The sequence below is a fragment of the Lytechinus pictus genome, chromosome 3, assembly GCF_037042905.1.
Source record: "Lytechinus pictus isolate F3 Inbred chromosome 3, Lp3.0, whole genome shotgun sequence".
Taxonomy (NCBI): Eukaryota; Metazoa; Echinodermata; class Echinoidea; order Temnopleuroida; family Toxopneustidae; genus Lytechinus; species Lytechinus pictus.
This window is the reverse complement of record NC_087247.1, coordinates 78,896,364-79,002,296: the sequence shown is the minus strand read 5'-3', so window position 1 is coordinate 79,002,296 and position 105,933 is coordinate 78,896,364. Positions and strand designations below refer to the sequence as shown.

General features: G+C 36.9%; 1 protein-coding gene across 2 annotated transcripts; it reads left to right on the top strand.

The window, feature by feature from the left end:
* Window positions 1–37,792: 37,792 nt before the first annotated feature.
* Window positions 37,793–95,591, top strand: LOC129256656 (protein NEDD1-like). Of its 2 annotated transcripts, none has more exons than XM_064097773.1 (13): window positions 37,793–37,887; window positions 62,725–62,835; window positions 63,468–63,584; window positions 64,134–64,274; window positions 67,457–67,686; window positions 75,890–76,091; window positions 79,497–79,716; window positions 80,719–80,826; window positions 81,726–81,922; window positions 82,600–82,771; window positions 83,043–83,250; window positions 85,249–85,315; window positions 91,168–95,591. In XM_064097773.1, the coding sequence occupies exons 3-13, from the start codon at window positions 63,510–63,512 to the stop codon at window positions 91,270–91,272; spliced, it is 1,725 nt and encodes a 574-aa protein (XP_063953843.1). In that variant the 5' UTR covers window positions 37,793–37,887; window positions 62,725–62,835; window positions 63,468–63,509; the 3' UTR covers window positions 91,273–95,591. The 2 variants fall into 2 exon arrangements, with proteins under 2 accessions (XP_063953843.1, XP_054750791.2); XM_054894816.2 differs by lacking the exon at window positions 37,793–37,887 and adding an exon at window positions 55,336–55,531 and having other exon boundaries at window positions 62,741–62,835.
* Window positions 95,592–105,933: the final 10,342 nt, after the last annotated feature.

Below are 105,933 nucleotides of genomic sequence, written 5' to 3'. Positions count from 1 at the left end.
AAAGGGGCATTAGTGAGTAGAGAAGACCAATCAGGTTAGTGAAGGGGATGAAAGAAAAGGAGTAGGCAGACACAAAGGGAAGTTAGTGTAAGTAAGGCCAGTAAAAGACCTCAAGCCAAGAGGGATTAAGATAATGTGGCAGGCAACATCAAACAGGATCTGGAACAAAACAGTGATAGAGGGATGAATAACAAGATAATTAGTGAGAGGTGGGTCAAACAGGTTACAAAGAAAGGCATAATAAACTGGTGCATAAGAGTGGGGGAAGAAAAGGGAAAAGAATGGGGAACAACTGGTAATGTGCAAAAGACATATAAGTATATATGATAAAGCATTAAACAAACTAAGAGAAGAATGTAAGGTAAATATGTATCTATAAGTGATATGTATATAAATATATCCAAAAAAGAAATGTATATGAAAAAATATAAATACACACATGGGGTAACTGATATTGTGATCCGCTAGGTGTGACGAAAAAAAAAAAAAAAAAAAAAAAGACTATATAGTAGGAAAGAAAAAAAAGGAGGAAAAAAAAAGGGGGGGGGGGATTGAAAAAGAGGAAGCAAATTGCCTAAAAAGGTAAAAGCAAATATAGAAGAGAAGGGGTGTGTATTATGAAGAAACCATAGTATACATGTAAATAAGCAAATGTGGTAAATCTAAAAGAGGTGAGTGGAGAAAAAAAAAAAATATAATAATTATTATATCGCCTGAATAAGGAAGGAAAAATTGGAGCTGAGCTTGTAATGAGATATGGGAGGAAAGTAGAGGAAGAAACTATAATGTAACTATTCAAAAGAGCTGAGGGGAAAAATTATATGTATATATAAATTGAAAGTGGATAGGAAAGAATAATCAGTCGTTCCCCTCTTGGATGTTCAGGCCATGAGGTTGGGTGGTGCGAAGTCGTCTCATCCAGAGCTTCTCCCTGCTAGTACGGACTGAGTCAGGACGGGTACCTAAAGATTCGATGCCCTGTAGCATCATGTCAGTGATGGAGTGGTTGGGGAGGTTAAAATGGCGGCCAACTGGAGTGTCCAGCTTTGCTGTGTTGACGGTGGATCTGTGCCCGTAGAATTAGTTTCTTGAGTGTGGTCTTGGTTTCCCCTATGTATTGTACCCTACAAACTCTGCAAGTGATGAGATATACAACATTAGTGGTAGTGCATGTGATGTTGCCCTTGATTTGGTGAGACAGGCTGGTAGAGTTGCTGGTGAAAGTGTCGCCCTCGTGAAGGTGTATTTCACATATGATGCACCTGTTGCTGGTGCATTTGAAGGTGCCATGCTGTATGGGAGAAGAATGGTTAGTGAGGGAGAGCACTTCAGCACGAACAATGAGGTCCCTGAGATTCGGTGGGCGTCGGTATGCTAGAAGGGGAGTATCGGGAACGGCCTGTTGGAGACGATCAGAAGTGTGTAAAATGTGGTGGTTATCACACAGGATTTTGCGGAGATTGGGTAGATTGGGATGGAAGGTGCACAAGCGGTATATTCTGTCGGTAGTCTCCTTGTCACTTTTTGGTTTGAGAACTTCAGATCTGGGGAGAGAACGAACTTTGTTAATTGCCAGTTGGACTGCCCTGGCCCCGTGGCCCCTGGCACAGAGATGTTTCTGCAAATTCCTGGCATGGAAGGAAAAATCAGGGTCCTCGGAGCAGATACGGCGAAGTCTAGCTAGAGGGCTTGACTGTAAGCGATGCCGGTTTTGCAGTGACGGGGGTGGCAGCTGGATGAGTGGAGGTACTGGTGGGTATCTGTGGGTTTAGAGTATAGGGTAGTGGTGGTACCGTTAGACTTTTTCTGGACTGTGACATCAAGGAAGTGGGTTTCCTGTTGGGAGAAATCAGAAGTGAATTTGATGGTCCTGTGGAAGGAATTGATGTGGTCAATGAATGTATGGAGGCTATCTTCATCCCTGGTCCAGATGAAGAAAATGTCGTCTATGTAACGCCACCAAATTCATGGGCGACAGGGGGCTGAATCTAACATCTGCTGTTCCAGCTTGGTCATGAAGAGACAGGCGAATGAAGGAGCCATCCGGGTGCCCATTGCTGTACCGAATATCTGTAGGTAGTGCTTGCCCATGAATGTGAAGTTGTTTTTTGTTAGTACATGAGACATCAGAGATTTGATATCGGATATGGGGGGACTGGAATGGCCACTGGCGGCCAAGGCTTCACATGATGCTTGGATACCTTCGTCGTGGGGAATGCTGGTGTACAGTGAAGAAACATCGAAAGTGCCGATGATCGCAGTCTCGGGTATCTGGTCCTTGATGTCATTTAGTTTCCTGAGAAAGTCTGGAGTGTCGTGGATGTAAGAGGGTGCACGTGAGACAAGGGGCTTAATGTGGTAATCAACAAAAAGGGAGATGTTCTCTGTTGAGGAACCATTTCCTGAGAGGATGGGTCGACCGGGGTTAATTGCCAGGTTTGTGGATCTTCGGGAGGAGATAGAAGCGGGCAGGTTTAGCATTAGTAGGGGAGAGAAATGTGTGGGCCTTCTCGGAGAGATGCTTGTGTTCTTTCATGTCATAAAATATACTAGTTAGTAGTATAGTAGTATCGGTGGTAGTAGGAGTAGTAGAACTAGTATATTTTAATTCATCGTTTAGAATCATTATGAAACAATTATAAGTGGAAACAATTTTATTGACTGGACTTGACATGCTGTAGATTCTCCTTCGTTTTGTACTATTGTTATTATTCTTGTCTTATCTAATTTTTGCTATTGCCCGAATTCTAGGTTTTTCACCTCCTTGTATATACAATTAACTGTTAAACGCCACTGCAAAAACATTTTCGGATTTAATTCATGATTGCCCTATGTACATGAAGTGGCTGTGCGGTGGTGGTGTGTATAGACTCTTCACTAGTCGCTTTGTAGCTATTTTTGCGAAGATTGCCTTCGCCAGGGTGTAAAACGGAAACGCGCGCCCCGCGCGAGACAAAGCATTGGAGGGCCGGGCACAGCATTGCATGTTCACAAATAACACAGTGCCCCTCCAATCATTTTGTCCCCTTCGGGTCACGGTCCGCCACTGTCCACAACAGTTACTGATCATGTATTACGGTGTTGAAGTGCATACTTAATATTTATTTGCAGCAGAACAAACGTCTTTATTGTGGATTTATTGATTATTAAAAAGGACTTTGATTTAGAAGAGATGATCAGATGCTGGCAAGATCTTGGATTCGAGATCTTGCCATCTGATCATCTCTCCCATAAAATGTAGACATGACGAGATCCAAGATTTTGCCATCTGATCATTTCTTCTATAAGATATAGATATAGCAAGATACAAGATCTTGCCATCTGATCATCTCCTAATTCTATGTAGACATGACGAGATCCAAGATATTGTCATTTTGATCATCTCTCCCATAGCACAGGTCGGATGTAGACATTTCGAAATCTTGCCATCTAATCATCTGTTCTAAAAGATGTAGAAATGACGAGATCAAAGTTCTTGCCATCTGATCATCTCTTCTCAAAGATGTAGACATGACGATATAGATCTTGTCATCTGATCATCTCTCACACAGGATGTAGACATGACGAGATCCAAGAATCATGATCATCTCTCCATCATGTCCATGCACAGGATGTAGACATGACGAGATTCGAGATCTCGTCGTCTTATCCTTTTCCTAGCTAAGAGATTTAGACATAACTAGGTGATTATTATGAACATCTGCATGGGTGGCACTTTTAAGCTTCCATACATACCCAAATAATATTTTATCATGTTTATAAGACCTTGTGCTTACCAAATGGGTAGATTGTTTAGTGCGGATAAAAGGTGCCATTTGAAAAAAACTTGTAAAATTCATTAGAATAGTAGGCCTAATGTTGTAATTCTCTAAATCATTTATTGATAAAAGGCCCTTTGATAATATTAGTTACCAGAGTGAATGTGACGACTACAAGTGGTAGCAGAGCGTTGTACAATGTAATTGTGCTAAACACAACAATATATTAGTTTATAGTGGGTTTTGTTGTTCTTGTTGTCGTTGTATTAGCCTTTTGCAAAATGTACTTTTACAGTGCAGACATTTGTATTCATCATTAGGGGCCTATTTTTGTATGTTCATTTTTATACACATATTCATTATTGTAAATATGGTCATATTATGCGCACACTTATTCATTATTATAAATATGTAATTTTTTTATACGCAAATCCGTTATTGTCAGGACAAGCAGTCCTAAAAAGGTACATTTTTCCTGTTTCCAGGTCAGTATACTAAAAGATTTCAGCTTATGAAATGATTTTGTAAAAAAATAACTATTAAGTGTCCTCGGTCAACCCCCCCCCCCCACACACACACAATGATTTATATGTGTCTGCAAGGAATATTCGACATTGAAATGTGACGTGGGGTTGGGGGAAAGAATAACTAAATTATAAATCATTCAATTACTAGCTTGAAGCTCTTGCGATTTTAAGTCTTCATGAATCCTGATCAACATTTGAATTCAACATTATTTTTTTTATTTCCAAAGGTATAGGTATCAATGCATTTCTAAAAGTTATAGGCTTAATCAATGGAGAGGAGGGAGAGAGAGAGGGCCGGGGGGAACTTGGCTGACATGTTCAGTAAGGAACAGAGATTTAGATGGGGGGGGGGGGGGTGCGCGAACATTATGCGAGAAAGAGTGTGCTAAGAGAGAGGAAGGGAGAGAGATTGCAGAGAGAAATCGAAACTTCAGAAAGCGGGGAGATTGGGATGGAGACTGTACAAGAGTGTGCTCGTCCATTCGTTCATGTACAAATTGATGAAGCTATAGAACTATCGGTGAAGTCCATGCGCCTGCACACTTCAGTTTTTTAGCTCAACTTATGAATAATTCATGTACCATAGCGTTTCCATGTACGGAAAAAATATTCGCGCCCGGCCCAGGAGGGCCCTGCCTGCATAGCATCGTACGTACACATCCAGATCCAGACCGGTAGTGCCAACGAACGTAGAGGGCAGCAACACACAAGCGTGTTGCTCTAAGGAAGGTCAACTCGATACGCGCATGCAGCTGAGCTGCGCGCATATTTTATTGTTCATGCCAACCAACGAACGTAGAGGGCAGCAACACACAAGCGTGTTGCTCTAAGGAAGGTCAACTCGATACGCGCATGCAGCTGAGCTGCGCGCATATTTTATTGTTCATGCCAACGAAATCAAATGCCGATCCAATACAACAACAAATTAGTAGCGATCAAGAAACGAATATGAAAGAATATGACTACAACAATATCAAAGATAACTTAAAAAATATGTCGAGGAATATACATAAATATGAAAACATACTTTGATATTTAAAACTTTACAAATATAAGTATCAGGAAACTAAAATCATTGCCAAATCGGTGATTGTTGTTATCAGCGATTTCACCAGACGGCTGTATTAGGTGATTTGCGCCGAGACGATTTTGTGACCACTCGCAAAGCATTTCGGGATTGAATATAACCACCTTATTTTCTCTGAGCTCTTCGCTGAACCCATCATCACAGTGCAGCTGCAGCGCAGCGCGCAGCCAATGCAATGCATCCGATGCATGGGTTGTTTTTTCGCCGTCCATGCCATGGTCTCGGACTCAGAGTTGAAATTTAGACCCGGATTTCGGGGATACAGCGCCTTTATTTCAGATTTATAGACTTAAAAGTCAAATGACATTTAAAATTTGAAATCTAACCTTGAACAATCATCGTTGATAAACATCAGCCCTGAAGCCATTACACTTCAAATCAGGCCAGGCAAATTAGACGTCATTGGGATAAGTTGCTAGATCTATGACGAGTCGCCTGAAGCCCCAGCGCATCATCAACGTCACTAGCTAGCTGCGCGACCGGCCCAGACTCGGCGCACCCAGGCCAGAAAAATGACCTCGATTATTACGGTGGTTGTCTATGCATTTATTAGTGGTGCAGCGAAATTCAGCAGAAGAAAATAAGAGATATGAGGTATCCTCGTTACAGACTTAATATTCCAAAATTAGGAAAAATGTCAAAATCATGATTATTTAAGCTAAATATTTTCTTTAAAAATAAAAGTAATATTTTTAATATTTATATTCAGAATATCGGATCTAATAATTGTTCATTAAAAAATATTTGAAATTAACAAATGAAAAAAAATCAACTCGACAAATTTCCCAAAACCCCACCTTATTTTTTAAAGTGGTCACAAAATTCGAGCGGAGTTGACCTTCCTTAGAGCAACACGCTTGTGTGTTGCTGCCCTCTACGTTCGTTGATGCCAACGAAATCAAAAGCCGATCAAATACAACAACAAATTAATAGCGATCAAGAAACGAATATGAAAGAATATGACTACAACGATATCAAAGATAACACTAAAATATATGTTGAGGAATATACAACCATATAAAACATACTTTGATATTTAAAACTTTATGAATATAAGTTTCAGGGAACTAAAATCATTCCCAAATCGGTGATTGTTGTTATCAGCGATTTCACCAGACGGCTGTATTAGGTGATTTGCGCCGAGACGATTTTGTGACCACTCGCAAAGCATTTCGGGATTGAATATAATTTTCTTTGAGCTCTTCGCTGAACCCATCATCACTCTATGCTTAAGCTACATTATGCTCCGTCGTCTGCTTAGATCTCAACCCCTAGTCTAGCACTGGTACTTGCTAGGCGTCGATCAGCATTTATCTGCAGCCCATAGACCGTGACTAATTTATTTATCAGAACCGGCAGCAATGCCAATGGGTATTAAACAAACTTATTCACGTACATCTATCAGTAGTATGTTATTTCTTTTCACCATTTTCCCAAAAACTTATAAATTTAGAAATACATTCCAATCAGTAATAAGTGAAGTCTACATCTAACTTAGATCTTGATCATGTTGATCGATAGACCCCGGGGGGGGGGGGGGCACTCAGTATATGATGCATAGTGGGTATGTGCCGCGGAGGGGACCCCTATTTTTACACTCAAATTTCCGTTCCAATTAAGGCATAGCATTTTTGTCTTATTGAGAAAAAGAACAAAGAAAGCCGCTCCAAGGCATAGCATTTTCTTCTTATCGAGAAAAAAGAAGAAAGGAATCCGCTCCAAGGCTTCGCATACTTTCCATTACGCCGTTCCGGTCGCCGCAATTTGGTGAAAAGCGGCCGCAGAGCGCTGTCCGACTATCGCCTCTGCGCTAGCGCACCCGGCGCCAGTGCCGCCGGGCTAGCTGCAAGTACGTTCCATAGGTATTCATACGCACTCACATGCAGGCGACCCGTTTCAAGGACCCCCGTTTTCACAAACATTTGTCGTTCCGAAGCCCGTTCCGAGGACCCTCCTTTTTACAATAAGCCCGCTCCAAGGCCCCCGTTTTTTGTATCGCCAGCGGCACATACCCACTACTTTTTTGGTCGAGTGCCCCCCCCCCCCCCCCCCCCGGGCGATAGACCCAAAGCTTCAGTCTCTGTATTTTGGTTGTTCTGCTGAACTGCGCTGGCTCACTCTCACCGATGGAGATTATAGTAATATGTCAGAAATTGTTGAATAAATCCCCAGAAACGACGGTTATTCCTGTCTAGTTGATCGATAGACCCAAGTCTAAAGATCTAACTTTATTAGTCTAACTACAAATCTCGATCTGTTAAGATATGTTAAGATGTTGTTCCACACTGGATATATAACTTTAAGTAGATCTAGAAAAGATCTAGCACGACTTGTTGGTATGAGATAGTCTATGCAAAAATAATAAAATAATAAAATAATAATAATAAACTCAAAACAGACGGATTTCACCCTGTCTATAGATAGGACGCCTAAACCTAGACCATTTGAGGGTTGGTCCATGCAAGCTAACTTTGGTTCAATTAAGGCCAGCCTGCATGGGCTAGCCGCTAGGACTACAGTGGCGTAACAGGCGGGGGGGGGCAGGGGGGGGCAAGCTGCCCCCCTGGCGGATTTCACCGGGAAAATAAAAGAAAAACGGGAAAAAGAAAAAAATAGGAGGGAGAAAGAAAGGGAAAGGGGAAGAAAAGGGGAAAAGGAAAGGAGGAAAAGGGAAAGGGAAAAGCGAAAAGAAAACGAAGAAAACTTTTTTAAATGGAAAAGGAAGGAAAGCGGGAAAATGTAAGAAAGAAGAACATTTGAGAAAGAACAAATCATTTTGAAATAGGCCTATGTATTTAGCATGATGGGGAATAAATCAAAAGATGACAAATTGACAAACAATAGCGGGAAACGAAGGTAGAAAGGAATTAGTCAAACACAGGGGCCGCGTAACGGTTATCAAAGTGGGGGGGGGGGCTGACCATGCAGAAAATCACAATCGTATGGTAATTTTTAGGTGTTTGTACATGGTTTTGGAAAAAAGTGGGGGGCTGAAGCCCCCCCCCCCCCCCCGCGCGCTTCCGCGGCCCCTGGAACACAACCGGGCTGCCGATGATTGAAATTAAAGAGCGGGAAGAAAGATACAACATTCTGCTATAAGCTTGCTAAATTTTATGCAAATAAGCTACCTTTGCCCCATGCAGACCCCACGCAGTAGGGCCCGGGCTCTTCATTTATAACCTTCAAATGGCTCTATAACGCTCCCCCGTTCAATCACGTTCAATCACTGGCATATAGGCGCGGGGGAGGGGCGGGATCTTGGTTCCACACCCTAGAGGAAATAAAAGAAATTATAGGAGACAACGCGCGTATAATGAAATGAATGGAAACAATGAAATGTGTTATTTGCTGAATATAATGGGAAAATCTATCATATAATTAGAGTTTAATTTCTATAGGCAATTTTTTTCCACCTCGCTTTGCACGCTGGCGACTATTTACAAATTTTTCCCACATTGCTATGTTTTGCCCCCTCAAAATATTTGTTTCATTACGCAACTGGGTCGAATAAATGTGTTGTGTAAAAGCTATATTCTGTATATGCCCGCGATTTGATTAAAATAGCGGCAATCTGCGAGGTTTAAATGGCTTTGATATCAAAAAGTTCCGGGGGCTCCGCCCCGGACCCCAACCGTACAGCACTGCGTATGGAAGGGATGGGCCTTGGCCCCAAAAGTTTTACAAACAAGAAAAAAAAAGGAGGAAAGAAAAGCAAAGGAAAAGTGTAGGATATGATTTTATTTACTGAATATAATGTAAAAAAATAGCTCAAAGTTAGATTCTCATGAAAAGGTGATTTTTTTCTCGCTCGCTTCGCTCGCTCGGAACTTATAAAGCAGCTTTTTAGCACATGTGCTATACTCCGCCATCGGTTTTTTTTTTTTTTTTTTTACTCTTCACGCCACTGCCGCAAAGAATCCTGTTCACAGTGGCGTACAGACCACAAAATAAAGGAATCTATAGAGAGAAGAGTGAAATATATTATTCTCTGGATATCATGTCAAAATCTATCACAAAATTTGATTTTTGTATTAAAAAGGTCAAAATTTTTGTTCGCTCGCTTCGCTCGCTCGCAACTTTTTAAAAGATAAATTCTGCCCGATACGCAATATCTGGCCTTCTTAAAATAGTCGCCTCATTACACCATTACGCCTGTTCATACCATGGTATGACCGGGAAATGTTTGGCTCTTGCCCCCCCTGGCCACCGACCCCTGTTACGCCGCTGTAGGACTAGTCCGTTAAATGCCTACAGGGTAAATTCCTTGAGTCTATAACTGTTAGATCTAGAAGATTATATGGTTGACAAGTTACCGTTAGGCCTTAGCGTTAGACATGAAATCCTTAAAAATTCACTTAGAAAATGCATAAAATCACGACGAGCTCAGTCACTTTGCTCTTTCGTTTTCGAAATTACGGCTCAAACAAATATTACGCGTTCTGCCGGTGTACCGGCGGATCCTGCGCCTGGCAGATACCGTTCTAGGCACCAAATCCGCCGGCGGATATGGTTCTCCTCCGGCGGATTCAGTATGATGGGGTGTCCAAACTTCGCGCACTTTTCAAAAATATTCATCAGGCTGATTTTTTTTCACAAAATATTCATAATTCATACAAAAAGAATTCAAGAAATAGTTACCACATTGACGGCAAGATCGTAAAGTATAAAATCATGGACGAAAATGTGAAGTAGGTCAAGGGCTTTCGCCGGTATCGCGATCTCAAAATTCTATTCCGATCGGCGAATGCGCGCTGTGCTGGAAAACCGTTCAGAAAAAGTGTGACCTAACTTCGCGGACCAAAGTTTTTGTGGAGATTTAAACAGAAACTCAAGCTGAAAAAGTAAAAAATTTATATCAGATTGATGGCAAAATGCTATAGAATCGGTTAGTACCATATTTAACTCACATTTTTGATGATTTATGCTTGCAAAATGGTGATATCGTGATGCTTGTTGAGAATATCAGATTTCTTCAAAACGGGCGCTAACGGCGACAAATTTGCCGATCTTTTGCCAATATTTTCATGAATACTGAACTCATCCTAAAGAAACTTACACCAAAGGGTAATTTTAGGTCGCTTTTCACGTTGGTGATGTCAGATTTTAAGGATATTGGCTAGTTTTTTAGATAATGACCGTCCGCGAAGTATGGACACGCGCGAAAAAAGGCCACTCCCTTCGGAAGATTCGGAAGATATCGTTCTTGCGCTATCGCGATATCCTTCATTCATCACGTTCACACGTCATGCATGCACGCGCACCGCGCGTGAATAACGTTGCGAAATGAAGTTCGAAGAAGAGGTGGGTTAGCCTTAGTCTAATTGAGAGCCAGCTACCTTTCGGATTCTAGTTACATTAATTATAGGCCTTGAAGAGGAAAGCCTCAACATTTTGCCTTTATTCTGATGATTAGGGACAGACTCAGACTGACGTTAATCAGAGATAAGTTTGCATTAGGTTGGAACTAAGTTCTAGTGGAGACGCCAGCTTATCACAACGTTGGCCCCGTAAGGTGGTCTTCATCAGGGACGTCACGTGGTATGAGACCGCGCGATATAATTACGTTATCATGAAGTTAGAAGAAGAGGTAGCTCTCATTGAGAGCTACCTTTTGGACTCTAATTACATAATTTCCAAGGCATTGAAGAGGAAGGCAGCCTACCCTTTTCTTTGTTTTCCAAAAATTAGCTTTTGACTAATTGCATTTTACCTTCGTTTCGCGCTATTGTTTGCCATTTTGTCATCTTTTAATTTATTTCCCACCGTGCTATTACATTACATATGCCTGTTTTGGAATGATTTGTTCTTTCTCAAATGTTCTTCTTTCGTTCATTTTCCCGATTTCCTTCCTTTTCCATTAAAAAGGGTTTTTTTCTTCGTTTTCTTTTCACTTTTTCCTTTCCTTTTCCCCTCATTCCCCTTTCCCTTTCTTTCTCCCTCCTTTTTTTTTCCTTTCCCGTTTTTCTTTTATTCCTGGTTAAATCCGCCAGGGGGCAACTCCCCCCCCCCGCCTGTTTCGTCATGAATATCCATTAGGTGGACTGATGATGTCACATCTCCACTCCACCGATACGCAATATCTGGCCTTCTTAAAATAGTCGCCTCATTACACCATTACGCCTGTTCATACCATGGTATGACCGGGAAATGTTTGGCTCTTGCCCCCCCTGGCCACCGACCGGCCCTGTTACGCCGCTGTAGGACTAGTCCGTTAAATGCCTACAGGGTAAATTCCTTGAGTCTATAACTGTTAGATCTAGAAGATTATATGGTTGACAAGTTACCGTTAGGCCTTAGCGTTAGACATGAAATCCTTAAAAATTCACTTAGAAAATGCATAAAATCACGACGAGCTCAGTCACTTTGCTCTTTCGTTTTCGAAATTACGGCTCAAACAAATATTACGCGTTCTGCCGGTGTACCGGCGGATCCTGCGCCTGGCAGATACCGTTCTAGGCACCAAATCCGCCGGCGGATATGGTTCTCCTCCGGCGGATATGGTTCTCCTCCGGCGGATTCAGTATGATGGGGTGTCCAAACTTCGCGCACTTTTCAAAAATATTCATCAGGCTGATTTTTTTTCACAAAATATTCATAATTCATACAAAAAGAATTCAAGAAATAGTTACCACATTGACGGCAAGATCGTAAAGTATAAAATCATGGACGAAAATGTGAAGTAGGTCAAGGGCTTTCGCCGGTATCGCGATCTCAAAATTCTATTCCGATCGGCGAATGCGCGCTGTGCTGGAAAACCGTTCAGAAAAAGTGTGACCTAACTTCGCGGACCAAAGTTTTTGTGGAGATTTAAACAGAAACTCAAGCTGAAAAAGTAAAAAATTTATATCAGATTGATGGCAAAATGCTATAGAATCGGTTAGTACCATATTTAACTCACATTTTTGATGATTTATGCTTGCAAAATGGTGATATCGTGATGCTTGTTGAGAATATCAGATTTCTTCAAAACGGGCGCTAACGGCGACAAATTTGCCGATCTTTTGCCAATATTTTCATGAATACTGAACTCATCCTAAAGAAACTTACACCAAAGGGTAATTTTAGGTCGCTTTTCACGTTGGTGATGTCAGATTTTAAGGATATTGGCTAGTTTTTTAGATAATGACCGTCCGCGAAGTATGGACACGCGCGAAAAAAGGCCACTCCCTTCGGAAGATTCGGAAGATATCGTTCTTGCGCTATCGCGATATCCTTCATTCATCACGTTCACACGTCATGCATGCACGCGCACCGCGCGTGAATAACGTTGCGAAATGAAGTTCGAAGAAGAGGTGGGTTAGCCTTAGTCTAATTGAGAGCCAGCTACCTTTCGGATTCTAGTTACATTAATTAGGCCTTGAAGAGGAAAGCCTCAACATTTTGCCTTTATTCTGATGATTAGGGACAGACTCAGACTGACGTTAATCAGAGATTAAGTTTGCATTAGGTTGGAACTAAGTTCTAGTGGAGACGCCAGCTTATCACAACGTTGGCCCCGTAAGGTGGTCTTCATCAGGGACGTCACGTGGTATGAGACCGCGCGATATAATTACGTTATCATGAAGTTAGAAGAAGAGGTAGCTCTCATTGAGAGCTACCTTTTGGACTCTAATTACATAATTTCCAAGGCATTGAAGAGGAAGGCAGCCTACCCTTTTCTTTGTTTTCCAAAAATTAGCTTTTGACTAATTGCATTTTACCTTCGTTTCGCGCTATTGTTTGCCATTTTGTCATCTTTTAATTTATTTCCCACCGTGCTATTACATTACATATGCCTGTTTTGGAATGATTTGTTCTTTCTCAAATGTTCTTCTTTCGTTCATTTTCCCGATTTCCTTCCTTTTCCATTAAAAAGGGTTTTTTTCTTCGTTTTCTTTTCACTTTTTCCTTTCCTTTTCCCCTCATTCCCCTTTCCCTTTCTTTCTCCCTCCTTTTTTTTTCCTTTCCCGTTTTTCTTTTATTCCTGGTTAAATCCGCCAGGGGGCAACTCCCCCCCCCCCCGCCTGTTTCGTCATGAATATCCATTAGGTGGACTGATGATGTCACATCTCCACTTGTTCTTTTGTAATTTATTATATGAAATTAGGTTTATTCAAATTTTTTCCTCCAAGAACTAGAAAATTTGGATTGACAACTGATTTAGTGCATTAGATATTTATTGCTGCAACTTATTTCATTATAAGGGAGACATATTATTCACACAAGTATGAAATAAATGAAAAAAATATGGTTTTGTGTGATAACATAAGAAAACGGAAAATGGGGATGTGACATCATCAGCCCAACTAATGAATATTCATTATGACTGTTTTCACAAAATATTGCTTAACTTTAAACTTCAATAACTTTATTATTTGTTATCCGATTTTGATGAAATTTTCTGCATTTTGCTCAGTGAATTCTACTCTATGTATTAAGATATAAATATTTTCAGCCCGGACCATCCCTTTAATTCAGATTCCTTAAGAAAAATATTGAAAAAAAAGGAATTAAAAAAAAAAAAAAAAAAATACATGACAAATTAAAAATAGGCCTACAATAAACTACATAAGATATTAATCATGTTTTGAAATTCTTTCTTTAAATGTTTGTTTGAAAAATGTTTTCACAAAAAATTAGCACTCTACAAGCAATAATATGAGTTAACAGCAATATATATTCATAAACTAATTTGCCTAATTTATTTTGAAATTATGAAGTTTTAACTCGTTGAAAATCTGTAGTTTTATAAAAACCATAGGCCTATATGGGGGTACAAATTTTCGCCAGTCTGGCAAACTTACACTAATCATGGTGTGAAAAAGCACAGTTAAAGATATCGATGCATACTGCGGACTGAAAATTTCATCAAAATCTGATAATAATAAATAGCAAAGTTTTGGCGCATGTGCCAGGTCTATGTATACATGATATATCGAGTCATTGTTTCTCCTATTCCCTCACCCCCATCGAGCCCTTCGTCAAAAGCTGTATGGATCCGCCCCTGAATAAAAATTCACTAAAAGTCTAAAGGCGGACGAAAATCCCCTCCCCCCATTGGTAACGACATTGCCAGAGCCGCGCATGCGCGCGCTGCCGAGGTTGGACGTCTGTCCAAATAAATATTACACGTATCGTCAATAGAACCAAATCCGCCGAGGAACCAAATCTGCAAACATCAAGCCGCGTCAAACCCGGCGGATATGGTTCCGATTAAAAACGATATCGGCCATTAAGAACGATATCTGCCGGCGGATACGGTATCCGCCGGTGGAACCGAATCCGCCGCTACACCGGCCAAGCACAGGCCAGGCCCAGGAAAATTAATTATGGCAAACAAATTATGTAAAAGTCTTTAAACATTGATTGCAAAGAATCAATGGTCAAATTAAGATATGGATGCTGTCTATCGATCAAATCAACTTTCTGCCCAAAATCAGAAATTAAGATGGTCTAATCTAGCCCCCATCCCTAGACTAGTCCAGGGCCAGGCCTACCCTAATTTTAATACTTACTGGGTTAGGTCTAACGCAAAACGATGATGGCACTCTGCCAAACGATGTAACATTGCAATCAGTTTCCATCAATTAGCTGATTTTTCTTAGAAATTATTGAAGAAAACCAGGGAAAATGTGGATAGGTGGCCGTTTATTTAAGCTTTAATTTGGCTTTGGAAGTTTGGTTGCTCAATCGACCTTCGACGTGACGCAGCCTGGCTGTGCAGCTGCAGCGCAGCCAATGCAATGCATCCGATGCATGGGTTTATTTTTCGCCGTCCATAGTCTCGGACTCGAAGTTGAAATTTAGACCCGGATTTCGGGGAAACAGCGCCTTTATTTCAGATTTATAGATTTAAAAGTCGAATGAAATTAAAGATTTGAAATCTAACCTTGAGGAATCATCGTTGATAAACATCAGCCCTGAAGCCATTGCACTTCAAATCAGACTAGGCAAATTAGACGTCATTGTCTATGTTGCTAGAAGATATGACGAGTCGCCTGAAGCCCCAGCGCATCATCAACGTCACTAGCTAGCTGCGCGACCGCCCCAGACTCGGCGCACCCAGGCCGGAAAAATGACCTCGATTATTACGGTGGTTGTCTATGCATTTATTAGTGGTGCAGCGAAATTCAGCAGAAGAAAATAACAGATTAGGGGTATCCTCGTCATAGACTTAATATTTCAAAATGAGGAAAAATGTCAAAATCATGATTATTTAAGCTAAATATTTTCTTTAAAAATAACAATAATATTTTTAATATTTATACCCAGAATAACCGATCTAATAATTGTTCATTAAAAATATTTGAAATTATCAAATGAAAAAAAAATCAACTCGACAATTAAATTTCCCAAAACCCCACCTTATTTTTTAGAGTGGTCACAAAATTCGAGCGGAGTTGACCTTCCTTAGAGCAACACGCTTGTTGACGCCGCTTGTCAAGGCCCTATATAAACAAGGTTGCGACATATAGGGCCGGCCTTGCCGCTTGTCAGAGTTAATTTTATCAATAGACAGAGTGGCGACACGTGCACTGAAAACAGGATACGCGCGGTCAAAGGTCAGCCATGGGGGGCTGATTAGTTCCCTCTGCGCGCACATGCAATGATTTGGCAATCATCGCTATTATCATAATTGATTTTCGACAAACTAACCTAGGTCCGGAAGAAATGATAATGAATCTAATGTAATTTCTTCTCTTTGGTTTAGAGCTTCATGATAGATCCCCCATTTCGGTTTGTCTGACATTATCATTAATATTATTCAAGATGAATTCCACTTTTTTATTGAAAATTTATGTGATGAATTATAGAGACTTGATTTACTCGATGAATGAAAAATTGAAATAAAGAGGAAAATAGGCAAATAAGGAATATGGGAACACGAAAAATTAACAAGGTGATGCTGAAGACATAATGGACTGGAAAACTCGGGGGAAGGGGGCAGCAGGGTGACCAGATTTCACAAAATGAAATACGGGACAATCGACAAAAAAATCAACAAAGAAGGCTACACAGTGTTATACATTTGTGAAAAAATATAAAGAATGGGAAGGAAGGGTGAACGAAAGAATGAAGGAGAGAGAGAAAATACGAAAGAAGGAAAAGATATTGAGAATAAAGAAATAAAAAAATGAAGGGACAAAAAAAGTTAGAATAAAAGGATAAAAAAGAATAAAAGAGAGAAAAAGGTTTCCGTCATTCTTTGAAATGAATGTAGAAAGAAAGAAAAAGAAAGGGAGGGAAGATGAACAAATCTGTGAAAGACGAAAAAAAGGAGAGAAAGAAAAAAAAGAAAGTAAGAAAAATGAGCGGAAAGAAAGAATGAAGGAAAGATAAATGTTTCCTTCATTCTTTGAAAGAAACAATAAAAGAAGAAAAACAGGAAGGGATCGGGAAGCTATAGGGAAGGAAGGGAGAAGGATGGAAGGGAAAGAAAGAATAAGGGAAAGGAATTAGAAGGGAAAAAATAAACAATGAAAGAATTAGGGAGAAAAGAGAGGGAGGAAAGAATGAAGGGATGAAAGAATAAAAAAAGAGAAAATAATGGAAGGAGAAAAAGAACGAAAATAAAAAAGGAGAGAAATGGAGAAGGAAGCAAAGAACAGTTTAAAGAAAGAAAGAAGGACATAATAAAAAGGAAATTTGATAAAGAATGCAAATAAGAGAAAGAAGGAACGAAAGAAAAATGAACACACAGCGAGAGAAAGGATCATGAAAGAAAGATAAGAAATAAAGATAGATGGAACAAAAAAGAAAACGAAACGAAAGAAAAATGAACACACAGCGAGAGAAAGGATCATGAAAGAAAGATAAGAAATAAAGATAGATGGAACAAAAAAGTGTCAGCAGCGCGAAGGATAGAATAATGAAGAAAGAAGGATATAAAAGAAAGAAAAGGGGAAAAATTCAAACTTCCAGCAAACAAAAACAACCATCTGACAAAAATAATAATTATACATGGTGTGTTTTAATATAATTTTAAAAACTAAAGAAAAAAAACTTGCAAAAGTTTAGTAATCGATTATCTGTTGGTTATTTGATGAACATTCGTCACTTTTAAATGTATTAACTACATTTTGTACAATATACTGAAATACGGGGAAAATAGACGTCCCGGGAGGGGTGGGCCGGACAAAGGAGCAAAATATGGGACCATCCCGGGAAATACGGGACGTCTGGTCACCCGGCCTGGGGGCAGTTTTCTTCTTCTGAATCACTGCATTGAAATTTTGTAATCACACCATCTGTATCGTACGTGGAAAATAAACAATTAAGGAGCAAAAAAAAGTACAGTGATCACAAAATATAAAGGAAAAGCATATATTTTGACTTTTCAAATGATATATTTTATTAAAAGTTAGAGCATATTAATATAGTCCCCTGACAAAATGGGCTATTGATCTGTGGTGATTTAGGGGGACGGGCCCAGGTGACAACTCCTAGCTTACACTATTTTCACTGCACTGACTGTCAATCAATAATGGAAATAGGAACATTGTACTCAGATCGAATTTCATGATCTCGAATAATTTCAACAATCCGAATATTTTTATGCAAAAATTTAACCAACCTTACCCTTTTTTATGTCACATTAAAATTAACCATTTATCTTGATGTTTTGTGTAACGAAAAGGGGAATGTTAATGGTAAATTATTTTTTTTGTTTTATTGTTGTTTTCATTACTATTAATATGACGATCAATATTGTCACTATTAATTATTATCATTGAAATCAATATTTTTTGTTATGATCATTGTCATCGTTATAATTACCATCATCAGGGCGGCGAATATCCTGCTTTCTTTCTCTCTCTTCTTTTTTTTAACTAAAAAAAGTTGAGGCAGTTGTTGCCCCCCCCCTAATCATCACTATCAAAAGTATTATTTGTAATATTGAGAATGATCCAATGTGTGGATTCTTATCAATAAATTTTGAAACTTGAAACTATCTTCTTTTTAACAGGGGACAAAGGGCCCAAGCGTTATGTCAACTTTTTATCAATCGAAAAATAAGGGGTATAATTACTAAATTTCTCTTCTTTGTTTGAACTATTTTAATAAAAAGTAGGGGCGATCAACCAGTGGCGCCTATCATCATTATCATAATATCTTGTAAATATCTGAAGAAATGTAATCTATAGTTGTTCATATCCTAACTTTCATCAGCGGCTGCCATGTTTTTATTCTAAGTGAAATCATCTTGGCTCATTCTGAAATGATTATCTATATAATAAACTCTTACACTCTAACACTCTAAAGAAAAATTTGGTGAAAAGTAAGCCATGTTGGAGGGTTATTATGTGTCCATCTAACATCTGGCATTTATTTGGGGCATTTTTATTTATCCAGTGTGATGGTTTTTTTGCCCATTCTAAAGTAATTGCTGATTATTTTTTAACCTCACTGGACAATATGCTTCCCGCATTGGGTAAACATGGTAAAATACTTTCCAAAATAGGTTGGACACATAATTACCATCATGGTGGTAAAATTTTACTCATTATTTTTTACAGTGTATTTTCGGCACTTTTTTTTTTTCCTATAGTAATCGTGATTTCACTTGATTATGAATTTGCTGATTGGCAATAGTTGTCACATAACAAAAATGTTCTTTCCATTTCCTCTGATTGATTTAATCTGACAATTTTGGCAAATGGTGGAAACTGTCAATAATCTTTTAGTTGTGAATATACCCCTCCCTTTATCTATCACTCTCTTTGCCCCTCTCATCTCTGGTTCTCTCTCTTTCTCTCTCTTCTGTTCTCCGATTTCCCTCTTCCTTTCTATTGTGTGGTGTAACACTGTGTAAAAGAAAAAAAAAAGAAAAACAGAGTCTCAACTAATTAAACGCTTGGAATGCATATTTAAAATGGAAAGCTTATAGCTTTAACAGGATCAAGGACGAATATTGAAAATGAGAGACAAAATAACTAGACTGCATAACCTGATAGGATTTATCTGAAAGAGAAAACAATAAGATATCATAAGTGATTTCCATGTAAGAAATACATTTCTCTATGCACAAGAAGGTGGATCCAAACAATACTTTGTTTGTAATATTGTGTTATGCCACTCCGTCCTTCACATCCATTAAGGTCAACTGGCTATAATCATAAATAACTTTGATTTGCGCGTGCACATCCTAAGCCTATAACCTATTTAGAATGACAATAAAAATGAAAATAAATTTAAATTGGAAAATTACATCTTGGTGAAAAGAATAAGGGTGAACAATTTATTTTTTCAATTTTCCCATTTATATTATCACATGCAGTGAATTAGACATTCAGGCTGTTGAATCGATTTTAAATAAACTAGATTTTTTATCAATGAATTAAAAATTTGAATAACAGACACTATATATGGAAATGCATTTTGATATAACCTAAAAAAGATGGGTATATGGAAATAAAAATGTACATCCTGCAACATAAGGTGATGACAAGGAAATTTTATTGAAAATGTAATACAGTAGTCCCAATGACATGATGCATTTGTGGAAAAAAAGGAAAATACCATAACGACAAATTTATGAAAATAAAAAAACAATTATACATAAAATTGACATCAATATAAAGTTGTTCATTCTATCAAAATTGCACAATTATTACAAATGGGGAATGAACATATATTTTACTTAAGTTCGATATTGCATTAGGTTCTGATTGTGTTAACATTAATTCCTTGATAAATTGTTTTAAAACATTATCAGCTAAGATATTTCATTTCATTTCATTTATTGGTTTCTGCAACACTTTTTCATAAACACATTAACAAAGAAAATACAATAATAATATACGAATACCTGACAAGCACAACATTGAACAAATTGCATTTTATATTAATACATATTGATATTTTTCATTTCATTTATTTATTTATTCATTTTTCCAAAAACAATTATAATACAATAATTACAATAAATAAAACATCAGAAAATACAAATGACATAAATCTTCAAATAAACCAAATATCATTTTTTAGAAGGTTGCAGGGGTTGCCACTTTAAGCTAAGCTTGACTGCGTGGCAACCCCAGAAAACAATGATAATTATTGATTACAGTCTATGACTTATCAGAAACCACCTTTAAATGAATAAACTCTGTTCCCGGGACTCTGTTCAGCTAGTTGTTTCCAAAATTGATGCTTAAAACTTGTAGTCACTGAGGTCATTACCTTAATTGCATGACCTTTGAAAGCACATGCCATTATGATAACAAAATTAGTGAGCAAGTACAATAACCAGCAGATAATCCATAATGTGACTATTAGACCTGTGCCATTTTCCTCATCAGTCCAAGCAAGTGTTGTTGTCACAGTTATAAGGTCAAAGCATATACATACGTTAACACATATTGAATTAATCACACAAAGCTAACGTACTCTATGAGTGAATAAAGGTACAGTAGTGAGCACTGTCAGTATAGGCCCTGAACTTGTACTAACATAGTAATAGCTAGATGAACTCATGACAATCACCACACACCAAACACAGATGGGTTACATGCAGCATGGACCTACTAGGTCCATGCATGCAGCAAATCTGTTATTTGTAGATGTAGATCCATTATTGTTTGTGAGGACACAGGTCAAAGCACTTTGAATCATTATTTCTTCTGTTTGCATTAATAAAGTAATCTTAATTGAATCACTGGCTGTCTTGATAGGTAAGCTCTGGTCTTGGACTTGGATTTTTTTATCTACTAGGACTAGACTAGGTCTACATCTACTATAGATCTTCACTAGACCCTAGACTAGTCCAGAGTAAATTTAATCGAGCACTGCAGTTCCTTTGTTAGATTAAAAATTTTAATGTAACAACTCAACTGCACTGCATGCAGTGCTGCCTTCAGTCTTAAAGGTAAATTGTGACATTGGTTTATTTCAAAACTTTCTTTTAGATTTCACTCTTCGCTTTTCAAAATACTCATAAACAAGTTCTGAGTCCATAAAATATATTGCATTGGCCAAAAGAACTGTTTTTATTCTCAAAAAAATATATAAAGAAGATAAATTTTGCCAAGTGAGCTTTCTTTTGATGCAGATTTTGAAATGGACATAAAAAATGAAGAGCGCCACCTTGAGACCAAATGACATCAATACCTGCTCATGAATATTCATATCCATCGCCTCTGCGCTTGTCTCACGTGCCGATCTGTATACCGGCTATACAGTACAGTATCGGATTGAACGGCGGAGTCTATTTGCGACTTTTTCATTCATTTCCTGTAGGAGCGTGTGCATTCGCGCAGTCCCTCGACGGCAAATTAAATAACTTGGAAACAACCAAGGAACTTTTTGAAATGACCATCATAATAATTGTGATGTTATGCACGTTGTTTTTCAAATCGCGGAGAATAGGTCCTACGTACATCTTGATATCTGGGCAGGGTACCAGGTACCGAGAGACGGCTTGTTACAACCGATAATGTCGCAGCGACGCATAATGTCGCAATATGCGTTGATTGTGACATTACGCGTTGGATGATTTTGGCATAATGTCACAGTCAACGCATAATGTCGTAGCTTAAATTACTAACGCATAACGTCGCAAGTCTTAACGCATAGTGTCGCATCGGTATTTTATTCAGGATTCGATATAAGATATGTTTTCACTCAGTAATTTGTTCAAGCTCTGTCATTTGAACATTTTAGTAAGTGTGTTTCGTGGGACAGGCGCGAAAACAGGGGGGGGGGGGGCATTATTGAATTCATTATGATGAAAAGTGGTCACTTTTTAAAGAATTAATATTTTATCGTTGTTCATGACATTTTAGAAAGAAATTATATTTCGTATTGTAACTCGGAATGTACCGTATGACAATAATTTTATAAGCGATAGGTCCTATACCAATTTCCTCCGGGGGAGAGGGGAGCACGTGATAAATTAAAAACGCGTTGGTAAGTAGCGTGAGGGGCAGAATTAATGCCCATCCCCGGAAAAAGTGAAAACCTTTCTTTCTTACTGAAGAGTTTCACAAAATTTAATAAAATGTGCACGAAATCATTAAATATCACTTAAGATTCGTCTTTCACACTCCTCCTCACAGAATAAAATATGCGTATGTATTTCTTAAAAAAAAACCGGGCATTACAATGTTTTACATGCATTGAAAACCTATTTTCGTTTCTCTTTTAAATAACAAGAGCCCCCGAGCAGTGGCGGCACCATGATCTTAAAACTGGTGGGTGGCAAAGGAAAAGAGGGGGGGGGGACAAAATTTATTTAGCATGTTTCACAAAATGGAGTGTGAAGCGCGAGCTTAGTGACTAGGGCGCTGGATCCAACTAGTGGGTCCCTGCTGGAGTCCAGGGGCAGAGCACGCATACATACGTGTTTCTAATACAGTATATATATATACAGCGGGATTTCGCCAAAAGGGGGTGAGGCGCAGAATGTTTTCATTCATGTTTTCCCGATCGTCCGCCGCAAGCCATTTCTTGCTGTTGGTTTATAGATCGAGAGAGTAGTCCCAACTAAAGACTGAAGTCTTAAGTACACTTAATTAGCTTTATTCTTACAAACAAGATAGGCTATCTCACATTGCCTAAATAGATAATGAGAGCGCGAAGCGCGAGCTCAACTTTTTGGATATTTGATGCATTTAGACCAAAGCAATGAACATTCTGAGCAGTTTTTGGCAGTATAAGATATGCGAGCGAGAATCGCGCGCTAAATTTGTTAAATATTGATCGCACATTCCGAGTAACTAACAATGCAAAATATAATTTCTTTATTAAAATGTCAAAAACAACATTGAAATGTAATTAAAGTTAGATTTAATTTTCAGTTAGATGACTTTACTCTCTTGTAAAATAAGTTAAATTGCATGTATAGCGATATGCACAGATGATTGGTGGTATGCGTATACTTGCGTTTCACTATTATAGTCCACACATTAAAATTTTTCAAAGTCCACCCCCTTCTCCTGACAACGTTCAGATGACAGAGCTTGCACAAATAATCAGTGAAAAAATATTTATGTCTTATATTTAACTCGAGTGCTGAAGCGAATACCGCTGCGACATTATGCGTTAAGACTTGCGACGTTATGCGTTAGTAGAAAAGCTACGACATTATGCGTTGACTGCGACATTATGCGTTGGACGCTTTTGGCATAATGTCGCAATCTGCGATATTATGCGTCGGTGTGACATTATGCGTTGCTGCGACATTATCGGTTGTAACACGGCTTTCCTTCCCTTTCCTTGCTTTTCATCTTTGCTTCGTTTCTCTAGCTGTATTTTTTTTTCTTTACTTGTCCAGGGTATGAAGGGAGGGAGAATTATGGTTGCTTGTGAAAGGGCTATTCTTATTTTTTCCCCGTTTTTTTATTTCTATTTTATAATTATATTTACATACGCATTTTTGTTTCGATTCCGATTCACTGAATTGTTATCAATTTCTTCAAGTTCTGTATTTTGATTTGTTCATTATTATAATGTGTTGTAACATTTTTTTTAAAGGGAAAGGAAATCAATTTTGTATTGAACTAGCTTGGCCGCCATTTTTCATTATTTTGCTTTGTGCGTTATATAGGGCGAAAGATGCTCTTTCTCTTCCAGTGATTATTTGTCAATATACTGCCTCAATGTATTTAGCACTAAAAAATGACAAATACCGCGTGGCCTATGCCTTTTTTTTAAACAATATATTCTGGGGCGGATCCAGCTTTCACTAATAACGGGGCCGGGGTGAACAATATTTTCATCCACATTTTTCCCGATCGATCGGCAGCTCAAAGCTAGTTTTTGTTGGAATCTATAGTCGTAACAGTACTAAGCCCTATAAAAAATGCGAGCGTGAGGTATTATTTTCGGACTGTGTATTGTGTCCAGAAAATTGATCTGAGCAATATGATCATTAAACAAGATGCACACTGACGGATAAGGTGCCCAAAAATTTGAATAAGTAAAGGCCTATTTAGTTCCCTTGTTCGTTTTACTATAAGCCCTTCAACAATGTTTCCGTGTTTTGTATTACATTGATCAGTTAATATTTCTTTATGTCTCATACTATTTTGATATGAATTATACCTTGTTATTGTACTTGTTACTATGATTTTATATACTAATAACTCTGAACTTGTGAACCTGTTTAACCATGACTGAATGAATAAATCAATAAATGAATTGGTATAGATGAATAGATGTTCCATCGAACAGGCAATGCGAACACAAAGCGCGGGCTAAATTGTTTTTATACATGTGTAGTGACATGATTGGCTCCCACCCCTACCCAAGTCTGAATTCCCCTCACCTTTTTTTATTCATTCTTCCTCTTATATTTTGTCCCCCCCCCTCTGCTTTCGTTCATATTACTTTGCGCCGCCAATATCGGGGGGGGGGGGGCGTAACGTCGGCCTCCTGGATCCGCCTATGATACCGGTGCGTAGGTCTGTATGTTATAACAATGTATCATCGACCCCCCTCCAAGTTTCTCTTTGTATTTTTATTTTCAACTTGTTATGGTAGTATATACTGAACAAGAACAAGTATGACGTCTCCTATAGGTGCCTCTCCCTCCACCCACTCCTCCTCGGTCCGCTGCATGGGCTCGGATAATAAAATTACGTACTTATCATGGTGATATATATATATATAATAAAATTGCAAATTTTATTGCAAAAACTGCATTACTCTTGAATTTGTGTTTCGCATTTCTGATGTCTTATTAATATATATATATATATATATATATATATATATATATATATATATATATATATATATATATATATATATATATATATATATTCGAGGACATACAGCTAGGCGGAACTATTTGGGGGAAGGGGTCTTCCATCTCTGTGTGATTCCGAAGTTCCGATGATGGTTCAGAGAATGTACTTCATGCAAAATCACGTTTTGGCATGACCTCTCAGCGCTGGGCATATCGACGGACAAAAAAATGCAAACATGTGATGGATCGAAATGGTTAAAAATATATATTTTAAAGAAAACCATCGTTATAAAATGCAGTCATACCAACATTTTTTTGTTAATACCAGTTTGAACTTAGATAAAAATTATAACCCGAGGCTATATTAGCAGCAGGGGCGGCGGAACCGGGGGGCGGCAGATGGAGTTTGGATTCTTGTTTGCCTAGAAAACGTAAAGTATTTCAAGAGTTTTTATATTATCATTACATCTTTGTCCTTATTTCTCTATATCCGTAGCTCTACCATGCGCGTATTCGGGGTCGCCAAAATAGGGAGAAAAGGGAAGGAAAGAAAAGGGGAGGAAAAGGGAGGGGAGAGAAGAGAAAGGGGGCAAGAAAGAGAGGAGGGAAAAAAGAAGCGCCGCATTGGTGTTCGACCTAGGGGGGGGGGGGGGCTGAATCGATAATCGACCTAGGGGCGCCGAATTTAAGTCCAACATAGATAGGGGAGCCGAATTGTGGTTCGAAATAAGGGGCGTCGAGTTGATATCCGACCTAGGGGGCGCCGAATTGATGTTCGACCTAGGGGGCGCCAAATCGATGTTCGATCTAGGGGCTGCCAAATTGATGTTCAACCTAGGAAGGGGGGGGGGGAGGAAATTGATGTTTTACCTCGGGGAGCCGTATATATGTTCGACATAGGAGGGTGCCGAATCGAAGTTCGACATAGGGGCACCAAGGGGGCGCCGAATCGATATTTTTTTCGTAGGGTTGACGAATTGCTGTTTGACATGGGGGGGGGGGGGGTGGATGCGCCGAATTGATGTTCAACCTGGAGCATGTATATAGCGGGTGCCGAATTTATGTTTTGCTTAGGGGCGCCGAATTGATGTTCGACCTAGGGTGTGCCAAATTGATCTTCATCCTAGGGGGGGGGGGATTAATGTTTTACCTCGGGGCGCCGTATAGATGTTCGACATAGGGGCACCGAAATTATGTTTAACCTTGGGGATGGGGCGCCGAATAATTATTTTTCCTATATACGGTTGTCGAGTTGCTGTTTGACATATAGGGGCGCCGAATTGATGTTCAACCTAGGTGGTGCCGAATGGATATTCACCACACGCCAATTTGATATTTGTCTCGGTGCATCAAATTCAGGTTCAATTTACCTAGGGAGGGGAGGGGGTGCCAAACTCATGTTTGCTCCCATCAATTACCAATCCTGTTCATGATTACCAAAAGTGCCTAGAAAGTCCTAATTTTAGATCAGAATATAAAAACAAATTCATCCTACTCTTCGCATTAATTGTTTAGTAAGGTGGCGATCCTGTTCATGGTAAGATAAGTGCTTAGAATGTCTGACTTTGTATCAAAATATATAGATTTTTATTCAGCTCGCGCTTCGCGCTCGCATAAACTGTTTTGTTACTGATCATCCTTTTCATGATAACCGAAAATGCTTACTCAAATGTCCAAATTTTAGGTAAGAATATGAAAAAAAATTCATCTCGCTCTTTGCGGACGCATCAATGTTTAGTTAGATGACAATCCTGTTCATGATTACCAAAAGTGCTTAGAATGTCCAAATTTTAGGTCAAAATATCAATCACTTTTTAAGCTCGCGCTTCGCACTCGCACAAATTTACGAGGTCAGAATATCAAAAAATTTGAACTCGCGCTTAGCGCTCGCATTAATTATTTAGCTATATACCCATCCTGTTCATGGTTATAAAAAGTGCTTATGATGTCCAGTGTTGGATTGGGAATTCAAAAATTGTCAGTTCGCACTTCGTGATCGCATAAAATGTTGATAGATACCCATCCTGTTCTTGATTGCCAAAAGTGCTCATAGATTTCCCCCCCAAAAATTTTTTAGGTCAGAATATAAAAAAAATTCAGCTCACGTTTCGCGCTCGTATCAATAATAATTGTTTAAATAATTCATATACATATCATGTTCACGGTTGCAAAAAGCGTAGAATGTTTGATCGGAAAACAGATGAAAATATCCCCCTCCCCTATTGGCGAAAGCTGGATCTAGTCCCGGTTAAGAAATTACAGCTCCCGCACATAATTTTAGTATGGTCTACCACTCTGATGGAAAGTTGAACTAAATTGAAACCCCAAAACGCTTAAAAATTCTAGAAGTGGATACAACTTTGATCTTTTTTACATGGACACGTTACAAAAAATGGTATTCGATTGCCTTTTTCACGTGGTTGTGGAATAAGACAATTCAAAATGCATTTAGGCACTTTGATTGCCTGAGTGGTCGGGTCGGGGTGCAATTTTCCGAAAAGTTCACAGGGGCGCAAAAATAGTGACCCCCTCGTGGTGCAAAATCCTGGATATGCGCATGTCCGTCGGGCATCGTTTCCACTTTTGTACCTCTTTATCTATACCGGTGTGATACTATATAAGTCCATGGATCAGATCAGTTTACTTCCATTTCGTCTGATGCCAAATCGTCAAATTGCCAACTCGCCTACTATCATTAAAGTCTACCATAATTATGTTCATCCACTATCGTCTAGTAACCAGTTGGTCCAATAGCCATTTAGTCCATATACCATTTGGTCTAATTGGACAACGTGCTATTGTGCAAAATGAATGAAAATGAATTGGATACTGGACCAAATAGTTGTTCGACGAAATATTGATGGACGGAATGGATATGGACTAAATTAAATCAGACCATGTGGTGAGTGCAAGTTGGCACTTGGCAGTCGACGACTTGGCAATTTACCAATGGACCTACTAGGCCACTAAATTGAACTTGTCCGAGTGTGCCATAACACCTAAACTGCATGCTTTCTCATATCCGATACCCCCCCCCCCCCCATCCCCCGCCGCCCCAAGAAAGGGAAGGGGGGCATGGAGGAGAGAGAAGAAAGAAAGAAAGAAGTAGATTGTTGAAAGGGAATCAAAAGAATATGAATCAGAGGGAATGTAAACGCAATATAATACTCTGTTTGAATCGCTTCTCTTTCATGGAATTTATATTTTGAATAGATCGTTTCATTTCAGTCTTTCTCATTATTTTACTTTCAACCCTGTATTTCATCAGCTTTACTATCAAAAGCCTGCGTAGCGAATTACAAAACGTCCCATCCTTGTTTCACCACCCATGATATTACGTAATTATCATTTTATTATTATCATGTAATGAAATTCATACTGTGTTTACACGCTGCATCTGCTGTCAGTTTGACTACCTTGTAAATATTTATTTACAAGGTAAAGCTTATTTCCAAGGTAATATTTATTTACAAGGTAAAGCCTATTTCCCCACTGGAAAATAGCTTTAGAGCTTTCGTGGGTCATCCTGTGTAAGCCTGTTGTTTTTAATGCTACTGTATATATATTATGGTGACTTGCGAAATAAAATCAATCAATCAATATTTTTTGACGATATCCAGTTGAAATCAGTGGCGTTCAAAATAATGGGGAAGGATTAGGGCTATATGGATTCCCAAATTTGTCACGGCCAATACAAAAAGAAAGCGAGAAGGGGAACTAATATCTGAATATTATGTCAAAATCTATCACCGATAAAAAATGATTTGTGCCCGACACATATATCTGGCCCCTTAATTCATATTTTTTACGCCAATGGTTGTATTCATGAATAGTTCAAGCATGGTTCCTAACATCTTTCTGTATTTTTCACGTGATTATGAAATACGATAATTCAAACTGCATTTACGGCACCTATGATTCAATTGGCTGGGCGGGTCGGGGTGCCATTTTACGAAAAGTTCAGAGGGGCGCCAAAATAGTCAGGCTCAATCCTGGATACGCACATGTCCGTTGGGCATCGTTTCCAACATTGTACCTCCTGATCTATACCGGCGTGATAATAGGCGCTAAGTCCATGGATCGGATCGGTTTACTTTTATTTCGTCCGATGCCAAATCGTCCAATTGCCAACTCGTCTAATATCATTTGGTCTACCATCAGTTCGTTCACTATCCACATGGCCTATGTACATACATGCCATTCCGTCTAATAACCAGTTGATCCAGTTGAATATATATCGTTTCAGCCTTTCTCATTATTTTACTGCATAGCGAATTACAAAACGTCCTATCCTCGTTTCTGCTAACTGCACAAGACATTATTTATAATTTTATTATTATCATGCAATGAAATTTATACTGTTTTACACGCTGCGTCGGCTGCCCACTTGACTACATTGTATTCAGTTGAAATCGGTGGCGTTCAAAATAAGGCTTAGGGCTATATGGATTCCCAAATTTGTCACGCCCCCCCCCAAAAAAAAAGGAAAGAGAGAAGGAAAACTATTATCTGAATACCGGGTCTGAATATCATGTCAAAATCTATCGTAGATTACAAAAAAAAAATCAAGATTTGTGCCCTATATGCCCTTCATATTTATTTATGTTCATTATTTACGCCACTGGTTGAAATTAAATACAACTGAAAACATTTTCCCTTTTTATCATTGCATTATACATCATGAATAGTGAAAGCATGGAGCTATATGGTGAAAGCATGTTCATAACATCTTTCTGTATTTTTCGCTGTTTATACAATTCCTAAACTCAGGTTTTGTGTATTCCTTATGTTCGCATTCTCAATGTTATTTTTCTCTTTAGTTCAATATTATTCTCTCCAATTAACTTTATTATGGTATGCCTTTTCAGGAAAGTATTACTTGTTTGCTTGCCCCATGACCGCTTTACCTTTTGCAGATCGGCGTGTCTCTCAGTGAGTACTCTGAAATATCTCCTTGACCCCCCCCCCTGGAGTTGTAAAACACCCATAAAGGCAAAATATTATATTTTTTATCGTCAACATATTTGCATCACATCACCATAAAGTAAATACATCAGAATAAGCGTATACCCATTGAACCTCGCCAGAAGGGGCTTGCAAAAAATTTCATTTTTTTCGAAAGTCATCACCACCACTATGCACGATTGGCCTTTCATACCAACTGATAGCCAAAATAGTTGAACCATATTCCAACACTTTCTATATACGATCAATACGATCGACTTGACTGATTTGATACTTTCTGATACGACTAATTATTCCGCGACTGTATGCCCCTTGGAAGCGGGGGTGCTGGGGATGCGGCGTGTATTATTTTCTACAGGCATGCAGCACCCCCTGGAATTATGGTAGGTGTCAAATTGGAGAAATGTATGGAATATGACCAACATTTCGTGTCAGAACCTTTCTTATGTTTTTATTTTGCTCTGTTAAATTTTCTTCAGCACGTAACCCCAGCAAAAATAAATCCTGAGTGTGAACTGAGCACATTTCTTTTCTCAACCATCAAAATGATTATCATATTATTTTCCCAATCAGTTGTAAAATGTCGAAACGCCGGAATCTCCTTGGTCCCAACCCCACGGGCAATCCCAATATGAAAAAAATACACTTCCTCTGCTATAAAACAACAGTTATCATTCCCTTTTTCCTTTATATATAACAGGGAAATGTGAGTTCCACTTCCCGGTTAATTCCACTTTCATTGCTAAATAAGTCAATCAAGATGCGAGTGATGTTTTTGTCCTGATCGTGTCGCCACGCTCCACAGTCATTCAGATTTTTTCAACAGTTGAACTGCTCGTGCACACACTGTATGCGTAGGCCTATCTGCCTCTCATTTGTTGCAATAAAAGTTCATCTTTCCATCTGTATTTTTTTGTTTATTGTTTATTTAATAAGGGTTAGCTAATTCAACAAAAGCTCCCATGGGGCGCCCCTATCTATTACTTTGTCATTGGTATCCATGTCTATCCATTCTTGGGCCATCGGATGATCCATTCATATATGCCTATTCCTCCATCTTTTCATTCTTTCAGTCATCCATCCATCCACCGATGAATTGATTATAGGCTACCTCACCCTCCCCCACTGGAGAAATGCTCTGCGACCAAATCTCTGGAAATCCTATTGATACACGTTGAAAGCCGACGTAAATTACTAGTACATGCGCAATCCCCTCGGACGTTGCTTCTCCAAGTTTGCTTAGTCTTCTTTTACGTACTTCGTTGCCCTGTTTCCCACTGCGTGACTTGTAAAGTTCTGTTGTAAAACATGCTGGTCGCCCCCTTGATCGGCTCTGCACTGAAATTCACCCCTCTGCATACGTATATAGAGTGGTTCTACCGTAGATCATAGCGCCGTGCAATATTGAATATACTCAACTTCTCCTTATTCCATATCTAGGTATCTTGGGTGGCTGCAAGAATAAGAGTTTTCCGAGAAATCTTGCCCATTACGTCTGCCCCCCGGTTTTTTTTTATTTTTTAATTTTATTTTTTTTCTCATGACGCCTGTAAAGATTGACCAAATAACACTTTATTCGAAATTTGCAACTGCATTGGTCGCATACACACACTCCAAAGGTCTACATGATGTAGACTACGCTACGTACATACTTTGCATCAACGGGTTTCTCCGCTCACCTTTTGACCTCGCAAGTTCAGTCTAAACAAACGAATAATAATCAAGTTGTGTTGCATTGCACCTACTTTCATGTCAATAATGTGTGTCCTCATTGTCCTATCAACTTGATTTATCTTCCTTTTATGTTTTATTATTCTGTTTCCCGCCCTGAAAATTGTTTTTCTCTTCGCCCTTCCCTTTCTTCATACTCGGCCCTAGACAGAATGGGGGTGGTCGTCTATTTAGAGTTTTAAACCACTTTTGTTTTAGCTTTTTATCAAACTTTTCCTCTGTAATTGGTGTGTGGAGCCAAATAATCTGAAACTGACTGAAACGCTATAGAATATATGATATCATGATTTTAGGAAAGATCAACGATTTAAAAATATACAAAAAATTAGGGTATGTTCCCAGGTAACAATACAGCGTTGGACCAACGTTGGATCAACGTTGGGAAATTTTTTCCCAACGTTGCCTCAACGTTGGCAGGCCAACGTTGCATCATCGATAGAAGTGTACGCGCATACATCGTCAGACCAACAACATTTCCAACGTCAGTTCAACGTTGTCCAGCAACAATGTTTCAACGTTGTCTGGCAACGTTGATCCAATGTTGGCTAAATATTCAAATACAACATTGCTACAACGTTGGTAAGCAACGTTGCATCATCGATAGAAGTGCACGTCCATACATCGTCAGACCAACAACATTTCCAACGTCAGTTCAACGTTGTCCACCATCAATGCTCCAACGTTGGTATAATGTCGGCTGAGTCATCAATAACAGCATTGCTGCAACGTTGATGGGCAACGTTGAAGCAGCGATGGACGTGCACTTGCATACATCGTCAGTCCAACTATGTTTACAACGTTGGTTCAACGCTGTCCAGCAACAATGCTCCAACATTGTCTGGCAACATTGCTCCAACATTGTTACAACGTTGTCACAACGTTGCTCCAACATTGCTCCAACGTTATTCCAACGTATGGCAGTAATTAACAAAACATTAATTGGTTTCAAGGTGAAGTCCACCATTACAACTCTTCACTCTAATCTTTTTCATCATGTCTTATCCTATCCTAAAATCCTACATCCTAATCCTATATCCTATTCCTATCATCCTACACCTATCCACTGTATCCTGTCATTGACTCCTATATATAGAGCAACTTTGCTATACTTGGCAGAATACAGTTAATATCATTTTCCACACTTAACCTTGAATATTTCATTTAGAATAATATGTTTTGATTATAAATGATATGGTAATGGAGCCACATACTTTTCTGAAACTTTTCATGGTGGAAATATTGAATAAACATAAATACTCTAATTATTATAGCAATATTACCTAAAATTTTGGTCATTTACTGATGTAATGAATATTCATGAGTGCATAATCATTGTCCAGATGAGGCAGGTTTGGCAGCGTTGGTCCAACGTTGGGTGACGTTGATCCAACGTTGGTATAATGTTGGTCCAATGTTGATGGAAAGTTGATTCAACTTTAGTCCAATGTTAGCGTAAACGTTGATTCAATGTTTGTCTAATATCGGTTAAATGTTGTTGTAACGTTGATTCTTTGTTGGTCTAATTTTAAACAAATCCAACGATGCACCATCTCCATCAAACAGTTTTCAACACTGTGCCATCATCATCTGTAACCTGTTCATGATTCTATCAAAAAACATTACAACTATTATTACAGCTATTTATTTCTTTTCATTCTTTCTGTTACAAGTCTCTTCACATAATTAAGAGGAATCAAGAGAATTACGTGTGATATTTATTTATCACAAAAACTCACATGTGTAATTGCAGTCTCTCAGTATTTACAAAATCTAAAAGGGAGGTCGCGTAACTTGGCCTCACTCAGAGTAACGTAACTACTGCCTACTGTAACTAAAGAGTGCCTCTTTTTTATTAAGATAGAAGTCAACTGATATCTCAATATGCATGGCCATGGCCCAGTCTCGCTCGTGCCATAACTATTACATGATATTTCAGCGTCAAGTGTAGCATGCCTCACATAGCAACTACAGGTTTGACTGCAGTTGGAAAACACTCGGTCCAGGCTAGGCCAGGCAGGACCGACCAGGTCAATTCAAGGCAGCGTATAATAAATAAGGCAGGAATGCCAGGTAGCAAGTCATTGGGTGATTTCAAGTACGGTGTACGGTGTTGAGAGCGTGAAAGGGCTGCTGAACTGAGCTCCAACACCAAGCGTAATATTATTTTTCATTGAAATGTATTAAAACTCTAATGATTTGCTCTCATCTTAAATGTAAAAGATAATTTTACGGAGATGGTTCGTCGTGTTCGCCCCCTGTTCGTGAGCTACAGTTCATCAACACCAACGCTGAACTTTAAATCACGATTCTCCCAATCCCTGGGGGCCGGTGTTGCTGAATGGGGAAATTGCTTGTAGATCATCAACACCATGCAGCCACAGTGCAGTGTTGGGTTCAGCAGATGACAATCAACACCAGCCTTCAACACAAACTGCCGGAAATACACCATATTTTCCAAGGTCAATCTCAACACCAGCCTGATTCAAGTACGGTGTTGTCACAACTCCAACACCAGATTTCAACACTGTCATGACTGTACTTGAAATTATTGAAATCACCCAATGACTGTTGCCTTGCCCTTGGTATCGCATACTCGTTCCCACTCACACGTATTGCGAGGTTAGTATTATATTAGTCACTCACACAAGCTAATTACGAGGTTAGTTAGTATGTTATACTGTGCAGTGACTGGTGTTAAGTACTACTTTACTACTACTTACACGAATATAGTAATGTCGGACTGTACGCGCACAGAAGCTGACTCCGGGATCTTTCGGAGGGGATCAATGGTTGCAGTTACCGATTATCTGCAAGTGCAAAGAAAATTCCACTGTAGATTGTAGGTCCTAAATATGCAGCTTATAAGTACTGTTCCAGATCACTAGATATTCTGGAATTCAATTGTCTATATCCACTATCCAGTCCAAATTCTACCAGATTCTTCAAGTTCAAAATTGAAGGAAGCAGACTACACAGACATGACAGAAGGAGTCCGACGTCGAGACTAATTCTGCGCATCAGAATAGTATGGTATTTTTAAATAGGCACATTTGATGCTTGTATTTCCTTCTTCAATTTCTTCTAGTTATGTGACGGTAGGCCTATGAATTATCTCGTACTTACTGTGAAAGGCCGAGCCAGCTGCAAAGGACGAGGGCGTTTCTGGAAATTCTGGTCTTGAACTACATTTTTTTCCCTTGTTTTTCTCCTTTATTTTCTATATTAATCGACACATTTGCATCCCCCGGTGCATGCAGCCTCTCTATTCTACCCCATCATTATTTTTGTTTTCCCCTTAGACTTAGTTTTAGCATGGACCTATAGGTCCATGGTTTTAGTTCCTCTTTCCCTTCCCATTATTTTCCTTCTCTCTCGATTTCTTTTCCCCTTATTGCTGGGGGATACCAAGGGTGACATGGATAGACAAGCAAACTTACTTGATCGACCCCCCCCCTTGGCCCCATTAATAATTATGCGAGTAGTCGTCTGTATATCATTATCAATTCTCCAATGAACCAGTTTCTAACGTTCTCAACACTGTATATATTATGCCGGGATATTATGTTGACTGTCAAACAAATATCCAACAAACTATAGTTTCCAACATTGTGTCAATGTTAACTGTCAACAACTCTCCAATAAACTATTCCAATTACGCTGTCCACGTTGTGCCATTGTCCGTAATTGTTCAACAACTCTCCGTCAAACTAGTTTCCACTCCTTTGTCAACGTTGTGCCATTGTCGACTGTCCAACAAATCTCCAAGAAAATAGTTTCCAACGTTGTTCCTTTGTCGGTTGTTCAGCAACTCTCCATCGAACTAGTTTCCGACGTAGTCAACGCTGTGCCTTTGTTGGCTGTTCAACACCTATCCAATCAAACACGCGTTTCCAACGTTGTGACGTTGTTGGCTGTCCAGCAAATCTCCAACACACTAGTTTCCAATGTTGTGCCATTGTCTTTTGTTCAACAACTTTCCAACGTTGCCAACGTTGTGTCATCGTCGACTATCCTACTGATCTCCAATCTACCAGTTTCCAACGTTGTGCCAGTGTCAGTTGTTCAACAACCTCCCATCTAACTAGTTTCCAGCTTTATCAACGTTGTGTCATTGTATACTATCTAACTAATCTCCAATCTACCAGTTTCCAACGTTGTGCCATCGTCGACTATCCAACAAATCTCCATCGAACTAGTTTCTAGCTTTGACAACGTTGTGCCATAGTTGATTGTTCAACAACTTTCCAGCGAACTAGTTTCCAACGTTGCCAACGTTGTGCCTTTGCTGGCTGTCAACAACTATCCAATCAAACGTGTCTCCAACGTTGTGACATTGTCGACTGTCCAACAACTCTCCAACTTACTAGTCTCCAACGTTGTGCCATTGTCGACCGTCCAACAAATCTCCAACAAACTAGTTTCCAACTTTGTCAACGTTGTGCCATTGTCGGTTGTTCAACAACTTTCCAGCGAACTAGTTTCCAACGTTGCCAACGTTGTGCCTTTGCTGGCTGTTCAACAACTATCCAATCAAACGTGTTTCCAACGTTGTGACATTGTCGACTGTCCAACAACTCTCCAACTAACAAGTTTCCAACGTTGCCAACGTCGTGTCATTGTTGATTGTCCATCATCTTTCCATCAAACTAGTTTCCAACGTCGATTCAACGTTAATCCATCAAGTTTTTCCAACGTCCAACGACTTTCAAGTTTCCAACGTGGAGCCAACGTTGGCTTGTTACCTGGGTTGTGTTCACATTCTCTTTTTGATCGTTCTCCCTATTCTCCTTCACCGATCCACTTCTTTCTTTCTTCTCTCTCCTCCCTCCCTCTGCCCTTTGGGGAGGGCCATGGAGTCAGTATAGTAAGCTATCGCCTCGCTCTGAGACCGATTTCCCGTACCTAGTACGCCAAGCTATGTGGAGGGAACTGAAAGGGTGCATAAAGAGCTACGATCCGACATTAAAAAAAATCAAACTCGGCCCTTGCCTTCTCCGGGATTCCTCGTATCTCTTTTAGTCTTTCAGATTCATGACATACAATCCCTACAGTAAGCCGTATTGCGTAGTCATTCACGTCCGCTCATCACAGTGTCTGAAGTTTCATGTAGGGCATGTTCGTATGTCTTTGGTATATATACAGTGTGTATGTGCTGCAGGACGATTTTTATTGATTGGACAAACCAAAGGGGCAAACCCTATCGGACCGTACCCCCGCCCGCACACACAACGAATACACACACGCCCTCCACTGATTCACTTACCCCCAGTGATTCAACTAACACAGTGATTCACTTTACCCATTGATTAACTTTCCCCGGCTATTCAGGGGTGTGTGTATGCATGTTATGGGGATGTAGTGTGTTGTGTTCGGCAGTCCAGGAGGTGGACTTCAGTATCAGCAGCCAGTGGCCGCCTAACCATCGGCGCATTGTGCATGCAGCGTCCGGTGCATGACTTCCACCCTGCTCTCGCTACGCGTTTAGCATTCGTCGATAATGCGCATGCGCCATGACGTATTTATGAATATCCACGATGTTATAATGAATATGCATGAATCAAACGGCGTTCTAATATCAATTTATTTTCTAACTCGAGAGGGCGGAAACAAATTGAATAGGTTAACCGATCCCTATAATATATATTTGACCCCTCAATATCACCAAAACAGAAGAGTTATACCAATTTCTGTTCAGTGCTAAAGTAGACCATTGATATAGATATTTAATGAAAAAAATATATTCACAATTGATTCACTGCCCTTGTCTGAGATGAACCAATCATACACTATACCTTTAATATTAACTCTAGTTAGGGTCTAAATTAGATCTAGGCATACGGGTTTTCTAAAATCAGGAGTTTTAACAGTTTGGCCTTAATAACAAAATAGTCTAAATATATATAGGGATACTTTCCTCTCTAATGGGATGTTTCCATCTATATATTAGTAAAATTCAGATTAAGACTAGACTAGTAGATCTAACTTTAGCGTTGACTTGAGTTGGTGTCTAATGATAACTCTGGTATCGGAGATCCGCTGCCCTCTACGTTCGTTGGGTAGTACTAGCGGTGGAAATGGAGCGGAGAACGATATTTGTAAAATGTAAATCTGTTCCCTTTTTTGAAGAATAGCACGAATCAGACACAGTTACCTGTAAGTAATCAAACTAATGGATTCATTTGTGTGTTGACCCCAATTTATTGCTGGTCAGTAATATTTGATTTGCAACTTGTAATTGTAGTTCTCAAACGGAATCGTTCATTTTCAATTCTTTAAATAAAGTTAATCATGTTTTGTTAAAGGCTATCCGCCGTACCGGTACGTTATACCGTAAGGGCACTAGTATTCAACCCGTTTGGAGAGTTTCCTCAAATATATGATGGGGGGACCTAAAGCTACGCACTTTGTTTTCAAACAATAAAAACTATCCCAATTTTAATATTTCAACAAATATCTTTCACTAATCTGTGGCAAACATTCTAAAGATCATTAACCAAGAAGAAAATATCGCAAAACTCACTAACGAAAATCCCGCCATGTTTTCCGAACACCTCTTGATTTCGCCACCCGATGTAGAAGGGGTCCTAAAGCTACGCACTCGATTTATCATGCAAAAAAATAGTATTTCCTGTGCCTCAATTTCTAAAATATATTCATATTATTATAGGAAAAAATGAAATTTAAGCGAATATAACTCCAAAATTCCAAACAGTTGTTGGTTTCTCTGCATTTAGAGATTTACTGCAGCCTCTGTAGAAAAAATTGAATAGGAATCGTTCGTCACTCTGCAGTCACAGTTCCACACACAGAGTGCGCATTTGCCATAAAAACTGTATGCGCGATGAGTGGTGCGTAGCTTTAGGACCCGCGCAGCTTTAGGACCCCCTGCCATATAGAAATAGGCCTATAGAATTTACCTGAATTTCAGACCCGTCTTATTTCCAAGAGCAGATGCTGGTTATTCTTTTTCCGTTATTTTTTTCTTCAACCAGTTGACTGTGTGCGCGGGCGATCGAATTATACGGCGACGGATTTTGGTACATAATCAATCCTCACTAGGTTGAATACTAGTAGTAGGATGGGGGGTCGGGTGTCCGGACAGTTTATCTTTTTGAAGCCTTCTTTTTTGTCTTTGGATTACACTATAAATATGAAATTCAATACTTGTAATTATCTTCTATTTTGTTCTTTATAATATTTCCTAACATTAGGGTGTCTGGAGAAAAAAATTATTTTTCTTATTTCAAGAAAATATCACATTTTCTTTGTGAATTTGAAGAGAAATGACCTTCAGACTGACAGAAATGCAACATTTTTGAAAAAAATCCAATTATTGGCTGCATAAAAGAAGAATGAAATTAGGTAAATTTTCAGCATTTCTCTGCCATAGACTGTGTAGTTAAGAAATGGACACACACAAATCCAAATTTTTAGCTTCCAAGAGCTGTTATAAATTTATTATTAATGCCAAAAACTTGTCCATAAAGAGTCCAATAGGATTTTTTATGCTCTATCTGATGGTATGATTTTTATAAAGATTTGGAAACCAGATCACAATGAAAAATTGCGACAAAGTGAAAAAAATTGTGCAAAACAGAAATTTCATTTTCCCATAGAAAACGCATGGAGAAATGGCAATCTCAACACACACAAAAATAAGGGTTTGCAATTTATCTCTAAATCCTTATTCAAAATGATCATATAAACTTGTCCTTACTGTCAAAAGAAGCCCCTGAATTCTTTCTTTCCATACATGCCAAACACAAGTTAATAATCAATTCAGATCACATTTTTCTAGTAGCCTGAACTTCCCCGAAAAAATGTGCCATATTTTCCCCTAAATCAGCCTGTTTTATGCTGACACTTTCCAGTGTGGCTTCAGACACCCTACTAACATTTTGTACTAAAAATTGATGAAACTTCGCTTGTAATTTTTTCCAAATGACTTTCTAAAATTGATCGTCCGGACACACAACCTGTCCGGACACACAACAACTGGGTATACCGGTACCATTCAGTGCAAAAGGCCATCGCCGCATAATTCGATCCTCCGTGCATACAGTCGACAGATTGACAAAGAAAATATCGACAACAGATTACCCTGGAAATAACAAAGCTATGAAATTAAGAGAAATTCCCTATTTCTAAATATTTTGGGGAATATGTCAAAATCTTTGATTTATGCCGGGTTGAATACTAGTAATAGTATGGTGAGACTACCACATATCGACCACCTCTTTTGAAACCGACCACCTTGCGCGCGTTAAAATTATTGCGTATTACAAACGATACGCGCGGGAGAGTAGGCGCAGTGTCCATAGAAACGGTATGAATCGATTTTACGAGAAAAAAAGAAGCAACAAAAAGTAAAAATTTAGTAGAATTAATCAAAATTGTATTGACCAAACCCAAACCCCGCTGAAAAACCAAGAAATCCGATAGAAAACGGCTTTAGAACAAATGCCCGTCGTCAATCGTCGAATCATGTGCCGGAACTCGCACTGGAAGTAGTGAAACGATCATTTAGCATGTTGACATCATAGAAATGATTTGGAAGAGTAAAAATATTTCGCCACCGCGACAAGAATCGGCCGTAAACTTAGTGTATCGCGGGTGGTCGGTTTCAAAAGACGGGTGCAAATGAGCAAATGTAAAATCGTCGTATTCGTTTTTCGTCGATATATACGCGGATTGAATCGGAGTCGCCAAGCGAAACATGGGAATCTGATCTGCTCAATTTTCTGCACAAATGAGACGAAAATTGGGTAAAATTGATGAATATTTTCGCAGATACGATGCTTAGAAGATTAGGTGGTCGATAAGGGGTACTTCCAACCATACCCATACGGTACTATAGTATATAGCCTATACTATAGTATAGGCCCCCTAGGCCTATGCAGATTAGACAGCTGGCAGCCGTCTGTTTCGAGGAGTTTTTTAACATTTTGTTAATTTTTATTCTCCTCGTACACAGACGGCTCGCTAGCGTGCAGCCACCATTAGGGGACTTGCAATGCGAAATCCCCCCGTCGGGGCTCTTCAATTTTTGTCTCTAATGAATAAAAATTTTGAAAATTAACGCGACCAAAATGCAAATTAATATTCCCTCTTGGCATTAATTGCCCCAAAACGGAGAAAAATCAAGTTAAAAGGAACAAAAACAGTGATTTACCTCGGCTGTCGCGCAAATTCACTTCCCCGTTTTATCCGATCTTAAGTACATAAACATATGGCCATTGAGTCCCCTGTACAGATCGCGCTAGAACTTCGGTCTCTGTATTTGGTGAGTGAAGCCAACGGAGTTCAGCTGAACAACCAACATAACAGAGACCGAAGCTTTTGGTCTAATGCAGATATGCTATGCCTATGGCTATGGCATTAAACTAAGGACGGTACACACATGCCCAGCGGCGTAACAGGGGTCGGTGGCCAGGGGGGGCAAGAGCCAAAAATTTCCAGGTGTAATGAGGCTACTATTTTGAGAAGGCCAGATATTGCGTATCAGGCAGAATTTATCTTTAAAAAAAAGTTGCGAGCGAGCGAAGCGAGCGAGCAAAAATTTTGACCTTTTTAATACAAAAATCCAATTTTGTGATAGATTTTGACCTTATATCCAGAGAATAATATATTTCACTCTTCTCTCTTTAGATTCCTTTTTTTTGTGGTCTGTACGCCACTGTGAACAGGATTCTGTGCGGCAGTAGCGTGAAGAGCAAAAAAAAAAAAACCGAAGGGCGCATTATAGCACATGTGCTAAAAAGCTGCTTTATATAAGTCCCGAGCGAGCGAAGCGAGCGAGAAAAAATCACCTTTTCCTGAGAATCTAACTTTGAGCAATTTTTTTTTCAGTAAATAAAATCATATCCTACACTTTTCCTTTGCTTTTCTTTCCTCCTTTTTTTGTTGTTCTTGTTTGTAGAACTTTTTGAAGCCATGGCCCAACCCTTCCATACGCTGTGCTGTGCGGTTGGGGTCCGGGGCGGAGCCCCCGGAACTTCTTGATATCAAAGCCATTTAAACCTCGCAGATTGCCGCTATTTTAATCAAATCGTGGGCATATACAGAATATAGCTTAATTTTACACAACACATTTATTCAACCCAGTTGCGTAATGAACCAAATATTTTGCGGGAGCAAAACATTGCAATGTGGGAAAAATTTGTAAAAAGTCGCCAGCGTGCAAAGCGAGCTGGAAAAAAAAGCCTATTGAAATTAAATTCTAATTATGTGACATATTTTTCACTTATATTCAGCAAATAACACCTTTTATTGTTTCCATTCATTTCATTATACGTTGTCTCCTATAATCTATTTTATTTCCTCTTGGGTGTGGAACCAAGACCCCCCCCCCCCCGCCTGTCTGCCAGTGATTGAAGCCATTTGGAGGTTATAAATGAAGAGCCCCTACTGCGTACATGGGGTCTGGGGCAAAGCCCCGGTAGCTTATTTGCATACAATTTAGCCCCGCATTTAGCAAGCTTAAAGCACAATGTTGTATGCAGTCCATTAGCTTTTGACTAATTACATTCTACCTTCGTTTCCCGCAATTTGCCATTTTGTCATCTTTTGATTTATTTCCCACTGTGCTATATTGCATTACATAGGCCTATTTCGGAATGCTTTGCTCTTTCTCAGATGTTCTTCTTTCGTACATTTTCCCGCTTTCCTTCCTTTTCCATTAAAAAAAGTTTTTTCTTCGTTTTCTTTTCACTTTTCCCTTTCCTTTTCCTCCTTTCCTTTTCCCCTTTCCTTCCCCTTTCCCTTTCTTTCTCCCTCTTTTTTTTTTCCCGTTTTTCTTTTATTTTCCCGGTGAAATCCGCCAGGGGGGGCAACTTGCCCCCCCTGCCCCCCCGCCTGTTACGCCACTGCACATGCCCACCCGTTGGATGTTGAGTAGGGAAGGGTCTTGACGTTGACTTTGACATGGAGCTTGGCCTTGGGCACTTGCTAACTAGCCAGGCGGCTTCTACTTCTAGAGAGTAAAAATCATTTACTAACGTAAGGTTACTCTCATACGAAGCCAGGGCTTCTATCTCATAATATAGACCCACACAAAGCCAAAGGAAGCCAAAAGGCAAAACCTGAAACTTTCACCCCCGAGATTTCTACTTTCCTTCTAAAAGATCTAGGCCTAGACCTAAATCATGTACATGGGATAAAACTTCATTTCCGACATTTCTACGCTCTCGTTTTTATTTTTGAAGAAGAATTCATCAAAAAAAATGAGAAAAATATCATGAATAGACGGAAGAGACTTGCCCGATGTTTACGCCGCCATCTTGTTTCCTATTGTTTTTCGCCAACGTTACCCGACGCACGCGTCTGTAACGTTGGCGAAGAACAATAGAAAACAAGATAAGTCTCTTCCGTCTATTCATGATATTTTTCTCATTTTTTTTTGATGAATTCTTTAAAAAAAATAACAACGAGAGCGTAGAAATGTCGGAAATGAAGTTTTATCCCATGACCATGTAGGCGATTCCACACTAGAACTTCAAAAATATCAGAAATTTCAACATGCTTTCAATATTAAAGTCATAAGTAGTGTAATATTTTACTATGATACCTAAATTTTATGAAAATTATGAGTTTTAACCAAAAGTGAAATCAGATATAGTTTTTTTGGGGAAGAATAATGGAATTTTCAATTTTTAATAATTTTGCTAATTAAATAGTCAAGTACAAACACTGCCTGAAACAATTATTGGCAAAGCACGAGAAGATTGAAAATATTGCACGTCAATGGAATAATGTATCATTGATGGTTCCAAATGATATCTACAACATTTTCATGATCCATAATAGGGGCAGCCCTGATTTTTCCGAACCTATTTTTGGCAATGTCCCGTACGACACATAAAGATGCAAAAGTTTGTCCTACAATTTTATTTTTGATATGCAATTTCACAATATCAGTTTCTCTTTCTTTGACCCATGGGTGATCGATTTATCCCATAAGGATCTAATCACAGTCCTTCATTTTTTAATAATTGTCCTATTAAAAGTTGTCCCGTACGACACACAATATATAATGCATTTAATTGCAGGATTTTGATTCAGAAACTGTAAATAGTAGGCCTATTTTAATTCAAGTAATTGATTGGACATAAAGTGAACTTAAAAAAATACTTTTTTTATCTCCATAGAACATGATATAGGTGATTCTAACCATTTAATTGATGTCATAGTGTAGGTGTATTCTTTTGGGAATCCCTGCAGCTAAACTGGTGATTTTCACTGGTCAGAGCAGGTTAATTTCTTTGTCACTGAGCATGAAAAGAAAACCTTTATAATTCTCGCTACCCCAAATAGGAACAAATATCTCATAATGCGCGAGACGAGATAATTTTCACTCCGTCGGGTCGTCATCACCACTTCCGGTTCAGAGTCATGCTCGCGCGAGGTTCGCGATACTGAGTTCTCCACTACGCTGAAATCGATGCCAATCAGCGTAATATGTACAGATTATAATACTTTTTATCTAATTTGGTCAGTTTTGATTCCATTTGAATTATAAATATTAAAAAAATATATATTTTACGTGAAAATAATTTTTATTCATGTTTTTATTTGGTTATAAAAAAGTAAACAAAAATGTGAATATCTTAAAATTTTGCATTTAGCGACCGGCCTGACATCACGATCGTATTCCACTAGACGCTAAATATATACAGCATTCATTCCGTTCAATTTTTCGTCGACCACAAAATGGATAAAAAATCAGTTTCGGAACTTTAAAAAATCTTAACTGACAGAGGAATACCGTGCAATGGAAAGCCTCGGGCAGAATTAATGACTTTAGCAGAAAAGGCCGTTAAACTGTATCGTGAAAGAGAGGGTTGTGATCACGAACTTTCCGAGCGAAAGCGACGTTGTGTTGTTGTGCATGACGGCACTGTTGATCTGAATGGCAAAACAGTGAATTGGACTTCCGAACAGGAAGTTGTAATACCGAAAAGCTATCCCATAATGCAATGCGCGTTACAGGGATTTTCCCGGATCTCGGCGAAATCGCTATTTGGGGTAGCGAGAATTGATTCACCCTAGCCTGGAAGATGACTTCCTCTTGCATGGAATTATTATAAGATGTAAAAAAATTACATATCAATTAACTATTTGGACTTCCCTTGATGATCACTAATTTTTTTATATACAGTATTGAAACTCCTACTTTTTTCAAGTTGTAAAATAAAAATAAGACAAACCATATGGTTTCATGAAATGCAGAAAGGTTTGAAAAAGTAGAACCGCATTTCTTTAGAAAAATTTTTTGTGGAATTATAAGTGACAGTTGTGACATATATCATGTATGTATACATTTTATATGAAAAATTATGACATTTTAACCCCATAATTTACAGTTTCATTCATTCATTGTTTAAATAGTGTATTGGAAATCATCAAATAATTTACTAAAATATAACTTCACACAAAACCTCAAGTTCTTCAGCTTGGAAAAAATGCTGCGAACCCTTGTACATTTCCCATCATGAAAAAAATGATAACATATTGCTCCCGATTGTATATATTGAGGTTACTTAATTATATTGTCCTGAATGACTACTTATTAAAAGACTTTTCATTAAAAAGGAAGAATTTAGGGGCAATGCTCCCCTTCTAATTGATAAAAGTTCATTGTTTTATTCAGACTGCCCAGTACAACACGCAAGTGCCTGTACAACACACAAGTGTCCCGTACGACACAGAAGTGTCCCGTACGACACAGAAGTGTCCTGTACGACACACAAGTGTCCCGTACGACACATTATTTTGTTTATGATATATTGACAGAAATATTCAGCCAATTGCGGTTTCTAACATAATGAATGTCTTTAGTTTGATAGGACTTTCATTATCATCAGCCAAATAGAGTGATTGAAGAAGTCAAAGAGACATAAAGTAAGAAAGTTTGGCTTCAATTTAGAGGTGTCCCGTACGACACAATATGAGTGTCCCGTACGCCACAATGTTCTCGAAAATTGTAATTTGCTTTATTTATTCATGAATGTTTATTTTGCTTTCTTTCATAGATGTGTTTGTTCTTGGGTAATTGAATATCAATTTGAGTTCAGTTTCTATGAAAATTATCCGTCCAAGTCACAGACTTTAGAGTACAAACTTGAGATTTCGAAAAAAGCCACTCTTTCTGCGTCCGTACGACACATTACTATTTTAAATCTGTATTATACAGGATGTGAATTCAAGTCATGTTAAGTCTTGAATTTTCTAACACTCTGGTAGTACTTGATGATCACCTTTAGTTACTGGAATATTTTTTGTTTTTCTTGTCAAAAAACTGTAAAATGTTCTCTAAATGTCCCGTACGACACGTATGGAATCACCCTGTACATGATTTAGGTCTAGATCTTTTAGAAGGAAAGTAGAAATCTCGGGGGTGAAAGTTTCAGGTTTTGGCTTCCTTTGTGTGGGTCTATGAGATAGAAGCCCTGGCTTCGTATGAGAGTAACCTTACGTTAGTAAATGATTTTTACTCTCTAGAAGCCGCCTGGCTATTGCTAACCAAGGGAGCTACTCGTCGGTGTAATATTAGGCAGAGGGTACTCTTCAAAATGGGGTCGGGACAACTCGGACCTCGGGACATCTTGGAACGCGGGCCGAGTTATCCCACCCGTTACATGATTTTTTTTCTCACAAAGTTGCGTCTATTTTTCCGTCATTTCGAAAATTTTTGTAACAATTTTCTAGAGATATTATATTATTAACAATTTATAGATAAAAATTATTATTAAACAAATAGGGCCTAGATCTACTAAAATTTAATATGTGATTATAAATAATTATTATTACTCTCAATACTTGAGAGAGCAAAAAAGCAATTCCATGACTAAGATTGTTATTATAAGCATTCAGGGTCTTCATGAGTTTTACAAATTGTCAAGTATTCTTTTCATCTCTTGTTCTATCAGTCATTCCATTGTGAACGACATAGAAAATCTTGCTGCTAAATAAAGGATATGATATAATAAATATAATGGATTTACTGCTTTTACTTTTAAGAAGTGTAATTGCATCACATAGAATTGCCAAGGGACAACACACTGGTTCACCCCGACCATTCGCCATACAGGAAAATGTACGGGATGGGACTGATCTGAGACCAGTGCCGCTAACACTGTCATTTCTATGTAGGAACGCGCGAAGTAAAAGAGTCTGACTTACCAATTCTTGTGTTGACCCAAACGCAGATTTTGGTTCTACTTAAACAGGATTCCAATGTCCAATGAGTCAAATATCATCCTTGAATTGAAGATTTGTTTTAAAATCGGGTAAAATCATAAGGAAATTTGTCCTTATTCTCGTCTGGTCCATAGTCTCCTACGTAAGTATCTCAGCATGCCCTCTTGTGCTGAATAAAAGAAAGCTAGCCACTGAACAGTGGCGACCACAGAGCTGGTTACAATATTAAAGCTCCTACCTGTTTCCGGTGAAGCATAATAATAGGAAGCTCCGTGATCCGGGGACTAGTCTTTTTCTCACCTGACACCACTAACGTACCTAAGGGGCAGGGGGGGGGGGGGCAGACTGCACCCCCTGACGAGTCACAACCCCAGCAAGGCACGTACCCCTGCCCCCCTGACGAGTCACAACTGATCCCTGACGAGCCACAAGTGGCCCCCTCTTTTGAACTTGAAGACCTTTTCTTTTTTGCTCGTCAAATTTTTTTCTAGTGCAAAATGTCCTTTATTTGCTGTTGAAAACTTTTTTTTTTTTTTTTTTTTTCTTGTCAATTTTTTTGACAGACGAATTTGCCCCCCCCCCCTTTGGAAAATCCTGGGTACGCCACTGCCTGACACTCAATATTTTGTTCACTATTTTTTTATTTTTTTTTACACAAGAATTCACTGACATGATGCTACAGGGCATCGAATCTTTAGGTACCCGTCCTGACTCAGTCCGTACTAGCAGAGAGAAGCTCTGGATGAGACGACTTCGCACCACCCAACCTCATGGCCTGAACATCCAAGAGGGGAACGACTGATTATTCTTTCCTATCCACTTTCAATTTATTTATACATATCATTTTTCCCCTCAGCTCTTTTGAATAGTTACATTATAGTTTCTTCCTCTACTTTCCTCCCATATCTCATACAAGCTCAGCTCCAATTTTTCCTTCCTTATTCAGGCGATATAATAATTATTATACAGTGCGTCCCAGAAAAAACGAAACCGAGATTAAGCGATGATTTATCATAACTTAATCACAAATACAATAGACAAATGACCTACCAAAATAAAGCCTAGAATCTCCTCTTTCATTTGACATTATTTAGATTATTCCTCAATCAGGCATGAGTGAGCAAAAATAATTTGAAGAAAGGATACCAAAAACTCATTTGGCGGGGGGTTATCTGAATTTCAAAAAGAAAATCACATGCCTAAAAAGTTCAATATCTGCTCTTTTATTTGATACCTTAATCACAAAAAATGGTCAAGAAGTAAAAAAGTTATGTTCCCTCGAAATAATGCTTGTATTTCCATAATTTCATGAAATAACCGTGTTTTCACCGGTTTCCCACAGAAGCTATCGCATGGTTAACAAAAGACTTAATGCATGGCTGATCGTCAACAAAACAGAGTGTCGAGTGAGTTTGAACACTAGCCTGTAAAACCTCTTTATTTCATGAAATTATTAAAATTCAAGCCTTATTTCAAATAACCAGAACTTTGTTATTTCTTGACCATTTTCTGTAATTGAGGTATCAAATTAAAGAGCAGATATTGAACTGTTTACAAATGTGGTTTTCTTTTTGAAACCCAGATACAGCCCGCCAAATGACTTTTTGGTATCCCCTCTTCAAATTGTTTTTGCTCACTTATGCGTGAAGGAGAAATAATCTAAGTAATTTCAGATGAAAGAAGAGATTCTAAGCTTTACAATGGTAGGTCATATGTCTATTGTATTTGTGATTAAGTTATGATAAATCATCGATAAATCTCGGTTTCGTTTTTTGTGGGACACACTGTATATATATTTTTTTTTCTCCACTCACCTCTTTTAGATTTACCACATTTGCTTATTTACATGTATACTATGGTTTCTTCATAATACACCCCCTCTCTTCTATATTTGCTTTTACCTTTTTAGGCAATTTGCTTCCTCTTTTTCACATATACAGGGTTTTTTTTTTTTTTCCTACTGTATAGTCCTATGTTTTTTTCCCGTCACACCTAGCGGATTACAATATCAGTTACACCATATGTGTATTTATATTTTTTCATATACATTTCTTTTTGGGATATATTTATATACATATCACTTATAGATACATATTTACACTTACATTCTTCTCTTAGTTTGTTTAATGCTTTATCATATATACTTATATGTCTTTTGCACATTATCAGTTGTTCCCCATTCTTTTCCTTTTTCCCCCCACTCTTATGCACCAGTTTATTATGCCTTTCTTTGTAACCTGTTTGACCCACCTCTCACTAATTCTCTAGTTATTCATCCCTCTATCACTGTTTTGTTCCAGATCCTGTTTTTTGTTGCCTGCCTCATTATCTTAATCCCTCTTGGCCTTACTTACACTAACTTCCCTTTGTGTCTGCCTACTCCTTTTCTTTCATCCCCTTCACTAACCTGATTGGTCTTCTCTACTCACTAATGCCCCTTTTGTCTCCTTGTTTCTAGTGTTGCTGTAGCTTGTTTGTGGTCTATATTATGGTTGTTCCACTTTATATGTTTGTCATTTTGCCTCCGACGAAGATTCTGCTAGGATCGAAAGCTTAGGCCCCTTTTTTACTTTCTAAGAATTATTGTTGTCACAGGCGGCGGAGGGGGGGTACACATTCAATACCCCTTAAATTTCAGGATGAGGGGAGAGTTCCCCGTAAAGGAGAATGAAACCTTTGGAACAAGATAGCTTGTGTGAAAACAGAAAAATCAAAGAAACAGGTCAACGAAAGTTTCAGAAAAATCGGACAAATAATGAGAAAGTTATGAGCATTTGAATATTGTGATCACTAATGCTATGGAGATCCTCAAATTGACAATGCGACAAAGATGTGTGATGTCACTTGTGAACAACTCTCCCCATTACTTTAGTATATATTTCACTTAAAGGAGAATGAAACCCTTGAAACCAGCTGAATCCATATCAAAGAGAAAAATAAAAGAAACATATTGAGATCACTAATGCCATGTAGACATGGTAGATCCTCCCATTGGCAATGCGACCAAGATCTGTGATGTCACACACGTACAACTCCCTCATTACTTTAGTACTTATTTCATTTATATTCTCACTTTTATAGAGTCTATCACAAGGTGAGGTGTTCTCTTTATGAGAGGACAAGTACAGAGTTTTCACAACATTATATCATTGATGAATCATTTGTCATATGATTAGAATGAGCAAAAAGAGATGTTTTGGGGTATATTTTCAGTGTCCAAAAGGGGAGAGTTGTTCATCTGTGACATCATAGATCTTGGTCGCATTGCCAATAGGAGGATCTCCATAGCATTAGTAATCTCGACATTCAAATGCTCATAACTCTTCTATTGCTAGTCCTATTATACTCAAACTTTTGTTGATCTTATTCTTTGATTTTTCTGCTTTCACAAAAGCTAACTTGCTCCAAGAGTTTCATTCTCCTTTAAGGACGTTCCACAGTTATGTTTGTGCGCATTATGATCTGCGCATATTTAACACTGCGCGCTGACGTCACAATGGATGAACAGGTGATTAATTAGCTGTGGGTATGAGCTGATTTTTCTCATCATCTGCACCCTAACTGCAGATCCGATGCGTTATTTTATGAAGCTAAAAAAATTGAATTATTCCATGGATCATTTAAAAAAATATTTCTACTATTTCAAAATACTTTACTCTGCAGTACTGAGTTTGAATAAATGGTAGAGTGGTTTTGATTTTTCTTCACATAGATACAAAGCAGTTGGCGCATTTTTGGTGTTTTAAAAAGCACATTTGCTCTAATAAAAATGCTGATAGTTTGAAAACAAGCACATGAACCCCTATTTTTTAATGTTTGTACCTCTTATGTATAGCTTCCTCTACAACTTTGCACATTTTGGTGAAAATGACATGGATTTTGAATAAAGTGCAGCATTTATTGTACTTTTGTAGTCTGTTATTGAAATTTCACATTTTTGAGATTGGGTTTTTATTATCTTTTACGCCATTTTTAAGAACTGACTGTGCTGTTAGACTTAAAGTTGCAAACAAATAGCACTATAAATAGACTCTTCATTCTAACGATACAATTATTAACTCTCTTGCGAAATTTGATGACTTTTTCATGTATTTTGACTGAGTAATAGAGGTTTAAACTCATTGTAGTATTCTTGCGAGGTCTAAAAATGCCAAATTATTTTGAATGCGCAATTCTTAAGAACATCAATTTGGGTGAACTTTGAAGCTCTATAGCAAAAAATCAAGCTCATGGATCTATGTTAATTTTTGCATATTTCGAATATTAAGGTTCTTAAGTATCTATGTGCAAAGTTCGGTGTAAATGACATGGATTTCACTTTAACTGTGGAACGTCCTTAAATTGCCTCTTTTATCACATCTATCAGTAGATCATGTGTTCTTTCTAGAGGAGGGCATGTAATACAGATTTTTAAAGGATACATCATGGATAAAGAGTTTGTATCACAATAAGTAAAAGCAAAAAGAGACATTTTGAGGGTATTTTATAGTCCGTCAAAGGGAAAGTTGTTCACATGTGACATCACACATTCTTGTCGCATTGCCAATTGGAGGATCTCCATAAGCATTAGTGACTGCAATATTCAAATGCTCATAACTTTCTTATTATTTGTCCGATTTTGCTCAAACTTTCTTTGTTCTTATTCTTTGATTTTTCTGTTTCGACACACACCTACTTGTTCCAAAGGTTTCATTCCCCTTTAAGTCTTTTAAGAAATAAAGAATGAAAGAAACAAAGAACAAAGACTGAGAAAAAAAGAAGAAATCAAAAATCAAAAGAATTCAATTACGCTCAGAAGAAAAAAGAAAGAAAGGGTATTAAGGGAAGAGGAAAACAGACAAATGATGCTCTGATATAGTACTAGAAATATTATAGATAAGCCCCCCAAAAATAGCCATTTGGAGTTTTTGGACTTTTTCATTCTTTAAACATGTTTATCTAGACGAAACAAAATTGCCAATCTGTCGAGGCTATCGAGACATGTTTACCAGAATGCATCACGAGTAGTGTTTCATCCATCCGGGTGGAAAAACTCTATGGCTTCGTAATATTTTTTTCTTTATCGATTTGTCACGATCAAACACCATTGAACGAACCAAGAGTAGTGATGGTCACCGGAGGTGGAAAAATCGGTGAGCTTTTAGTCATTTTTCATATTATTTTCAGCAATTAGATCATATAAATTTATGTCAAGTATCACACTTGATCTAGTTCGATAAGGTCATGATGTTTGGGGTCAGGGAAGGGGAGGAAAATAGTCTATGTTTTTTTTTGCCATGCTAGTGTATACACCCGAGAACGAGGTTATATTATAACCTCGTTCGTAGGATGAGTGGGACAACATAGCCACTCATTCAATGAACAAGGTTATGATATAACTTTGTTCTCTGTTGAGTGTTGTATCTCCATGTGAGGCAAAATAAGGGTGGCAATGTTTGGCTTATTTTCTCCTTTGGGACAAATGCTTGATTTTCTTACACTGACAGTTTCCATTACACCTATTCATCATACAACTTGGCTCTTCAGTAAATTTGATTCTTTAAATTATTTTTTTCTTAATTTAAAATAGAGATTGAAAAATGAAAATTTTCTTGCCATACATACTTTCCACCAATAGAGGGCGTACACAAAAATATGCCCAAAATTCAAGTTTTTGAGCGCTCTGGTGAATACGAAAATTATTCCCAAGTTACTTATGAAAAATAAATTGCTACTGTAAGGAAATTAGTAATTTTGGTCACAAAAGTTGATATTTTAATGATTTTTTAAAGTGTGTGCTCTGTACAGCATTGGCATACCATAGCATAGTCCTACCTGTAGATTCCCCACAGGCAGGATGGTTGCAGTGGACAAGTGAACATAGCATCATTTTAAGTTAGCAAAAAGTTAGAAGAGACTATTAGTAATTGGAACATAATGTCCATGACGAAAAAGTGTCCATGACGTTCTTATGATTAACCTGCCTAAGTTGTGAAAGATACTATTGAAATTTGGTTTTCATATTCGTGTAGAGTTAACTAACCGTTAACACTATACTGCTTTGCAATTAAAATGAACTCTAAATTCAGAGAGTTTTTTAGTTGAACTTTAATAGTGTGCAAAACGTGTGTTTTCTGTGTAATGTCCATGACACCCCGGGGGCCACTTCCATTCACGAGTGGATACCATGCGCGACTATGGGGTCTCGAAAAGCACCCTAAACAGGTATTTTCCATATACTGAAAATGTACCCCTTAACAATTACTGGCGTGTTAAACCCTACCCTTTGCCTTAACAAGTATTGGAAACAAAACGATACTCTTGGCAAGTATTCACTGAATTGAACCCCAAAACAAGTACAGCGATATTTCAATTGTTATGTCACAGACGTCGGTCGTCGGTTTTACCTTTACCTATTGGGTTTAGTCCAGCCCCACCTCCCTCACCTCGCGCAAATCGTACTCTAAACACGTAGTGTTGACTCTTCGGACAAAAAGTACATCCTTTATAAAACATTTTAGTCTTAATTTTCTATACCCTCGCAAATTTGACCCTAAAATTAAATAGCTTTCCTAGCGAAAAAGATACCCTTTTTTCATTATTTTAGTGTTTTTGACACCCTTATTACGTTACGTACGTAACGTGCCCTATCTTGAAAAAGACATCCTTTTTACGTGTGTTTTTTGGTCGCGCATGGTATCCACTCGTCAATGTAAGGCATGGCGCTCATTTGCATAATACCTGTCGTAATAATTAGCAATGGATTCCCATAAAAAATTAATGAGAGGTAAAAATTTGCTCCAGCTGCAAAAATCAATTAACAAACCCAAAATGCAGAGTTTAGAAACATATACCACTTAAAAGTTAAAGCAGAAAAATTGGTCCACATGTATAGTCCATGACGCAGGAATCACCCATGTGTTGAATTGGCATCTTAATTTAGAAAGTTTATGGATCTAGCTCATGAAACATCGACATACATGTAAGGGTAATCAAGTATGAATGATTGTTTTGCACATGTCTTAGGTCACATGATCATGGTCAAAGGTCATTTTGGGTCAATGGACATAATATTTTATTATCATATATGTGTTTTCTTCTCTGAATAATTATTCATTAGCTGTTTTCAAAGGCAGCACTGCTGCTATATTGATTTGCATAATGCCCTTTGTAGTGGCCTTGGTACCCTAAAAAATATGAGATATTTTAAGGCCAAACTGGCCTTTCCCTAAATATGACATAATTTAAAGCTTATGACTAATTACGACTGGAGTAGACTTTTTAAAATCAATTCAACTTTTTTAAGGAAACTTACTGAATGATATGAAGCCGCTTTTCCCACATATTTATCCTTCTGTGATTTTCTAGTGAATACCAGAAATATTCTAAGAGTTCGGGATAATATTCCATGGATCGCAGGTGAGTGGAATATTGGCCCTAACGAGTGGAATATTTCTGATTATTTCATGAAATAAAGCCATCCAATATGATTATTATCATCTATCCCAACCCCCCCCCCAAAAAAAAAAAGAGGGAGCAATTTGATTTAACAAGTCATATCACATTATGCCATTATCACTTCATACACACTGTAGGATCAATTTTGGTCGTTGACATGTAGTTTATTATGACGTCATCGAGCTTAGTTGTGCTCTATGTTGCGCATAGCATTGCTTTCATTGTTGTACGCGTTGTATATTTCGCTCATGCGCCCTAAACTGTTTAATAAGCTCTCATATTCAATAGCAAATTTTGTACAGGAGCCAATGGGATATTCGTCGGATTTCGGTCTTTTTTAGGGATACGCTCTGATACTGCACAAGCAATTGACGCAGACCAAAATACGCGTTTTTAATGCATCGCTAGAACACTATATAGATGATAATATGGATTATTCTGTATATTGCATATGGAAATATATTTTATATTCTATATTGTATTATTTGTAACACAGTAATAAAAGTAAAGCAAACAAAACAAAGCAAACAAATTTATGGTCAATGAACTATTACATTACCATATAAATGGTGTTTTTTATGAATTATTATTCATCTTGGTTGTTTTTATAGTCAGCATTGCTGCTATATGAATGTTGAATTGCGTAATGCAGGCGAGACTGCCAGAAGCGTTCCACTTGTATGTACCTACAGTGTATTTACCATTTGCGGGAGGCGCGATAGCTCAGTCGGTAGAGCGGGGATTCGTATTTCGGTGACCCGGGTTTGATTCCCACTTGGTGCGCTAGTGCCCTTTGGTATAGGCATTAATCCTCAGTACCAGGTCCTTCGGAGAGGACCTTAAGCCGTCGGTCCTCTGGTTGCTTGCTTACAAGCATTAATGCTTTCTTAGCAATCAGGTAAAAAATCACCACCAATTTCACCACCAAAAGAAATGGATGTTTTCTTTTCTTTTATATATCTTGTAGGAATATTTGCTGAGAATTAAGTTTATGTTCCAGATTATTGTAATCCTTTCTGATGATTGACAATGGAGGAGGGACCAGTGAGATTTGCTTCTGGTGGAGATGATGTAAAGATTTGGGATCTCTCAAGCTCTGCTCCTCAACAACAGTTCTCACCACATGCAGGTCCAATCTCAAGCCTTTGCTGGAGTCATAACAATATCCTTTATTCATCTTTAGCTCGACTGGCCTGAATTGATGAGCACTGCCACCCATGTTTTCCACTTTCTCTGTATTTAGTATCTCTTCAGAATGTAATTTTATTAAGTGGTAATATTTAAGATATCATTAAAATGCAATCTCATTGATGAAAAATTGAATGGTCATGTGTGTGACCCAAAGTTTCCCTTCACTGGCCTTTAAACAGCAGTTTTAATAGTATGCTGGATTGCAATCTTTTGTCTTCAATGGATGATGTACATGTATGTAAATTGGGTTTACAACTTCACAAGCGCACTACACAAATTCCACCCAGTCAAAATTAACAAAATTCTGACACAGTCTAGCTTCAATAATCCTTACTAATCTTATGTCAATAATAAAGAGATTGGTTTAATAACGAAGAGGCTGTAGCCCTAAAATCTATTGGTTCATCAACCCAAAGTCACAAAATGGCAAAAGAAAGACCAATGAAAATGAGATGAGATTAAACCAAATGGTCATTCTTTGCTTGACTGCTATGGTCCATTCATACAGTATGCTTCTTTGACCTCAATAGGTGTGTTTAAACTGTTGATTTTAACTTCCTGTAACTTCTTAGTTATTGAGGCAATCAATTAAATATGGCGATAGTCATACTGTGAACTTTAAAAAACTGGGAAGTTCTTTTAATCCCATCTCATTTTCATTGGTCTTTTAATAATATTAATAATAATATATAATTTTATAAAGCGCAGAAACTATTCCATAAAGTATTATTCTACTGCGCTATTTAGGACTCCTAAAAAGCTTGTTATTGATTAAATAGATGTGTTTTGAGCTTTGATTTAAAATTGTTTATGGATGGTGCTTTCCTAACTTCCAGGGGTAAGCTCTTCCAGAGCTTGGGGGCTACACAAGCAAATGCTTGATCACCTAGTGTTACTTTTGAAGGATAGAATCTGTAAAAGCAGAGGATCCGTTGAACTGCGCAAATTGCAACCATGATTACTGCTCAATAATTCTGTAATGTAGCTAGGAGCTTGACCAAGGAGTGCTTTGTATACAATTAGTAAGACTTTGAATGCTATTCTCTGCCATATTGGCAACCAATGTAGGTTTCTTATACCTTGGTCACATTTGCTCTACGGCGGCCATACGGCTAGTTGAAAACAGCCGTTTTAACATTTTTTTGTACCAACTACATATAGGTGGTCTGAATTAAAATTGATAAAACTGCTGTTTTCGACTCGCCGTAGAGCAAATGTGACCAAGGTATAAGTATTTTTTTTTATAATGTTTTTATTAAAAAAATCAAAACAAATCACAAACAATCACAAGCAATCAAAACATTTACAAGATATTGTATCATTAAAAAAAAGGGGGGGGGGGAATAAAAGAATAAAAGAAAAAGACCAAGGTATTAGTATTGGTGTGATGCATGTATATTTCGTAGAACCAAATATAAGCCTTGCACAGGTGTTTGCACCCTCTGCAATTTCAATAATTTTGCAATTTCTAGACTTTGGATTCCGGAACCAATTGATTTGAGGGGCTAAAGCATCTTTGTGATTAAACCAATCTCTTAATTATTGACATGTGCTTAGTAAAGATTATTGAAAGTAGCCTGTGTCAGAATTTTGTTCATTTTGACTGAGTGTAATTTGTGTAGTGCACTTGTGAAGTTTGATAAGTTTCTTTTGGAACCCAGTTTATTACTGATGAGTGGAAGATGAAGGTTAGAATGGTAACATAAGAAGAAGAAATAATGAGCATGATAAAGGAGGTCAAAAGAAGCATGACAGAGAACAGAAGACAAAGAGAGTCAAGGAGAGATCTGTCATTTGACGTCATTATATGCTGAATTGGAATATGGAAACGTGTTATTGCTTTCTGTGCTTGTAAATTCAGTGTACTTTTCTAATATTTGTGTAAACTAGCCTCACCAAAAACCAACTTAATTTTTTCCTTCTATTTTTATACGCCAGTCCTCTATGAGGCGCCGATTGTACCAATATTATATAGAACAATTATTTGTTATATAATCATTATTTATTAAATAATAACTATTATTTATATATAATTTACATTTTATTTGTAAATAATTACTATTATATAAAATAACATATATATAAATCAATGTGCCAGGCTCTTTTTAGCATGGCCGTACACAGAATTTCTTTCGGGGGGGGGGGGGGGGGAGCATGCGTGTAAACTCGTTCTCAAGTTGAAAGCGACACAGCGAAGCGACCAAGCTTGTCATTTGGGCACTTTTTTTAGTTTTAAAAGTGAAATATGAAGGCTTTCGTGCACACTTTTGGTGAATTTTGTGATAATTTTCAATAGAAAAATAAGTTTTCAAAAATTTAGGGGTCATCATGCCCCCGTATTGTCGTTGTGAGCGTTTTTGGGAGAACAAAAACAAAAAAACAAAAAATTCTAGAAAGTAGAAGGGCCTGATACACTTACACTCACTCTCTCAGCTCATATGCACTTGATCCACTTCCATTAAGGATCCGGATTTCGGGCTAAATTCCGCCCGACAGTTCCGGGGACCAACCAACGTAATATTTCGATGAAGAGCATTTTGTCGATTCACCGGTTGTTCCCACTCACACGTATTGCGAGGTACCCTATACTAAGGTCGCACCATGAACCGCATTTTTCAGTGGATTTCTAACAAGTGGGTCTCGCGTGCTGGGATCTCACTTTGGTGTCCACAACACGCAACTTCTATGGCTTAATTTTTTTGTGCGCGACAACATGTAATGAACCCTTGGGTTGTTCCTACGATCAGAGAGAAAAGGTGAAATACACGCGCGCCTACGGGGATTGTGAACTGTAGGAAAAATCGTATAAAATTACACTTTTTGATATTTCTGCGAAGACGAAGTTATATAGAAAATGAAGAATATTACAATCAGACCATATCCCTAGAAAATTGCTTCAAGAAATGCCATTATGAAGAGGAAACGGACAAAAATTTGTGAAGAAAAATTACGAAAAAGGAAATCGCATCATGAATATTCATATCATGGGCGGTCCCACATTTGCATGTTATAGCGAGTTTTCCATTATTTAATAAATAATGGTTATTTGTATATAAATAATTATTATTTGTATATAATGGCAAACTGTAAAAATTGTTTATAAATAATGATTATTTATAAATAATGGGATATTGAAACAAAATTATTATTTATAAATAATGAAGTAGATGTTTCATTATTTAACAAATAATCTTTATTTGTAAATAATGGAAAACTCGAACATTAAATAATGATTATTTATAAATAATGAAAATAATGGCGCACTCGAAAAAATTATTTATAAATAATGAAGTAGACGTTTTCATTATTTAACAAATAATCATTATTTATAAATAATGGGAAACTCAACAAATTATTTATAAATAAAGAAATGTGCACTGGCATTGTTAATGAATAATTATTATTTATAAATAATAGAAAACTTATTTATAAATAATGGAAAAACAAATTGCAATTATTTATAAATAATGAAGTATGTAGTGTCATTATTTATAAATAATGAAAAACGAAAATCATTATTTATAAATAATAAAAGACAAATAATCATTATTTATAAATAATGAAAAACAAATAATCATTATTTATAAATAATGAAAAACAAATAATCATTATTTATAAATAATGAAAAACAAATAATCATTATTTATAAATAATGAAAAACAAATAATCATTATTTATAAATAATGAAAAACAAATAATCATTATTTATAAATAATGAAAAACAAATAATCATTATTTATAAATAATGAAAAACAAATAATCATTATTTATAAATAATGGAATGTCGAACTAGTATTATTTACAAATAATGAAGTATTACTTGGATTTATATATAAATAATTAGAAATGTTATTTTATATAATAGTATTTATTTACAAATAAAATGTAAATTATATATAAATAATAGTTATTATTTAATAAATAATGATTATATAACAAATAATTGTTCTATATAATATTGGTACAATCGGCGCCTCATAGTCCTCCTATATGACATATTATGGTGTCACACTCGGTGTCCGTTCATCCGTTAACTTTTCCTTGTAAACGCGATAATTTCAGTTTGACTTAACCTAGGCTCATATAATTTGGTGTGTATGATACTAGCATGGATCCTAGGAAGTCTATTGATTTTGAGGTTAAAAGGTCAAAGGTCAAGGTCACTTTGACATATTAGGGCCGTCTGCACCATCCCGAGTTTTCAAATTAGCGCGCTATTTCTGATCCGGCAAATTATCCCGATCTGAAAAATCTCGAGATAGTTTGCAGTGGAGACGCAATTATCGCGCTAGTTCGTAGGATTAATCTCGAGATTGCAATCCCAAGTCAACTCGGGTTTATTTGCAAAATAGCGCGCTATTTTACGAATTATCCCGCTAATTCGTAGGTGCAGACGCACTCGAGATTGGACTCGGGGTAATTTATTCATGACGTCAGTCCATAATGCAATTCGCGTTCCACTTCCGCCTTGGTCAAAACATAAACACGTGCGAAAGTCAACTTTATACATGCGAATAGATATTATCGCGAATAGCGTTCATCAATTGCCTAATCAGCAACGATGGTGTCCCACCAGTGAATGGATTTTGGGAGAGACCAGACCGAAGGGGGAGGCGCTCATCGACGATGGTCATATTCAATAACAACACTGACAGAAGTGTCGTCTTATTCCTTCGCAAAATGTGAGCAAATAGCATTTCTTTCCTCCTTCTCTCCCTCTCTCTCTCTCTCTGTCGTTGCCTCCTACTCCGCCATCATATTTAACGAAGAATACATCACTTCTTCACTCGCTGAGCTGAGAGGATTGTTGTTTAACACCGGTCGAATTCGGCGAAAATGCTAGTGAAAGGAGTACATTGCTTGCATATCGCGGGAAGTTATTCAAAAGCGCGGGCTGTTGAAACTCCAAGATCCGAAAGTGCGCATGCTCGGAATATCGGGCTTGTTGCCTCGCCCGAGCAGGAATCGCTCTTCTTGCGATGGTGGAGACGGGGTTTCTTGAATCTCGAGATTAATCGCGAAGTGGGCCGATCGGGCTAAAATCTCGAGATTGAGCAAACTCGGGATGGTGCAGCACCGCCTATTTTCATCTTACCCTTCTGCAGTCCTTGGAAATGCCATAACTTCGGTTTAACTTAACTTAGGCTCATATTATTTGGTGTGTATGATACAAGCATTGATCCCAAGAAGCCTATTGATTTTGAGGTCAAAAGGTCAAGGTCACAGGGACATATTTTCATCTTACCCTTCTGCAGTCCTTGTAAATGCGATAACTTCATTTTAGGGCAAGTCCAAGAATTTGTGCGTGTTACGTATGGGACATTTCAGAGACTTTAATGACCTGAAAAATAGTGTTAAATGACTTTCATTAGATGTAATACCATCATGATGGTAGACATCTAGGAGAAGAATAATCATGCAAAAAATGGTGACATATTACCTTGTCCTTTTAGAGAGAAAAGATGTGCCGTTACGTATGGGACGCAGAAAAAAGACAATTTTTAAAACATTTTTTCCAAGTTGAGAATTCTCTGAAAGTATTTCATTTGACAACTTGTAACTTAGTGTGATAGAAGTCACAACACTAGTATATCTAAGGCAAGTTTCATGTCATAAGCTAAAACCCTCTAATTACATACTCTAATTAAACAAATTAATGACATGTTACGTATGGGACATTTTGTCCCCATAGAGAACGTACACAATTTTCCCCATAATTTCAACAATTAAAATATGGAAATAACAAGAGTTTTTTTCTTTTAAAATATTCTATTGAGACATATTTGATATGACTGAAAAAGAAATTTGCCATTTCAACAATTTTTTTCTTGTTTTTCATGATTTCAAGAATTTCTTATGTTTTTCTATTGTTTTTTATATTTTTCATATTTTTCAATTTTCACAATTTTTTTCACTTCGATTGTTTTTATTGATCAGTATTCATAACAAATCAGTCTCTAAAAACTAAAGAAAAGGTAAATAATCAATTTTTAGAGCACTCTTGAAATTTGTTTTTCTCCATTCACTTTGTACACAAATCTCCCCATTGACATTGTGTGTAAATGTCCCATACGTAACATGTTGTCCCATACGTAACAATTTTTTTAATTAACTTTTAAATTAAAAGTAAACTATATTTTTGAAACTTTTTGTGGTACAACATTTTCATACTTAATAAATTAGAACTTCCCAGAGATGCAATATTACAAGTATTGTATTATAAGAAATAACAAAAAAAAAATCCTTAAAATGTTACGTATGGGACATTCCATCTTTGGACAAGACCTTATTTGCATACTTAATTAGATGACACCACTTTTTTCCCCCAAAAGTAATAAGATGTTATGGGGTCCATGTCCCACCTATGACTAAATCTCACAAGTTTTTTTTATATTTTTTTTTATGAGTTTGTATAATTGTCCTATACGTAACGCCCATTTTACCATTTATGCAAATTAGGTGCCCCAAATTAGCATAAATATGCATATTATCAACTTTTTCTTAATAACATTTTAAAATTTATTTGGGCTTTCTTACCCCACCAAAAATAACTTCTTAAATTAAAGATGAAATTTTGCCTTCTCGGGTGACCTTTTCTTGGACTTGCCCTTTAACCTAACTTAGGCTCATATAATTTGGTGTGTATGATACTAGCATAGATCCCAGGAAGTCTATTAATTTTGAGATCAAAGGTCAAGGTCACAGTGACATGTTTTCGTCTTACACTTCTGCAGTCTTTTTAAACGCGATAACTTCATTTTAACCTAACTTAGGCTCATGCAATTTGGTGTTTATGATACTAGCTTGGATCCTAGGAAGCCTATTGATTTTGAGGTCAAAAGGTCAAGGTGACAGTGACATGTTTTCATCTTACCCTTCTGCAGTCTCTGTAAACGTGATAACTTCAGTTAAATTAACCTAGGCTCATTTAATTTGGTGTGGATGATACCAGTATGGATCCCAGGAAGCCTATTGATTTTTAGGTCAAAAGGTCAAGGTCACATTGACGTGTTTTCATCTCACCCTTCTGCAGTCCTTGTAAATGCAATATCTTCAGTTTAACTTAACCTAGGCTCATATATTTTGGTGTGTATGATACTATGATACTAGCATTATAGTTATCTGAGAAGTAACTATTTTATACTTGGTAATGTTCCTTGACAGTTTGTTATATCATCACATCAGCTTTTAGCCAGTGCATCGTCAGTTGGGGATAAGATTGTGCTCTCCTATGGGAAGAGTCTCTCAGCAAATGTTATTGAGCTTGCTGTTGGGGTAAGTGATATGAAACATCTTGATGATATTTATTAGTGTCTAGTAATAACACTGAAACATCAAGACCTAATGCAGCCAAACTCTTCATTTGAAAGTACTTTGACCAGCCAAAAAATTTACGTGATCCCCAAATTTAATCTGGCAAGGAGATATAAAAGGGGTGATGCAGAGTTGACCTAAATTTAATGTGAAAGGACAGAGAAGTTGTGTATGTCTTTAACAAAAGCGGGACAGATAATAAATTTTTTTGTGCCAGCCTTAATTAAATGACTTTTCTAGGCCAGTCCATTCTATTAATTATGGAGTTGAAGTCTTGATAAGTTGATAACTATTATAAATCACATACTATAGCAACAGATTTGGCCATGATCACATGTCATTTAAGAGACTGTATATTAAGGATTACAGACTATTATTTGCAGAAGAGTTTTTAAGTGATTAATGGATTTAACTGCTTATGCATTTCATATGCTAGTAAATACATTTTCAAATGTAAAGATTTGTCAAGTTATTTAGCTAAGTAAACAGAATTTGACCTCAAAATTTTCAAATGACTTGAAAAATCTCATTAATTCTGAATTGAAATAATTTATAGATAATATTTATAATCAAGTTTTATTTCTGATGTCCAGGATAAGCAGACATGTCTTTCTATAAATTCCACGTCACGGTACATGGTCTGTGGAGGCAAGAACAAGCTAATCAGCATATGGGATGTCAAAAACAAAAAGTTAAAGAGGACATATAAGGTATTTATGACAGATTATATAGCATACTGTTCTAATTGTTGGGATGCATTGACAGTATAAATATAGCTGTAGGAATATCATCAACTTTGTTATCATAATAAGGAGATACAATGAGCCAAAATGAATTTCATGACTTGGTATAATGCATGCAAATTTTTATTCATGGAGATGATGCAGTTTTGTTGTCTGAAATACGTTAGCAATTAAAAAAAAATCAAAACATGCAATATTGTGTAAATGCTAAACCTAATAAAGTTTCAATATTGGAACATGATCACAACATCTTGAAGCCTCGGAAGTAGCTTAGACTGCTCATCTTGCATCTAATCATTTGATATTCTATTGGTAGGGGTATTACTGGAGAATAACTATCATGATATATCAAATCATAAAAGATTAATTGGTCAGATTATTTTACATGATTAATTAATGTATAATCAGTGATTCTTATTTTTTAAATTGGTATTTCAATATTTCCATTCATACTACATTGCTTTAATTATGTTGTTTGTATAGAATGAATAAGATTGGCATTTATTAATTGAATAGGAGCATCGAGAAAGTGTGAGCTGTGTTATTTTCAACTGGAATGACTCTTACATAGCATCAGGATCAGCAAGTGGAGAGATTTTACTTCACAATGTAGTATCTGGTCAACCTGGATCTCCTATGCTTGTCTCAAATGGACAGGTAGATACAATCAAGTCATCAATAATTTAGTATACTTTATGATTATGTTTGTTGAAGAACTGCAGTAAGTGACTTGATATTAGTTCACTAATTCAAGTATTTCACACTACATGAATCGCCAATGTTTATTATCATCAAAGGCCTACTTTTTCACACACAGATCAACATGTTTGCTAGATAGCACTCAATGTGATTGGGAATGGAAAATATGAAGTTTTATTTAACTGAATGAGTAGTTCCAAGCACAGTGGTAAATAAGTATTCATTAGTAAGAACTAGCAGTAAGCTTCCTGGAAAATTATAATCACTCAGATTAGAAGAGAAGAGTGGTGTCTTATGCAGTATATTGAGTACACTATAGTCTACAAATCTCTCATGATTAAAGCACATGAGTGATGTCACATGGAGGGCTCAAAGATGGATATGAACAATTGTTATGTCTTTAATACAGAATCCATGTGAATTCCTTTGAAAAAAGGGAGTATGGATATATGTTAGCTCAGATGCTAGAGTTTTGGTTTCAATTTAACTTTAAATCTTCCACATCTATTAAGTTTGTAGTTTGTACTACGGTACCTTAAGCTTGTTTAATAATATAATGATTGTGTATTTTTATACATTTAACCCTATCCAGGCCGGGGGGGCCTCGGAGGCCCCCCTCAACGATTCACGCAATATTTTCGCTGCGCGAAATTTTTTGACCGCGCCACTCGCTGACTTTTTACTTTCAAGTCTTGCGCAACTTTTGAGACCAGTTTTGCGTAATCCGAGTACGCGGTTCCAAAATTACACAGCATTATGTAAGTGCATGTCAGACCAAAAACTGCTCAAAAACATGATTTTGTGTACAAAAGTCAATGCACATTGTATTTTCAACCAAAAATCATAAATGTATGATTATTTTCAGTTTTGCTGGTCTAAATGTATTTATTTTATGCTGTTTATGATCTCAGAGGAGTCCCCAACAAATTTCATAAAAAAAAAAAAGTCCCCAAAACAAAGAAATACATAAGAAATTGCAAAAAACAATAAAATACATAAGAAATTAATCTGGTATCGCAATTTTTTTCATGTACACTTGCTAGGAACACCAAAAAGAGTTTTTATACCAAAAGTTGGAACGTTTGGAGCTTTATTTAGGGAGTTAGAGGGAAAAGTATGATTTCGCATACTAATTATGCATAAATTAGCATAATCGCTTAAAGGAGAATGAAACCCTTGAAACCAGCTGGATCCATATCAAAGAGAAAAATCAAAGAAACATATTGTTGAAAGTTTGAGGAAGATTGAATGAATAATAAGAAAGTTATGAGCATTTGAATATTGAGATCACTAATGCCATGTAGATCCTCCCATTGGCAATGCGACCAAGATCTGTGATGTCACACACGTACAACTCCCTCATTACTTTAGTACTTATTTCACGTATATTCTCACTTTTATAGAGTCTATCACAAGGTGAGGTGTTCTTTTTATGAGAGGACAAGTACAGAGGTTTCACAACATTATATCATCATTGATGAATCGTTTGTCATATGATTAGAATGAGCAAAAATATATGTTTTGGGGTATATTTTCAGTGTCCAAATGGGAGAGTTGTACGTGTGTGACATCACAGATCTTGGTCGCATTGCCGATGGGAGGATCTCCATAGCATTAGTGATCTCGACATTCAAATGCTCATAACTCTTTTATTGCTAGTCCTATTTTACTCAAACTTTTGTTGATCTTATTCTTTGATTTTTCTGCTTTCACAAAAGCTAACTTGCTCCAAGAGTTTCATTCTCCTTTAATAGCAATTTGCTTGAAATAAATTACTATATAGTTTTGTAGACAACCAAGACAACCTGCGTGCCAATTTTCGGCGGGATCGCGCGGCCAACGACCGAGATCTCAAGGGGGGGCCTGGGAGGCCTCCCCCCCGGCCATATGAACTCCCAAAATACCCCAGCCTAGATAGGGTTAAAAAATCTAAAAAAATTTCATCAATATGTTTATAGTCTCACCTGGATAGCACAGTGGGATTAAAGGCGCTGTCAAATCTTAACCGAAGGTTAAGTTTTTGAAGTGACAGCAAAACTATAAAGTATATGGACCTAGTTCATGAAACTTGGACAAAAGGTTTAATCAAGTATTACTGAACATCCTGCCCGAGTTTCAGGTCACATGATCAAGGTCAAAGGTGATTTAGGGTCAATGAACTTAAACCACGTTGGGGGAATCAACATCAAATCTTAACCTAAGGTTAAGTTTTTGAAATTTCGTCATTGGCCATAAGGCTAATCAAATATTACTGAACATCCTGCCTGAATTTTAAGTCACATGACCAAGGTCAAAGGTCATTTAGAGTCAGTGAACTTTGACCAAGTTGGTTTTTTTTGTTGAATTACCATCATAACTTTAAAAGTTTTTTGATCTGATTCATATAACTTGGACATAAGAGTAATCAAGTATCACTGAACATCTTGTACAAGTTTAAGGTCACATGACCAAGGTCAAAGGTCATTTAAGGTCAATGAACTTTGGCATAGTTGGGGGTATTTGTGGAATTACTATCATAACTTCAAAAGTTTATGGATCTGATTCATAAAACTCTGACATTAGAGTAATCAAGTATCACTGAACATCGTCATCCTGTGCGAGAGTCAATTCACATGACCAAGGTCAATGAACTTTGGTCATTATGGGGTATTTGTTGAATAACCATCCTAACTCTGAAAGTGTATGAATCTAGTTCATAAAACTTGGACATGAGAGTCATCAAGTATCACTTAACATCTCGTGCGAGTTTCAGGTCACATGACTAAAGTCAAAGGTCTTTTAAGGTCAATGAACTTTGGCCATGTTCTTGGAGGTAGTTATTAAATTGCTGTCATAACTTTCAAAGTTTATGGATATAGTTTATGAAATGTGGACATAGGGGTAATCAAGTATCCCTGACAAGTCTTGGGTCACATAATCAAGGTCAAATATCATTTAGGGTCAATGAACGTAGTATTGTATCATGGTGTTTTTTGTGAATAATTATTTGATAGTAGTTTTCAAATGCAGCACTGCTGCTATATTGAATTGTGTAATGCAGGTGAGACTGCCAGAGGCACTCTACTTGTTTGTCCTCCATTCGTTAATTTGTCTGTCCATCCATCCATCCGATCTGTTTAATTGTTCATCCTCCTGTCCAGACTATCCGAGATGTTGGTTACTCCTACTTCAAGAAGTCTCTCCTTGCTGCTGCTTCTGATGATGGTAGCCTAACCTTGTGGGATACTAACACCAGTAAGCTAGTAACGTCTTTCAGTGATGCCCACAATGCACCCACCACAGCTCTCTCATTCTCTCCACTCAATAATCTCCTTCTTGCCAGTTCAGGCTTGGACAAGAGAGTGGTCTGTTATGATGTTAATGGCAGAAGGCAAGTTTCTTAAATCTAAAAGCATTTTTGAGAATGTCTCATAGTGGGTATAAAGCTGTCTGTTATAGATAAATTTCATCCAATTCTCAAATCAATTTCCTGTTGGAAATTGTGTTGTCATGGTAACAACATTATATTGTTGTGTTGGGGTTGGATCGATACTGCTCTTTAACTTTCAACCAGACTATGAGATGAATCAATGCAAGATGTAGAGTTCATATATATTTATTGAAGATTATAAACAAGATGTTGATGATGAAAAATACATGAGTAAGTCTGATGGTGACTATACTCTGAAGATGAAGATAATGTTAATTCTGCAAACTGATGTAGGATACTTTTCTGTAGCTCTAAACTCCAATCTCTATTCTGTAATCTATCTGCAATCTCTAAAGTAATCTGATTTGGGTTCAGAAGTGGACCCCTTTTATATTGGTCTGTTCAAGACTCTTTACAACCAAACAGGTGTTGGTCAACCTTGGACGCTTGACCAAAACAATCTGTACGTCATAACTTTACTCTTGGGGGAGTTGACCTTTTAGGGAGAACATGAAATGTAGTGAATAAGAAACTCATAAAATGTGTGTGCGTCAGAAGTTTAGTTGGAAGAATAATGAGTAATACTTTCTTACGAAAGTTGGAGTTGGTATACTTCCTGTAGAAGTATTGAATAAGTATATTTTTTATACTATGTTATTTTAGGTTTAGTTGATATATTTTGATAGTATAGGTTAACCATTGCTACTGTAGGAGTGTTAAGGAATCTATAGTTCAGTAGAAGGTAAATTAAAAAGTTTTTTTGTTTTATATGAATTTTAATTAACTCAATTGGACCATTATTTCAATATTTTTTAAAACAAATGTGGAAAAGCCACATTTTCTAACAAAAGGGGATATTATGTGATGATAAGACATATCTCACATATTCAATAATACATCAATACATAAGCAATACTTATTCAATACTTCTACAGGAAGTATACCAACTCCAACTTTCATAAGAAAGTATTACTCATTATTCTTCCAACATGTAAATATTACACACAAAAATAACTTTAGTCATATCACTTTTTACCTTAATAAACCCAAATGAATTTGAATTAAAATATTAATATATTCAAATCATAATCAATGATAATGTTTGTTTACTAATTGATAACAAGATGTTCTTATAAAACAATGTTTTGTTCTTATAAACAATCATACTATTTCGTCAATAAGATTTGGGCAATTTGAGATGTCTCAGAACAGTATCAATATACATTATGATATGTTACAGCTAAGTGTTACTCAACAATAATATCATATAAATCAATCAGTTTTCGAGCTGCGGGCGTTCTCATATCTTAGGGAGATGTCCAACTATTTCCACTTTCAATTCTGAAGTATATAAACAATAGTTTTACGCACTAACCAAATCATCCTACTTTGTATGAGTTTCACTCCAAATTTGCACGGATAATGTCTTCAATCGGTCATTTCAAGACTTTCAAACTTGATCTATTTTCATGCTATACACAAAGCGGTGAAATACTCTAACATTGGAGCGCACAATGTAATTATGGTATTCCTTACACATTAATAGTGTAGTCCAGTATCATTCTCACTGGAAAAAATACTTTGCTTTACATGTTAACCATTTGACATTATATAGATTCGACCGAAATACATAAGTTACCGTTTTGTAATATCTCTTCTGACAATACCACAATGTAATTTTGTCCTGAAATGTCAGTTCAAATGAAACATAAATCATATCAGAAGATTAAATCAAGCTTATGCGTGTTAGCATTATTTTCATCAATGCATTAAAATTTCCCCTAAAAATGGGAGTTCACGCGTATCACTCTTGTAAATCCTTCAACACTTTGATTTATATTCTCTTTGAACATTTTAAATAACCTTGTATTGACCAAAGAAGTTACATATATGAAAGAAAAATCCTTAATACTAAAACCAGTCGTAATTGAACTATGATACAAGTACTTATAACTGAATTAATTCATAGCGATGTATAGAAAATCAGTTATCAATTTTGCTTTCTAATATACACTAATGTTGAAATTCTATCAATTCATACAACTTGAAATATCTTTAAGTAAGTGAAATTCTAAATGTAGCATCCTTTTTTTCTTTTTAAATCAAACATGATTATACACACATTATCACAAAATATATACGAAAAGTGGTCTGACTTACCAGAGCCATCCAAATATCAGAAGTAAATTTAGAAGCAAAAGAACTATCAAACATGAACTTGAAACATCAACAGAAATAGAAATTGAAATGAAAATTGTCCTCTGTCTGAACACGGTCTCTACAGTCGATAAAATCGGCCATGGCCTTCTGTTCAGTCTTTGCATTAACGTGGTTAAAAGTTTATTGAAGTTATAATAGTTGGTTGCAGTCTCTCTGCCATCTCCATGTTCATACCAGTCTTTCGTCGTCGTTGTCGTTACCTTTGTCGATGTCCGTTGTGCCATCGGGTTTTGTTATCAATTGTTGTTGTTGTTCTCTTGTCGCTGTCCTTTTTCTTCCATCTGTTTCTTCCGTCTGAAAGGTACGTCTTTCTGTCTGTCTCTTTTCATGATTTCTGTTGTCATCGTCGTCCTTGTTATCCTGCTCCATTCAAAAACATTTCTGGCCATCTCGATTTAGGAGGTAGAGGCATTTGGTAAAATGTTAAGATAGTCTTCAAAGCAATCCTCCATCGTCATACATGGCATGATCACCAGTATGATGCAGTTATTTACTATTTCTGGTTGAAATACAGGTTCTCCACCATGTTGTGTTGGGGTTGGATCGATACTGCTCTTTAACTTTCAACCAGACTATGAGATGAATCAATGCAAGATGTAGAGTTCATATATATTTATTGAAGATTATAAACAAGATGTTGATGATGAAAAATACATGAGTAAGTCTGATGGTGACTATACTCTGAAGATGAAGATAATATTAATTCTGCAAACTGATGTAGTATACTTTTCTGTAGCTCTAAACTCCAATCTCTATTCTGTAATCTATCTGCAATCTCTAAAGTAATCTGATTTGGGTTCAGAAGTGGACCCCTTTTATATTGGTCTGTTCAAGACTCTTTACAACCAAACAGGTGTTGGTCAACCTTGGACGCTTGACCAAAACAATCTGTACGTCATAACTTTACTCTTGGGGGAGTTGACCTTTTAGGGAGAACATGAAATGTAGTGAATAAGAAACCCATAAAATGTGTGTGCGTCAGAAGTTTAGTTGGAAGAATAATGAGTTATACTTTCTTACGGAGTTGGTATACTTCCTGTAGAAGGTGAGCATGATCGGTTAAGGGTTAGCATTGAGGTGAAATTTTTTTTTATAGATATTTCTATCAAAATTGCTTTTAAGATAATCTTTGATATCTCAGGTTTCAAAGAACTCAATTTCATGAAGATTGATAAATCCGAAAGTACTGGAATAGTCCATTTTATTCGTGGGGGTGCTATTACCTCTCATCACGGACGGACATTTTTACTCAAATTAAATTCTCTCTAGTTTTATTGTTTTTAAAGTTATTTTAATTTGGTTTGGATGTTCTTGCACTCTGAACATTAATCTATTATCAAACATAAATTAGTAGGAAAAAAATATTGGGAAGTAATTTTTTTTGGTAGGTGTGAACATTTCCATTTTGAAATTTCCGTCCGTGATGAAAAAAAATATAAAAAGTTGTTATATTTTTTATCAGAATAGAAATAAAAAATAAAAAGGTGTAGAGGTATCTCACTAAACACTGTACATCATTTTATTTGAACATAGCTGAAATCCATACATTTTATCCATATCATAAACTCAATAAAAAATGATCACGGACGGACATTAATTTCATCACGGACGGACAGTGTAAATTCACTCAAACTCAATTCACTCTAGTTTTATTGTTTTCAAAGTTACTCCAATTTGGTTTGGATTTTCTTGTACTCTGAACATTAATCTATCATCTATAGTAGAAAAAATATGGGAAGTAAATTTTTCTGGTAGAGTTAACATTCCATTTTGAAATTTCCGTCCGTGATGAAATTAATGTCCGTCCATGATCATTTTTATTGAGTTTATGATATGGATAATATGTATGGATTCAGCTTTTTATTCTTTATCAGAATAGAAACAAAAATAAAAGTGTGTAGAAGCATCTCACTAGACACTGTACATTATTTCATTTGAATATAGCTCAAATCCATACATTTATCCATATCATAAATCAATCAAAATAATCGCAGGCGGACATTAATTTCATCACGGACAGACAATGAGCCAATACTGAGCAGATTATGAATTTAATTTTAGTTCCAATTTGCAGTGAAAAATGGTACTGAGAATTATTCAGAACTCAAATGGATGGAAACCTACAACTCTTCACAATTTTTTGTGAAATCTTTCTTTGGCTGTTATTGGGGCTTAATTGTTGTCAGGAAATTTTTTTTTAAACATAATTGGAATGCAGATAGAGTTGGAAGCTAAATGTATGCCAAAAAACCGGAAATGAAATAGAGCAAGAATAAGTCAAAAGCTGTATATTTCATCAATTGAAGCTTGTAGAAAGTGATGGAAAAGAAGAAAGTAGAATGCATATTCTGATAAGCAGAAAAAAAAAAAAAACATCATTTTTTTCCATGTACAAACCTATGGATTCACAATGCTTCTAACAGAACATGACATCACGTCCTTGAGGCTTGTGAAAAGTACAAGAATTCCTTTTTTTAAAGTCCATTTTGGAGCTAATTTTGAGCAAATTGCTGATCTGGTAATCTGAAAATGCATACAATTCATATAAAGATTGCACTGCAGTGTTTAGAAGTTTAATTGGTATCTGATTTCAATTTTGGATTCGGTCAGGGCCTAAATACATGAGGGCTGTTGATGTGAAGGGTGTCTCCACTTTAATATGGACAAAATATGAATTTGAAGAGAGCCTGGACAAGTGTTGTGGTCATACTTGATCCACCAAACAAGCATAATGATCAGCAACCTGTGAATCTTTTGGATTTTAATAGTTAATGGACATAAAAAAAAAAATGTGCTCTTCGAAAATTAATGCCTAAAAATGTATGAACATGTATCATCATGATATATCATAAAAAGTATCAACATGATCATTGATCCACTGGATGTTGATTTGGTACCAACAATTAGTATTCTCTAAATTGAAAAGAAGACAATGTGCATTAGGATATTTGATTTTGAAAAGAACTGTGTTTAAAAGCAATCATATGGCTAGATTATTTTGTGTGTCTAGCATAGAAATCATGTTGCTACAACTTAAATCAAGTTGTAGCAACTTGATTGTGCAACTAATATTGTTTAATCATATTAAAAAAATGTACAAATCATCAATACAATAGCATTTGTTCCCCCAAACAAGTAATAAGAACTTCTTACAAGGTACTTCCAATGTATTTTAATTGTGTCCGTCCGTGATGTCCGTCCGAGATGTCCGTCCGTGATGGAAAATATTTGCAATTCTCTCAAAAGTTTGATATTGGTTGAGAATTCAATATGCTGAACATAGAAGCTAACATACCTGAGTGTAAGTTGCATTAACAATTATTGGTCAAAGTTAAGCTATTTAGATAGAAACAATAAAAATGTTCAAAAATTCTGAAAACCACATTTCTATCATGTCCGTCCGTGATATGGCACATTTAGTGGCTACCTATGTTTGTAGGTAACCATGGCAACAAACTTTTTTCATCATTCAGCATACTTTGTCCTACCCTTCACTATAAAACAAAAAGGAACCATGTTCATCTTATTCCTAATTTGTTACAAGCCTTCAAAGTTTTCAAAATCTATTAAATGTCCGTCCGTGATGAACCGATCACGCTCAGTATTGAATAAGTATTGCTTATGTATTGATGTATTGATGTATTATTGAATATGTGAGATATGTCTTATCATCACATAACAATATGGCAAAAATTAGGTAAAAAACTTGTGGTTCACACTACTTCATCAGTTTTCAAGCTATTTTCTTGAAATTTGGGTCACACATTGATCTTGAGAAAAAGATGTGCAAGACATATTTTTTTAGTGTATTGAAAATTGTGTTACCATGGTAATATTATTATATATTATGTGGTGAAATTAGCTAAAAACCTTGCAGTTCAAACTAATTCATCAGGACAAGTCCACCCCAACAGTTGGTTTGAATAAAAACAGAAAAATCAAACAAGCATAACACTGAAAATTTCATTAAAATCGGATTTAAAATAAGAAAGTTATGACATTTACATTTTCGCTTTAATCATTTAGCAAAATATCCTGGTCAGTATGCAAATGAGGAGAATAATGACATTATCAACTCACTATTTCTTTTGTATTTCATTACATGGAATATGAAATATTCTAATTTTCTCCTCATTGTCATTTTGTGGTTTAAACAAGAGAGTACTTCTTGCCAAATCTATAAAAATTGAAATATTGTATAATTCAAACAATAAAAAACAAAAGAAATAGTGAGTGAGGGACATCATTGACTCCCTCTTTTTCATATCACTGAGTTTTGCATATAACTGTTTTGTGAAAAGTAAGTGAAACCTTAAAATGTCATAACTTTCTTATTTTACACCCGATTTTGATGCAATTTTTTTTGCCATACTGTAGCTCTTGAAATATGGTACAAACATTTATCTTGGGTAAAGACAAGTAAGATTCATTTTCAAAAGTGTGTTGGGAAATGTGTTGCCATGGAAACGGCATAGGGTGGGGGTATTATCACCTTCAGTGACATTTCTAGTTTGTCGTGAGAATAATTATATGTCAATAGTGGTGGGCTATACAGGATGAAAAAAATGTCAATGTTTCATATCACAGAAAGGACCAGCTCGAATGATGCAGCTTGTGCTCTTGAGCATTTTGACACCTTTTTCTGAAAAATCAGTCGAACATTGAGGGGTGCTGCCCCAAAAAACGATTTGGGGCAAAAGGTTGACCCCCACTCATTTTCGTCAAAATTATATATCTCGGGTTCTGCATAAGATATTTTAATGATTTTTGTGTCAATTTCTATGTTATTTTGGCCATTGAATTCATTTTATCAACAAAAAGACGTATAAATGCTGTCTTTGTTCTTAAAATTTAATCCTTAATTTGGGAGAGGGTAAATTTGACCCCCTCTCCCTTGACCAATTTTGTCACTACATGACCGCAAGAAATTTTTGACCTCGCTGCTCTGTGACTTTTTACTTTCAAGCCTTTGCGATGCCCGGTACGCGGTTCCGAAATTATGTAACACTATGTAAGTGCATGTCAGACCCAAAATTGCTCAAAAACATGATTCTGTGTACAGAGTCAATACAAATAGTGTTTTTATCCAATTTGCATTAACTTTGTACATGGTATCACATTTTTTATCAATTTGGGTCTGACATGTACTTACAAAATGATGTGTAATTTCGGAACCGTGGACCAGAGCATCATAAATTTGGTCTCAGAAGATGTGCAAGGCTTGAAAGTAAAGTCATTAAGTGGCAAGGTAAAAAAAATTCTTGTGGTCTCATAGTGACGAAATTCGTCGAGGGGGGGGGGTGGTCAAATTTACCCCCTCCCACATTAAGTAAGGATAAGTTTTAAGTACAAAGACAGCATTTATGCATCTTTTTATTGTTAAAAATGAATTCCCTGTTCAAAATAACATAGAAATTAACACAAAAATCAGTAAAATGACTTATAAATGCAGAAGCAGAGATATACAGTTTTGTCGAAAATGGGTTGGGGTCAACAACCTTTTGCCCTGAATTGTTTTTAGGGCAGCACCCCCTCAATGTTCGACCGATTGTTCCGAAAAAAAAAAGTGTCAAAATGCTCAGGAGCACAAGCTGCATCTATGGAGCTGGTCCTCTCTGTGGTCTGAAGCATCAACATTCTATAGCCCACCACTAATGTAAATGAAAAGTTTTTGTGTGTATGATATTGATGTGACACATAACATACATAATTGAAATGTTTTCATTTTATTTTGTTTTGAATATTAGAAGATTGAGGGGTATGATATCTAATTCAATGTTTTAAAAAGATTTGATTTTCAATAGTAAAAAAAAATACCATAATTTGAACTTGATCTTTTCTTTCCTCTCTATTTTTGGAGTGTAAGTGGAGCAAATTATAAGCTAGAATAGACATACCATTTATGGATTGTGATCTATCTAATCTGCTTGATTTGTATATCTAGTGTGATAAAGACAATGGCTGTTGAATCTCCTCTGACATCACTCTCCTTCATGCAAGATGGAGCAACATTAGCAGCTGGTTCTACTCGAGGCAAGATCTATGTCTTTGATCTACGCAAGGGATCTTCCCCTCTCAATACTCTCAATGCTCACAAATCATCAGTGCAAGCAATAAGATTTCAGAAACCTAATGGAGCTCCCAAGGTTTGTTTAATGCTTTCATATGTATACAAAACAACTTGCTTTTTTATGTCTCTAAATAGTGGTTTATTATCTGTAACGTAAAAATATTGCGCTGCAACGTTTCATGACTTTTTTCCTTCAAGTCTCACGTGACATTTTGTAAGTGCATTTCAGACCTGAACTTACCAAAAGCCAAAAAATTCATAAAATGTATCACTAGTATTAGTTTAACTGAATAAAGACAATTTATTTCACATTATTCATGAAATTTATTAACTGGTACTGACAGATTTACGGCAAAATTATGATTGTATGCATTAATAAGCATAATTAATTGATTGAAAATAAATTTGAAAGTCAAAAGGGGCCTAAGCTTTCGATCCTAGCAGAATCTTCGTCGGAGGCAAAATGACAAAAATGAAAATAAATTTGAATGATTTTGGCACAATTAAATACAAATGTAGGAGATTACGTCATCGTCGCAATCGTTTGATCAAGGAACAAGATCTGGGGGGGGGCCAAACCCCCCCCCCCCCTGGCTATATAGGGCTAAACCTTTATTTCATTCAATTTGGTTTGGTTCAGTTTGTTTCATTGGGATTATACAGTCACATTGCATGATGTTTGCAATTCTGATACCAGGTAAATTACTTATTTGTACAATTTCATTTCTGGCCACAACTATGTTAGTAGATGAGGAATTCAATGTATTTGCAGGTTAAATATCACATGAGTACACATGTATATGTGTATATATATATATATATATATATATATATATATATACAAGCTTTTTATTAACTCAGTGTGGACCAGGAGCCACATTTGAAGGCAAGTGGCTCCTGGTCCCCTTTATTTTTTGGATGACCAGGAGCCAATTTTTTCTTTTTTAATTTAGTCAGTTCGGATGCTTTGAATCTGTCAACTGCGCATCAAAACTGTATTAAGATGAAGGGGGGGAGGAGGAGAATGTTTTATGTATTTTTTTTCAAATTCAAAGATGACTACTGTTGTACCTTGAAATTATATTTTTATTTTGTCCATCATGACCAAAATAAAGAAAAAAAAGGAAAGAAAAAAAAGGAGAACCAAAGAAAGGGAGAAAGAAAGAGATAATGAAAGAAACGAAAGGAAAAAAGGTACAAAGAAAGAGAAGGAAGGAAGAAAGAAGAAAGAAAGAAAGAAAGAAAGAAAGAAAGAAAGAAAGAAAGAAAGAAAGAAAGAAAGAAAGAAAGAAAGAAAGAAAGAAAGAAAAAAAAAAAAGGAAGTAAAGTGAAAGTATAAAAAAGAAAGAAGGGATGAAAGGAAGGGGGAAATAAATAAGAATGAAGAAAATAAAAAGGAAGATGAAAGTAAAAAGGAAGATGAAAGTGAATGGGAATAAGAGTCTTTAGAAGCAAAAAAACAAAAATGAAGAACAGGCAAAGAAAGAAAGGGAAAAGGAAAGAAAGGAAGGAAGGAAATCCATGTAAAGCAAGAAAATTAAAGAAAGCAAAAGAAATTAAAAAAATTTTTAAAAGGAGGGAAAGCGGGAAAGAAATAATGGAAAGAAGAATTACAGGATGGGAAAGTCTGGATGAAAGGAAGGAGAAGCAGACAAGGAAGAAAATTTAACGATTGGGAAAAGAAGATGAAAAGAGGGAAAGGAAAATGGAAATATTAAAGTGAGAGGAAGGATGAAAGAAATTAGAGTGATCCAACCGAGTAAAGGAATATTAATGACCTAATGAAAGGATGATGAAAGAAAGAAAGAGAGAAAAGAAAGATAAAAAGGATTGATGGAAGAATTGATTGAAAGAAAGAAAAGGAAAAAAAAAAAATGTTTCATTTTGGCTCAAACTGATACCTAGATCTAGTTTCGTAAGAAACCAACTTTATTAGCACACAGCCACACACACAAATGCATATATGGGACTGTAATGTACTCCCCAATGTGTTTTAGTGTGTGTTGATGCAGACGATGTCACCCGAAACCCGATCGTTTGGGGCCAAGAAAGGAGTAATAATTTCTTTTTTGATTACTTACAAATGAAAGAGTTGCACCATTTTTTAGGAAATATGGGTATAATAAGAGATTTCATTGGTGTAAAATGCGAAATTTTACTGTCCTTTGGGCGAAGTTACAGAACCAAACTTTGTAGCTGGGGTGCATGTGCAGCACAGTGCCTGTATACGGCTGGGTCAACGGCATTTTCGCCGTAGTGTACCGGGCGTCAATTCGTGATTTTTTCTGGCACCCAGGCATACTAGTTTTTGGAGGAACCAGACGCAAAACCCTTTGAACCGGAAGCAAAATTGCGCCCAACGCCCGGTTAATAAAAAGCTTGTATATATATCGTCGCCTTCCCGCACAAAGGCCGTTAGCGCACACTTCGCATCGCCTTCCCACGAAAGGGCCGTTAGCGCGGACTGTGCGTTGTCTTCCCGCACAAAGGCCATTAGCGCGTACTGTTCACTACACGATAACGGCCATTTCGCAGGAAGACAACATGCAGTGCGCGCTAACGGCCTTTGTGTGCAAAGGCGACGTGCAGTGTGCGCTAATGGCCTTGGTGCGCGAAGGCGACCATATATATATCGTAATATAGCCTTAAAAACGGACATACTGAAGCTTTTCGACATGCACTCGGAGTAAAATCGCATGTCATTTATGGGATTTTACCTTGATGAGTGCATGTCGAAAAGCTTCAGTATGCCCGTTTTTAAGGCTATTTTACGATTTTGCAGTACCACATTTATTTATGTATATATATATATATATATATATATCGTAAAATGTTATGAAAGAAATCAATGAAGAGAACAATGGTAGGCGTAGCTTGAATCAAGGTTCCCCAGACCTATCTGCCCTATGGAAAAATTGGTGATGCCGAAAAAATGCTTCTGCAGGGAATCAAACCCGGGCCCCCATCTTTGAACTTCGGTGCCTTTACCACTAGACCACAGAGACGGGTTAGTGGCTAGGGCGATCTCGATTCGATTGACCGTGACCATCAGACTGTCACAACAAATTTTAATACAAGAGTTGCCAAAGCTGTAATACAATAATTTCTCACATTTGTATAATATGTCCCATATATATACTGTATCTGAGCAATAGCTTTGAGCCAGCCGAGGCATGGCGGCTTGTCATTGTTCAAAACTCACCTACACCCCCACAAAGGAAATTTAATCGGTGGTGTCGAAAATCTGTTTATATGACGGTCAATTGGACCGGGGTTGCCCTAGCCACTAACCTGTATGTATATATATATATATATATATACATGAACTTTGAGGATCAAACAACCTAGAAAAGCCAGCAGCTTAAAATTAGGAGGATACATAAGGAATATTGAATATTAGGAAATAAATATATAGATATTACATATAAATTACTTCTAACACTTTACTTCATTGTACAAACTACTGGGTTTTTTTATTCAGATAAATGGGCCAGTTAGCAAATCAAGAACAGCGAGTTCTCACAAGAAAACATCATCATCCAGCTCATCAATCCAAATGAATGAAGCCAATGAACCAACTTCATTGATACCTGATAATGTAAAAGCCTCTAAGGAAAGTTTAAATGAAAGGACTAATGGAGACCCTTCTCCTCGATATGAACTGATGGACAATATGGATATCATCTCACCAATTAGAGAAGGTTTGATCTCTTAAGAAGTAATAAATTAATAATGAATTGAGTGAAAACAAGAAGTCGAATATGAGAAAGCTGTAAGCATCATGAGACATTGGGCCAGTGAGATGATTATAGTGTGTGTGGACCTGTTAAATTCAGTCAGATCTATATATCTTGATGTAAAAGTATTATTTGTTTTTATTTGTAAGTTAAAATGAGAAATGATTAAACCAAAGTGCTACTTGAAACAAGTTAGCTTGAGTGATAACAGAGGAATGAGATCAATGGAAGTTTGAGAACCATTGGACAAACATTATTTTATGAGCATTTTAAACTCTTCCCCTTGGACACTTTTTGTTGTTGCTTATTCTAATGATAAAACAAACTCTATTAAGCTTGTATTATACATGCCCTCTCATAAAAGAACACCTGATCTATGGATAAACTTGATAAAATGCTGATTTGAGTGAAATATGTACCAAAGTCATTGAGAAGTTGTACATGAGTGATATCACACATCTTGGTTGCATTGCCTTTGGGAGAATGTTCATAGCATTAATGATCTTTACATTCAGATGCTCATATCTTATACTTTTTCTCAATTTTGATTGATCTGTTTCTTTGATATTTTCTGTTTTATGAAATTCAGTTGGTATCAAGGGGTTTGTTTTCGTTTGTATGCTAGCATACTTTTAACTGTAATTTCTTTTTATGCTCATGTGCAAATGTGCTATTCACTCTGTTTCAATTTCAATTCAATTGTTATATATTCTAAGATTAAAAAAGAGCAACATTAATTTGGAACATATTGACAACACAAGAAAAAATAATGAATTACAATTTTTTTTTTATTTACATGAAAATTAGATTATGATAATTCAAAACCTTTAAACTTTATCATTTAAAGTTGTGTTTTCATGTTCATGATTATGTTTTGTATAGGAGGTGGCTCTACAACAGTAAGAACATCGGTGAGAAATTGATCAGTCACTGATGATTATATGTTGGATGATTTTCTTTGTTTAGGAGGTGATTCTACAACAGTAAGAACATCGGTAAGAAATGGATCAATCACTGATGATAGACCTGAAACTATGGGCAAGGCTGAAACACAAAGAAATAATAGTTTACCTGGTAAGAAATATACTTGAGTTATGATTTATGAAAATGATGATGATGATGGTGATGATAATGAAGAAGACGATGATGATGATGGTGATAATTTTGATGATGTTGATGATAATGGTGATGTTGAAGATGATGATGATAATGGTGATGTTGATGACGATGATGGTATGATGATGATGATATTGATGATGGCGATGATGATAATGGTGATGTTGATGACGATGGTAATGATGATGGTGATGTTGATGACAATGATGGTATGATAACGATGATAGTGATAATGATGATAATGGTGATGTTGATGACGATGGTGATGATGATGATGATAATGATGATGGCGATGATGATAATGGTGATGTTGGTGACGATGGTATGATGCTGATGGCGATGGCGATGATGATAATTATGATGTTGATGTTGATGATGATGTTGATGACGATAATGGTATGATGATGATGGTTATGATAACGATGATAATGATGATGGTGATGATGATAATGATGGTGATGATGGTGATGATGATGATGAAGAAGACGACGATGCTGATGATATTGATTGTAGTAGTTGTGTATTGGTATATATATTCGTTAAAGGGTCCTTGTTAATAAGCACGTATTTTCCTTTTCAATTTTCTGTAATTTGTGAGAAAGATTTTTGTTTTGTTACAAGACTGAGCAACCTTTGAGAAGGAAGAAGTGCCCCCAAATTGCTTTCAATGTTGTGATTTATTTGTACACTCGACTATTTCATATTTTGACCGCAAAAATGACAGGACAGGATTAATGTAATTTATTTCTCAGCTTGAGCATGTGCTACTGTGATTTTAGACTGAAAACACTGGTACACCAAACATGTATTTAATTCATAAAGTAGCAAATAACATTCAATTGTTGTTTCATGTGTAGGAGCAGGTATATTCTCACCGCTATCATCAGAACTTGATAATCCAAATATTGACAGTTCACTAAGGAGAAATCCTATTGGTTCAGTAGCCATAGAATCCAGCCCATTTGGACAAATAAGGAGAGCTTTTCCAAATAACTTGGATGGTGTAGATAATGGCACAACAACATCAACTTCAAACAGTGTCAGATTCAGATCAGTGAGTAGGATTTTTTTTTTTTGCGTTGAATTATTTTCAGTGGTTTCATCAAGAAATAACCACAATTTTTTTGTTGCCACTAACTTTCAGGTTAAAGTTATAGAGGTAATACCTGAAAGATATGACTGAGTTGTGTATGCTTGTTGAGGAAATCTACAGAATTTAGAATGAACATAAAATACATTAGAGGGTAATTCCTTGGTCATAAACAAATAAGAAAATTATAAATGCAAGAAATCTTTAAAATAATGTCTAAAAATGTTTAGTGTATATGTTGATAAGATCAAATGAATGAGTGTTTAAAAGAAGAATCACATTCAATTGAGTGGGCTTGGCACTGTTGGCAGTCAGTTTGTATTAGCTAAAAAGATGGAGGTTTCTAGTGAGAGAAAAGAAGTAAATATAGTTATCTTATAAATTTGTTGGTAAGAAGTTTCATGTGTACTCGTGTAGCAAGTGAAAGAGATCACAATTTGTATTCTGTGTTTCATTTTGTAATTCACCTTCATAATCCATCTTTTACAAGAAATATATGAATAATAAAAATCCCTGGATATGAATACATGATAAATTGGTTCTATTATTTGGTCAAAGATTGGTGTCCATTTATTGCAATTTACCACTAAATAAGATCATCGTGATAGATGAGGTAAATTGATGTTTATTTTCTTTCTCAGCCATTACACAGTCCAGTAGATGTTCCCTCACCAAGGAGACCATCCTTCCCAAATACTGTGATGGATATGATCCCAGCATCCATTCATCCTGTACGAGTAGAAAGTGATGTTAGGATGGAAGGAGATGAGAGGTTAGCATCACCAGTTACCACGCCAACTATTCACAAACCAGGTAAATCATACCATTACATCTCCCAAATTTACCTTTTGATTTTATGTACAACAAAAGGTTCTAGCCTTATCCCATTTATTTTAATCAAGTTATTGAAAAACCTACAGAGATGTAGAGAGAAAACATATCTTTTTAGTAACCTGAACCTGTAATGGAAACTGAAAATGATATTCAAATATTTTATTGTATTTCCTCTTTTCATTCACTTCCTCTCTCCCTTTCATTCACTTCCTCTCTCCCTTCCTCTCTCTCTCTCTTTCACTCTGTCCAGTTTTTTCACCTGAAGAGCCCCCTAAGTCATCATTCTCTCGAAGGCATCCGTCCCCATCTCCTCCTCTAACCAGTGGTGATGTAGAAAGTAGATTGAATGAAGGAGTGACAGGAGAAGTTATGGAAAGCTCAGTGCAGAATACCCCATTTCAGACATTCCAAGTAGATTTCATCAAAAACTTGATAGAAGAGTCATTGGACCAATTCAGGTAATAACATTATGTGTTTACATTTGGATGGTAAAGTGGTTCTGACTATTGTATTTTGATTGTATGGTCATGTGTTAGAATCTTAGTAATGGCATTATTTCATTTGGCAAGAGAATGGTGCATTTGTTTTGGGTGTAGCAAATTGGTACCTGCCAGGAATATTCATTCCTTGAAATGTTTGTGCGCTGGAATGTTGGTGGACTACAGCTAGGGTAATAATGACAGTTAGCGCTTGAGTACTCTGCAGAGTGGATACATGTAATTATATTTATGATTAAAATCATGGTATTGATTATGATTGTGATTGTGATTAAAATGTCTCTTCTTAAGTTTTCTGATAGAAAGTAACTGATAATTCTACCTTCATAAACTCAGATACTGTAAGTAACGGTCTATTAACCGCACCTTTTTCTCGGCGGGATAGAAGCAAAAGTCGGGGGTGCGGTTTATCCACGGTGATAGGTCTGAGCCAGCCCGTTGTAACCCCTCCCGAACATGTACCATAGACGCCAGCCAGTTTACAACACATCGAGTGGCCGGGCGTAGCCGCCTAGGGCAATGTTGTTTAGAGGGGTATGAGCCGCGGGTAATGGGAAGCGGTTATTTCGATCTTAATCAAATATTGTCCATAAAAGTTTGATTAACAAAAACGCACCTACCTTCATGACACTAATTCCGACTTTATTCTTAAGTCATTGATTCAAAGCAGCGAAGTTCCCTGGCTAAGTTCAAACAGACGCCAAGCATACTCGGTAATATTTTGTCACAGCCGAGCGAGAGATGAGTGAGCTGAGAGCTTGTGTTGTATTGTGGTTACAGCGCGACTTAAGCTGGTGCTATTCATTTTACCCTCCCCCGAAGTCCTGTTACGTGCCAGCTTATTTTTTCTTTCCCGTTTGCTTTTCATAAGGTACCATGTACACCACGCACGAGAGAGAGGGCACGAAGCCGTAAAAACAACTGGAAAAAAATGCAAATTTCTTTGTTTCTTGAACTTTCCTGTAATCCCGTATCCAAATTTCTTTGTTTCTTGAACCTTCCTGTAATCCCGTATCCAAAATTCATGCTAAGACATCGAATGCTAGACAAATTCTGAAAGTGATAGTGATGTTGTGATGCAAGAAATGTGAATGTTTCTTCCTCTCCTACGCCGGGAAAGACACAGCATTATTTGATGATATGATGTACCGGTACTGTATCGTACTTTGCAATGTACAAGAATGGTAGTGCTGTGTGTGTGTAATGCTGTGAGGTGAGTGAGTGTGTAAGTGGCCAATAATGTCGGAACCTTTCTTTCTTGCTCACATTTGTAGATGAATTGATCAAGAACAGCAGATTTCTGTATACCGGTAATCTCTTTTGATAAGTCAAAATCTTTAACTTAGATTTTGTTTCTTGGTACTTCAAATATGCATGTAAATGTGAGAAGGATTTAGAAAGAGAGTGTGACGATTTCTTTTTTTTTTTTAGTCCAAAGTTGGGGGTGCGGTTAATCCACGGGTGCGGTTTATAGTCTGTTACTTACGGTACGTATGAGGCTTTTTGATGATGTGCAAAGAAGCATTTCTTTGTTTTGGTAGTAAAAGCAGCAAGTATGTATAATGCAATTGATCAACGTTTATGTTAACATGGTTTTGCATAACTTCATTGAAAACTTTTACCATGGAAATTATTATGTTGAGACTTCATAGAATTAGATTTCTAGGAGTAAGCTGTGTACAATGGAAATTCAGATTATTTCTTACAATTGCTGAAAAGTTGAAGAATTTTTTTAAACTCCTTTCGTTAAAGATTTAGATTTAATTTATGAAGTTTCTCAGTCCCCTCAGAATAACTTCTTGTGGAACATCCCTGATATCAATCCCATTTATAATTTTTTTTTACACTGATTTGAATGTATATTCCATATGTGGAAATAAATGACTTTTTAAAGTTGCATGAAAATGAACAAGTTAGTGAGAATGTTTTATCCCTGCTTTGATTTTTTTTTGTTTACAGGGTTGCTATCCATAGAGATGTTACCAATCTACAATTAGAAATGCTCAGACAATTCCAAATACAACAGGTATGTAAACTCAAGTTGAAAAAAATGTGTATTTTATATGTAAGACCCATTCAATTAATCATGGGTGAAATGCATTGTGGTAAAAGATCGTATGAAATAGAAGTAACAATTTCACATCACAGTTTTCACACGTTTAGTGTTGATGATGAGATTACATAAAAATGTGTATAATCAATAGAATTATTAGCTAGGTAATTGCATAAATTAATTGGTTTTTGAAGGAAAATGGATGAGAGAAGGAAGAGGATGAAAGCCAATGTAGAGATATCAAAAGCAAGATGGGAAAATATATCGAGGAGTTTGGTAAAATAATATTACCAAAAAAAGTCCATTATAGTTTAAAGATATGTGTTAGTTGAGTTAACAGTTTCAAAATAGGTTCTCACAGAATGACAGAATCCAATAAAATAACTACCCACGTGTCTGTATGTATAACTAGATAACCCAAAGGATTCTGTAAGACATTTTGTAATTGCTGAGAACTTAGCAAAATAAGGAATACATTCCAGCCAAACGTCTGGTCTTTTTCCAAGTAATAATAATACACAATCTGACATATGCTTATCTATGTTGGCAATCTTTCAGCTTAGATTTCACAAAGTTCAGTTCATGTAAGTGACCAGATCTATATCTATGATTTTATTTCGTTCGTCTCGAGAGGAGACTAATTGAGATCCCGCCTCGCACGTGGGCACTCATTATCGCTTCATCGCAAAATAGCAGGTTCAAACACCTGCTGCACTCTTACAGAAAAAGGATTTTTTCTTCGGAAATACGACATATTTTTACTCAAAGACTATTCATACCTATTTTCAGAAGTTATTCAAGGCAAGGTGATAATATCTTGCACTTTGGAATCGTATTTTTACGTTTTCTATCATGAGTTCGAGCAACGCTCGTGATCAGGAGTCGGCGGATTTCAGTCCGTCTGCGACCGGACCGAGAGCCTCCTCCGCCCCCGAAACTCCGGCGGCGATGCTCCACCATGGGTCTAAGCACCCTGCGAGCACATCCACCTCCAAAAGCCTCATAAGTCATGAGCCCAAGAGCTCCGTGAGCGGGAAGAAGATAGAAAAACCATCTGTTAAGAAACCAGAGAAAGATAAGAAGAAGCAAAGCAATGTTAAAGACGGCAATAACGGATCTCCAGCTTCAGTTTCAACTTCAAAAAAGGAGCAGTCGTCCCACTCATGGGATGAAAATAAAAACTTGGCTGATGTTGACAGTCGTTTAACTGGAATCCATGCTTAACCGTGTCATTGGTGCTCTCCCATTGCCACCGGAGGAAGATTATGACCAACATTACGCTGAACATGCTCATAATGAGGACTCAGCTGATGATCATGATGACATTAATTCGTACCAATCATGCCAAAGGCCGTACACGCAACCAGTTGATGTTGATTACGATGACATCACATGTACTTCCCAAGAGGAATCCACATTGCCGAAAATGATTCCCACATTCGCAGCTAAGTTTGCTGCCCAATCTGATGAGGGGCCTCCTCTTGAAGAAGAAATAGCTAGCTCAACAATGTTCATGATGAACAATAAATTGGAGGAGAAAGTCCTCGAAGAGACTGGAATAAAATATTTGCCACCAAGCAACTGCCCCTACATGGACGTACCTAAAGTGAATCCTGTAATCTGGGAGAATCTGTCTCCTTCAACAAGAAGCAGAGACCTCAAGCTATCTAGGGTACAGAAGTCCCTCACTAGGGGCTTGACAGCCTTCACTTGCTCAATCTCGTCGGGCAACCTTTCTCCATCTCAACAAGATGCATTGGCCTTGCTGTCTAATGCAAATTATGAAATGAATGCTCTACGCAAGGAACAAATAAAGCCTGACATGAATGCTGCATACAGTCACCTATGCAAACCAACTATTTCTGTCACAAAGTTCCTTTTTGGGGACGATTTGGGAAAGCGAGTTAAGGACATGACCGAAGAGCAGAAAGATACTGGACGAGTTGTAAAAACTTCAGAACCAGGCCGTGGCCGTTATCGAGCTCACGCCAATTACCACCCTTACAGAGCTGGAGATTACTCCCGCCAAGGTTACAGAGCTGCAGGGTGGTCTACTCCTAACTATCGACCACAATCGGGTGCTCCTTACAGGCCTTTTTTGGACAGAAAGGCCCCTTTCAGGGGCCGCAGACAGTCACAAGCCCCGTGGTGAAAAAACCGCCAGCATCTCAGGGCAGATATCGAGAGAATCCCCAGCGGAAGTAGCTACCATTCTACCCCAAGAGGTAGGTAGCAATAATTCTTTGTTTTGTACAAATGATCATGTAATTGCATGCACAAATAATTCTGACCAAGCATCCCCTGTTGGAGGTCGACTGAAACAATATTATAATAATTGGAAGAAAATCACATCCGATCATACAATACTGGAAGCTGTCAGGGGTTTTAAGATAGAATTTGATACAAGTTTACCACATCCAGAAAGGTTGATTTGTCATCAATTTAAACGTAACAGATCAGAAGCAGATGAGATATCAGCTGAACTGAGAAACCTTGAAGGAAAGAATGTGATAGAAAGAAGCTCACCCTTTATCAAGGGTGGTTATTTTTCCAACATATTTACAAGGCCAAAGAAAAATGGCAGTCTAAGATTGATCTTGGATCTTTCAGACCTAAATGAATTTGTGGTTAAACAACACTTTAAGATGGATAATATCCATTCTGTGATTTGTCTCTTGGCAGAAAATTATTATATGGCTTCAGTAGACCTCCAAGATGCATACTAGTACTACTCCATTCCAATTCATTCTGAATTCCGGAAATACTTGCAATTTAATTGGCAAGGACAACAGTGGCAATATAAGGCACTGCCAAATGGGTTAACCTCTGCACCCAGGTTATTCACTAAGATGTTGAAACCAGTATTCTCTTCACTACGTGAAAAAGGTCATATTGTACTTGGTTATCTTGATGATACAATCCTTATTGGGGAAACAAAAGAAAAAGTTGAGTCTGCAATTAATCCCACTTTGCAAGTATTTTCAGAATTAGGGTTTAAAGTTCACCCAGAAAAATCAGTACTAAAACCAGTACAGGTGCTCCAGTTCTTGGGCTTTACCCTTAATACAGTAGACATGACCATTAAACTCCCAGTAGAGAGAGCTCAGAATGTCAGGGAAGAATGTGAAAAGTTACTCACGCAACCAAAACCCACAATTCGACATGTCGCACATGTTATCGGAAAGATAATCTCCACCTTCCCTGCTGTGCAGCATGGACCATTGTTTGATAGGAATATGGAGAAAGAAAAAATAGAAGCCTTGAAAAAGAATAAAGGGCATTATGACAGGATTATGGAGCTATCATGTGAGTCGAAGCAGGAACTAGAATGGTGGATAAGTCATGTAGATAGTGCATTTGCTCCTATCAAAAGGGAAAACCCTAAATTTGAAATCCGCACAGATGCTAGTGGCTATGGATGGGGTGCCACAAATATGCAAGTTCATACAGGGGGAAGGTGGAATCAGTCTGATTATGAAAAGGCACAAAATAATGAAATTAATTATCTAGAAATCTTGGCCATCGATCTAGGGCTGAGATCTTTTCATAGTAGTACATCCGATGCCCATATCTTAATTAGATCTGATAACACAACAGCAGTGTGCTATGTGAATAACATGGGAGGCATTAAATCCCCAAGTTGTAACAAGCTTTCCATAAAAATTTGGAAATGGTGCATGGAATGAAATATCTGGCCTAGTGCTGCACACCTTCCAGGCAGCCAGAATATTGAAGCAGATTATGAATCGCGCAATTTCAATGATAGAACTGAATGGATGCTCAGCAAAAGGGCATACAGAAAAGTCATCCAAAGATATGGCAGCCCCAAAATTTATATTTTTGCCTCCAGGTTGAATGCACAAACACAAAGATATGTTTCATGGTTGCCAGATCCAAATGCAGAATCAATTCACACTAGACTGGGGAAAGCTAGATTTTTATGCCTTCCCTCCTTTCTGCTTATTGGCTAAATACATTCAAAAGATCAAGTCTGATAGGGCATCAGGCATTTTGGTCGTTCCAAACTGGCCAACACAATCATGGTTCCCATGCTTTAATAGCATCCTTGTGGAGGAACCGTTACTCCTTAGGAGAGACATTAACCTCCTTAGACAACCTGTAACAAATTTACCTCACCCACTTTATGATCGCCTTGATCTTTTGTGTTGCAGGGTAACAGGGGACCCTTCGAGAACATAGGCTTAGATGAAGGGATCACCGACGTGTTGACAGCATCATTGAGGAAGTCTACTCAACGTCAGTACCAAGTATATTGGACAAAATGGACAAAATTTTGTGAAAGCAGGAATAAAAGTCCTCTTCGTTCTTCAGTTAACTTTGTGTTAGAATTTTTAGCAGAACTTTTTCATAGAGAGAAGGCTAGTTATAGTACAATGAATGCAGCAAGAATTGCATTATCCTTGTATGTAACGCTGGAGAATAGTGTTCATTCTGTGGGGACACAACCTCTTATCTGTAGGTTTCTTAAAGGGACCTTTAACCTCAGACCTCCACAAGCACATTATCAAGACACTTGGGATGTCAGCGTAGCATTCAAATTTCTACGTAGGCTTTCGCCAGCTAGGACTCTAAGTTTGAAACAGCTTACACATAAACTTTACTTATTGTTAGCCTTAGTCTCTGCACAAAGGGTGCAAACGTTACATTTGTTAAACTTAGATAAGATGGAACTGAAAGAAAGTTCAGTGAGTTTTCATGTTGATGAACTGCTCAAGCACAGCAGACCAGGTCACCATGGTTTCACTATGAAGTTGAAGGCATATCCATCAGACAGGAGGTTGTGTATTGTTAATTATCTACGAGCATATATGAAAAGAACCGAGTCTATCAGAGGACTAGAGCGACGCTTGTTCATTAGCTATACCAAGCCATATGGCAAAGTTTCATCACAGACCATATCAAGATGGATCAAAGTGACATTAGCAGGCGCCGGGATTGACACTTCAGTGTATAAATCACATATTCTACAAGATCGGCTGCAACATCGGCAGCAATCAGAGCAAGTGTGCCTATCTCTAGCATCATGAATCAGGCTGGATGGTCAAGAGAAAAAACCTTCCAGCAATATTACAATAAACCTCTTGCTGATAATGGAGAAACTGAATTTTCGCAAGCAATTCTACAACAGTAGTAAAGTTAAAATAAGGTATTACAATTGGTTTGTACATGTTCCATACTGTATATCCTTTTGTATCTGCACAAAGATGTTTTTTTGCAGACAGTGCAACTCAAAATGTGTTCGCTGAGCTACAAAATCTCAATTAGTCTCCTCTCGAGACGAACGAAATAAAATTGAAAGCTCAAACGATAACTTACCAGTTTGAAGTTTGAGCTGAATTTTATGAGGGAGTTGAGTGAGGAGATTAATTGCCCTCCTCTCCCTCCCTCTGGAGAGAAATTAATTCTAATAGTCTGTGGTGACTTAAAGCTAATGTTCGTTCGTATCAGCTGGATTATGGAAGCTGATATTTTAAGCAGCGATCACATTTTGATGCTCCGAAGAATGAGTGCGCACGTGCGAGGCGGGATCTCAATTAATCTCCTCACTCAACTCCCTCATAAAATTCAGCTCCAACTTCAAACTGGTAAGTTATCGTTTGAGCTTTCAGTTATATGCTATTAATTAAACTTGGTTTTACAGACTTTCTTATGAAATAAGTGTTTACTGAAACTACATTCAATTATCTTTTAAGTTTTGAATTTCAGGTGAGTGTCGTATATATTTTTTACTGCAAATTTGTAATGAAGGTGTTTTCAATTAATTAATTTCACTTTTTTATTATAACTATTGTTTGTCTCTTTAGACTGAAATACACGCATTACTCCAACGCTATTCTGTCAACGAGGGCCTCCTTTCAGAGATTGAGACTTTGCGAGAGGAGAACAAGAGATTAAAAAACAAATACTGATTTGACTACTGCATGATTGATTATGTATACTCATATGGAAGGACATCAAGATGCTGGTACTGACCAAAGCTGATTCACCATGCTTAATGTTGCTTGGTATAAGATGTGATCCATTGGACATGACTGGACAAACAATCAATTTATATTACATGCTTTTCATTCCAGCCCACCAGCATACGTAATGTATCATGATTGATGTTTATTTATGTGGTGAAAATCCTTGGATCAAAGGGATGAAAGATGAAGAAAAATGATTAGGAATGCATCATCAACCCTGCCAGACTTGACATCCACCAGATTGAACTTAATTTCTTCAGTGTTTCCTGCTAATGTCAACGAGGAACTAAAATGAGAGAGAGAGAGAGAGAAGGCAGATACAAAGATAAGCTCATATTGTGACTTCCATTTTAATGACCAGCTGACATTATTTTAAAATCATATGAATGTTTTTACAACCTGTATAAAAGTTAGTTAGTTATTTAGGTGATTTAACATCTCAAGGGGTATGGATGCATTTCTTTGGCTCCTTCCATTTGGAAATATCTTCCATCTTCTCTTTGTGGAATTGACAATATAAAGCACTTACAATCTCACTAAAAACTAATTTTGTTGCCACACATTTGAATGCTAATAGGAATATTTAACAAATTGATTTGTTGTTCATCTATTGAAATGCTGTGATTCATCATAATCTTTTTATAGAGACATGTATGTAGTTACACTGTTTTCATTGGATTGCTTATCTCCTTCACTGATTCACAACAGGTATTATGTCATGATATGGGAGAGAGTGAGTAACCTAGCATTCTCAAGTTATAAGGACTTTTTGATTGGCACACTGGTGAACTGTTACATCAGAATGTCATGATAGTATGTTAAGTGCCCGGGGGGGGGGGGGCACTCAGTATATAATGCATAGTGGGTATGTGCCGCGGAGGGGACCCCCATTTTTACCCTCTAATTTCCGTTCCCAGGCATAGCATTTTTGTCTTATTGAGAAAAAGAACAAATAAAGCCGCTCCAAAGCATAGCATTTTCTTATCGAGAAACAACATTGATCCCCCCATCACATCTTTCACCAGCACAGTTGAGGCTATGTGTATCATAGTGTTTCAATCCAATGACTTTGTATGCCTTGAACATGAAATAGACTTATTATGATGTATGTACTAGTGAATTTGCAAGTAGTAGCTTCTCTATGATTATTATGCCCATGCCTAATGTGCAATGCATGGACCAAAATACTTTATGACTATTAACATTATATCATTTCATATGATTTATTATTTTGTTTTGCTGTACATTGTGTATTTTCATATAACTTACATTGGGTTGTTTGAGCTAGATGAGAGATCCTATTTGTCATATACAATTGGAATCTAAACCTCTCAAAAAAAGTTTGGAAATCTGTGTTTGGCCATTAATTTCTCCCAACTCCCAATTTTACACAATGCATAGTTTACATCATTCAAAAGATCATTTAATTCTCTTTAAAATGATACCATGATTGTTATGATCATGCCATTACGAAAAGAGCAGGATTCAAAAGTGTTGGATGAGGTCTGAATTGAAAAGCTGCAAAACGAGCAGAAATAGTCATGAAGGGTCACTACAGAACATGATTCTTTTGTCTGTGTCAGTAGAGATTCAAATCCATCCCCTGCTTCTGTAGTGATGGTTCTGTGAGATAACATGGATTGAGTCATGGTTTGAAATACCCATGCATGTTTGTTTGTTTGTTATGTGTTTGCTTGTGCAGAGGTGTGTTTGATTCCATGTTAATGTTGATGTTAAGTTGCCTGAAAATAATCAAAAGAAACCGCTGAGAAACTCACTTATCACCACTGAAAAAAGAACAGTGACTTTCAATATTGTGTCATTTTGCAACTTTTGAAGTTTGACCTTGCCCCACATTTCAAGGCACTGCACCTCCATGTGAACCATAATCATATCACGTAGGGTATCATTTTAAAGAAAATTAAATGCTCTGTTCATTTATATTAATTACACATTGATATTTACTAAAACCGAGGAGGGATTATCGATCAAAGTCAGATTTCCAAACTTTTTTGAGGAGTTGAGTTTAAATGATTGAAGATGGTTTCAGTAGGGCTGTTGTGTTAAATGAATACATATTTTACAGGTCAGAAATCGATCAATTACTGTTAGAATCCATGTGCCATTTCAAAGGTGTTTATCTATAATTTCAATATTGAACATTAAGTCAGATATGTCTGTATTTTGAGCATTATGTTGTATATTATACTGCCACTCTATTGAAATATCAGTACATTATACAACTGGCATTTTCATGAAATTGATGTGGTGTGATCATTTTCATCAAAATCATCATTTATGTATTTTAGCATATGAACATCATCTGTGGTAAGTTTGAATGAAAGTTGCTAAGCTTCCCTTTTGGACAGATATTGAGTCTATAAGATGGTATGTATTGAAAGAAAATTTTCAGAAATCGAGCATATTTTTTCATTCAGCTTTTAGTTGCTATTGAATCCATTCTTGGCTTTATGCCATGAATTGGACACTGCTGTATATATCTGTAAAACTGAACATATTTTGTATTTATCTTTGTATATGAATTTTATCTTCTATGCATGTATAGAAAAACAAAAGTATTTTTTGCAATAATCAAACAAAAGTGGCTTATTCTGATTCAGGCAAGCACGTCATATGAAATATTTTGTACACCATCCACTCTAATTAGTATACAAATACTATAAGTTAAGATAAAATATTTTCCGTAAGTTTAAGGTTGATAGTGGTTTTGATGTATAGGTATTGCAGATTCTATAAGAAATCAAACACAACTTGATTTTTATTCAATAACAAGTGCATATATAAACCTCCATCACACATGATATTCCAAATCTTGCAGAATCAGCCAGATTGAAAGGACTGTTGTTCAAACACCAGCTGTTCACTTCTCTCAATGTATTCAATATGTTTTGAATGCTGCTGGAATGTTGAAATAATATTTAGAGTGCATTCAGAAATCAGAATACAGTAAGAATGTACTATGAACACTTTAAAATATTCTTTCCACCTCAAATGCACCTCAGAAGCTTTGAACATGACCAAACCATTTGGGACGGTTACAAGAACTAGCTCAAAAATTTCAAATCAGAGTCCAGTTACAAGTTCAAAATACCCCTTGAATATCTAAGAATGAAGAAAAAAACTTTCAATCTGACTCAATTGTGGGTAATGAGTCGCTTGGTCAATTTCTGTATTTGAATTCCAGTTGGATGAATTCAAAATCCCCTACAAATTTTTCCTGTTGATTCTGCTTGATTCCTGCTGATGGGGCTTGTAGGATTTACTAATGACTTTTAGATTTGTATTTAACCACAGCTCTTTCTGAAATCGACCAGTCATATTTTCAGCCATTTTCTTTATACACATGTTGAGTGATTTGAAAGTCACTATTTTGCTGAGGAATCTTTAGTGCGCTTTTCAAATGATGTATTTAAAATGCATCTAAGACAGCTCAGAAAAAGCAGTATTTATTTTTTTTCTGAAAACGTCCTGCTTATCCCTGTTGAAAACTATTTCTGGGCAAAAGAAGATTGCCATTCATGTCATAACTCTAAAATAGAGCTATATAAGAGTCATCCTATATTTTTTTTATGCTGAGATACAAGTTTTCAGCACCCCACCGATGATGTTCTGTTAGTGTCCATACCCTTATAAAAGGCATTAAATATTTATTGTAAAGCATTTCTTGTCTTAATTTTTGTGTGATTTTTCTATATGACATAATTTGATAAACAGTATTACAACTGATCCACAGTTGGAGATTTAAAGAGTGACTTTGTTTCTGTAATTTTGAGCAGGGCCAGATTTGATTGATAACAGCATGTTAGACTTCATTATCATTTTTCATTGGATTTATGACTTGTGTTGCAGTAAATTATTTTCCTACCCCTTGTAAAACATGCTCAAGAACCAATGTTTAGTTTTGTATCTAGATGATACATCATATTGTTACATCAATGTATTTCTCATTAGATCAATATCTGACATCAATTGGTGACACGTTGATGTGGCAAAAGTTTTCACACTAAACAACCTCTGAGTCTTTGTTTTAAATTTTATAAGACATTAGATTCTTTGATTAATGGACATTTTGTAATTCTAGTTTAAAAAAGGAGACATATGCATATGAGTGCTATCATATTCATATCAAATACTATTTTCTGTGGAAAAAAGTAGAGAACATGCATAACATGTAGTACAATCAATAGGCTTGGCAGTAAGATAAGAGGAATAAACTTTTGTTTGCATCAAATGATATGAAATGTATGCTTACTATTAATTGTCATATTGTGTTATACAGTGCGTATCAAAAAAAAAGTTTACACTTAGAAAAAATCCTATAAAATTATACATTTGTAATATCCTGAAGATTTTTCTACATTTTAACATTGGTACAAATCCATTTAAGCAAATGACGATATAACTGTCAGAAAAATATTTCCGCTTGTGTGAGCACCACTTTCTTTTGATAAGTTAGTGATAAATGATTTGCGCAGAGCTTTGAAATAGTTATGGGAATAAAAGTAGATCTTAATCATGAATAACAAAAAAACTTAGTGAAAAAATGCTTGAGATGTCTGATATAAACTTTTGTTCAGATTCAGTTATGTCCTCAGATCCAGCTGGCACAAAAAGGGTAAAGGTTGTGTTTATTAAGTGTTGAAATTTCAATTTGGGTGGCAAAATTGTTAGAAAATGCTTGAATGTATCCGTTTTATTTCAGTTGACTAAAAGTGCAAGGGAAATGTATGAGAAATGTTTCGCAGGGTAAGTTTGATTTCACCCATTCCCCTTGACACAGCGTACAAACGAGCATTTCTGCGCAAACAGATTTCTGCGAGCTTTACAAAAATGGACAGTGCTCACTCAAGTGTAACATTCTGTCAAAACTTACGTGAAAAAATTACCCAGGGGTTTTTCAAAGTGTAACTTTTTTTTGATATGCACTGTATATTTGTGTATCTTTGGGAAATTAAGCTAAGTGAATAATGGAATGCATTTGGAACTTGACTTTGTTCTAATTCAATCAAGATTTCACCATGAAAACATGCAAGTATCTGGTGATTCTTTTCTTCATATCAAAACAAAATAAAATGGAAGAAAAAATTATCCTCAAAGTGTACCTTACTGATATTATTCACCATTGGTCAAGTATGTTTTAATAACTTCGTCGATAAATCATAAATTTAATAAATTCAGATGAATCACCTTGATAACATGAACAGTAACAAAATACATGGGAAAAGTCAACAATTATTGTGCAGCAAGGTTACAATATTTTGAAGAATAGGAAATCAAGGGATAATTAATTGTAATCAAATAACATGGGAAAATGGTTTGTGCCTCTGTCTAGTCTTCCAAATTGTGTAGACACACATAAGCAATGATTAAAAAATATTAGCCAAGGAATCATGGGGTCTTTAAAAGAACTATTAAAGAAAATGATTATTCCACTTGAAAGAAAATATGTATCCTCTTTATCTTTAAAGGGATGGTCCAGGCTGGAGATATCTCAATGAATAGAGTAAAATTCACATAGCAAAATGCTGAAAATTTGATTAAAATTGGATGAAAATTTTATTCAATTTTAAAGATTTGCATTATTCCAGTGAAACAGTTCTAGGTATGTCTTCATGAATATTCATTAGGTGGGCTGATGATGTCATATTCCCACTTGTTCTTTTCTATTTTACCAAGAACTAAAACAATTGGATTGACAACTGATTAGGTGCATTGGGTATTTATTGCTGCAATTTATTTCGTCACACATCATTTACACATGAATGAAAAAATGAAACAATTATGATTTCATGTAATAACAAGAAAAGGGAAAATGGGGATATGACATCATCTGCCCACCTAATGAATATTCATGACGATGGCATATAACTGTTTTCACAAAATATTGATAAACTTTAAAATTCAACAACTTCATTATTTGTTATCCGATTTTGATGAAGTTTCCAGCATTTTGCTCTGTGCCTTTTACTATAATTATTTTGATGAAAATATTTTCAGCCTGGACCATCCCTTTAATTCATGAGACGCCCTTTTCCATTCTTCTCATCACTAACCATGGGTGTCGATTTGTGTTCATGGTTGGGGGGGGGGAATGACTGACACAAATATTGTTCTCTGTGAGGGATTTTCAGCCCGGACCATCCCTTTATTGGAGAAGTATGGGAGCTTCAATCATTCTTTCGTTTACATTTAGGGGCGTCGATCCTGGGGTCTGGGGCAGGGGGGGGGGGGCAATCGCCCCATGAAAACATGATTTGCCCCTTCCCCTTCATAATTTTGACGACTTCAAAAGATTAATGATATACAATGCAAATTTATGTGCATTGGAATTACTATACAAGTGAAACGCATCTGGCTATCTTGCCTGTAGTATTAGTTTCAATACATCTGCAGTGCCGACTTTGAAAACAACTAAGATGAATAACTATTTGCAAAAACACCATTTATAAGATGATAAAATACTAAATTCATTGACACTAAATGCCCTTTAACCTTGATCATTTGACCTGAAACTCACGAGAAATTATTAATGATACTTCATTACCCTTTCATCCAAGTTACATGAAATATGACCTTATAATCTTAAAGTTATGACATTTCAAAAACTTAACCTTGGTTTAGATTTCAATGTTGACCCCCAACATAGTCAAAGTTCCGTGACCCTAAATGACATTTAACCTCAATTATATGACATGATACCCGTGAGAGACAATCAGTGATACTTAGTGACCCTTATGTCCAAGTTTCATAAACTAGATCCACAAACTTTCAAAATTAAAATGAAATTTCACAGAATTCCCTCAACATGACCTGAAACTCATGCAAGACCATTAGCAATACTTAATTTACTCTTTTGTATAAGTTTCACGAACTAGATTTATACACTTTCAAAGTTATGATGAAATTTCAAAACATAACATTCATTGAGATTTTAATGCATGTTGACACCGCCGTCGCCGTCGGAAAGCGGCACATGTAGTAGACTCGGTTACAAATACGAGTGAACAAAGAATTGTCAAGTCTTTGGTGCGCCAATTTGTTTCATAATTTGGATTTTCTTCACTCTTGCTATATAGGCCTATATGTATATACATATATACAGTGCGTCCCAGAAAAAACGAAACCGAGATTTAGCGATGATTTATCATAACTTAATCACAAATAAAATAGACAAATGACCTACCAATGTAAAGCTTAGAATCTTCTCTTTCATCTGATATTACTTAGATTATTTCTCCTTCAGGCATGAGTGAGCAAAAACAATTTGAAGAGGGGATACCAAAAAGTCATTTGGCGGGTTGTATCTGGCTTTCAAAATGAAAACCACATTTTTAAAAAGTTCAATATCTGCTCTTTAATTTGATACCTCAATTACAGAAAATGGTCAAGAAATAACATAGTTCTGGTTATTTGAAATAAGGCTTGAATTTCAATAATTTCATAAAATGAAGAGGTTTTACAGGCTAGCGTTCAAACTCACTCGACACTCCGTTTTGTTCATTAAGTCTTTTGTTAACCATGCGATAGCTTCTGTGGGAAACCAGTGAAAACAGTTTATTTAATGAAATTATGGAAATTCAAGCCTTATTTCAAATAACCAGAACTTTGTTATTTCTTGACCATTTTCTGTGATTGAGGTATCAAATTAAAGAGCAGATATTGAACTTTTAAGACATGTGGTTTTCTTTTTGAAATTCAGATACCCCCCGCCAAATGAGTTTTTGGTATCCTTTCTTCAAATTGTTTTTGCTCACTCATGCGTGAATGAGGAATCATCTAAGTAATATCACATGAAAGAGGAGATTCTAAGCTTTACATTGGTAGGTCATTTGTCTATTGTATTTGTGATTAAGTTATGATAAATCATCGCTAAATCTCGGTTTCGTTTTTTCTGGGACGCACTGTATATATATCGTATTTTTATGTCAAGTTTAAGTTTTTCTCGCCTGCTATATATTTACAGTATATGGCCCGTGCCCTCCCTTTTGAGAGTCATATATTTTTCATGTAAATTTGACGTTATAAGTGTGCCCCCCTTTTGAGAACCACAGCTTATATTTTTAATGGGAATATGTCGTGAGTCATCCACGAGTGAGGACCTCTTTGCTTGTCAAATTTTACGTGGGACAACATGACCTTCAATTTTTAGTGAAAACGCTTTTTTGGCTTGTCAAATTTTCCACGGGAAAATGTGCCCCCCCCCCCTGGAAAATCCTGGATCTGCCCCTGACACATATAGGCCTACTAGTATTTAAGGGTCCCATAAAAACGAAACCGAGATTTATAGATGATTTATCATGCCTTAATTGCAAATACAATCAACAAATGACCTATCATTGTAAAGCTTAGGGTATCTTCTTTCATTTGAAATAACTTAGATTATTCCTCATTCATGCATGAGTGAGCAAAAACAATATGAAGAAAGGAAAACAAAAAGTCACTTGGCGGGCGGTATCTGAGTTTAAAAAACATCCAATTTTTAAAAAGTTAAATATCTGCTCTTTAATTTGATACCTCAATTACAGAAAACGGTCAAGAAATAACAAAGTTCTGTCTATTTGAAATAAGGTTTGAATTCCAATTATTTCATAAATTGAACTGAGAGGTTTTACAGGATAGCTTTTAGACTAACTCGACACTCCGTTCTGATGACGATCAGCCATGCAGAAAGTCTTTTCAGTGTTAACTGTGCTTCGGAGGGAAACCAGTGAAAAGTGAAAACACGTATGTTTCATGGAATTATGGAAATACAAGCATTGTTTAGAAGATACCAAACTTTGTTATTTCTCGACCTTTTTCCGCGATTTAGCTATCACATTAAAGAGCAGGAATTCAACATTTTAGGCATGTGATTTTCTGTATGAAATTTTAATACCCCCCCCCCCCCGCCAAATGACTTTTTGCAATCCTTTCTTCAAATTGTTCTTACTCGCTCATGCGTGGATGAACAATCTTGTATGTTATACCGGGATGTTATAATAATAATAATAATAATAATATTCCGCATTTATATAGCGCTTAACACATCGGAACGACGTCTCTAAGCGCTTTACAGATATATGATTACCCCGGTCATCGGATCCTTGCATGCCTGCATACAATGTATGCACCTTCTCCACTCCCTGGGGAGCATTCCAACAAGAGTTCCAAGATTGCTAGGCATACTACATAGGCTTTCGCATCCTACCGGGTACCCATTTAACACCTGGGTGGAGAGTGGCAAATTGTGGATTGACGCCTTCCCAGGACCAAAATCCAATTGAAACCAGTTGGATTTCCAACTGGTTTCAATTGGTTTCAACTGGAATACACCGATTTCCAATTGAAACCAATTGGAACCAGTCGGGCAACTGGAAATCCTAACTGGAACCAGTTGAGTAACTGGAAATGTCTCTCAGCTGGAAATGACTTCTAACTGGAATCAGTTGGGTAACTGGAAATCCTAACTGGAACCAGTTGGGTAAATGGAAATGACTTCTAACTGGAAAGTTGGGTGACTAGAAATGACTTCCAATTGGTTTCCAATTGTAAATTTTCCAGTTACCCAACTGGATCCAATTGAAAACCAGTTGATTTGCATATTATCTGCCAAGGTGTACAGATTAATGTTTTATGTGATTCATCATTATTTACAATGTATCTATTCATTTCTTTTCATTCTCAAGTGCCACACTTTTTAAAGATAAATGTTTCGAATACTTAGCAGTGAAAACCATGTTCATAAATATTTTAGATTATAATTAAAACAGATTAAAAGATAATTAGCAGGGGCGGATCCAGCTTTTTATAAAGGGGGGGGGGTTGGGGTGGTATGCGAGGGAGCGTAGCGACCGAGTCCAAGCGAGCGGAGCGAGCGAGGGGGGAGGGTGTGGGAGGGGGGTGTGTCCCCCCTCCCACAGTAGGGAAAATTTTTGAAAATCTGTGTGTAAAAATGGCGTTTTCTTATAATAAATGAAATAAATACATAGAAATAGAATAAAATAAAATTACAAGTTTAAAAAAAAAGATAAGATTTAAAAAAATGGTCCCCGGATTTTTTTTTTTTTGGGGGGGTTGCAACCCCCCCAACCCCCCCTCTAGATCCGCTTCTGATTAGTACACCACTAACTGTTACCAAATTACATCAAATACAAATACATGTATTCGAAGCTCCTCCATGTTTAAATAAATGCACTTTACATTGGTATTTGTAGACACATAACAATGCTTCTGTGTTGGCATGAGCAATAGTTAGTACAAATGCTAATTAATTTGTAACTAATTAAGTTCATTCCAACTGGAAGTCCCAATTGGAGCCAGTTGAAACCAATTGATTTCAACTGGAACCAGTTGCCTCCAATTGGTTTCAACTGGAACCAGTTGCCTCCAATTGGTTTCATCTGGAACCGATTGAAACCAGTTGCCTCCAATTGGATCCAACTGGTTTTAATATGGAAATTGGAACAACTGGAACCAACCGAGAAGCAGTTGCCTAATTGGTTTCAACTGGAACCAATTGAAACCAATTGGCAACTGGTTCCAGTTGCCCAAGTGGTTTCTAACTGGAATCCAATTGGCAACTGGTTTCAATTGGAACCAGTTGTTCCAATTTCCCTATTGAAACCAGTTGGCCAACTGGTTTCAATTGGTTTTGCTCTAATTGCTGGTTTCAACTGGATTTTGGTCCTGGGTTGCCAAATGACGCTAGGCCATGGTGGGATTCGAACACACGACCCTCTGATTACAAGGCGAGAGTCAGAACCGCTACACCACGGCGCTTCCACTCACACCAGCTGAAAGAGGACATTCAGCTTTACAATGATAGGTCATTTGTCTATATGATAAATCATCGCTAAACCTCAATTTCGTTTTTTTTGTGGGACGCACTGTAAACCTATTTTTAAAATGCATAGGCGGTGAGTCGATCCTGTGGTCCCTGTCAGGCGCGGATCCAGGGGGGGGGGGGGCATAGAGGGGGGCACGTGCCCCCCCCCCCTTTGAGAAGAAAAATTAAAATTTGTAATGCAAAAATGCCATAAAAACCGAGATGTGCCCGGCCCCCCCCCCCCTTTTGAAATTGAAGACCTTTTTTTTGGGTGGTTAAAAACCTTCTTTGTTTTGTTTTGTTTTGTATTTGCTTGTCAAACTTTTTTGCGGGTACGAAATATCCTTAATTTGTGGTTGAAAACCTTTTTTTTTTGGCTTGTCAAAATTTTCCTACGAAAAATTTGCCCCCCGGCCCCCTTTTTGGGGATCCGCCCCTGGTCCCTAGCTGTGGTTCATTACCGGTAGGCCCAATTTTGATGATGGGTGTAGAAATTTGTGAGGCAATTAAAGCAATATATACGGTATATGCGAAAATTTGATTTGGAAAATTTTAAAGTTTATTCACTATAAGACTCCATCCATTTACCCCATTTTCCCCATTTACAAACTTGTGCAGCCATCAAGATTTGCGTTGCTCAGGAAGCAAAAAAATCTGCGTCTAGCGACGGGATCAGCGCATGCGCAGAATGTATAAATAGTTTGTCAAACGAAAATCCAAGATGAGAGCCATACCGACCTGGGTGGATAAAGTCCAGGATAGGGACAGAGTTGAACAATGGTAAGCCTTATGTAGTCGGATTATTATTTTCTTAAAGGATATAATATGTGATTTTTATGATAAATGTAAAGAATGGTTGAACGGCTGTTTTGATTTATGTTTTTAAAGAAGAACGTACCGGTAGTCCCGTATGGGTACTTTGCTGTATTGTGTCTTGTGATTGTGAATCTGACGTTAACTTAAGCCCACTCACACGTATTGCGAGGTTAGTATTACTATTAGTATACTAACCTCGCACCACGAACCGCGTTTGGCAGTGGATTTCTAACTAGTGGGTCGCGCGTGCTGGGATCTCACTTCTTGGGTCCACAACACACGACTTCTATGGCTTGATTTTTCTGTGCGTGGCGGCATGTAATGAACCCTTGGGTGCTTAAGCCAGGTTTTCGCGCCCACTCCTAGTAGTATGATGGGGTGTCCAAACTTCGCGCACTTTTCAAAAATATTCATCAGGCTGATTTTTTTTCACAAAATATTCATAATTCATACAAAAAGAATTCAAGAAATAGTTACCACATTGACGGCAAGATCGTATAAGTATAAAATCATGGACGAAAATGTGAAGTAGGTCAAGGGCTTTCGCCGGTATCGCGATCTCAAAATTCTATTCGATCGGCGAATGCGCGCTGTGCTGGAAAACCGTTCAGAAAAAGTGTGACCTAACTTCGCGGATCAAAGTTTTTGTGGAGATTTAAACAGAAACTCAAGCTGAAAAAGTGAAAAATTTACATCAGATTGATGGCAAAATGCTATAGAATCGGTTAGTACCATATTTACATACTCACATACCATACTCACATTTTTGATGATTTATGCTTGCAAAATGGTGATATCGTGATGCTTGTTGAGAATATCAGATTTCTTCAAAACGGGCGCTAACGGCGACAAATTTGCCGATCTTTTGCCAATATTTTCATGAATACTGAACTCATCCTAAAGAAACTTACACCAAAGGGTAATTTTAGGTCGCTTTTCACGTTGGTGATGTCAGATTTTAAGGATATTGGCTAGTTTTTTAGATAATGACCGTCCGCGAAGTATGGACACGCGCGAAGTTTGGACTCACTGCCATACTAGGGACTAGGTGTCTGGAGAAAAAAATTATTTTTCTTATTTCAAGAAAATATCACATTTTCTTTGTGAATTTGAAGAGAAATGACCTTCAGACTGACAGAAATGTAAAATTTTTGAAAGAAATCCAATTATTGGCTGAAAAAAAAGAAGAATGAAATTAGGTAAAATTTTCAGCATTTCTCTGCCATAGGCATAGTCATAGACTGTGTAGTTAAGAGATGGACACACACAAATCCAAATTTTTAGCTTCTGAGAGCTGTTATAAATTTATTATTAATGCCAAAAACTTGTCCATAAAGAGTCCAATAGGATTTTTTATGCTCTATCTGATGGTATGATTTTTATAAAGATTTGGAAACCAGATCACAATGAAAAATTGCGACAAAGTGAAAAAAATTGTGCAAAACAGAAATTTCATTTTCCCATAGAAAACGCATGGAGAAATGGCAATCTCAACACACACAAAAATAAGGGTTTGCAATTTATCTCTAAATCCTTATTTAAAATGATCACATAAACTTGTCCTTACTGTCAAAAGAAGCCCCTGAATTTTCTCTTTCCATACATGCCAAACACAAGTTAATAATCAATTCAGATCACATTTTTCTAGTAGCCTGAACTTCCCCGAAAAAATGTGCCATATTTTCCCCTAAATCAGCCTGTTTTATGCTGACACTTTTCAGTGTGGCTTCAGACACCCTACTAGTACCAATCACTCATGGGATCAATGCATCTCGGGTGCGAAGGATTCATATGCACATGGTGCACGCAAATTTTTCACACCCTTTTTGTCTCACCTGCATAGCAGAGTGAGACTATAGGCGCCGCTTTTCCGACGGCGACGGCGGCGGCGGCGGCGACGGCGACGGCGGCGGCGGCGGCGGCGTCAACACCAAATCTTAACCTGAGGTTAAGTTTTTGAAATGACAGCATAACTTAGAAAGTATATGGACCTAGTTCATGAAACTTGGCCATAAGGTTAATCAAGTATTACTGAACATCCTGCCTGAGTTTCATGTCACATGACCAAGGTCAAAGGTCATTTAGGGTCAATGAACTTAGACCATGTTGGGGGAATCAACATCAAAATCTTAACCTAAGGTTAAGTTTTTGAAATGTCATCATAACTTAGAAAATATATGGACCTAGTTCATGAAACTTATACATAAGGTTAATCAAGTATCACTGAACATCCTGCATGAGTTTCACATCACATGACCAAGGTCAAAGGTCATTTAGGGTCAATGAACTTTGGCCGAATTGGGGGTATCTGTTGAATTACCATCATAACTTTGAAAGTTTATGGATCTGATTCATGAAACTTGGACATAATAGTAATCAAGTATTACTGAACATCCTGTGCAAGTTTCAGGTCACATGATCAAGGTCAAAGGTCATTTAGGGTCAATGAACTTTGGCCAAATTGGGGTATTTGTTGAATTACAGCCATAAATTTGAAAGTGTGTTGGTCTAGTTCATAAAACTTGGACATAATAGTAATCAAGTATCACTGAACATCCTGCATGAGTTTCACGTCACATGACCAAGGTCAAAGGTCATTTAGGGTCAATGAACTTTGGCCGAATTGGGGGTATCTGTTGAATTACCATCATAACTTTGAAAGTTTATGGATCTGATTCACATCCTGTGCAAGTTTCAGGTCACATGATCAAGGTCAAAGGTTATTTAGGGTCAATGAACTTTGGCCAAATTGGGGTATTTGTTGAATTACAGCCATAAATTTGAAAGTGTGTTGGTCTAGTTCATAAAACTTGGACATAATAGTAATCAAGTATCACTGAACATCCTGTGCGAGTTTCAGGTCACATGATCAAGGTCAAATGTCATGTAAGGTCAAAGAACTTTGGCCACGTTGGGGGTATTTGTTGAATTGCCATCATATCTCTATAAGTGTATTGGTCTAG

Coding starts and splice junctions, on each gene's coding strand:
- LOC129256656 (XM_054894816.2), top strand. CDS start 55,399: ATGGAGGAGGGACCAGTGAGATTTGCTTCTGGTGGAGATGATGTAAAG. Junction 82,772..83,042: donor GCCAACTATTCACAAACCAG/GTAAATCATACC, acceptor CACTCTGTCCAG/TTTTTTCACCTGAAGAGCCC. Junction 83,251..85,248: donor GAGTCATTGGACCAATTCAG/GTAATAACATTA, acceptor TTTTGTTTACAG/GGTTGCTATCCATAGAGATG.